This window comes from Rattus rattus, chromosome 2, assembly GCF_011064425.1.
Source record: "Rattus rattus isolate New Zealand chromosome 2, Rrattus_CSIRO_v1, whole genome shotgun sequence".
Taxonomy (NCBI): domain Eukaryota; kingdom Metazoa; phylum Chordata; class Mammalia; order Rodentia; family Muridae; genus Rattus; species Rattus rattus.
The window spans coordinates 160,233,834-160,365,384 of record NC_046155.1 but is presented as its reverse complement, the minus strand read 5'-3'; the positions used below and the strand labels follow the sequence as shown (position 1 = coordinate 160,365,384).

General features: G+C 45.1%; 6 protein-coding genes, 1 non-coding gene and 1 pseudogene across 9 annotated transcripts in view; 4 read left to right on the top strand and 4 right to left on the bottom strand.

The window, feature by feature from the left end:
• The first annotated feature begins 13,224 nt into the window (after positions 1–13,224).
• Positions 13,225–46,716, top strand: LOC116892249 (meiosis regulator and mRNA stability factor 1-like). Its single transcript, XM_032893820.1, is given in 29 exon segments — positions 13,225–13,307; positions 16,823–17,125; positions 17,128–17,241; positions 17,244–17,292; positions 17,295–17,419; positions 17,421–17,458; positions 17,460–17,502; positions 18,224–18,398; positions 19,797–20,023; positions 21,808–21,925; positions 23,161–23,333; positions 26,100–26,178; positions 26,181–26,296; positions 26,298–26,330; positions 26,332–26,529; positions 26,711–26,865; positions 26,952–27,110; positions 28,205–28,394; positions 29,823–30,001; positions 31,102–31,182; positions 35,217–35,453; positions 35,540–35,659; positions 36,180–36,355; positions 37,956–38,176; positions 39,656–39,798; positions 39,912–40,045; positions 41,342–41,544; positions 42,196–42,423; positions 46,443–46,716. Coding segments are annotated over 28 exon segments (4,251 nt in total). The 5' UTR covers positions 13,225–13,307; positions 16,823–16,831; the 3' UTR covers positions 46,686–46,716.
• Positions 46,717–50,571: 3,855 nt separating this feature from the next.
• LOC116892248 (meiosis regulator and mRNA stability factor 1-like) lies at positions 50,572–54,114 on the top strand. Its single transcript, XM_032893818.1, has 3 exons — positions 50,572–50,869; positions 51,678–51,848; positions 53,836–54,114. The coding sequence occupies exons 1-3, from the start codon at positions 50,863–50,865 to the stop codon at positions 54,075–54,077; spliced, it is 420 nt and encodes a 139-aa protein (XP_032749709.1). The 5' UTR covers positions 50,572–50,862; the 3' UTR covers positions 54,078–54,114.
• Positions 54,115–63,552: 9,438 nt separating this feature from the next.
• LOC116894432 lies at positions 63,553–64,120 on the bottom strand (annotated as a pseudogene).
• An 18,799-nt stretch (positions 64,121–82,919) lies between these two features.
• On the bottom strand, positions 82,920–89,253 carry LOC116893358 (uncharacterized protein C2orf78 homolog). Its single transcript, XM_032895163.1, has 3 exons — positions 89,247–89,253; positions 85,919–86,650; positions 82,920–84,724 (listed from the first exon to the last, which is right to left on the bottom strand). The coding sequence occupies exons 1-3, from the start codon at positions 89,251–89,253 to the stop codon at positions 82,920–82,922; spliced, it is 2,544 nt and encodes an 847-aa protein (XP_032751054.1).
• On the top strand, positions 88,009–88,115 carry LOC116894860. The gene has a single exon (XR_004387074.1). It is a non-coding gene; the product is annotated as a U6 spliceosomal RNA (small nuclear RNA).
• Positions 89,254–97,064: 7,811 nt separating the features above from the next.
• Caap1 (caspase activity and apoptosis inhibitor 1) lies at positions 97,065–102,687 on the bottom strand. Its single transcript, XM_032895162.1, is given in 5 exon segments — positions 97,065–98,284; positions 98,287–98,360; positions 98,362–98,630; positions 98,632–98,817; positions 102,655–102,687. Coding segments are annotated over 5 exon segments (957 nt in total). The 3' UTR covers positions 97,065–97,889.
• Positions 102,688–104,415: 1,728 nt separating this feature from the next.
• On the bottom strand, positions 104,416–104,817 carry LOC116894431 (protein FAM32A-like). Its single transcript, XM_032896136.1, has one exon. It carries the CDS (start codon positions 104,758–104,760, stop codon positions 104,425–104,427), a length of 336 nt encoding a protein of 111 aa, XP_032752027.1. The 5' UTR covers positions 104,761–104,817; the 3' UTR covers positions 104,416–104,424.
• An 8,134-nt stretch (positions 104,818–112,951) lies between these two features.
• LOC116892247 (zinc finger protein OZF-like) overlaps positions 112,952–131,551 on the top strand; it is a 23,709-nt gene continuing 5,109 nt past the window's right edge. Inside the window, exons 1-3 of one of the 3 annotated variants that reach the window (XR_004386934.1) lie at positions 112,952–113,103; positions 119,149–119,275; positions 121,084–121,292. Coding sequence is in view for 2 of the 3 variants with exons in the window: in XM_032893817.1 (XP_032749708.1) it covers positions 113,101–113,103; positions 119,149–119,275; positions 129,068–129,160 (223 nt within the window). In the remaining variant the exon portion in view is untranslated. Of the gene's footprint in view, positions 113,104–119,148; positions 119,276–121,083; positions 121,293–129,024; positions 129,161–131,551 lie in introns of those variants that run through there. The other 2 variants (XM_032893817.1, XM_032893816.1) reach the window with 2 other exon arrangements.

Below are 131,551 nucleotides of genomic sequence, written 5' to 3'. Positions count from 1 at the left end.
GTGCTCCCCTTGCTCCACATCCTTGCCAGTATGAGCTGTCATTTGAGTTTTTGGTTTTAGCCATTCTGATGGGTGTAAGGTGGAATGTCAGAGTTGTTTGATTTGTATTTACCTGCTGAGTAAGGATGTTGAACAACCCTGTAAGTGTTTCTTAGCCATTAAAGATCTCTCTGGTGAGAATTCTCTGTTTAGCTCCGTACTTCATGTTTTTTCTTTTCTTTTATTGGATATTTTCTTTATTTTACATTTCAAATATTATCCCCTTTCCAGGTTCCCCTCCAGAAACCCCTATCTCATCTCCCCTCCCCCTGCTTCTATGAGGGTGCTCTTCCACTCACCCACTTCCTCCTGCCTCCCCACTTTGGCATTTCCCTACACCAGGGCATCAAGCCTTCATAGGACCAAGGGCTTTTCCTCCCATTGATGCCTGACAAGGCCATCCTCTGCTACATATGTGACTGGAGCCATGGGTGGCTTCATGTGGACTATTTGGTTGGTGTTTTAGTCCCTGGGAGATCTGGGTTGTCTGATTGGTTGTTATTGTTGTTCTTCCTATGGGGTTGCAAACCCCTTCAGTTCTTTCAATCATTTCTCTAATTCCTCCATTGGGGACCCCATTCTCAGTCCAATGGTTGGCTGGAAGCATCCACCTCTATATTTGTCAGGCTCTGGCAGAGCCTCTCAGGAGACAGTTATATCAGGCTACTGTCAGCATGCACTTTTGGCATCATCAATATTGTCCAGGTTTGGTGGCTGTTCAGGTAGAACAGGCTCTGAATGGCCATTCCTTCACTCTCTGCTCCAAACTTTGCAAAATTTGTCTCCCTTCCTACTCCTATGAATATTTTTATTCCCCCTTTTAAGAAGGACTGAAGCATTGGCACTTTGGTCGTCCTTCTTTTTGAACTTCATGTGGTCTGTGGATTGTATCTTGCGTAATTTGAGCTTTGGAGCTAATACCCACTTGGTTACCTCACACAGAATATTTTCTAGTTCCATCCATTTGCCTATGAATTTCATGAGCTCATTGTTTTTGATAGCTGAGTAGTACTCCATTGTGTAGATGTACCACATTTTCTGTATCCGTTCCTCTGTTGAAGGGCATCTGTGTTCTTTCTAGCTTCTGACTATTATAAATAAGGCTGCTATGAACATAGTGGAGCATGTGTCCTTGTTATATGTTGGAGCATCATTTGGGTATATGCCCAGGAGTGGTATAGCTGGGTCCTCAGGTAGTACAATGTCCAATTTTCTGAGGAAGCTCAAAACTGACTTCCAGAGTGGTTGTAACAGTTTGCAATCCCACCAACAATGGAGGAGTGTTCCTCTTTCTCCACATCCTCACCAGCATCTGTTGTCATCTGAGTTTTTTATCTTAGCCATTCTGACTGGTGTGAGGTGGAATCTCAGGGTTGTTTTAATTTGCATTTCCCTGATGACTAAGGATGTTGAACATTTCTTTAGATACTTCTCAGCCATTTGATATTCCTCAGCTGAGAATTCTTTGTTTAGCTCTGTATCCCATTTTTAATAGGGTTATTTGGCTCTTTGGAGTCTAACTTCTTGAGTTCTTTGTACATATTGGATATTAGCCCTCTATCAGATGTAGGCTTGGTAAAGATCTTCTCCCAATCTGTTGGTTGCCATTTTGTCCTAACAAAAGTATCCTTTGTCTTACAGAAGATTTGCAGTTTTATGAGGTCCCATTTGTCGATTCTTTATCTTAGAACATAAGGCATTGGTGTTCTGTTCAGGAAAATTTCCCCAGTGCCCATGTGTTCAAGGCTCTTCCCCACTTTCTCTTCTATTAGTTTCAGTATATCTGGTTTTATGTGGAGGTCCTTGATCCACTTCCTCCTCTGGGCTTCACTGGGTGTCCCCGGTCTCCAGGGGACCTAGAGAATTCTTTATCTGGGAATATTCCAAGAAGCCAGTCAGCAAGGGTGGCAAGGATGGTCACCTGAGGGACCCCGAGGTGTGCACAGAACCCTCTCAGCTCACCACACACGCCATGGGGGTCAACATCTACAAGGAAGACCAGGACGTGGCCCTGTGGCCAGACTCTGAGTACCCTGCATGGCTGTTCCAGGTGAACTTGGGTTCCCCCAAAAAGCTAGAGGAACTAGAACCAGAGTCCTGAGAGTGCTAGCGACTGCTTCACCAACAGAATTATCTGGTGTCACAACCAGCTGAGCAAGAACAAGAAGCCAGTAGTGAGAGGGTGGGCACTTCACAGGAGACTGTGAACACTGTCAAAGCATAACAGGTCCATGGAGGAAGAACTTGCTGGAGACTCTAGTTCTTCCTATGATTTGCAAACAGACTGATGTAACAGATTCTTAGGCTGTACCAAAAATAATTTTTGATGAAAATCTCAAAATAATCTAACTCCTACTGATTCCATTTCTGGTTTAACCCCTTTTGGCCTCCAAGGGAATTTGAGAAACATGCGATTGTGTTCGCATTCTTTTTAGAAATATTCTAAAAATCTTTCTTGACTCTACCCCTAGTTTCCTTCTTAAATCTATCACAAACCCATTTACATTGTTATATTTAAAATTTGTGGACTGGAGAGATAGCTCAATGGTTAGGAGCACTGACTGCTCTTCCAGAGGTCCTGAGTTCAAATCCCAGTGACCACATGGTGGCTCACAACCATCTGTAATGGGATCCGATGCCCTCTTCTGGTATGCCTGAAGACAGCGACAGTGTACTCATATATAATAAATAAATCTTAAAATTTGTTTTATGTTGTACAAAGAACAAATATATATATATATATATATGAAGTTTTGGCGACCATAAATATAAAGGGTGTATTTGGGTTCTCTGCTTGAAAGGTCTGGAATGAGAAAATTTACACTTCTGATGTAAAGGACAAGATGAAGTTCCTTACTTGTTAGTGAGGCCAGAGCACCACTGGATGGATGTGCGATTTGGCCAGGCAACAGCAGGGAGAGCACCTGTAGTCTCAGTGAGAAACGACTCATTGCACCTCCTGCCTCCTGCCAGCGCCGCCTCAGCTTCTCCGGGCCTTCCTCCTAGGTTGGCTCATCCCGCCGCTCTCTAGAGACAGAAGTCCCAGCAGTTCAGTAGTATTGCTTTGTCTTAATTGCCTTATTTTTCTATTCACTTTTATTCATTGGGCCTCACTATGACGTTCTGGCTATCCTGGAACTTGCTATGTAGACTGGCTGGCCTCAGACTCATAGAGCTCTATCTGCCTTTGCCTCCTGAATACTGGAAGTAAAAGCATGAGCTACCGTACCCAACAATTCATAAACAGGCAAAGAATAAATCTTGACTGTCACATGATCTCAGGCACGTCAATGCTACTATGATAACAATGGGGGACACTCCAGACAAGGCTCCCCTCTCCCACTCTGATTTCTCGAGGACATTCTGTTCATTATTATACTTGACTTAAAAGACTGCTTTTTCTCTATTCCTTTGAATCCTGACGTTGGCCAGCTAACGATGAACTCCGTAGATGGGATAAACAGACTAGGAATAGCCAGGGTACTCAAGATCCCTGACCCCAAGGAGAACAGATGGGTGTACTGAGGAGGAATCAGAGTCTTGCAGTCACGGTGAGTAGCTTCACAGTTCCAGTTTCCACATCCTCATCCAAAATGGGCATCTGGAATGAAGTCTGAGGCTCAACAGTAGCTGATGACAGTGGTGACAAAATGACAATTTTAGAATTTCAGTTTCTTTAAAAAAAAAAGACACAGAAATATCACAGGTATATATTTTTGTTTTAATCCCAGGTATAACATGGGGCTGCTTCAGATGGCTCCCAGCAGCTGTGATTGACCTTGCGTTCCGGCAGGGTCGTGAGTTTGCCAGCAGCAGATAGTTTCTGTGATCGTGTGGCATTGGGAATTCCGAGGACTTTTCAGAAGGCATACTAAGTGCTAGGGTCTCGAGGTAAGGTGGGTTGTTGTTTGTTGGTCATGGTTTGTTAAGTAGTCGTGAGCAAAAGAGAAAGAAAGAAAGAAATAAATTAGATCGCCTAGTGGTAAAGCTCACACTTGCTCCAAGGAGTTGGATGACCCCAGTAAGCAGGAAGCAGTGTAATGATGATGATGTTGCCCCCTTTCTCCTCCGTCCCTTTTCCTCTCCTATCTAATGCTAAGGGTTGAAAGGCTGGAAAAACGGTGGAGAAGGATGGAAGAAAGAAGAACCCACAAAGTAGCCAAAGACAGCTACAAGTGACCTCCTATACAAACCAGTACATGAAGGATAGAGGTGCCCTGAGAATAGAGTGACTTCACCAGGGAAAGAATGTTATAGAGGGGCTGTGAATGTGGAGAAGGTGTAACGGGAGGAAGGAAACATTGGCATGAGGTCCTCATGGATGGAGTCTAGTCAACAGAAAGCTGGAACAGATGGGACATGAGCAGCTTGGAGACAGATTGGAAGGAGTGCCCTCTTTCACTGAGTTTCCTTGCCTTGAAAATAAAATTCAAGTCATGCACAGTGGCATGCACCTTCAATCCCAGCACTCTCCCAGGAGGCAGAGATAGATGGCTGTCTGAGCTCAAGGCCATTCTGGGCTGTAGAGTAAGTTCCAGGACAGCTAGGACCATAAAGAGAAACTGTCTCAAAAAGAATAGGGGGGTGGGTAGTCCCAGAACTAGCTGAAGGTTCTAGCTGCAATTGTTCCTGTATTGGAAGTTGGGCCTATTTTAAATTTCCCCCATGAAGCAGCCATCTGTTGCAACTTTCTGTTGACTAGATTCCATCCAATGCAAAGTGGTCATTCCTGAAACAATATACACACAAACAACAAAGACAGACTCAGCAAGTTTTTTTTCTTCTTCTTTTTTTTTTTTCAGAGCTGGGGACTGAACCCAGGCAAGCGCTCTACCACTGAGCTAAATCCCCAACCCCCTCAGCAAGTTTTATATAAGTGCTAGGGTCTCGAGGTAAGGTGGGTTGTTGTTTGTTGGTCATGGTTTGTTAAGTAGTCATGAGCGAAAGAGAAAGAAAGAAAGAAATGTGTGTGTGTGTGTGTGTGTGTGCGTGTGTGTGTGTGTGTATGTATATGTGTATGTATATATGATAATAAATAATCAAAGAAGAAGAGGCTGTCAGTGTGAGGATGGGATGTAGGTCCTTGTGCTCACAGATAAGCACTAGGGGAACCAGGAATGATAAGCGCACAGGGTTGTGTCTTCAAAGGGAGAGATGTATAACCTGCTTTCTGCTCAGAAGGCTGGGGGAGGATATGGTTAATGGCCCGGTGACCTTTGCACTATGTGTGTGGCTGAGACCACACCAGATCCTCCTCAGACCTTTATGATGAGCTTTTTTTTTTTCTTAGTTAATCTACAGAGCCCATCTTCATGGAAGATATCGTATGTACTTTTCAAAGAATCTTGATGTTCTTATGCCTTAAGCTTTATTGTGTATACAGGATTGAGTTGATTATCATCAGAAAATTGTCACCAAGTTGTACCATGCCTAAGTATGCCTAAAATAAATACTCGAGGTCAGACTCCAAGTTTGAACCAGCACCAGCTACTGAATCATGATGAGCTGAAGGAGTGTCTCTGAGTCCCTATCTTAGTTACTCTGCTGGCCTTAGTGGCACACAATGTGAGGTCACTATTTGACCTCAGAGGAGGTTAAATAGAAGCAGGAGGTAGGAGTTTGGTCATCTTACCCAAGGGACTGAGACTGTAAGTGAGAGAATGAGGAACATGGGTTCTCTCAGTTCTCTGAGACAAGATAATTTATACACTCGAAATATATGTTAAGATCCAAAGGAGTAAAATACCCGGAGCATTAGCTCTGTAACTTCCGTACAAGTGATTGTGAAATTCAATCCTTGGATTGCGTCAGGGCAAATGGCTGAGGTACCTATTTAGCATATCGAAGCTGATTCTGGCTGCCAGTCTTCCTCAGACTCTACCTAGTACAGTCATCCTGGTTGCTGTATCCTGACCCTACCACAAACTCTTCAACCCTAGTATTGGGCTGGGCCTCCCTTCCTCCAGCCTCTCCGATCCCTATATAAGCTAGCCATATTGGCCATCTTCATTCCCCATCTCCGGGCCTCTTGGCTTCTGGCTCTCCCCACTTCTCTCCCACATGTCCTGGTTCAGTCCGCTGGCCACGTTCACTCTGGACTCTTCAGAATGCCTCTGGCTGTGCTCTCCATCATGTTACAATAAACCTCCTCTTCCACTATCCTGGGAATGTCATGTCCTCATTCCATTCTTTTCAGTTTCCTAAGCAAGGCACCACGGTATGGTTAAGTGGAAGCACACAGGAGCTGATGTGAAAAGAGCCCATGAGAAGGGAAATAAAATCCCTGCAATTATTTTACAAGCCGGACTACAGTAATGTATTGTTTCAACCTTCTTAGGAAGACAGTTCTTGGCCAGACATGTATTGGCAAGTCTTGGCAGGGCTGGCCAAGTGGACCCTATGGTCACTCCAGTTTCCCAGCAGTCGCTGAGCCAGGCACTCTCAGGGCTCACCCTCTGGAGATGGGACCAGAACTCAGAGCTGCCTCTGTCCTGCAGCCCTTGCACTACCTGAGGGTCAATGGTTTCTGTAAGCCAGGGAATGGCACGTTGGGCTCTGCCACAGCACGATCCCCATCCTCACACCGATAGCCTCTTCTTAGATTATTATCTCATATACACGCAACTTCCCGAGTCTATTCTTGTCATGTCTGGGTATATTGTTTCAGGGCTGACCACTCCACATTCGACAACCAACAGGAGGCTTGTCCATAGGAGAGCTCAGTTCCCTTCCTCCAGCAATTATTAGTTGCCTGTAGTCTTTGTCTAGGGTGGGGGTCTTCCCAAAATTTTCCCGGTCCACATTAACATGTGTATTGATAATGTATCTATTGATATTACCGTTGTTTTGCTATTATTTATGAGCCGTTTCTAGGGCAGATTGTTTTAAATCAGGCTTCCCGGGGTTCTGGTCCTAACACTCTTTCCACCCTCTCTTCCATGATTTTTCCTGAACCACAGATTCAGACGCTGTGAGGTAGATGCACCCGTTGAGGCTGGGCTCCCAGCAGTCTCTTGACCTCTGCCTTGTATCCAGTTATGGTGGTGATGGTCTCCCTTTGCTGTAAATATATACTTCTTTGATGGGAGGGGTGGCCGTACTTCTCCAGGAGAATTGGATGGTGCACAATGAAGGTCACACAAAGTATATTACCGGTTTCTTAGCAATCAGCGTCAGCCTTTGTCGTGTGACTTTTTCCTAGGGAAATGTGACCAAATGTCTCTTTACTTCAACAAGTGTACCAAGACAAACCAAACTTACAACTGTGTCAAGTCCCGCTTGGTGAACCAATGAGTGTATTGAGGCTACTTACAGGAACATGGGTAATTCAAAGATATCCCAAGGTTTTCAGGCTATGTCTGAAATTAGGGGCCAGAGGTATACTTAAAAATATCTTTTAAGTCCAAGACAGTGTACGTATGTCAGCCTGGTGATAGCATACTCAACAGAGTATATGGGTCAGGGACTGTGAGGTGAATATCCATCCTTTTGTTGATTTCCCTTAAATCTTGTACTGGCTGGTACTCATTTATGCCTAGTTTCCATACAGAAAGTAGTGGAGTATTCCAGGGTAACCTACAAGGTCCTAGGATTCCTGTTTTCAACCTGTTTATATTAATTCTGATTCCTTGTCAGGCTTCCAGGCTCATGGAATGCATGTACACCTGTATGAGCTCCACCGAAGTTTTGAGTTGGATGAGGACTGGGGTCCGGTGTTTGAAAAGTTCAGGGGAGATTGCCTTCAACCCACAGCCTGGGAACTTTTCTCATAAATAGGCCACTAGGTTATCATGGACAGGAGGATAGCCTGATACCGGAGGCAGGAAGTGTCAGTACATATTCCTCAGCTAAGAAAGGGAGAGGAGAGAGAGAGAGAGAGAGAGAGAGAGAGAGAGAGAGAGAGAGAGAGAGAGAGAGAGAGAGAGAGAGAGAGACAGAGAGAGACAGAGACAGAGACACAGAGACACAGAGACAGAGAGACAGACAGAGAGAGACAGAGAGACAGACAGAGAACAAATCAAGCAAAGGCTTGGTGGTCAGTCAGCTATAGGCCTATGAACTGGCTAGTTTAATGTCTTGGAACCCACCATGTGCACAGAGTGAACTTGTAAGTAAAAGGATGTTATGTCACCGGTGCATGCCCTTGAAGGGGATACTGGGACCCTGCTTCCTAGTACCCTGAGGTGAGCAGTTTGACTTAATCACAGGCTCGATTCTGTGATGCTCTGCTCTTCACAGAGCCATGGAACAAAGTCTTGCAAAGCCTAAGCAAAATAAGCAACCCAGACCAGTCTCCACAGCCTCTGACATGTAGTGCCACCTGAAACACGCCTTCGACCTGCCCGTTCAGCACAGAATCCTTTTTCAAGTTAGGTTTGTTTGTTTATTTGTTTGTTTTCTTTAAATGCATAGCCCAGGCTAGCCTCAAATACATATGTAGTGGAGGATGGCCTTGGATTCTTGTGCTTTGCTGTCTTTCCTTTTACTTTCTTCAGAAAGGGGGTCAAGGAACGGAGAGGTTGACCCACAAAACATTAATTCTGCATTTCCCTATCCATGGCAAGGTTTTGAATGTTTACAAGTAGTAATAAGAGCATTGATGTCTTTTATAGTAGGTTAATGACGTCAGGTCTAGGACAAGGACACCCTGAATACATCTACTTTCTTTCATCCTGGAACAGGGCATAGACATTTGGATCAGATGTTTATTGAGGTTTTGACACTGTGATTAGATTGAGAAATCTAATCACAGATTAGAAGAGAAGGACTTCTTCCTTCTTTTTTTATAACACTTTATTTATTCTTGCTGTACGTGCATTGGTGTTTTGCCTGCATGTTTATCTATACGAAGGTGTTGGATCCGTTGGAACTGGAGTTGCAGACAGTTGTGAGCTGTCATCTGGGTGCTGGGCATTGAAACCTGGTCCTCTGGAAAAGCAGCCAGTGTTAGAAACTGCTGAGCCATCTCTCTAGTTCCGGGACTTTTTTTTTTTTTTCAAATTAGGTTTGTTTGTTTGTTTGTTTTCTTTACATGCATAGCCCAGGCTAGCCTCAAATACATATGTAGTGGAGGATGGCCTTGGATTCTGATCCTTCTACCTCTCAAGTGCTTGAATTACAGGCACATATCATCATGCCTAGTTTATACAGTGCTAAGCATGGAACACGGGGCCTTTTGTGTACTAGGTGAACATAGTGACCTACATCATATATATATATATATATATATATATATATATATATATATATATATATGAGACAAAAGGGTTCAGGCTGACTTCTCTTACTGCCCAGACCTTGGGAATATTGACTTCCCTCTGAACTGCAGGCCTCTAGTCCACTCTGAAAGGAAAATGGAGGACTCTATTAAGTGTGACTTTGGGGACTCCAATGTGAAGCCAGAGATGACAACCCCACAGGGGAAGTGTCCTCAGCAGCCCCATTGCCTGACAGCAGTAATAGAAGCAACTGAGAATTAGCATAGAGAATACGCACACGGTGCCATGGAGAAGATAAAGGGCTTCGCATTGCTTAGGAGCACCTAACTTGTCAGAATAGTAGCCGGATTGGCCATTGGTACATTGTCCTCCTCCTCCCCTCCCTCCCTCCTCTCCTCCTCCTCTTTCTCCTCCCCCTGCTCCTTCTCTTTCTCCTCCCCCCTGCTCCTCCTCTCCTCCTCCTCTTTCTCCTCCCCTCCACCCCTCCCCCTTTTCTCCTCCTCCTCTTTCTCCTCCACTTCATTAAAGAAGTGCTAATTTCAGTTTGAAAAAAAAAAAACCAAAAGAAATGATGCTGGAAGATGGCCTAACTTGGTAAAGTGCTTGCATGAGGACCTGTGTTCTATCCCCAGGACTCACATAAAAGTGCTAGGCATATATATGTCTGCGGTGGCTAGCTAGCCTTACAACCTGAGATCAGTGCCCAGGACCCACATGTGGAAGGAGAGACCCATCTCTGCAAACTGTCCTCCGACCTCCACAAATAAACTGTGCCATATGCACACACACGCACACACACACATACACACACACACACACACACGCACACACACACACACACATACACACACATACATACACACACATACACATACACACACGCACACGTATGCAGACACACATACATACACGTACACATGCACACACACATGCATGCACACACACACACATACACACACACATACACACACACACACACACACACACACACACACACACGTATGCTGAGATGTCACTTAACATCCAGGGTACTCGGAGGTGGCAATGCAGAAGACATGGTACGTCCCTGGGAACTGATTCTGTTGCAGAGACAGCTCTGAGGCAACTGACTGGGCTGACTTGGGGGCTCATCCAGGGCGCATGTGTACAGTGTACAGAAGTCGGCCAGATGAAATACTTTTGGCTCTAAGTGGAAGTGACAATTTCTCCTTCACTTCAATTTGTCAAAAGCAGTGAATTTTCTAGGCAGGAAAACTTGGAGGGAAGTGAAAGCCATTTTACATGGAAGTTTTCTCTTGCTTCCAGAAACCCCTAATTGTGTTTCCCTTGGCTTGACTCTGAGCACATGTTCAACAATTTTGTCAGTGCTGTGTGTGTGTGTGTACACGTGTGTGCACACATACTCAAACACGTGCCTGTGCGCACACACGTGCGTGTACACGCATGAGTACAGAACACTGAGACATTGACAGTTGAAGACAGAAGTATCCCAGGGATGGCGGTGAAGAGAGGGGATAGGAATACTGTTCGACCAGAGGATCTGCATCCTAAGCTCAGGAGCCCAGTGACGGGGTGAGGACTAGTTTGGTTATCTGTCCACAGATGGGTGTATATAGGATGCGGCCTCCTGTAAGTCAGCCTTTAGCAGCAAGGTTTGAAGCGTTGATGCTTACTTACTACAACCCAGGGGATCCTTGAAAAGATTCTGTGAAGAAGTGAGCCAGGCGCAAAAGGTCACATATTGGATGAATTCTGTTCGTATAAAAATACCCACCAGAAGGAAAAAGAGCAAAGTAGGATGCTAAGGACCTGGAGAAGGGCCACAGTGAGGCTTAGAACGAGTGGCAGGTGTCCTGTCCTACACCCAAAGGGTAGAAATGTCACTGGGGGAACTGGGGAGGGCTCAGTCAACAGCAGCCATTTTGGATGCAGTTTCAGTTTCAGCCGCTCCCCCAGGTAATTCTAGCTGGTGCTTTCTAGTCACACCAGCCTCTTCTGGGCTTCCCAGGGTCTTTCTGTTTTGCATACAAGGAAATGGTCAGCTAAATGGTCTTCCTTCACCTCCAGTGACCTCTCCCTTTGTCCAGGGTCGTTTTATTGGTATTTGTGAGGCCCGTGGAGGTGCTAGGTTGGGATAGCATGTATTCACACACAATCGATGCTGTCGTGGAATTTATATTTTAATGTGGGAGAAAAATAGATCATCTAATAGTCATTTTCGGTAAAAGGTAGAAAACGAGCAAATACCTAGGACTGGGAGTTTGTGGCCCACAGGAGGTCATTTGAGAAATAATTCATCCTCAGGTATGTCTTGTCGCCGAACCACAACTCTGTAAGTAAGGGGGTTGTCGTGATGGCCAGACTCACGAAAGATGACCTGCCCACAGCTGCACAGATAGGTGGCCTTCAGAGCCAACAGGCAGGCAGTACGATGTCACGCTGCATTCTCAGCCAGTGTCTAAGTTGCTCAGAGACCGAGAGTTTCAGAAGGAAAGACTCACATTAGAATCTTCTCTGACTGATTCAGTTGCTTAAATGGAATTCCTAGGAATAGTTTGGAAAATTTTAGGCTGCAGGCCACTGACATGTTCCCTTAGATTTGTTTTTACTGAGTAATCTCGCTGTATATGCCTGTCTGCCTGCCTGCCTATCGACAGTCTCACTGTGTGACCACAGCTGCCTGGAACTTGGCTGCCCTTAAACTTACAGGTATCCTCCTGCCTTTGACTCCTGTGCAGTATGGAAGGCGCCTTGGTGTGGAGAGAGGTAGGTGAGCCTTTTGACCTCAAGCTATCTATGAAGCTTTAAAAGTCTCTGGCTCTCGGTGAAGTGTTTGACATGGTGGTTCACTTTAGGATATGGCTTTGAAAAGATCTAGGATGCTGAAATTACGAACACTGTGAATATGGCGAGTTCTTAAATAAAAGTGGAGCGTGTTGGGTGATATACAACCTGGATTTTTGTGGGGTTTGTTTTTGTTTGTTTGGTTGGTTGGTTTTTGAGACGGGGTTTCTCTGTGTATCCTTGGCTGTCCTGGAACTCTACTCTGTCGATTGGTTTGGTCTCAATTTAAACATATAAACCCTGACTCTCCAGGACTGGGCTCTCCAGTGGGCACGCGCCACTATCATCTGGTACAACCTGGATTTAATGATTAAAAACAGGTATAGTAATTCAAGCAGTGATGGTAAACTTTGTCTCCAAACTTTTGGTACCAGGCAAATTCTCTGCTAATCCCTTCATTCAACAAATGGTTACTTCGCGATTGCCACAGAAGAGCTTTGGGCGGAGCACAGGATATAGTGATGAAAATGGACAGTGCATGCATTTTCTAATTCACTCTTTATATAATGCTGTGTACAGACAAGGAAACGAACTTTTCTCTTTTCCCTTTCCCTCTCTGCCTCTCTGGGGTTGAACCTAGACCCTTCCCTATGCCACTAATCTTTGTACATCCCTTAGCCTGCAAACAGAAACTCCGTTTCAGCACACTACCTAAGTAGTAAATATGTTGGGCTTTACGACTGGCTCACGGGACAAAGACTCACATCTTAACTACAGTTCAACTCAGCCGTAGATATTATTTAGATGAAGGGGTGTAGCTATGTCCTAATGAAACTATAGATATTAAAGTTTAAGTTTCATGTTTGAGAACACCTTCTCAAGACGTTAAGAAATTCAGAATACATTCTCAGTTTACAGGCCACTTAAATACCAGCGCGCCACGCCTCGAACCTGTGATCTCAGCATCTGGGGGGCTGAAGCGGGAAGAAGATTGTTCTAAGTCTGAGGCCCAACTTCAAGATGATGGAATCAGATCCTGTCCAGGAAAGGTGAGATAGATATGCACAAAGGCATGTGTACAGGCAGCAGGCTGACTTTGGCTGGCAGACCATAATTCACTGTATGTGATTGGTCCGCCCAAACTTGAAATACCTTACGAACCACTCTCCTATCACCCTGTCACGAAGATGTAAAAATCTCAGACGCGTCCTTACCAGAGAGACAGCTGAAAGAAATTATATTCTACACGCGCAGGTGAAATCTCTGGTAAATAATCACTGAAAGTGGTCAGGGCTGGTTGGCGGCAGCAAGAACTTACAAATGAGAGTTAGCTGTTCCCACCATTTCCAGCTTCCTCCCTGCGCAAAGGGTGTGCATCGGCCTTGCCTTTGGTAGACTGACTCAGGAGTGTCTAAGGTATGGGCTGTGACTTCCTTAATTGCTCCGTTTGGTTATAATATGCTCGTTCATTGTAAACAACAAAAAAAAAATCAGTCGTTTGGCTTCATTTGTAGAGTAGAATTCAAAGTCCTCAGAGGTCCTTTAATTGGGCCCTTCTGTACTCACAGTGAGCATAGAGAGAGGCTGACACTGTGGCTGCTCTTTTACTGAGATTAGATGCTATCTGCCGGTCACTTCTTTGCTTTCTAAGCAAGACTTGTAGGAAGAAATATCTGAAAGTTAAGGAAAGCCATAGGCTGAGTGTGGGGGGCCACACACCTTTAGAACCAGCACTAGGGAGGCGGAGGCAGACAGATCTCTGAGTTTTGAGGCCAGCCTGAACTACATTGTGAGTTTCAGGGCAGCCAGTGTACACAGAGAAGCCCTGTCTTAAAAACAACAACAACAACAACAACAACAACAAAATAAAAAAAGGAAAAACTACAGGCAAAGTCTGATTGGCCTGGAGGTTTATTTCAGCCAAGTGGAGAGGGGGCTCCTCACCTGGAGATGTGCTCTGTCCTTCAAGAATGCCTATGTCTATTCGGATTTGAAAAGTTCTAGTGGTTGGGGTGTTGGCTCGGTAGGTAAAGTACTTATTGCAGAAGCACATGCACCTGAATTTAATCCCTAGCACCTACAGCAAAGCTGGGTACGGAGGTAACATGTGCTTGTCATCCCAGTGCTGGGAAAATGGAGACAGGCAGACCCCAAGGGTTTATGCCAGGCAGTCTAGCCAAATCGATAAGCTCCAAGTTCATTGAGAAACCCTGTCTTAAAAAGAGGAGGAAGGGGTTGGGATTTAGCTCAGTGGTGAGCTTGCCTAGGAAGTGCAAGGCCCTGGGTTCGGGTCCCCAGCTCAAGAAAAAAAAAAAAAAAAAAAAAAAAAAAAAAAGAGGAGGAAGAAGAGAAAGGTCGTAGATTGAAGACACCCATGTCTGACCTCTGGTCTGTACACACATGAGAGCATCTCCCCATTTGCACACACACAGAAAAGAACTCTGGGATATGAGTAATGGCAGATGATAAATGGTATATGTGGTGTATGGACATGTTCATGTGGGCGTGTGCACAAGCACGTATGTACACTTGTGTAGAGACCAAAGGTGGTTGTTGGGTATCTTTATCCTCATTCTCTTAATTTTTTAAAAATTACACTTGTTTTTGTGTATGTATGTGTGTGGTGTGTGTGTGTATACACACACCATGGCATAAATATGGAGGTTAGAAGACCACTTGTGGGAGTCAGTTCTCTCCGATATGATGATCTTAGGAATGGAACTAAGGTTGTCAGGCTTGGAGGCGATCAACTTTAACCACTGAGCCTGGTCACTGGCCCCTCCCCACTTCAGTTTTTGAGTCTGTCACTGAACCTGGAGTTGATTGATTTGGCTGGGCAGGGTAGCCATTAAACGATACAGATCTGGCTGCCGCTTCTTCCTCAGTACTGGAGTTAGTTGTGTGCCTGTCTTTTATAAAGTGCTGGGGATCTAAATTCAGGTCCTCACTTTTGTGTAGCAGATACTTTTTTTCAACCATCTCCCAGCCTCAGATCATAGGTCTTTTACTTTTCTAAATCAGATTTATATAGTTACAATCGACCAAGTTTACCGAATTTTAGAAGCCTGTGGTGAGCTTTGATATCCATGCTGTCTTTGTTCTCTGAGGTCTGACCCTTTGAGAGCTGTGGCACCGAGAGCACAGCTGTGGTCTCATACTTTGACCTTACAAAATGGGTACCTGTGCAGAGAAGTAACATAGATGTTGACTCCTTTTTTAACGGGGCGGAAGATTGAGAGGAAAGAAAGATGAAAGAATGTTGAACCATATGGTCTGGCCGGGTGATGGAAGGGAACGGAACTGAGAACCCTTGGAGCAGAACACTTGGATGGTTTCAGCAAGATAACGATGCTAAGCCGTGGCTTTGGAAATTCTCTGGTTGCTTTTCTCTCCCTGAGCAGACATTGCCTTTTAGTTTAGGACATGGCACATTGAATAGACAATGAGTACAGGTGGTCTAGACAGTCTCTCCAGCCAGTTTACGCTCACTCAATAAGAACACACTTGCTCAACTCAGAATTCTACTCTGAGTGGCAGAGGTTTTAAGTGTTTAAAATTGGGGGTGGGGTGGGGATTTGACTCCTTCTTAAAGTCCCAAGTTCCAAAGCTTGTATAGTAAAATCAATGAAAAGTATAAAATAAATTGCATTTAACTATACTTTCTTTCTTTTTTTTTTTTCCGGGGCTGGGGACCGAACCCAGGGCCTTGTGCTTGCTAGGCAAGCGCTCTCCCACTGAGCTAAATCCCCAGCCCCTTAACTATACTTTCTTAAGTGGCTTTGGAGATAAGTTTTCTTCATATAGTTTGGGTTGGCTTTGAATTAATGATCCTTCTGCCTTGGCCTCCCAAAGTCCAGGATTACATACAGGTAGGTGTGACCATTGCCCCTGGGTCCCCCTCTTAGTTTTAAGTCTTTTTTTTTTTTTTTTTTTTTTTTTTTTTTTTTTTTTTCCGGAGCTGGGGACCAAACCCAGGGCCTTGCGCTCGCTAGGCAAGCGCTTTACCACTGAGCTAAATCCCCAACCCCTAGTTTTAAGTCTTATAAATTAGAAAGGATTGACAATACCTTCTTGTTCAGGATTTCTTGTGAATATTAAGGTGTGTTACGTCTTTCTTTTTCCTTTTTGGTGGTGCAGAGTTTGAACTGAGAATGGTTAGTTCTCATTGCTGTGTCTTTGCGCTGGCCACAGTATTAAAAGCTGCATTAAGGCTTCAGTGTTCCCTCAGTGCTATCAGCAGCACATTTGGGCCCTTTGGGGCAATGGCAGGTGGCATTCTTAGCGATCGGGATACCAGTCTTCTCCTTTAAGGAAACCCTACTAAAACCCGTTACTCACCACTTACAGGAATAAATGAAAGGAAGCCACTTGCTTATAAACCACCTTCCTTGAATGCTAGCTGTGAAATCATGGTTTGCTTATCTCCGTTTTTTTTTTTTTTTTTTAGACAGTGCTTTGAAGCAAGAAGTTTTATATACAGTCTCTGAGGTCTGGCTACTTGATCTGGCTTGCTAAAACTAAAACCAGACCCTTCTGCCTGACTGTCTTAGGATTCTGGCAAACATAGCGTTAATTTTAGTTGCAGGTTTCTTTAGTTGCCGGCCTGCAGACCTTTCTTACGGTTGTCCCTGGTCTTAGCTGGATGCTGTCCTATTTGTTCAGTTATGATTAAATGGTGTAAAGAGAGTTGAACATTATTTTCCATTTTTTTAAATGAAGAAGTATATGAAAGAACAAAACAGTGGCTCCAAACATTCACTTGTGTTCTGGTCTCTCCTCAGAAAGGGTACATGGAGAACAAGAAAGCGGCTGTGGAGTTAGAGGACGTACCTTCTCCCCTTCAGGCTGGCTCTAAGTTTTTCCCAGCAGTGCCGCTTCCTGACATTCATTCTCTTCAGGAACCTAAAGAACAGCTCTCAGCTGTTCCCAGAGTAAGCTGCTGTGCTCATTGCCCCAATGAACCCGCCACTTCCCCCAGGCCTTTTGGTGGTGGCAGTGGCAGTAGTGGAGGTTCTGGGAACTCGATTCACACGGGTTCACTCTCAGACTCACCAAGCACCGGGACAGTCACGTGTCAAGTAGGTGGTCAGGTTTTGCTTTCCAGTCCGTGTCTTCATTGCAGAATGCCTCCGCTAGGAACAACTTGGTGGGCCTTGCGAGTGACCTCCCCAGCATGTGTAACCCACCTTCCTGCAAGCACCCGTCGTGTGTTGTGGGCAGCTCCATTTCCAGTCGTGTCACGGTAGTGTACACAGCTGCATCAGTTCTAGACTCTCCAGGGCTGTACCTGGGCTGGCTATTTCCCCTGCTCTGACTTCCCAAGTGGGGCTCCTGGGCATTTGGAAGAGTGCCTTTCCCATCCAGAGCGTACACCTCACCTTGTGCACCAACTCTCTCCACCTACATGTGGCACCTCGGTTTGGTTAAAGGCTCACTTTACTGTGCAGACTGTCTAAACAAGGTCTGTATCTTTTATTCTTTATCTGGGGGAGATGAGGTTTGGTTCTGTTAAATGGCTTTCCCTCGCCATATCTTTATTGAGCACTGGGACAAAGATTCTTCATGATGTTGATCACACTCCATCAGTGTAGCTGCTTCTGGGGCTGAAAGATGCAAAAAGGGCAAAGTGGGAGGCCTCCCAAAAAAGCGCAATGTAGTTAACATGATTAGCCTGTGCTTTTAGAGCCTCTGGTCATAAGAAAGTCATGTCCTACAGGGCACCTTAGCTTGCAGTCCGTGATCTGTTTCGCCCTTCTCTAGGATGCGGTTAGTTGAATATAACTTAAATTTAGCTTATACACGGGGCCCGTCTCAGCAGGAAAGTAACTACACATGTCTTTTTGTAATACGAGGAACTTGAAACTCGGCTCCCATCACACTAGTGTTCAAAGAAAGGCTTTCCTGCCATTTATTGGAGGTGCATGTTGGCTCTCCTTCACATCAGAGGCATGCCCAGGTTGGAAAGGACTGAGCATTTGAACCAGGTTCCCGCTCATTTCAAGTTGCTTCTTGAGATGAAACTGGATTGGTAGCTGATTGTGCTGATCAAGACCGTCTGAAAATACACTTTATCAGAGGTCAGCAGGTAGGAAGGTGAAAGGTTTAGAACGATGGTTCAGTTGTATATGAGTTCTGTATTGGTGTGTCTAAAACGTCTTCCTATATATATTTAATTAAAACAGCCAGCAAGAAATAGCATAACTGATGCTGCTAAAATCTGGCCGAATATACCACCTCCAAGTATACAGCCTGCCCCTCGAGCTATTCCTCTGTGTAATCGCTGTGGAACAAAAGGGATGGAAAAGGAGACCCCATTGTTGTTGGCAACCAGTCTAGGCCAAGCTCCTTCAAAATTTGGTAAATAATGGTGTAGCATTAAAAGGTGCATTTGAGTCTCCCTCCCTCCCAAGATTTGTTTTTATTTCATGTGTATGGTGTTTTGCACGCATGTGTGTAAACTTACTGAATGTGCCTGCTGCTTGTGGGGGCCAGAGGGGGGCGCTGGATCCCCTGGAAGTGGAGTTAGAGAAGACCATCAGCCACCATGCCTGTGCTAGGGACTGAACAAATGTCTGCAAGGGCATCAAGTGTTCTTGAGCACTTACCCATCTTCACAGCCTCCATTCGGGCTGTTCCCAATATTTGACACAAATGTTGTATTTAATTGCCTCTAAAAACTTCCTTGTGATTCTAAGGGTGCATTTGTGTGTGTGTGTGTGTGTGTGTGTGTGTGTGTGTGTTTAAAGATTTATTTATTTTATTTATGTGAGTACAAACATATGTTGCTATCTTCTGACACACTAGAAGAGGGCATGTGGTTGCTGGGAATTGAACTAAGGACCTTTGGAAGAGCAGGCAGTGCTCATAACCTCTGAGCCATCTCTCTAGTCCCACATTTGTGTTTTAAAGTATATGTGAGACTTCCTGTATCTCATTTGGCAACAACCTTTTTGATTATAGGCCTTCGTTGGGTTGAGGCTGTTTGAGACCAGAATTTGGACAGAGAAATGGGAAGTCTATTAGATTCAGTGCTGTCAGAGACTTGAGCTCGCTTAAGTTGTATGTTTGGTTTTGATTTTGAGACAGGGTAGAGTCTCTCTGTGTAGCCCTGGCTGTGGAATCCTCTGCATACACTAGGCTGGCCTCAAACTCACAGAGGTCCGGCCTCTGCCTCCCGAGTGCTGGGATTAAAGGCGTGCACCACCACTGCCTGGCTGTAGTGCCGTTATCAATCGTATTTGAGACCTGAGTGTTCTCAGGCAAAATCATTTCCCTATAAAGCAGCTACTGTGACATTTTCTTGAAGAGAACGTCTCTGAAAGGTTAAGCCAGATGTACACAATGTACCAGAGTAGTTTCAAGTGAGAAGCAGTGCTAGTTTCTCTTTGATGGTCTTTTCAATGTCTTCCCTACCCAAGAGGAAGCCAGGCCTATACTGAGGTGGAAGCAGGCCAGGGACCTTAGCATCCACTCAGTTTCTGGTCATCATTGGAGAAGCACCATGGGCAGCTGGAGATGAGGTCATGACACCACTCTGTAGGTTTGCTGCTACTGAAAATAGGAGTGGCCTCCGCATGTCGTTGGAATGTCACCGTTGCTCCTTAGGTTAGCCAGTGAAGTTGGTATCCTTAGACCTAAAGACAGGCAGTAATTTGCTGTCTCTGCTCTTTAGAATGACCGGCAGTTATCTGTGCTAATTCAGCTTACTGTTTCCTTTGCACTTTGTGTGACTCGAAAGTACTAACGTTTCTTAAGGATCACCAGAAGTTGCAGTCGCTGGACAGGTGCTGGAGACCCTCCCCCCCATTGGTGTTTTCTGGGATATTGAAAACTGCTCAGTGCCCTCTGGCTGGTCAGCAACAACTGTTGTACAGAGAATCCGTGAGAAGTTTTTTAGAGGACACAGAGAAGCAGAGTTTATCTGTGTGTGCGACATCAGTAAAGAAAAAAAGGAAGTTATTCAAGAGCTGAATAATTGTCAGGTAAGGTTTCTTCGTTGTTGTTTCTTTGTTTGTTTGTTTTAAGCTTTGTAATCTGCTGAGGGCCAGAGCAGTTCTCTGCCCTGACTTCCAGAGGACTGGAGTTAGTTCCCAGAACCCACATGGTGGCTAACAGCTATCTGTGTGTAACTTCAGTCCCAGGCATCCGACACCCTCTTCTGACCTCTGTACATGCCAGACACATATGTGGTACACAAACATACATGCAGGCAAAACACCCACACGCATAGAAAATTTAAAATAATGAAATTTTAAAAAATGTTAATTTGCTGTGTTAGCAGAATAAGTATGTTTGATTATTTGGGGAATTGTGCTTAAAATTCCAATTCCTGTTTGGTTTTAGTGATGGTATTTTTTTTTTTTATGCTGTTTTCTGATGAGAGAAAGCCACACACTTTTCCCTAGAATGCTGAAATTTAAACATTTGATCTTTCAGTAACGCTGCTTGTATCTTGACACTAAGCACTGTAGTGGCTGCATTTGCTGTCTGCTTTGGCTTCATTCCGGCTCTGTGACCTAGGCATGCAGAATGGATGTAGTATTTGTAGATGCAATAGACGATCTAAGAAGTAAACCACTTCTTTGTGATTATATTGCCTATAAATGAGAGACTTAGAATATTTTAGAGACAAAAGTCTTAGCAGATAACCCTGTCTGACCTTAGAAGTTGGTATGTAGATGACACTAGCCTTCAGTTCACAGACATCTGCCTACTTCTGTTTCCTAAGTGCTGAGATTAAAGGCATGCACCATCATGCAAGCATTAAGAACTAAAATTTAAATCAAGATAGGCTGGGGCTGGAGAGATGGCTCAGTGGTTAAGAGTACTGGCTGCTCTTCCAGAGGTCCTGAGTTCAAATCCCAGCAACCACATGGTGGCTCATGATCATCTATAATGGGATCTGGTGCCCTCTTCTGGTCTGTAGGCATACATGCAGGTAGGATACTGTATACATAATAAATCTTTAAAAAAAATCAAGGCAGGCTGACCTCAAAGTCTGCTGAAAAGTTATAATAGAATCCAAATGTTTTGACTCTTGAATAAACAATGCCATCAACATTTCATTTTAGCATAGAATTATATCTTTATATGCAACACACAGATATATGCTTTATATCCTATGATATACATTCTTACACAAACTGTCAAATCTAAGTGAAAATTATAGGTGGTTGAGGTGCTTTGCCTTGGGTACAGCTCTGTTTAAGTCTTAAGAGTCAGTGGTTTTGGCTTCCTCAGGGATGTTATTCTCCCTTCCATCTGTCATGCAGCCCCAGATCTGGAGGCTCCAGATGGTGGGTGACAGGCTGGTGATAAAACAGAACTCACGGTGTACCTTAACCTTACCACTTGCAGACTGTGGACAAAATATATCATAGAAAGCTCGGTGACTTGGAAGGTGACTACCTGCTTTCCCTAAGGGAGATAAAAGTTTAAGCGATTAGAAATGAAAGTTAGGACAATAATTTCTCCACTTTTTTTTTTAATATGGAGAACCAGTTCTGAAGTTGAGATCCAGTTGTAAGTTTCCCATTGCCAACACTAATAATGGAAAAGCTTCTTTCTTTGTGTGTTATCTACTCGGGGTAGGTGTTAATGGCATTTCTATAAACCCAGAACTCTGGAGGCTAAGGCAGGAGGATCAAGAATGTAAGGCTAGTCTGGACTGCACAGTGAGATCTTTGCTTTTAAAAAAATGTGGACCAACTGTGTGTCAGTTTCCGCCTGGCTCTTGTTCAATGGCCCTTTTGATAAATGATCACAGGTCACTGTTGCTCACATAAACGCTACTGCCAAGAATGCTGCTGTTGACAAACTCCGCCAGAGCCTTCGAAGGTTTGCAAATACACACACTGCTCCGGCTACTGTGGTTCTTGTGTCAAGTAAGTGTTGAAGCATTTATTGGTTCTAGCCACACTGACTGCATGGGAATTACCAGAAACGACCAGCCAAAGGACCACAGAGCTGCGAACACAGGGTGTGCAGTGATGATTGCTTGCAGCTGTTTTGAGAAATGGCTGAGTCTGCAGCTTGCTGGGGCTTACCACTATAATCTCAGTATGTAGGAGGCTAAGGCAGGAGGATTGAGCATGAAGGGCCGGCCTGTGCTACATAGAGAACACTTAACTGAAAAACTTTTTTTTTTTTTTTTTTTTTTTTTTTTTTTTTGGAGCTGGGGACCAACCCAGGGCCTTGCGCTTCCTAGATAAGCGCTCTACCACTGAGCTAAATCCCCAGCCCCTTAACTGAAAAACTTAAGAGAGAAAACAAAGAATCTAAGTTTTTAGTTGTTCTCCATGAGTTATCGCAGGGCCAGTTTATTCAAGAAAATGGTTTGACTGACCCTGGGCTCCAACTGCACAGGTAGCAATGAATAGCCTAGTAGGGGTACCGGTGGAAGGGGAAGCCCTTGGTCCTGCCAAGGCTGGACCCCCAGTGAATGGGATTGTTGGAAGGAGGGCGGTAATGGGGGGAGGATGGGAAGGGGAACACCCATAGATAAGGGGAGGGAGAGGGACTGGGGGATGTTGACTTGGAAACCAGGAAAGGGAATAACATTTGAAATGTAAATAAGAAATAGCCAATTTAATAAAGATGGGGGAAAAAAAGAATACATACAAGCTAAATCACTGTGGAGATCAAAAATAAAAATAAATGATGCTCCTCATTGAAAAAAAGAAAGAAAATTGTTTTATTTTGTGTATATGGAAGTGAGTGCTTCCCCTCCCCCAGTATTATAACTTAAAAAGTGCAAGATGGGGGTTGGGGATTTGGCTCAGTGGTAGAGTGCTTGCCTAGGAAGCGCAAGGCCCTGGGTTCGGTCCCCAGCTCCGAAAAAAAGAATTAAAAAAAAAAAAAGTGCAAGATGAATAATTTTCAGATTTGCATCTCCCCAACATGTTAATACCTGCTCCCTGTTAATATTAGAAGGTAGCTGAGTCTTGGGTGTGTGATATGATTGCCCTGTCATGTTTAACCCTTCATGAGAAAATGTGCTCCTGTTCAAAAAGAGGAGAGTGACTGACCCTGAGCCAGGCCTGCCTGTCTTGGACACGACGTTAGCCGTTCAGGGCTGTCTCTGTTGAATGTTTCTAATACTGTTTGTTTCTTCTTTCAGCTGATGTCAAGTTTGCATTAGAACTCAGTGATCTCAGGCACCGGCATGGTTTCCACATCATTTTGGTCCATAAAGACCAGGCCTCTGAAGCCTTGTTGCATCATGCTAACCAGCTGATCAGATTTGAAGAGTTCACTTCTGATCTATCCCCCAGGTTACCACTGAAGATTCCTGTGAGTGGGTTTCTGTTGCTTTTGCTGTTTCCTAGTGATAGGTTTTGGAGGCTGAGAGACTGCCCTTGCTTGGTAAGGGGTCACCAAGCCCAGGGGTGTTGGTTTTTGTGAGAGGTTGATTAGAGTTTGAAATAAGCTTAACAACCACAAAGTCTTGTCTTGAACAGGTACAGATGAGTTTTCTTGTAATGCCTTTCAGACTTGCCTAGAGAGCCAACTTTACTTCAGAGATAGGCACTTGTCATTGTCCCCAAGCCTTGAGGCACTTAATGTCAAATGGATGAGACAGTGGAAGAAGCATCATTTGCTCCAGGCATTAAGAGTAAAGAACATGGCAAGAGCTCACACACTTGTGTGTCAGCCTTCAGATAACAGAGCAATTGTGCATCTCGGCAATTTTTTTCCCTAAGCTGCCAGAAAATGCCTTTTTTCCTGTGTGTTTCTTGTCATGCATGGGTGCCATTGGGTGTTAATAGGGCACACATATTAGGAGAGTGTGAACACATTCCCAGGCTCAACATTTCTGCTAGAATCGATTTGGGATAAGGATGATTGCCACAGTGCTGAACCATAGTGTATACCTTTGGGGGAATGTATAACATCGGAAAGAAATCCTAACACTGATGAAAAAGACTTCCATGTAGGTGCACCAGGAGAATGACTGCCCCAGACATTAAATGCGTTTTTAATATATAATTTAAAAAGATAACTGTGGGGGGGGGGGGTTTAGATAGGTGGGGGTTGGGGATTTAGGCCAGTGGTAAAGAGCTTGCTAGGAAGAAAGGCCCGGGGTTTGCCCACCCCCAAAAAAAAAAAAACCAAAAAAAAAAAAAAAAAAAGATAACTATGGTTGCAGATGTGTTTTATAAAAGATCATGTCCAACCCAGTACTTGGGACATGTAATTGTAATCTCATAATCTCAACAGTTACAAGTTAGAAGCAGTGTCTCACAAGTTCCAGGCTAACCTGGGCTGCATAGGGAGACCTTAATCTCAAAAACAAGAAGAAAGGATGGCATCCAGTGTCATCACAGGAGGAGGTAGAAGTTAGTGTTCCCTGCTAGTACCGGATGCCAGCAAGCCCAGGGTCTATCCTGATCAAAACCACGTGAGGGATGATTCACATTGGAGGTTGCAGACTCTAGTCTAAGGGACAGCATCGCAGCCTACTGCGGCCTTTTGAGCCTCTTTCTCATCTCATCACTTTCGTTTCGGGGACCTGTGACCAGAGCTGCATCACCTGCCTTCTAATCTGCCCTGTGCTCTCTAACTGCACATGGCCATCAACTCAGTTGTATTTTGGCAGAGAGCTTGACCACGTGGGAGGTCTTATGATTTAAAAAGACCAGCTATCCAGAATATTCAGTCACGTGGGATGCTTTCTCATTCACCAGAGTGGCGCAGTGTTTCTTTCCTGGGCTTCAGCCCAGCCTTTTAATAAGCTGTGCTAGCTTTGCCTGGGCTTTGAGTTGCAGGTGTCACAGGAAGGGTGAGGTTTTATGGATGACTGGTTGACATAACCCACGTGAAAAGGAAGTTCCCAATACAAAAGTAATGTCTGTATAAAAACAAAAACAACATTTAGAGCACAGAACCTCACAGGCCTACCTTGAGGGGACCACTGTTTATGTTAGTGCTGTTCTCCAAATGTTAAAAAATAATTTAAGTCACATGTCTTTTTTTTTTTTTGCAACTTAATGTCATAACTTGGGTGCACTTCTGTGTCCACATAAAATATTGGTATGAATCTCCCATTAGAATGCTGGCTGACAAGCTGGGTGGTGGTGGTGCATGCCTTTAATCCCAGGACTCAGCAGGCAGAGGCAGGCAGATCTGTTGAGCTTGAGGCTAGCCTGGTCTACAGAACTACTTTCAGGACAGCCAGGGCAACCACAGAGAAACCCTGTCTGTCTCGAAAACCAAAGTAAACAAAAATGAACACAGACTGATAGCGTGCGTGTCTGGCCATTGGTTTGTTTAAACAGTCTGCCTGTTACTGGACATGTTTCTACAGAGGAGCTCATCCAGGGAGTCTTTGGAGCCTCCATTCTCAGCTGTGGTAGCTCTGGGTTAGAAGTCACTGGCAAAGTCTTTCTTGCCATCCAAGAAAGTAGTATTGATTCCTAGTCTTATCATTGAGGAGTGCAAATATCTCCTTGAGATGCGTGACAGGTTAAAAAGTACTATCTGCATATGTAGTTGACCTTACTAAATCTTTTTTTTTTTTTTTAAAAAAGCAAATCTCCTTTTCTTTTGCTGCTGTTGCCCTTGAATATTTTTCTGTGGCTCCCAGTTTTAGCCTCTGCACAGTTGTCTTCATTTTCCGAGCATCCGAGCTGTTTTGTTTCTTGATGCATGCATTCCAGGTTATCTGGAAGCGTTCTAATCACAGAAGTTCCAGGCTATTGACCAACAAGGACATTCCATTGGTTTTTAACATTCACTGGTTGTACCTTCAGTTTGCAATGGTTTCCATGTGATGTCGGCCAGTCAGTGGTGACCCCTCGTCACCCCAGGCAGCTAGTCACCCAGCTCTAGGTTGACATTTTTCTGGACATTGTATAGAAACGGAATGTCTCACTATAGCTGTGCCTAGCTGATTATTGGGAACGACACTACACTGAATAGGTTTCCCCTCTCCCGTCAAAGTTGTGTTCTTTCCCCTTGTGTATTAGCTGCAGTGGGAACGGCACTTGTTCTGGTTTTGAACTTGAATGTATACTTTAGGTCAAACATGATCTAACACTTTTCTTCCAATGCTCGAAGTGCCACACTCTACTCTATGTTTACAACCTGCCAGCAAATAAAGATGGCAGGAGCATCAGCAGCAGGCTCAGGCGCCTCTCAGTAACTGTGGTGGCAAGGAGCTAAGTACCACAGGCTGCCGCGCCATTCTCCGCTTCATAAACCAAGATGGCGCCGAGCGGGCCCAGAAGCAAATGGAAAACGACGATGTCTTTGGCAAACAGGATCATTGTATCCTTCACTCCAAAAACATGGAGAATTCTTTGAAGCCAAGAGTTCAAATGTTATTGCCAATAAAGCCAAGTCTCCCCAAAAAGTTAAGAACACAAAATTGTGCCTCATCAAAGACACAAGTAATCGGTCACCCAGTGCCAAAGCCAGGCCTGGGAAAGGGTTGCAGGCAAATTTTGGATCTGCTACAAAAATTAAAAAAAAAAAAAAACTTTTAAAGGTTTACAGATAATTTTGACCTCTCTCGCTTATGAAGTTTATGGCAGGTTTGGTTTCTTTCTGTGTGCCCCAGGCCTGCTGGCTCCTGTTGTATCCTCTTACTTGTCATTTTACTCTGTGTAGAATCTCACCCATCTGAGGTACCGAGGTTTAAGGCCGCCATACTTGCGTCTTGACAGGAGCTCTGCCGAATGGAACCAAAGCCTGGCCATAGAAACTGTGACCACCAGCAAGGCCATGGGAGGCTGGCCACACTGCCTAACGGTGGCCCAACCGCTTCAGTGCCCACACCGAATAACACAGGTGTGACGGAGCCACTTCAAAGAAGCAGTCAGAAGTATGTCCAGTTTTTCTTTTGTGGGAGATGCTTCTGTGAAATTATGGAGACCCGTGACATTACTCTTAAATTCTCCTTCCTGTTAGAAAAGAGAATCTCAGTCCCCAGAGCATTGCCAGCTCTCCCGTAGAGAAGAAAAAGAGAGAGGGGACTGTCTTCCAAGTGAGCTACCCATCTGCCTTCAGCCAGCTGATCACCTCAAGGCAAGTCAGTCCTCTGCTCACCCCTCAGTCTTGGTCTCCGAGGTAAGTCCAGCTTTCTCACCCATGGGATGGCTGTGCAACAGGAAGGTTCTAGATCTCTGAGTTAGAGACCCTCACTGCCAGCCCCTCCCTTCAGACCACCATAGCTGATATTCCCAGGCCCTCCCCTTCAGGCCACCATAGCTGTATTCCGGGGCAGTGCTTTCCTCCATTGTCCTCCATTTGGAAAGCTAGGTGAGTCCATGTGAACAGGGAAGAGCATTAGGATGTCCTCGTGCTCAGCTGTGGTGTGCATGCCTGTATTTTTCAGAATTTGGGAGGCCGAGGCAGGAGGCTCACAAGCCTGATGAGTTGAAGGCCAGCCTGGGTAACTGATCAAGGCCTTGAATAAAAACTACCAACTAGGCAAATAATACCTTACACTATTTTTGTCCAGGGAAGCCAAAATGAGATGTACATTGGCGGCTCTCAATATGGTACTTCGTAGAAGGCCGCTGGAAACCCACTTTGTGAGAATTGGCAGACGGGGCTGCTATAAGACCGGTTCTCACACTGCATTTTCTGTAGAAAGCTAGTTAAGAATCACTGCAAAAGCCAAGTACAGTGTCGCACATTGTTGATCCTAGCGCTTGAGAGATAGTGATCTTAGATCTCTGGGAGATCGAGTCCAGCCTGGTCTACATAGTGAATTTCAGGACAGCAAAAGCTATATAGTGAGTCTCTGTCTCCAACAGTTTTTATTTTTTAAAAAGTACTGCAGAAAGGAAATGTATAATTTCTCGTGTAACCGTTGACACTAGAGCCTGCCTTCAGTCCGAGGAGGTTCAAATTAAACATTAGAGCCTAAACTTGTAAGACTAAAATGCTTGGAGTAGAGTTTCAATTCAGCAAGGCTTCCTAAGGAATATTTATTCCTTTTTGCTTTAAATATTTCTGTGACATAACATTTGATATCGAATAATTTTTTTTATTGAGGTTCACTTGCACTTTAGATGTTAAGCCTCGATCAGCATAGGGTTTAAGGGAAAACACGTTGCAACATCAAATAGGAAAGTCTCTTCATCAGTAGCTTCAGACAGTCAGAGTAGCAGAACCCCAGACCACAGGATGATTTGTATCTTATCTGTTCTCTCCAGGAGTATGTCTCCAAACCCTTTGAACACCGCCTCGCCACTCGCTTTCAACATTGCCAATCCCAGCAGCACTGCTGACTGCTCAGACCCATTTGCAAACGGCGTTGACATCCAGGTCAGCAATGTGGACTACAGGCTGTCCCGGAAGGAGCTGCAGCAGCTTCTCCAGGAAGCCTTCTCCAAGCATGGCCAGGTAACTTAAGTCTTGTTACTTGGGTAATTGGCTTGGAATTTTGGGAATGGGTCGGATTTTCAAGACAGAATCTCAACTCTGAGCTCAGACTGGCTTCAAACCTGTGACAGTCTTTCTGCCTCAACTTCCCAGTTGATATGATGAAAGGCATAATCCACAATACTCAGCTTCACTCTTTGGCTTTTTGAAAAAGATTAATTTTTAAATTAGTTCTGTGGATGCATTTGTGTGGGGTATGTGCACACATATATGGGTGCCCTTGGAGGCTAGAGGTTTCAGATCTCTTGGAGCCAAAGTTTCAGGAGGTTTTAAGCTGCCCTATATTGATGCTTTGACTGAACCTGGTCCTCTGGAAGACCAGGGAAAGAGTGGTGTAAGCTCTTAACTGTTGAGCTGTTTCTCCAGCTGTACAACCCCTCCTGGCCCTGTTCCTGTCCTTGCTGGTTTTATTGAACTGGTGGAGCTCAATGCCAGAGGACCTAATTGGACACAAAGCCATAACTGGGACATGGGTATGGCTGGGCAGGTTTGAGCTTCTTTGCCCTTCTCTGTGTTAGAAGAAATATAGAGGGGGCTGGAGAGATGGCTCAGTGGTTAAGAGCACTGATTGCTCTTCCAGAGGTCCTGAGTTCAATTCCCAGCAACCACATGGTGGCTCACAACCATCTGTAATGGAATCTAATGCCCTCTTCTGGTGTGTCTGAAGACAGCGACAGTGTACTCCTATCTTTAAACAAAAAAGAAATATATAGAATACATAGTCTTTATGACATCACCCCACAGAAAGTAAAACTAGCCATGAGAAGGGCCTGTCATAGATAGAGGGGCTTACTTTGAGCTACGTGCAGAAATACAGAAAGCCTAAAGCAGTGGTTCTCAGTCTTCTTAAGGCTGGCCCTTTAATGCAGTTCCTCATGTTGTGGTGACTTCCAAACCTAAAATCATTTCACTGCTACTTCGTAACTAATTTTGCTACTCTTATGAATCATAATGTAAATATCTGATCTGTAGGACATCTGATATGATACTCCTTTGAAAGGGTTATTTAACTACCAAAGGGGTCTAGACCTGCAGGTGGAGATCCACCGGTCTAAAATACTGTTGGCTACATCTCAATGTATCCAGCTTACTTAAACAAACAAACAAACAAACAAACCTCTTTTATAGACCCAATGTTTTGCAGCGTTGGAGAAACTCCCTGAGTCTGCCTCTGAGAACGGTATGTACCAGAGCAAAAGGCAGACTGGCTAGGAGAGCTTCTTTGAAGATCGCTTTCACTTTGTCACTTGTAATATCTCATTCAGACAAGTTAACCTTGTGCAAGCCTTGACGTCTGCTAACACATTTCCTAACAGTTCACTTTAACTTTCGAAGTCGACAGGCTCGAGGTAGATACTGGCAGTGCTGTTCTATTTTGTCCTGCTGCAGGTGAAGAGTGTTGAGCTCAGTCCCCACACTGATTACCAGCTCAAGGCCTTCGTGCAGATGAGAAGCCTGCATGATGCGATCTGCGCCATGAACAGCCTTCACAGGCACAAAATCGGCAGCAAGAAGATCCTGGTCTCTCTCTCCACAGGAGCTGCCAACAAGTCACTCGCTTTACTCCGGTAAAAACCAACACCCTAGTCACGCACTTCAGGACATAACTACTTGACCTTCAGATGGTTTGAAAATAATAAAAATAGATTTTTTTTATCACATTCCCATTCCTCCTAGATTGCAATATGCAATGTATGGTTATTGTGAATTGATAGGGTTTGAAATCTGCCCTCTGCCTCCTGTTCCAGTCGTTAAAGCAAAAGCCAAACACAGCTCGCACTTGGCAGGCCCTCGGGAGTGAAGTAGCAGGCTGCATACCCAGAACAGGTTCTAAGACTCGCAGACCTCTACAGTAAAGCACAGAGTCCTGAAAGGTATACAACAGTCCGGCCTCGGAATCCCAGTGCAGAGTCTTTCTGCTGGCCGAGTCAGGAAAGCTCTTGCAACTCTGAATAGCAGGTCCTCATGCTGCTTTGAGGAGCGAGTGAAAGAAGATTCACTCTGAGCTTTGGAAGATCAGGGGTCTTCGCTGTGATTCGGACTTGGCTAGTATTTAAAGTTGTGGGTATTTTTTGTTTGTTGTTATTGTTTCTTAGAATAAAAGTAATCAGGTTTTTGCAGTGTTTGGGGAAAGAAGAGAAATGGAGCAAAACCACTAATTCTGTGGCTCCTGGCTAATCACCTTTATGGGTTGGGCTTTTTGTTTGTCTTTGAGTCTTTTTAGTACCTTTTTTGTAAAGGGTCATGGAGATGACACTATGTCCAGTTGCACGTCTACTCACATGCAGAAATTCCGGTCCCGTCCATCTAACACATAAGCCACGCACGGCAAGAGATAATTCAAGCTACTCTGCCTTCGCTTTGAGTTAAAAACCCAGTGCGTATGTCCCCTGTCCTTAGACAGTCCATGGTTTTCTGCTACACAGATGTGGGACATGGTGTTCCTGAGTCCCAGGGAATCCCAGGGAAGGAATTGATCATTTTTCATGGCTTGTCCCAAAAATCCTCTTGATTTTCCTTTTAACTTTTCTGAAAAGTAAACTGTAACATCCAGGAACTAGTAAGTTTACTTTGCTTGACATTGTGTTAATTTTATGAATCTTTAAAAAATATACTTTGTAATATCTGGGGGTGGCCTGTTCTCTAACTCATGGATTTTGTCCCACAGTACAGAAACAATATCTATTCTTCAGGACGCTCCTGCCTGTTGTTTGAATCTCTTTAAATTCATAGACATCTATGAAAAGAAGTAAGTTCCACTTACTGTTCTGCTGATGCACTAGTGACTGGTAACTTCCATGCAATAAAGCTGCCATGCTCGCCCTTAAGGTGGGCGCTTCTCACTAGGGAACGAAAAGCAGATTGTGCTGTTTAGACTGGAAATTTGAATCTAACATTTTTTTAACAACTTTTTTTTTTTTAAGAAAATTTAGACTTAAGTTCCTGTCGTGGTTAGGGTTTTCTTGCTGAGAGGAGACACCGGGACAATGGCCGATCTTCTAAAGGAAAACATTGACTTGGGGCTGGCTTACAGTTTTAGAAGTTTAGTCTGTTGTCATCATGGTTGCATGCAGGCAGACATGGTGCTAGAGAGAGATAGCTGAGAGTTCTACATCTGAATCCCCGGGCAGCAGGAAGATAGACATTGGACCTGGCTTGAGATTCTGAAACCTTGAAGTCTACCCTTAGTTGACACACCTCTTTCTGACAAGGCCACACCTATTCCAACAAGGACATATATAAGAGCCATTTTCATTTAAACCACTACATTCTACTCCCTGCCCACCCCATAGACTTGTAGCCATATTGCAATGCAAAATGCATTTACTCCAACCTCAAAAGTCCCTGGTCTTTCACAATCTCAATACTCCTCTGTTCAAAGTCTCTGATACTCATGGCAATCTCTTTTAACTGTAATCTGGAAAATCAAGTTAAAAGGCAGGTCACATGCTTCTAACATACAGTGGCACAGACTATACCTTGCTATTCCAAAAGGGAGGAATAGGATATAATGAGGAAATACTGCACCAAAGCAAGACTGAAAACCAGCCGGGCAAACTCCAAACTCCCTGACCCACGTCTGATGTCAAAACGTTCTTCAGATCTCCAGCTTCTTTCTGCTTTGTTGACTGCAGAAAACTTCTTTCTCTTGGGCTGGTTCCACCCACTCTTAGCAGGTTTCCTCAGAAAGTATCTCATGGCTTTGGCATCTCCAATATTTTGGGGTCTCCACGCAATCCAGGAGTCAGCTTCACACAATGGCATTTTTATGCCTTCATGCAGAGACACTCCTGACATATGCTTGGCTTTCGTTGTGTTCCTTAGTCTTGGCAATAACTTTCTTCTATCCTGAGTCTAACTCAGAACCATGTGGCCAAAGCTGCCGAATTCTGCTGCTTCTTGGGCCTGGAATATGGTTCCCCTATTCAATTACATTTTCACCAGCTTTCGGTTTTCAATGATTTCTTTCTTCCTAAGCCTAGCTTCCGGGAACTCACTCTGTAGACCAAGCTAACCTCGAACTCAAAGATCAACCAGCCTCTGCCTTCTGAGTGCTGGGATTAAATGCCAGTCTGTAAGTTTTTCTTTAGTTCCTTTTACCTTTTAGTTTCTTTTCACAAAGTGGAAGTTTAACTGGGTGAGGGTCTTGCCCTGAGGTCACCAATCCCTTTATTCTGCTTAGCAACTTCTGTCTTAGGTAGGGTTTCTATTGCTGTGAAGAGACACCATGACTATGGTGGCTCTTAAAAAAGAAAACATTTAATTGGAGCTGGTTTAATTCATTATTGTCATTGAGAGTTTTACATCCAGATTACAAAAAGACACACACACACACACACACACACACACACACACACACACACACAGAGAGAGAGAGAGAGAGAGAGAGAGAGACAGAGAGAGACAGAGAGAGAGAGAGAGAGAGAGAGAGAGAGCGGCGTGCCTGATTTGAGCATCTGAAACCTCAAAGCCTAGCCCCACTGATGTACTTACTCTCACAAGGCTACACCTCCTTCAGCAGGGCCGCACTTCTGAATAGTACCACTTGGTAAGAGCTTATGGGGACCGTTTTCTCTCAGATCACCATAGCTTCCAAAGCTAAGTCTTCCTTATTTTGTTTTGCATAGTAGTTTCTTACTCTTCCAATGGCATTTGTGAGCTTGCTCTACACTTCAGACAGGAATGAGAATCTTCAGTTTCCAGTGTAAATTAGATACAGAGCAGGTGTTAGTGGAAGGAAAAGCTGAGGCACCACAGAAAAAATGCAGATTTGCATTTGTTCTGTATCCAAAGAGTTCCTTAGAATTCTGTGAATCAAAGAGAAATGGCAATGAAAAGGAGGCATAGGGATGAGAGAGCGCTTCAGAAGTCTGGGTAGCATGGGGAGTATGGCAGTGACTCTTGAGTCAACCGTCCTGTGGATTAGAGGAAGGAGGGGAATAGAGAGGTATGGTTGTAAGAACTATTCTCAAGGAGAGGAAGAAAAGAAGCCAAGTTCTACACCAGTCCCAACTTTGTGCTGATGTAATCGGACTACAAGGAACTATGTGCCACAGAAAACTTAAGCCTCTTTGAGGCCCGGTGGCCAGCATTTGGGAGTGGAGGCCAGAGGAATTCGAGAGACATAATCAGCTGTGCAAGGCCAGACATGAGATGGCTGTCTCCAAAATTTCTTCTCAACCTGTATGTAGTGACCTCTTTGGGGGTTGAATGACCCTTTCACAGGGGTAACATAGCAGATATCCTGCATATCAGATATTTACATTGCAATTCATAACAGTAGCGAGATTACAGTTATGAAGCAATAACAAAAAATAATCTTACGGGTTGGGGTCACTACAACATGAGGAACTGTATGTATTAAAGGGTCACAGCATTAAGGTCGAGAACCACTAAACTAGAGAGATGGCTCAGCAGTTAGGAGGAGCACTGGCTGCTCTTGCAGTAGACCCAGATTCAATTCCCAGCACCCACATGGTGGCTCACAGCACCTTATAACTCTCTCCAGTGGATCTGATGCCCTTTTCTGACCTCCTAGGGTCATCAAGGTAGACATGTGGTGCACAGACATACAAGTAAGCAAAACATGTATACACATCAAAAATAATTTTTAAAGACAGTCCTTCTTTAAAGTACTGGTGCTGGGTAGGAAGCAAGATGGCAGGGTAAAATGTGGGACAGTTAAACAGGAAGCAGTTTGTTGAGTAAAAGGTTGTGTTCAGTGTTGGTTTTGGACATTAAAGTTCCAGGGCGTCCTTGGAGTCTTGATATAGAGAGTTGGAGTGCTATTTTGTAGGCTCTGTGTGAAAGATGTTGACTCAGAAAGTAAGAGCTGCTATTTGATGAAGAGGCATTGTTTATGATGGGCAGGGAATCAGGTAGAACCAGAAGAGGTGGAAGGGAGGGAGAACTGGCCAAAGAATCCGCAAGGTCCCAGAGGGTAAGGGCAAGTAAGGAAAGTATGTGGAAAGAGAACATGCCAGACATTGGGGAGTGGTGGGGTGAGGTTTGAGGACTTAGAGCCTGGAAGGAGGAAGGGGCTAGAGCCTGAATAGATGTCAATCCTCAGAGGTTAGTTATTTTCACTCTAAAGGAGTTTAGGACTAAGAATAAGAGAGCACAGAGAGAACGCATATCTCCCTATGTGGGGAGACTCTGGGGACTGGTGTTGGTAGAGAAAAAGCTTGATGGATGTAGGACACTGGGAATAGAACCTGGAGAGGTAGGAAGGAATTACTAATGCCCAGGCCTAATCATACTCAGCCTTCACTTAGCAGATGGGATGCAAGTTATCACAATATTCAAAGTCGGCAAAGTTGAGACTCAAGCTGGTTGTGTATCTTAACTAAGTTTATACAAGGCTGAAGTAGAGGCAGCATGTGAATTCAAATCTCTCTGCATCCAGAGCCTGGGCCATTACACTCCAGCTATAGCAGGTCCAGGTCAGGCTTGAGTCCAGGTACAGAGGACAGTGGTCCAAAGTTGAGGTCAGTGTGGTGCGAACAGGTCTCAAAAGGGGTACATTTCAGGGGGCAGTGGTTGGAGGTGACACATGTTGAGAGCATCTTGGACACTGGCATGGGGAGGAGCTATGAAATGGTAGTACTATTGTAGTCAGCAGGGAGTCATGTGGCTTCAAGAGTGAGTGAGCGAACTCAGTCAATAGTTTCATTTTACTCTTGGAGAGATGGGAAAGCCATTCTGTGTTTTCTGAAGCTGGTCAGGTATTTCTACATAATCAAAGGAAAGCATTCTAAACCAACATCTCTTTCCTGTTCTTAGGTATGGACACAAGTTAAATGTGTCTGATTTATACAAATTAACAGACACGATTGCAATCCGTCAACAGGGAAACGGGCGGCTCGTGTGTCTCTTACCCAGTAGCCAGGCCCACCAGAACCCACTGGGCTCTTCCCAGTCTCATGATGGCTCCTCTACAAACTGCAGCCTAGTTGTCTTTGAACAGTTGGAGTATCACGAACCTGTCTGCAAGCAGCACTGCTCCAACAAGGACTTCAGGTACATCAAGGCCCTCCAAAAAGTCTGAGCAGGGAATGCTTTCCACGCCTGAGAAGTCCGCTCACTGTTTGCTGTCTTTCCTGCAGTGAACTTGTATTTGATCCAGACTCTTACAAGGTTCCTTTTGTGGTTCTGTCTTTGAAAGTGTTCGCACCTCAAGTTCATAGTCTTCTGCAGACCCACGAGGGCACTGTGCCTTTGCTGAGGTGAGCCACGTTAGCCATTGGGAGTAGAGTGCTCGTAGGGTCATTCCTGAAGTCTGCCTACTGATGGAAGCAAGGAGTAGAAGGAGGGCTCTGTCCTAGGGTTGAGGCTTTGAGAAATGGATCGTGTGCTTAGTATCTCAACAAGAACCTGGGTTTATGTTGGATTTCACAAACATCAAAGTGAGAACGGTTTCTTCGTTGCAGGAGAGAGATGCTTCCAATTTGAAGGCTGCACAAGTGCCCCGAGAGTGCACCATTCCACCTGCGTTCAGGTGCCAAGGGAGGAAAGCAGTTCTATCGTTAGAGTATATTGAACCACTCTGGGCCACAGACAAAGGCCAACTTGAGATTTGGTGGCCTTGACAACCCACAGTGCTTTATCTAATTCCCTACTGAACGCTGCCCAGGGATGTCTACAGCTCTTAGAATGTGTCCAGCAGCTACTTCTCACCAGATACACTGGTTAAAGCCTGCTGCAGCTGCCTGCACTGCCCTTTTCCTTATTCTCTCATCCCTTTAGCTTTCCAGATTGCTATGCCGCGGAGTTTGGTGACCTAGAATTTACACAAGACAGCCACAAGGGTGTCCCCTTAGAGCACTTCATCACCTGCATTCCAGGAGTGAACATTGCCACTGCTCCGAATGGCGTCAAAGTAGTGAAGTGGATTCACAACAAGCCCCCGTCTCCCAACACTGGTAGGTGGGCCAGTGGCAGAGGTTGAGCCCCAAGCTCCCACCTGTCTACAGGGAGGACAGGAGGAAGCTCTCTCTGGCTTTGATTTCAAGCAGTAGCAGCATTTTCACCGAAGTGTCCCCTTTAATCTTAAAACTTCCCAGACGTGTTAAGGACTTGGTAGAACCTGACTTCTGAAGATGCCAAAGTCGGGCCAGCAAGATGGCTCAGAGAGTAAAGGCACCCACCATGAAGCCTGAAAACCTGAGTTTGAATACCAGGATCAACAGCTCCCACATACATGAGTGTACACTCACTCTCACTCACTCTCTCTCTCTCTCTCTCTCTCTCTCTCTCTCTCTCTCTCTCTCTCTCTCTCTCTCTCTTCCTTTTCTTTGGCCCTAATGTGTCTTCCTTCTTAGGCTTGCACCTCTGTTTAAAGGTAGAAGGGTGACTGGAAGCCTGGCCTGTGTCAGCAGCTCTGGGGGAGCCCTGGACAGAAGCTCCTTCCTAAACCTGACTTCTCCTCTCTGTCTTAGGCTGCACAGGGCCACGGGAGGCTCCCAACCTCCCTCTTGTGCTGACTTCACAAACTTCTTCCTTCTACTTCTCCATAAAGATTTTCATCTGATTTTTTTTAGTTTTATTTATTATTATCATCTTCATTATCATTATTACCAGAGATGGTGTCTTACTTATGTAATCAAGGCTTGTCTTAAACTCATAATCCTCTCGCTTCAGCCTCCCCTGCCCCAGTGCAGACAGTAAGGACATTTGTCACCATGCCAGCGCTACTTAGGCTTTTTTAAAAAAAATAATTTATTTGTATTTTATGTTCATTGGTGTTTTGCCTCCATGAATGTCTGTGTGAGGGCGTCAGAAGCTCTGAAACTGGAGTTACAGACAGTTGTGAGCTGCCATGTGGGTACTGAGAATTGAACCTGGGTCCTCTGGAAGAGCATCCTGTGCTCTTAACCACTGAGCCATCTCTGCAACACCTTTCTTTTTTTAGATAGAGCTTTTTTTTTTTTTTTTTTTTCAGGTGTGAGCGCCTAAGGTTTTAAAAACTTGATGGTGCAGACCTGGTATTTATAGCATTTAAGAGACAGGCAGGAATATTGCTGTGAATGTGTCTTCATAGAATGGTCCAGTCCTGTTAGGGCTGTAATGAGGTAGGTGGATCGATCTGGTTCCACCTCCGTTTCCCATCCTGTTACCAGATTACTGTTTCCCATAGCTTTCTGGGTAAAATTTCAGCTCCACTATTGGATAATTCATGGGCCGCCTTCCTGGTTCCTATCTATACGGTGTCTGTGGGAGAAATATGGTGAGTAAATTACAAATGGATTCTTGAAATATTGCCAGTGTGGTCTGGGGAGCCCTTGTTCACCTTCACATAACCCCAGAGTGCTCTGTGGTCTTCTATTTTTTGACACCTTTTGAGAATTAAGGCAAACGGTTTGCCTGCCCGTAGTAAGAGGGTCTGGTCATGTGGTTCCGTGGTGCCCACCTGTAGAAGCTGAAACTTGAAACAGCTGCACAGGGATCCTGAGCTAAGTGTATGAAACAGTCCTTGAGCGAGGGAAATCATGCCTAAGGCCTCAGGGTGCTTTTCTTTCCTAGACCCTTGGCTTCTTCGTTCTAAAAGCCCTGTGACAAACCCTCAGCTGATTCAGTTCAGCAGAGAAGTCATTGATTTACTAAAGAACCAACCATCCTGCATGCTACCGATCAGTAACTTCATCCCTTCGTACCACCACCATTTTGGAAAGCAGTGCCGGGTTTCAGACTATGGCTATTCCAAGCTGATTGAACTACTAGAAGCTGTGCCTCATGTGTTGCAGGTAAAGGATACAAGGGGTTACCTATTTAAAGAAAGGAGGGTTCTTCCGTGACTTCAGCTCTACAACTAAAGACTCGAACAAAATAGTTCTCATCTCTCAGAAAGTCTGAGGCTAAACAGCCTGTAAGAGCTTGCTTCAAAATGCAAGAGCCTACTCATGTTTTCAAGAGACTACAAATTTCCATCCTAAAAGAATTCCTTAGAGGCCCGTGGGCATTTTCCCTCTAGTCTTTTTTTTTTTAATTTTATTTATTTTATGTATATGAATACACTGCTGCTATCTTCAGACACACCAGAACTTCTTTTTTTTTTTTTTTTTTTTTTTCGAGCTGGGGACCGAACCCAGGGCCTTGCGCTTCCTTGGCAAGTGCTCTACCCCTTAGCTAAATCCCCAACTCTAAAATGTGTAGCCCAGGCTGGCCTCGAACTCGTGATCCTCCTGCCTCTGCCTCCTTCAGCAAATCCTACCGGTGTGCGCCACCACAACCGGCAGAACTTCTTCATCAAATCTCATTACAGATGGTTGTGAGCCACCATGTGGTTGCTGGGAATTGAACTCAGGACCTCTGGAAGAACAGTCAGTGCTCTTAACCACTGAGCCATCTCTCCAGCCCTTCCCTCTAGTCTTTAGGGGCTGACACCTGCTTTCCAGCAGCGTTCTCCCCCCCCTTTTCTCCATCTTTATTAAATTGGTTATTTCTTATTTACATCTCAGTTGTTATTACCTTTCCTGGTTTCCACTCAAACATCCCCCTTACCCCTCCCCCTCCCCTTCTATATGGGTGTTCCCCTCCCCATCCTTCCCCCCATTACCGCCCTCCCCCAACAATCCCGTTCACTGGGGGGTTCAGTCTTAGCAGGACCCAGGGCTTCCCCTTCCACTGGTGCTCTTACTAGGCTATTCATTGCTACCTATGCAGTTGGAGCCCAGGGGTCAGTCCATGTATAGTCTTTGGGTAGTGGCTTAGTCCCTGGAAGCTTCCAGCAGTGTTCTTTATGATGCTCATTATTGTACAGGGCTGCTATGAGCATAACACACTTACAAAGTTGGTACCTACCAGGGTGTTAAGTGCTCTACCTTTCAGGAGTTGGACATTAGTCACTGTCTATTGGATCCTATCTAGACTGCCTATGACTTCCCTGAATACAGTGTTTTAATAATTTCCTACTTGTTTAAAAAAGCTTGAAACTTCATCTGTCTTTTAGAGATGAAATTAGTTATCCAGACCGAACATGTGCTCTTCCTCTTTGCACTCATGACCTTTTGAGGCACTTTGAAAACAAGCAAACAAATGATTTTGGTACCAGACAGGGTCATGGTTCTTTCTAACTGTACTTACTGAAATTGTGTCCATTTCACATTGCAGGCGTTATATTTGAGGGAGATAGTCTGAGGTGACAAGAGCAAGAAAGACAGAGACAAGGTTGACGTATCTTTTGAGTTCTTTATAGTATAAGTAATTAGAAATTTTGTTTTCAGATCCTTGGAATGGGCTCCAAGCGTCTGCTGACCCTCACTCATAGGGCCCAGGTGAAACGCTTCACTCAGGATTTACTAAAACTCCTGAAGTCCCAGGCCAGCAAGCAGGTCACTGTGAGAGATTTCTCACAGGCTTATCACTGGTGAGTTGATGGGAAGCTTTAAAAAAAGAAAAAAAAGCTGTTTTTTTGGTAAAGCTTGTTACTGTGGCAATGATTGTACTCATTCTTTGCCCATTTCCCATGTTAAAACATAGGTGTTTCTCAAAGGATTGGGATGTCACGGAATACGGTGTTTGTGACTTGACTGATATAATATCAGAGATCCCAGACACAACTATTTGCTTGTCCCAACAAGATGATAACATGGTCATTTGTATCCGAAAAAGAGGTATATAGAGGAGTGCTGTCTATCTTAGTGGTGCTATTGTTTGTACTTTTAAGACCTGACTTCACAGTGTAGCCCAGGCTTGTAGTAGCACTCTGACCTCAGTCTCCTAAGTGCTGGGATTGTGGGCATGAGCTTAGTCATCGTTTACTTTTAAATGGAATATTTGGTTTAATTGTGTGTGTGTGTGTGTGTGTGTGTGTGTGTTGTTGTTGGTGGTGGTGGTGGTGGTAGGGTGCACTCTTCTCTCTCTTTCCGTGGCTCTTAATGGTTCCTTTGAAAGTACAGCTTGTAACATTACCTGGTGCACAAAACCTGTGTTCTTTGGAAGAGGGGAAGTCATGTGCCCTGTAAGAAAGCACACTGGTTATGGGGTGTCTTTAATCCCAGCACTTGGGAGGCAGAGGCAGGCTGATCTCTGTGAGTTCAAGGCCAGTCTAGTCTACAGAGTGAGTTCCAGGACAGCCAGGGCTACACAGAGAAACCCTGTCCCGAAGAAAAAAAGGCAGGCAGGCAGACAGGCAAAGAATCTACTCAAAGGAGAGAAGCCATAACCAGCATTTTGTTAAATGCTTCTCAACTATGAGCATATTTCTAGAGTCTGAGAGCTGATGGAGAATCCATTTTAGCTCTGAGAATTATTTTACTGTGCATATTTTGGAAGAAAACAAACACAGAGGAACGTGGCATTTGTCTTCCTACTTGTTGTAGTTCAGCTAAGTCTGGGAGACACCTTATTCTGCCCATTCCCAGGGAGAGGGTCTCTGTGTCCCTGAGGTCACAAGCTTCCAGAGTGTCCTTTTTCAATCAATTTAAAAATTAACAGAGAGGAAGATCAATATTTAAGTACTTTTTTGTTTTGTTACAATTTTGATGCCTAATAACTCCTTTCTGCTGACAACCTTTGACTGGAGATCAAATGAATAAACAAAAAAACCACGTGAGTGTTCAGAAATAACACTTTTGATTTCACAGAAATAACACTTATTGGTTGGGGCACCCAGGCTTCTGTGTCTGTCTTCTTCACATAGGTGTAGTGGACAGGATTTACAGGAATTGTCTCTCTTGAAGGTGATGACAAGGGTGTCTTGCACCTTCCACAGTAGCACCTTTGTTTCCCAGGGTTGTGCCTTAGCCTGGATGAGGAGCACTGGCTCCAAGCGAGTTCCAAGTTTATTGTGGGCTGTGTGTCTGGGGAAGGCGAAGCTGATCTCTTGTGACTCGGACAGAGCCCCTGCAGGGTTGGTGCTAAACAGACCGGGTGGGGGCCTGATTTATAAGGTGCTTTGTTTTTTAAAGAACGAACTCAGGATGAAATAGAAAGGACAAAGCAGTTCTCCAAAGACGTTGTGGACTTGCTGCGTCACCAGCCCCATTTCCGGATGCCCTTTAACAAGTTCATTCCCTCTTACCACCACCACTTTGGCCGGCAGTGCAAACTCTCATATTATGGATTTACCAAGTTGCTTGAACTTTTGGAAGCCATACCTGAGATTTTACAAGTAAGTGAAGAGATTCCAATCTTTTAACTGTTTTTCTGAGCAGTCTATAGGGAGATGTTAACTGTTTTTAGTTATGAATCAGAAATAGCCTCATCAGAAAAACTGTATTGTTGACCTAATTCATAAATTTAGGTAAATGTGCAATTTGTTCTATAATCTCAGAATTCATGAGGTGGAGCCTGGGGAATTCTGTGATTGAAGCCAGCCTAGGTTAAATGGTAAGAATCAAAAATAATCTTCAGCTTGTGTGAGAGTAATTACCGAAAATAGGATGAGACGGTTTAAATACTAAACTGGATATTTCCGAGCAGCACTGTGCTTCCCAAACTGCCTTAGAGTGGAGTGGGAATGTTCATACTGAGCTCTTCCAAGCAGGGCTGGATTTCTATTAGTGTTATTAACATTATCTTTGACTCCAAAAATGTTAAAACCTTTTTGCTGTTATACAACATACATAACAGAGTTTACTGCCAGGAAAAAGAATGTCTTACATGTGTGTTTGAGTTCTGAGGGAAGAGCTCTTTGATTTTGCCAAAGTATGCCTTTATAACACATTCCGTCTTAAGCGAGCAATGTGCAGTGTTCCACGTCACCTAACTCTACCTGCAATTGTGTGTTTAAACCTCTCCTTCTGCCCTCTGTGTTTCTAAGGTGTTGGAATGTGGAGAAGAGAAAATCCTGACTTTGACTGAAGGGGAGCGATTCAAAGCTCTAGCCGCCCAGTTTGTTAAGCTTCTGCGGTCCCAAAAGGGTAACTGCCTCATGATGACAGATCTGTTCACAGAATATGCTAAAACTTTTGGTTATACGTTTCGTCTCCAAGACTATGATGTCAGTTCAGTCTCAGCTTTGACACAGAAGCTCTGCCACGTCGTAAAGGTAAGCCACTGTCCTTTTACGGACACGGCTGTGGCATGGTGTGTGTGAGGTGTTGTGTGTACTCTACAGCATTTCAGATGTGTGTACCCTGTGGGTCCTGCTGATGCTTCATAGCCGGGCGTCATTGAAACCTTAAGGAAGTGGCTTAGTTTTTGCACTTTGGATCTATAGTCTTCCTTTGTATCTTTCTGACCTGGCAGGATCACTTTTTATCCTAGGAACATAGACTCAGGTAGAATAACCTCTGCCATGCTGGCCTGAAGTGGAAGCCTTCCAGAGAGTTCTTCGTCTACAAGGTTCCGGGGAGGCTTTATCATGTATCTTCCATGCTTCCTGACTCATTTAAGAGTCATCTTGAGAACAAGCACAAGCTCAAAATTGGCTTTGTGGTTGGCAAAGCCCCTTTAAAGATTTATTTATTTATTATATATAAGTACACTGTAGCTGTCGTCAGACACACCAGAAGAAGGCATCAGATGTCATTACAGATGGTTGTGAGCCACCATGTGGTTGCTGGGAATTGAACTCAGGACCTCTGGAAGAGTAGTCAGTGCTGTTAACCGCTGAGCCATCTCTCCAGCCTGGCAAAGCCCTTTAGAGGGCACCTTCCTCATCTCTGCCCTTCCATGCCAATCTGACCCTCCCACGTATAGGTAGGACAGCTGCATGGTTCCCAGAACATCTGCAGGTCTACAGCACAGGACTGGGGAAAAACTGCCAGGAGGAAAGACTGGAAAGGGAGAAGCAGGAAGTGCTGCATCATCAGTCAGAGGCACGGAGAGAATCTGACAGGTTAGAGGGGGAGCCATTACAGGAGATAGGAAGGGAGTGACGGGGCGTTCCATGAGACTTAGGTAGCTGGAGGGGACTGTCTTGCTGCTGAGAACAGCACTTAGAGGAGATTGAACAAGGGAGAGTCAAGGCAAAGCGGCAGCAGGGTTTGTCGCAGCTTTTGGCTCGCTTGCGAGGGGAAGTGGGAGAGCCCAGCTATTCCGGGGGGATGGTGTCCAGGTACTGCAATTGGGTAGGTTTACAGGTTCCAAAGAACAATGACTTGAGCCGTGAGCAGACACAGGCAAGAAGCACTTGTCTGAGGAGGAGGTGGGAGGCGAGCCATGAGGAGGCACTGCCTTAATCTTCCGCAGGAACTGGGACTGTTGGATGGGATCTGATAAGAAATCTGGCTCCAGGAACTAAATGGCCACCAGGAAAAGGATGCTACGTTACCATCAAGTGGAAGGTTAATGTAGTAGAAAATAGTAGTAAATCCTGGTACTGGATTTCTTATCCCCCTTATACCATTTATGTTCCTGGATGAAACACCCAGCCTTTGGACTTTTCAATAGCCGTAGGCAGCCCAACAGCTGTGCAGCTGCCTCCCCTCCATGTTGTTAGACTCTCCCTTCCTGTCAATAACCCCAGGTTATCACTCACTGTTCTGTGTTCCACCTGGGCTGCTCTTAACTCCAGTCGGGCAGCCCTCAGGGCCACCTTCTCTTGGCCCTCAGCCCACGGCAGCTCACCTTCTCCCTCCTGCATGTTTTCCTTTTCCATGAGAGCTCTCCCTCTCCCTCCTCCTGGTCCTCTCTCTCCAAGCCCGTGAAACCCAAACCCACCTGTGCCTCTTCCGCCCAGCTACTGGCATCTTTATTCACCATTAACCGGGACCAGGTCACAGGGGCTACTGCAGGCTCATCACAACAGTCAGTAAAGACAAGACCTCAGCGAGGTGAGGTGACTGTTAAAGAGGAGAGGGATCAGAACCTAGGCTAGGCGAGCTCAGGGAAGGTGTGACACTGTGGAGTCAGGGATGTGGACGACACTGTGTGCTTGGGAAGCTGGTGCTCACCACACGTGAATGGTAGGGAGGAGTGTGTCACCTGGCTGTAGGTCCAGGAGCTGATGACTGGGTTCATGGTGGGAGCTGGCCAGATGACTACAGCGGAAGGGACGTAAGGGGCAGAAGAACTTAAATTATTGACAGGAATGCCAGTGAATTGGTGTCGACACCCTTAGTGCTAAGATGGGCAGAAAAGTGAGTAACAGAGGGCTGGCCTATAATCCCAGGGCCTAAGGAGGCCGAAGCAGGAAAACTTGTAATTTAAGACCAGCTTGAGCAACTTAACAAGACCCTATCTCCAACTTTAAAAAAATAAAAATAGAAAGAGTAGAGTTAAGCTCAGTAGAGAGTTCGCCCAGCTTGCAAAGTCCGGCTTTCAGGCCTCAGTACTGGGCATGGGGAGAAGCAGAAGTACGTGAGGAAAGGAGTCGTGTGACACCTGAAAGAAGATGGGGAGATTGAAGACAGTAGCACTGTCTAGGGGGTGCAGGAACAGATCCATCCTCTCCTCTCTTTATGTAATTAAAAGGCAGCAAGGAGTGTCACCAGGTATCCTAAGGAGTCCTGGCTAAGCCCTCATTGCTATGCGAGAAATGGGAAGTCTGAGTTGCCTCTTGGGGTTCTCAGTCTCATGGACAAAAATAAGAATAAATTCAAAATAGAAGCTGGAGGTCACTTAGGGTTTTAAAGAAAAAGTCCCCAGACTGGCAGACTGTACATCTTCCAGTGCCTTGAAGAGCATTGACTGGAGAAAGGGGATGAGGGAGGAGTTGGGGGCCGGCCATGCCATTTGGGAAGCTGGCACAGAGATAAGCCACTTGGTGAGGAGGGAAGTTTTACAGAAAATGTAAGGAAGCACAAAGTACTAGGGAGCACATGCTTAGGCTCGGGCCAATCTGGAAGAAAAGACAGAAGAAAAAGGAATAGTTAGGATTTTCCAAATCAGGACTCCGAAGGATGGGCAGACGCAACTGAGCCTCATTGTTGGCTTATGGGTTGGGGTTGGACATTCTGGAAAGGAAAAGTACATTGTTTTATGATTAACCCACCTATCATTCAGCTAGGTCTTCGTCCTGCCCAGTAGAATTAACTGTTTTCAAAGAATAGTTATTTATTTATTTATTTATTTATTACTTTTTTTTATGTATATGGGAGTTTTGCTTGCATGTATTTCTGTGCACCACATATATGCAGTACCCATGGAAGCCAGAAGAGAGGGCATTGGGTCCTCTGGAACTGGAGTTACAAATGATTGTGATCTGCCATGCCATGCAGGGAATTGAACCCTGATCCTCTAGAAGAGTAGCCAGTGCTCTTAACCAATGAACCATCTCTCCAGGCCTTTTCTTAACAATAGGGGAGAGATTAAGGGCAGTGGATTACATTCCTTAACAAAGAGTGAGAAGGGATGATCAGTGAATCGCTTCTGTCTTCCATTCCATGTCTACCCCAGACACCCTATGATGTGTGAGAATGTGCAATTTTAGAAGTGGGTAAAGACAGAGCCTGGAATGTGTCTCTCTGGAGAAGTGTCTGTAATGGAATCAATTAGAAGTTGAAGGATTGAAAGGCCATGGTATATATAACAGGTTCAGGTCTCCCCAGTGTCCATTGGCCATGACGTTAGTGGTGGGGGTGGGGGAATTTCAGGTAGACAGGAAGGTTGTAAGCCAGGACTAGGGAGGGATGTGGATCAGTTGGTTGAATGCTTGCTCAGCATACACTAAGCCTTCGGCTCAATTCCCTGTGCTGCACAAATCAGATGTGGTGGTGCACATCTGTGGTTCTGGCACATGGGAGGTAGAAACAAGGAGGATCTTGAGTTCAGGGTTATTCTTGGCTACCTAGACAAAATGCAACTTTCCCTGTGTTCACTAGCTTAGCCACAACATGCCAGCTGGCCTGCTGTCCCTCTGCCTTAGGGGAAAGCAGCAAGGAAGGGAGAACACAGAAATAGAGAGAACCATGGCAGTGTCTTCCAAATTTCTTTAAGATGAGTAGGTGGAGTCTGGGCTTATGGACTGTAGGGAGGGTGAAAACAATTTCTGCTCTTGTCTCTTTCCACGTGTCTGTCTCCTATCAACAAGAAACGCACTGCTGTGTGTGTGTGAGTTCCTCTATTGGTCTCCTTAGCCGGAATGAGACAATCTGAATTGGATTCGCATTCTCCTTTCTGTAGGTCGCTGATACGGAGTCTGGCAAGCAAATCCAACTGGTCAACCGGAAGTCTTTGCGGCCTCTCACTGTTCAGTTGCTGTTGTTGTTGATGTCTTGGGAAGGAGATGCTTATCTTCCCGTTGATGAGCTCAAGAGACATTATGAAGCCACTCACAGTACTCCTCTCAACCCCTGTGACTATGGATTCATGGCTTTGACTGAGCTCCTGAAGAGTCTGCCTTCTTTAGTAGAGGTATGTGTGTGAGTTCATATCAGAAGCTTCTCAGCCCGGAGTTCAGTTAAGTCTACCTTAGTGTGTGCAGAGCTGGAGGGGCACCAGAGCTCTTACAAATGGCTGGCTATTTTTCTTCCTCTTTGTAATGCTTTTATCTTTTTTAATTAAAATACGATCTCTCTCCCATTTCCTCTCCTTAACCCCTCCCATGTGCTCTCTCTCAAATTCATGTTCTCTCTCTTTTTTTAAATGTATTATTTACTGTTAGATTATTTTATGTGTATAAGTGTCTTGTTTGCATTCATATGCATGCATCGAATGTGTGCCTAGTGCCCACAGAACTGAGGAGGAAAGGAGGCTTTAGAGCTCAGGGGACTGGAGCTACGTTACAAATGGTGGTTCACCACTTAGGTGCAGGGGATTGAACCCAGGTTCTTTTCAAGAGCAGCAGTGTTAACTGCTGAGCTATCTCTCCATTCCCCCTTTCCTTTAACTGCTGGTGTGTGTTTGTGTGCGTGTGCCTGCGAACGCGCACACAGTAGCAAGTGCGTGGAAGTCGGTTTCCGGGAGTGGCTGTCTTTGTACACTTGCTGAGGCATTTGAAGCTGTATATACATAACACACATGCACACACAATGTTAAAAAATAAAAAAAAAATTTAAGTGTCAGTTAACCCTGAAAAAGGAGATAACTGCAGATCTTTAAAGATTATTGCTTTTTCCCCCATCTCTATTAACTTGGGTATTTCTTATTTACATTTCAAATGTTATTCCCTTTCCTGGTTTCCATGCCAACATCCCCCTAACCCCTCCCCCTCCAATTCTATATGGGTGTTCCCCTCCCCATCCCCCCCTTACCGCCCTCCCCGCAACAATCACGTTCACTGTGGGTTCAGTCTTAGCAGGACCCAGGGCTTCCCCTTCCACTGGTGCTCTTACTAGGATATTCATTGCTACCTATGAGGTCCGAGTCCAGGGTCAGTCCATGTATAGTCTTTAGGTAGTGGCTTAGTCCCTGAAAGCTCTGGTTGCTTGGCATTGTTGTACATATGGGGTCTCGAGCCCCTTCAAGCTCTTCCAGTTCTTCCTCTGATTCCTTCAACGGGGGTCCCGTTCTCAGTTCAGTGGTTTGCTGCTGGCATTCGCCTATGTATTTGCTGTACTCTGGCTGTGTCTCTCAGGAGAGATCTACATCCGGCTCCTGTCGGTCTGCACTTCTTTGCTTCATCCATCTTGTCTAATTGGGTGGCTGTATATGCATGGGCCACACGTGGGGCAGGCTCTGAATGGGTGATCCTTCAGTTTAAATTTTATGTGTATAAGTGTTTTGTTCATTTGCACACTGTACGTATAACATGGTTCCAACCATGGAGGTTGGAAGAAGGTTTTGTGTACTCTGGAACTGGAGATTCAGGTGGTTGTGAACTGCCATGTGGGTGCTGGGAACCAAACCCAGGGCCTCTGCGAGCGGAATATTACTCCTGCCTGTTGAACCTGCAGCCCCAACTTCAGCTTTAGAAAACCAAACAAAACGTTTTAGGGCGTAAAAAGAAATGTGGTAGAATTTACTTTTTTTTTTTTTTTTTTTAAATCGCTCTTGTTTATTGTGCTGGGAATCAAACCCGCATGACTATGTGGTAGGTCAAGAATTAAAGGAAACCAAGTCCTTCTTGCTTTCTAAATGATGTTCTAAGTAGGCATTATGCTGAGCTTTACCCCAGCCCCAAGTCTGACACTTTAAAAACTGTGAATCACGTTCTACCAAATGCGAGTTTTGAGCATCAAGATAAAGAGCTTGTCATGGCTTGGTGGCACGAGTGATGCCCCTCCTTCTGGTAATGTCAGCATATCCGCTGCCTAAACAGTGCTGGTTAAGTTTTGGCAGTTCAACCCTTGGTATGGAACTATGTAAGACAGCTATACAAAGCAAATATTTGTTTGATCATAAATGGTAAGAAAACTTGTTTTTAAATGACTGGTATGCGTGCCTTACCATTTACAAAATGGTATTTTGTTTTGTATATCGAGATGGATGTGCTTGTTTTCGTGTAAAGGAATCTTGGCTGGACATCGAAACTCTAGGATGTAAAGCATCTTCAATGTTTTTCAGAGTTGAATAATACAGAAAGCTGATATGAGCAGAAGAGCACAGCTATTAACAGCATACCTCAGATGCAATCCTAGCTAGGGCCTCTGGGCAGCCCTTGGCACTGAGTGTGCGATGCAGGTGCAGGGCTGCTGCAAACACCTCAGATTCATGACCAGTCCGGCTCTCGAAGTATTGTTTTGATTGTTGGGATTCAGAAACATTATTTTACAGATTTATTTATTTATGCGTGTGAGTGTTCTTTCTGCATGTGCACCTGCATGACAGAAGGCATCAGATCCCTTATAGATAGTTATAAGCTACCATGTGGTTGCTAGGATTTGAACTCAGGACCTCTGGAAGAACAGCCATCTCTCCAGCCCCTGGGGGACTCTTCTGGGAGCCCCTTTTAAAGTTCTTTTAGAAGCCTGGGAGCCCCTTTTAAAGTTCTTTTAGAAGCCAAGGTGATTTGGGGCCTTCTGAGCATTCTTGGCAGGAGGCCTCACTCCAGAGCAGGTAGGGCCAGTCTCTCAGGAAGTGTCTAACCTTCCTCTTTCTTCTGGGCAGGTTTTTACTAATGATGAGGCAGAAGAGTGCGTGAAGCTCACAGGCCTATTCTCGTTTGCAAAGAATGTGAGGTCCTTGCTTCACACCTATCACTACCAGCAGATTCTACTCCATGAATTTGCCATGGCTTATACCAAATATGTCGGAGAAACACTGCAGCCCAAAACTTATGGCTACGGCAGTGTGGAGGAGCTCCTGGGAGCCATCCCACAGGTAGGTGTGTTCCTCAGCTTCTGGGAAAGTGTCTTCCTGGAGAGCCATTGCTGATTCCTGATCAGAGATGTAAGGTGTTACCTGAGTGCTGCCACATAAGATGGGTGAGTTCAGTGTTTCTCAGTAACTTTTATCAACCTTTATTCCTGTGTGCCAAGTGAGTGACTTTCAGGCCTTCCTTCTAGAAATGTGCTCAGTGGTCACCTAACCAGACAGGACCCCTAAGCCCATGTCCTGAGTGGGATGTGGCTAGAGCGCAGAGCTGTGACCCCTGAGCCCAGTTGATATAGAGAATGGCCCAGGCAAGGCCCACGTCCTGAGCGTATGGCAGCCCTGGAGGGGCAGCATCACAGATGTCTGTGAGTCACTGTAGAGCAGGGAGGCGTAGGTTTTCACGGTAGATAATGTGGCACGCGCAATGAAGAACAGCTAGCAGTGGTGAGAGGCAAGGAAGTCGCTCTGGGAGATTGCTGTGAAAGAATAGAAGTGAAAAGTGCAAGTGAGCAAGAGCCCAGAGTGGGAGTCTTTCCGAGGTCGTGCTCCTCCAGCATGGGCTTCCCTGTACTGTGGAGAAGGCAGAGGAGCCCAGCTTTACCTTTGGAAAGCATCACTGCTGTCCACAGAAGAACCGAGGGAAAGCGGAGTGGGGGAAGAAGCTAAGGCAGGATCCTGACTGCTGCCCAGGCTCCATGACGTATTGGTAAAGGAGTTGAGCTGGGTTAAAACAAATTCTAAAACCCAAAATACTTTAAAACCTTCTAAGGCAACATGACCCCACATTGGGCAGACAGCCCACACCTGACCTCCTGCGATGGATTGCAGTGAAAACACCTTTTCACTATTAATAAAAGGAAAAACTCATTTAAAGCGCCTTCAAGCTATGTGCATATGTTTTTGAGTATAGTTGAATTTCTAGTCTAAGTGCTCCCAGATCCGGAAGGGACCTCACTAGATATAGTCAGATATTCCCAGATCCAAAGTCCTCGAGTCCAAGCATTCGAGACAGAAGGTGCTCAGCCTCCGATGAAGGAGTGGAAGAATTCCTGGAAGCTGAGGTCAGGCGTCAGGTGGAGAGCCCTAGGAGACAAGGCCGACTTCCACCCTGACTTGGCTGAATAGGAGGAGCGTTGCTTTAGAAGCTAAGGAGAAAGCATAGGAAACCTGAGGACATTTATTGAGTTCTCACTCTGGTATGTGAGAGGCAGGCGCAAGAAGCCCCACTTTCCTGAATGTTAGGGTACTTTCCTCTCCGTTTCCACTGCTTAACCAGAGTACGTCTTGTGTGCAGGTGGTGTGGATAAAAGGACACGGTCATAAGAGAATTGTAGTGTTAAAAAATGACATGAAAAGTAAGTAAGCTCCCCTCCCCTCCCCTGACTCCCTTGTGGTTCTCTCACTGACCTTTCTCTCTGATGGGCACTCTTGCCTTCTAGATCAGCTAAGTTCATTTGACCTTTTCCCTGTCAATCATGAACACCAGCCTGCAGTTAGCAGGCAGATCCTGGAGGTGCCCGAATCCCATCTAGCCTCAGAACTCCATCTTGGAACAGGTACTAGGTGCTAGAGGAAAAGCAAGGACATAGACAGAGCCTTAAAGGTCAGGAGGTGCTTGGGGTGGGACATGTGGGAAAACAGAACAGTGGGCAATTTCATCACAGTTAAATATTAAATATTTTAGATGTATTTTATTTTTATGTGTATGAGTATTTTGCCTGCATGTATGTGTGCACTTGGTGCTTAGGAAATGGGAAGAGGTCATTAGGTCCCCTGGAATGGGAGTTAATGGATGGCTGTGAGCTACTATGTGGGTGCTGGGAACCAAGTTCAAGCCTTCTACAAGAGCAACGAATGTTCTTAACTGTATGAGCCATCTCTCTAGACCTAAATATTCATTTCCCCCCAGTGCAGTTTGGTGTATTGTTTGCCAGGGGTCTTGTGATAATGGTGTTATTGTTTGGTTGGTTTTTGTTGTGTGTGTGTGTGTGTGCACTCACGCATGCATGAGAGAGAGAGAGAGAGAGAGAGAGAGAGAGAGAGAGAGAGAGAGAGAGAGAGAGAGAGCTTGATTACTTGATGCTGACTTCTGAGGCCGAGGAAAGCCCTCAGGAGCAGACCTTTGTGCCTGTTTGAACATAGCTGCCTGCCTTCTCTCTGCAGGACTCAGCCAGATGGAGCAGGAGCTTCTGCACTTGGCCAACAGCTCCCCTGTTGACCTCCTCTGTACTCCTGTTCCTTCATGCCTGCCATCCCCTCAGCTAAGACCAGATCCTGTCATCCTGCAGCCCACTGATCTCATTCAGTTTGAGGAACACCCTCAGGAGCCTTTGGGTAGGTTGCACCCCATATGCTTGGGCACTTGTCTGTGGGTTTGCAGATGACCCATGATGCCAGTGTAGGAGGTGTCTGACGAGCATAGGGAATGCAATACTGTTTCAGGCATAAAAGTACCTGTGCCGATTATTCAGCCCTTCCCTTCCTTGCTGGGTTTGCTGCTAATAGGATTTATAAATCTGGTATAATCTAAGTTGAGGACTAATTGCGCTGGGCTGTGGAAGAATCCTTGAGTAATTAAGTCCTATCCCATGTCCTCTGGAACTTTTGGCCTTCCTACCATGTCTGAGATTCAGCTGCTCCTTAGGTAATACTTGTTACTTGCTACATAACATTTACTTAGGTCCCAGTGGATTCTGGGGCTTTAGGAAGCTGGTTTGAGCAAGGTACTTTTGGTTTGAGGTCCTGGAGTCCTGTGACCTAAAAACCAAGAAAGTGACCTCTTTGGTTGTTTTTGTTTTAGGACAGGGTCTTACTATATAGCTTTGGCTGGACTGAAACTTGCCTTGTAGATCAGGCTAGCCTCTAACTCATGGAGATCCATATGTTTCTGCCTCCTGAATGCTAGAATGAAATGCTGATTTCTTAACATACAAACTTAATGTTAGCCTGAGGTGAAGTCCATTCAATTTCTTACCCTGTGCTGGGGCTGATGGACCTTACTAATAGTGGGGCCACCACCTCTGCTCCACAGGTTAGGTGACTAAGGCCTTTTGATGGTTAGTCTGTCGTTCTGCCTTTGAGGAGTCCCAGGTGCTCTGAGGGAAGCCTCCACTTTCCTCTTCTGTCGCTTGACTCTGACTCTTTTCTTTTCTGCCTGTACTTTGGTCTCTGCTGTTGGCTTCCACTGTCTACAGTCTTTGTAAGGCAGTGTTTGACACAACTGGCCCCAGACAGAGCCAGGAGAGTTTGACGTTGCTTATGACATGGAAAGAGCCCGTAAGACCACAGACTCACCGTGTACTCCGTAGAGCTGGAGAGCTGCCTCTTCATGGGGTGCTCACCTTTATGCACCTGTACACAAGAGTTCTTCCAAATGCTTGTGACAGAGGACAAGAGCCTGAGGAACACAGGTCCCCGCCCATCTGAGGAGAAGCTGGGGCTGTGTCCTCCCTCTGTCACTATCACTTTAGCATCAGGGGTTTCTTGTATACACAGAAGGCATCTAAGACACAGTGTCTGTCTTTCTCGAACACACGTGAGTTACATGTGGTCTAAACTCTGACGAAAACCAGCTGACCTTCTAACGTGGTTCCAAGTGACTCTTCCCTTGTCTCTGACGTCAACGCCATGTGGCCTCTGTAAAAAGAGTGGGCAGGTATTCACTAGCAAGCACTAAGGTGCTTCTCCCTGTTGCCTCAGAACATTCGCAGATTTCTGAGTCTTAGTCACAAGACGGAGGAATGAAGGAGCAGAATCCGAGGAAGAAAAACTGGCCTTTATAGGTAGCCTACAAGACATGTCTAAAAATTTGCAATTTAAAGAAAAGTGGTGGATCATTTATAAATCTTTTATTTTTGTGACATATAATATTCACCATGTAGCCAATACCTAAACTGTGACATAAGTGTGACATTTGGTGCTTTTGTTGTTTGGTTTGGGGGTTTCGTTTCTCAGTATAACAGCCCCAGCGGCTGTCCTGGAACTGGCTCTGTTGACCAGGCTGGCCGTAAACTCACAGAGATCTGACTGCCTCTGCCTCTGCCTCCGCCTCCGCCCCCTAGGTGCTGTTTGTTGGGGTTTTGTTTGTTTGTTTGCTTGCTTGCTTGTTTATGAGACATTGACTTGTAGCCAAGGCTGGCCTGTCGCTATGGTAATCTTGCCTCAGCTTCCTGGGAGCTGGATTTACAAGCCACCTACCACACCTGGCCCTGGTGGGGTTTTATAAGCTTGTTTTTGTTTTTTAAATGCAGATGAAGTGAAAACCAGTACTTCTTATGAGGCCTAGAACTAAATAAACCTATTTATTTTTCTGTCTTTCTAGGAGCTTTATTTTTAAACCAAGAAGAAAAAACAGAAATTCCAATACCAGTAAGGAAGGGGAACCTGTCCTGTGACTCCTCACCCAGTAGCCCAGCATCTGCTTCTGCTCCTCCCAAACCCTCCTCAGAAGCCCCTAGGCCACTGATCAGCAAGGATGCAGTGGAGAGCCCAGCAAAAAAGCAGCCCAAAATTAGAGTCAAATTGGCAGCCAGTTTTTCATTTGCACCTATGACCAAGCTCTAACTCCTATTTTGAAGACAGAATTAAATTAGGATGGGGTGGGGGAACTGTCTACACGCAAAAAATAGACGTAAAAACCCCATTTTATGTCTTGACCCCAGACGCCACTTTTATTAATGATCCATAGGGAAATGTTTGTTCCCAACTTTCAGATGAACGTTTTCTTCCTTTTCTTCCGGTTATTTGAAAGAACTCCATTAAGGAATCTGTAATATATTTACCAGATTTTTCTAGACTATTGTGAATGGTGGTGGTTGGGAAGAAATAGAGACCACCCAGCAGGAAGTGGCTTGAGTCCCATCGAGCAGCCTCAATCATTCGTTTAAGCAAATGGACTTGAGGTTGTTCAAGAAGCCAAACATGTCCGTAAGCCTGTGGGTCACACTGGGGCATGAGTGAGTGGCAAGAGAGCCATTTTCAGGTTGGCAGGAAAGTTCCTGGCTTCTAGCGGACTTGTTGATGTGCCTTGTTTTTTATGTAACTGTCTGTGGTTAACCAATGTGGCCTCATCCCATTTTTTTAAAAACATTTCCATTTGGGGATCTCATTTAATAAAGAGCTTTCTAGAAAGTTATTTCATGCTTCCCTTCTCTGTCTGTCCCAGTTTGATAAGGATAAGGTTTAAGGAAAGGAGATGGCCTTGATGTCATCCATTTAAAGTCAGCATTTGAATGACATATTGTATATTGAGAGGTAATGCTTACAGTCTGATTTTTTTTTAAGCTATGCATTAAATGCATAAATGTAAGTCAGCTGAGTGGTGAAGTGCTTCAGAGTCGTGGTATCAATACTGTTTCCACTAAGAAGAGGCCAGAGTTTTATCTGTAATTCGAAGGCCAAGGTTGATCAGCCTATCCTTGTTCTTGTGATTTAAAAATTGGCTGTAAATCTGGGAAGCTCTCTGTGTGAAGATGCGTGTGCCCATGTTAGTTCATCCTGACGTCAATACAGAGTCTAGCTTTACTGTTACTGCTCACTGTTGGAAGCACGTTTGGGTTTTTGTTTTCTTATTGTGTCTGATGTTGGCATTGGAGAAAAGCTAGCCTTTGTGGGCACTGCCTTGTGGAATGGCCTTCTCTTCTCAGTGGCCTCTCACCCCTGTTGGAGAGACCTGACATTTCTAACGGATTGTATCTGTTGGGCAAAAAAGGCAAATACAGTCAGAGCAGAAAGAACCTGTTGGCACACAATCTTCCACTAGTCAGATGACTTCTTTGGTGGGGAATGTTTATTTATTTATTTTTTTTTCTGGAAGGCCAGAAAATGGATTCTGATTTCATAGCCAGCATTTTGATAAAATGTCACAAAATTAAAGGCTGAGAGATTTTTTTTTTTTACCAGTTGAATTTTTTTTTAATCAAAACCTTTTAAATGAAGCCAGTGATTCCCAGTTCTCAGCACTATGACCTGCCCCGGAAGGAGCTGCACTAGAAATGTTCCGGGCCTGACACTCTTTTAGTGAAATGCCTGAAGGTACTTCCTGGCTTCGCTCCTTTTCTGAGGCCGGATAGCACTTCCTCTTTAAGGCCTGATGGCACTTCCTCTGCAATCTTAGTGCACATATGCAATTCTTTAAGGCTTTTAAGCAGTGTGATAAAGTTGGTGTCAAGAGTGTTGAGTTTGTCCTGTTTGCAGACGTCCTAAGGCTAAGCTTGCCTGCTCCGACTTCAGGTTTGCAAGCATAGCCGGGATTATGGACTTTGAAAACACTAGATGTCACTAAAGTTACTCGGGGTCCTCTCCAAAGGTCAGGTTCTGTGGGCAACAAAGAATACAGCAGATGGGTGTGTGTTCTGGGGAGTGACTCACCATTGCTGTTACAAGATGTCACAACTCAATTGGAAGCTCTCAGCGTGTGGTGTGCACAAGAGGCCAGTCCAATCACTATTTCTTTATCCAGAGGCTTAGGTAATGATGCTATCATGTATGTACATGGAGATAATGAGACACTTTTTCTGAGTGGAAGGATGTACCTGATTAGATTTATCTGTTGAAAAGGCAAAAGTTATCACCAGAATCCCCTTTCCCGTCTTCCCATCCTGCACTGTTTGCTTTTGATGAGGCTTGGGGAGCAGGAAGTTTTTCTTAACTGTCTACTTTGAACACTTTTTTTGGGGGGAAGGGTTCAAGTGCTGTTTGTGTGTTGGTACAAAACAGTTGTCAATAAACTTATTGAGCAAGCATCTGTAATGAGTGCTTTTGTTTGTGGGGTGGGATTATTAACCAGTTTCATCGGCTCATTTCGTGTGGCCTGGCCTTTTCGTCTCTCCTGAAATGTTATGCATTTAAGCTGGAGATGTGGGTAGTTGAGTGGGTGGAGTGTTTGCTTAGCATTCACACAGCCCTGGTTCAATTCCTGGCACCATATACGTCATCTGGAGGTGGGGGCAAGAGGACTCGAAAGTCATGTCAGCAACAGAAAATTGTAGGCCCGTCTGGAGTGCATCAGGTAAGTTGGATGGCATTTAAGGGACGCCGAGGGCTGAAGAAGGAGACTAGGCTATTGGTACCATGTGAATACAACTTGGATTTTCCAGCCTTGTACCCTGTTCCACAAGTGGAAAAGAACATCCCAGTTAGAGCCAGGGTGAATCTTAGGTTCTCCCTTTGATATGTGTGTACTGTCTGTATGTCTGGTCTCCGCCCCTTGATAAGCTTGCTTTCCCATTAAGTCTGGAAAGGAAAGGCTTCTGACATAGACTTAGCTATGAAGTCCCTATCCCAACCCAATCTCTACGGCCTTGGAAAGGACACGACAAGCTGCTTCTTGGTTTAAGATTTGGGAAAGATCTGTGTTTACACGCTCCCAGTGACCACTGGACAGTGCCTTCAAAACAACTTTTACCACAGCAAAGTTTTGCACAAAATGTTGGAGTTGGAGAGATGGCTCAGTGGATCAGGTGCTGACTGCACAAGCATGAGAACCCAGTTTCACTCTCCAGCACACATCCTAAAATGCTAGGGATGGTAGCCAGGCCTATAATGCTAGTCCTGGGAGCAGACAGGCACATTACTAGAGCTAACTAGCCGGCCAAGCGGCCAGCTAGCCTCGCCGTAAGTAAGCGCCAGGTTTATTGAGAGACTCTGGCTCAAAAACCAAGGTGAGAAGTAGTAAGACAGCCAGTGTTGATCTCTGGCCTGGGTGCATGTGTGAATGTGTGATTCCTTCCTCAGAAAATCTGAACTCCAGAATGTGAGCCCTCCTTCCACCTTCCCACAGCCTCTGCACCTTTTAATTCTACAGCAGGACTAGGGAAAACAATTGTTCAGGGTACCCCAGACATTACGTAGATATATGGTCCATGAGGAGGAAGGTGGGGAGAAATCTACACCCCTTCCTAAAGAGCCTGCTGGGTGGGAGCAGGTGGGACCTGAGGCTGACTGGTTGGTTGTCCTTGGAACTTCTCAATATGAGAGGGAGATTTGAGTTTGTTGAGGTGCGAAGGGACCTAAAGCGGCAGTTCTCAACCTGTGTGTCACAACCTGTGTGTCACAAGCCCTTTAGGCGTCACATGCCAAATATACTACCTACCAGGTGATTCATAATGAACACAATTAAAATTGTGGCTTGAGTATGCTTGGCCCAGGGAGTGGCACTGTTAGGAGGTGTGGCCTTGTTGGGGGAACTGTGTCATTGTGAGCGTGGGTTTTGAGACCTCCTAGCCACAGGATACAGTCTGCTCTTGGCCTCCTTTCAGTGAAGATACGGAACTCTTGGCTCCTCCAGCACCATGTCTGTCTTCACACTGCCATGCTTTCTGCCTGGAAGTATAAGCCAGCCAAGGAAATGTCCTTTATAAGAGTTGCCTTGGTCATAGTGTCTCTTCACAGCAATGGAAACCCAGACTAAGACAGCTATGAAGTAGCAACAAAATAATTTCGTGTTTGGGGGGGTCGCCATAATATGAGCAACTGTAATTAAAGGGTTTGTGACATTAGGATGGTTGAGAACCACTGACCTGGTTTAGTGTTTTAGTTAAGCAGGAAGGAAATTGGTGGAGTGGTGGGGATACAGAGGGTGGTGGGACTGTTGGAAAAAGGACATCTAATTCATGGGTCAGTCTCCTCCCATGGTAGAAACTCACTTCCTCCTTCATATACATGCTGGAAGATTTGCTTTGTGTCCTGAGGCCCTATGCAACTTTGGATCCTGGGGTGTCGGGAGAAAAGGGGTCCGAACTGTGTGTCTTATCATACAAAGGATGGGATGTAGAGCTGTGGCACATCCTATATTAGCAGATGCTAAGGCTCAGAGATCATTCATCATGGGTCCAGGCCTGGGGAGGTATAGGAATCTTGGGTACATGGCATTGGGCCTTGGTTTACAAAGGTGTTTTATCCGTGGTCCCCTACAGCACCCCTCCTGCTTACCTTTTGAGAGCAGCACCTCCTCTGTCAGCAGAATAGCACAGCTCAGTAGCCTTCCTATTTGTAGTTTCCTGTCTGCTGGTTGGCTGATGGCAGGTTCATTTATCACATGCCTGACTCTAAGCTCCCCCTAGCTGTCTTGTGCTTTTCTGTGTCTTACAGGGTGGATACTGGAGGTGTAGAGCATGCATACAGGGAGACCTGAGTTCCCTCAAGGGGAGCATCACTGGAGTTTTAATCTGAGCATTACAGCTCTGCCATGAAGCCCCTTTCTTTGGCTAACCCTACTATGCAAGGAGATTCAGTCATTCCAAGGTCCACACTGACCTCTGTCTCCCTCACTAGGATACAAGGTTCACCTAATCTATTTCCCAGCACCCGGCAAGGACTGCATTGACCAGTGGAATTACCTCACAAATCCACAAGTTGAAAAGTGCCTGATGTTTGTTGAAGCCTGCAGGCCTCAGCACTCTGGCCCAGCCATGATGCTCACCTCCTGCCTTGTGCAGGACGGCTCAAGACTTCTGGGGCCTAAACCCAACCCACATGTTATATGGCTTTGAGTTCATCACCTCTCCATTCTGAGTCTCAGTTGTACCAACTGGGGATGATGAGTCTACTGCCCTTGCAGTATCACAGTGAGGAAGCTTTTGCCTGTCTAATGCACCGGCTTCCAGGCTAGAGCTTTACTGGGCGTGGTACAGCGTCCCCTCTAAGGCTTCACTCTGCACATTCTTCCTTCTCTGGTAGTTCCTGCTCAGTTTATATCTATTCCCTTAAGTCAGAATGAACCAAGACATGAACCTAGGACTGGGAAGAGGGTGTGGAAAAGGATTAGATTGTGAGAAAGCTAGCCTGGGTCCCTGGACTTTCCCACTGTGCTTGTGGGAAGGCATAGGAGGGTGTCAAACAGCAGACCTGGTTACATCGGTGCTTTTCAAAGATCATTTTCGCTGTAGAGCAAAGCATGAATTGTCTAGAGGCAGAGATGTGGGAAGAAGGGCTGGCTGGTGAGGAACTCGAGATGTCCTTGACGGGGGAAATGCTGTGTGAAGAGCTGGGAGTCATGACAACAGAGAGGTGGCAAGAGGAGCCAAGGAACTGAAGGGAACCTGTGGTCTCAGTATCCGGAGGTAAGGAAGGCTCTGGTACAGGAAGAGGGGAAAGCTGCAGAAGGGAGTACTGGTGTTTCTTTCTACCATGAAAATAGCTTAGGAAGAATCTGAAGGCTGATGTGGAATGAGGAGTAATGAAGGGTTAATAAGTGGTTGTAGTTGATAAAAGTTGATAAAGCAATGACAGTGGCTACCATAGGAGAGGTCACACTCTACAGGGAACTCATGAGGTAGGTGTTAGAGACATAGCAGTTGAATAGAAATGAGTAATAGGTCAAGGACAAGAGGACTTGTCCTTGGGCAGATGGGAACAGAGAATACCCTTCCCCAACATGGAAACACTTTGAAGAAACCTAGTACCAAGTTACACCAAGTTAAAAACTTGGTTAATTTTTCCAAAGATTTATTAGTGTGTAGGGGAACAGTTGGGAATATTCTCACGACGCAGTGTGAGTGTGACGATCAAAGGAGCATTTTCAGAAATCAGTTCTCTCCTTCTATGGAGGACCCACTCAGGTCATCAGGATTGTGTGGCAAGCACTTGGCCTGCTGAGCCATCCTGTCAGCCTGAAGCTGATTAATTTCACCTTAAGACCAAGAGAGTAATTATTTCAGGACTTGGGGACCATGTGCTCTTTAGCAATCAGCTCTACCATTTAGCAAAGAAGCACCCAAAGGTGATCTGTGACTGAGTGAGACTGACTTTTTTCCAATAAACTTTATGAGGGCAAGGCTTTGCAATAGTCAGGAGGAACACTGGCTGCTCTTCCAGAGGACCTGGGATCAATTCAAATGGCGGTAACAGGTGTCGTAACTCCAGTCCCAGGGAAGAAATCTAATACCCTCTTTTGGTCCCTGTCAGCACTGCATGCAGGCAATGCACAAATATACATGCAGGACAAACATTCATACACATAAAATCCAAATAAAGGTTTAAAAAAAACTTTACAAAGATAGAAGGCAGACAGGCCTTAGATGGCAACTTGCCAATCCTTGTCTTAGGATATGTTATTTTAATGTGCACGTTGTATTCCAGTGTTGATTCAGGGCAAATCTGAGTTTTGGAGGGATATCCAGGTTGAAAAACAAGTCTAGGAGTGTAGTTGGCCATCTAAGATGTTTGAAAAGTGGAAGAGAGAAAAGACCAGACTGGGGAGGAGGATCCCCAAGCATCAGGAAGGTTTAGCAGAGACTAGAAAGTCTATAACCCTGGCATTAAAGGGGAGAGAACAGGACAGTTACAAGTCTGAAACAACCTGTGGTCAAGCTTGTCTAGGAACTCAGTTCAACTGACCAGAGATACATGACAAGAGGCCATGTAATAAGAAGCCAGAAACGTGCCTTCCAGAAGGATCAAGTCATAGAGAGTCCCATGGTCTTCAAGATCCCCCAGCTTTGTGGTAGCCCTGGTGATTGGAGAGCATCATCTCTTAATTTCATCTGATCCTGTCCCACTGATAGCCCAAGTAGATGTTGTAGTTTTTTATATGAGATACACTGTGTGTGTGGATGCACATATACAAAGGTGCCCACTGGAGGTCAAAGGACAACTCTCAAGAGGCAGTTCTCTCTCTCTTGTCTGGGTCTCTTTTGTCTGCTGTGCTGTGTATTTCAGGCCGGCTGACCAGCGAGCTTCTGAGTGAGTATCTGGTTCCTTCTTCTCCTCTCCTGTAGGACGGCTGGGATTGCAAATGCCTTCTATTTCATCTGACTTTTTTAAGGTGGGTGTGGTGGTTTGAATGAGATGTCCCCCATAAGTCTTGTGCCTTTGAATACTTGGCTCCTATTTGGTGGCCATTTGGGGGAAAAGGGTTGAGAGGTATGGCTTTCCTGGAGGAAGATCACTGGACGTGGGCTTTGAGGTTCCAAAAGACCCCTACCATTCCTAGTGTGGTTCAAGATAGGAGCTCTCATCTGTTCCTGTCACAATGCCTCACTGCACCACCATGGACTCTAGAACCATAAGCCCAATTAAATGATTTAAAAAAAAAGTTTCCTTGATCAAGGTGTTTTATCACAACACTATGAAAGTCACTAATACAGTAGGCTATGGGCATGAAACTTTTAGACTATTAGGCTTATGTGACAAGTACTTTTACCCATGGAACCATCCTGCTGGTCCTAGATACCCATTTCCAAAACCAATAAAGAAAGCAACTGCAGGAATATAATAAAGGTCTGTTAGGAACTCAGTGGGAGAACTGGATGCTGGGAAATTAGTGGGGTAAGTATTGGAGGCAGGGTATCAGTGAGGGACTGTTCTTGGTCTCTTGGCTTATGTTTTCCATGGGGAAGAGACAACAGAGCCCACCGTGTGGTCTTAGTGTTTTAAATTAGAGTGTGAAGGAGTTTAAGAAGTTGGATAAGAAATCTGCTCCAATTTCATGTCTACCTGTGATGGTTTATCATATCAGCTTGATTGGATGAAGAGGCACCTGGGGGACCAATAAGACATACCTCTAAGTGTGTCTATCAAGGTACTCTCAGAGAGAGGAGACCTACCCTGAATGTGGCAGAACCCCCAACTTACAGTTGTGGGATCCCAAATGAACTAGAAGTGGGAAGTGAGGTGAGACAGACATTGCTACCTACTGTGAAATGTGGTGTTCTTCCAACATGTGACACTGCCATCCTGTCCTGCTCAAGTGTACGGAGCTAAACGACGAACAAATCCCTCTGAAACCATGAACCCAAAGTCTTCCTCCTCTAAGCTGTTTGTATCAGGTATCCTGTCACAGCAATAAAGTCTAACTGAAGCAGTCTAGACTTTAGAATGTGGTCTTAACTGACGTAGGATCTTTACATAAGATCCTAAGGTCAGACTTAGTTAGGGGGCCCTAAACTCCATCACTGGTGTCTCCCATGATGAGAGGGGATGTACAGAGGAGAATCCCTGGAGATAGAGGTAGGGATGGGCACATTGAAGTCAACCAAGGTCCAAGATTTCTAGGAACTAGAGGAAGGAAAAGGGGCTTCTGCACATACATAGCCTTAGCAGTGAAAGCCATAGAGACCCCTTTGGGCTGGATTTCTGTGGTGCTAAGCACATGTGTGCACACATGTGAGTGGGGGACCAAGTGTCTGTGGAGGGCAGAGGACAGCTGTGGAGTTCTCTCCCTTCACACTTATATGGATTCTGGAGATCAAACTCAGGATGTCTGGGGCCCAGCAAGTGTCTTTATTTTCTGAGCCATGTCGCTGGCCCCTGACAGTTCATATCAGGTTCTTAGAAAGTCATTTCTTTGTTGTATTCATTGACTCCAACCATGGTGATTCACGTTTTCGTGGGTTTCAAAATTTTACTGTGAGATAATCTTCTTGGAGGTTGATATCTATTGAAGGCTGCAGTATGCATGAGATGTGATCACCCTTTTGAGAATTTCTGCAAACCCAGTTTTTTAATGACCTGTGCAAACAAGGATGTTAAGTGTGGAGAATACAGAAGGGCTTCCTTCTCCTTACTTGTCACTAAAACCACAAGGCACACAGCCCGCCTAAAGTCAGTTTCTTCACAGGCCTGCCTCTTCTATAAAATGTCAAATAGAAAGATTCTGCCTAGCAGCATGGTGAGAAGGCAGAAACATGTTCCTTCTACGTAGCATCATGGATAAAGTAACTATTTTAACAAAAAATCAAAACACCAAATGTACTCCTCTTGCAAGGGACCTGATATGTGGCCTGATTTCCACCACTGATTTGATGATAATGGAGTCCCAAGATTAAAAAAAATCTAAAGGATCAGTCTACACCTGAAATGTATGTATTTAGGCACAAGGTGTGATGGCTATTCTTGGATGTCAACTTGACTACATCTGGAATTAACTAAAACCCAAACTGTGAGGCGGCTTCTTCTTCTTCTTCTTCTTCTTCTTCTTCTTCTTCTTCTTCTTCTTCTTCTTCTTCTTCTTCTTCTTCTTCTTCTTCTTCTTCTTCTTCTTCTAATTTTCTTTTCTTTTTCTTTCTTTTTTCCTGAGGCTCAAAGATCTTTATTGGCTTCAAACCATGAGTCCATTGGTCTTGAGGACCTCTGTGAAGTTGCAGATTTTCTTCTCTACATTCTTTTCTGCCTGTTTCTGTAGCCTCAAGAGCTGCTTCTTCTTCCAGTAGTGGATCTTGGCCTTTTCCTTCTGTTTCTCCTCTGGAGTGGCTGTCACTGTCTGGTACCCCCTCCCCCCACCCCCAACCTCAAGAGTCAGCTGCCCCAGGTAAGCAAACTTTCTGGTAGGCTTCAGTCGCACAACCTTGAGGGCAGCAGGGACCACCATCCGTTTTTCTTGTCATAATAGGGTGGAAGGGTCCCGTCCAACACCTTGAGGTGTTCCAGGGCAGCCTGGGCTCTCTTGGTCTTGTGGGGGCAGCATGCCTTGCACAGTGCACCAAAAAATGCAGCTCGGGGCTTGGAAGTGGTAGTGGTTTCTGTAGAAATTTCCAGAAATGTTGATGCCCTCACAGCATACAACCACCACCTTCTGGCCCAGAGTACCTGCTTGGCCACAAAGGCCACCAGGCGGCTCAGAAGATGGCCTCACCTTCCAATACCTCCAATACCTGCCCCTCTGACATCTTCGGCAGTCGCCTGGGAAAGTGAGGGTTTTTTTCTTTCATGTATGTATGTATGTATGTATGTATGTATGTATGTATGTATGTATGTATTCTTTTTATGTTGTAAGTACACTGTTTCTATCTTTAGACACACCAGAAGTCATAAGATCCCATTACAGATGGTTGTGAGCCACCATGTGGTTGCTGGGAATTGAACTCAGGACCTTTGGAAGAGTGGTTAAGAGTGCTCTTAACCACTGAGCCACTTCTTGTGGGAAGATCTACTTTTTTGCCTTTGCTAAAATAAAGTTTTATTTTGGAAGGCAGTAAGGACGGAGGAAGTAAAAGTGTGCAGGTGTAGATTCCAAACCAGCAATGGTCTTTATCAGGCCAAAAAGTTGAATTCTTCAGTAACCCTGATCTGATGTTAGTTCCCTGGAGAGATTTTTTCCCATAAGCCATCTTTATTTTTTTCTGTATTTCCAGGAAACAGTATATTCTCTGGAGATGGGAATTTTTAAAAGAACATCAGGGTAGATCTAATATGTTCAACAAAGTGTGGGGGAAAAGGGGGACTCAGCCAGAGGAGATGTAGGAAATTTCTCTAGGATTTGCTTGTTATCTTGCTGCAACCAGAAATCCACATGTGGGAACAGCGTCCGGGAACACGGGCCTATTATTCGAAGTCGTTCTGTCTTTGCAGCATAAATGCACTGGGCCTCCCCCTAAGGCTCTCGCAGCGGTGCAGTTGCTCCTCTGGGCCACGGGGAAGATCTACTTTTATTCTGGATCTTTGAGGTGGGAAGATACACTGTTAATCCAGATCTTTTGAGGTAGGACTATCTACTTTTAATCTGGTCCACACCGTCTGTGTCAGCCTATACGAAGGACATGGGAGAAGGAAACTTGCCCTTTCTCTTTACCTGCTTGCTTGCTCTCAGTAGCCAAGTCTGTTCTCTCACTAGCATTAGAGTCTACTTCTGGATTCCAGCATGTGTAACGACCAGATGAGACATGCAGCCTCGTGGACTGAATACGTACTGGATTCTTGAACCTTTCATTTGTAGACAGCCATTGGTGGACTAGCTGGGTCCACCAATATATGTGGTGTGTGTGTGTGTGTGTGTGTGTGTGTGTGTGTGTGTGTGTGTGTGTGTGTGTGTAAACCTTTCCTCCTTCAAGTTGTTTTGCAGATCCAGTACACAGGGGAAATGGAGGTAGTGTACAAGTACATGAACTGTGGGAAGAAAGAAAGGCAGGTCTAACAGTGCTGTGCCCCGGAGGCCTGAGATTTTGTTCTTTCTCAACTCCTCCCCATTTTCTGTTTAGTCTAAATTTAACTAGGTGCATACTTTTTCTTTTTGAGACTGGTTCTCACTAAGTAACCCTGGTTAGCCTGGAGCTTTCTATATAGACCAGGCTGGCCTTGAACTCACAAGGACCCACTTATCTGTGCCTCCCAAGTACTGGGATTAAAGATGTGCACCACCAATATTCAAAGATATCCACTTCTCACAATAGAAAGAAACCTCACTAATGTAGCAATTAGAAATATCTGCCAATCATTGCATCAAGAAAGAGAAGACAGTGGCACGGGATCCCTGATCACTATAGCATGTGGGTGGACTTCAGGTACCCCCAAACTTGTGTCAGACAAAACCCTTTCTGCTCTGGGTGTCTCATAATTAATAATTATTTTCATAATTGTGTTTCCGGCTCTTCCAGATTCCAGTCTTAATAGCATCTGGAGCTCCTGGAGACCACAGTAACCATCTAGTTCCTTTTATGAAAAATACCAAACTGGGACTATGCAAGGACAGCTTCTGGTGGCATTAGCTACTTATATCTGGGAAAATGACAACACAGAGCTCTGGAACCAAAATTACTAAGAGTTCTGAAGCTGTTGTAGCAAAACATGAAACGGAGCATGGAGCATGTCAGGGTCTGGCCTGAGAAACTGCACGAGCTAGGCCTGTGCACCTCCCCTGTGCTGCTGGGCCATGCGCAGGCTGGATCTATAAAGCCTGCCCTATGCCCCCTTGTCCTTCACTTCTTTGAAATAGTCAGTCTTTTGTAGGGGAAGAGGGAAAGTCATGCAGGCACTTATTGGCTGAAGACTTGGTTACATTGTCGAGAGGTTTTAACTCGATCCTCAGGAAATCAGCCATTTCCTTGTCTTCTTCCTGTTCCCTGGGAAGGAAGAAAAGAGGGAAATAAAGTCAGTGAGGAAAACACCAAGGAGGCTCAGTAAGAGGCTAAGGTGAGGAGATATGTGTTGAGCTTTTTGAGTGGTGTGAATGTTATTATGTCACACACACACACACACACACTCACACACACACTCACATACACACACATAGACACTCACACACACAAAAACACACACAAACGCACACACACACACACACACACACACTCACACACACACATACACACACACACACACACACACATATATATATATATATATATATATGTATGGTAAAACATACCTGTGTTAGGTGAACCCTATGTCTGAATGAAGTCACACATCACTGTATAAATAAATGTTGGCCCAGAGATAGAGACACCTCAAGGCAGAAATAGGGATATTCTAGGACCGAGGCTCCCTACTGGGGTTCAGTGACCTGGGAGGCATTCCTGTGCCTTCAAGCTGGCCAAGACACTCTGATTCCCACAAGATTCAGGGTTCATCTCAAAAAAGTCATCTCTGCCTTCAAGGTTGCCAGGAATAAATGGGTTTTGTGCAGCCCAGCTAACTCTGGCGAGGTCCTCGGAGAAAACATGATGAAGAGGAAGTTGCCCCCTGCATGGAGAGAGACTCCAAAGACTTTGTCCTGGGATGAAAATATCCAAGACACAGCTGCACCCAGGCCTGGCATCCTGGGGCCCTCTAGTCGTGGTGAAGCTCCAGGACCAGGGGCTCCCAGCCCAAGATTGGCAGGCACAGTAGACAGGAAACTATAAGAGGGGAAGGAAAGGGGAGGAAAGCCCAAACCTGGGCACGTGGTGGAGGTTGCCATGGGGACAGGTTTCTATACATATTGACAAGTTTTGAGAGTTGCTTTGATGCATCCAGATGATGTATAACTTTGTTCTCTATCACATGATATAATTCCTTCCTGTCCACCTGCCTGAATGGCAATCAGCTAAGACATACAGGACTTGGCAAGATTTTGGAGGATGAAACTGTTGTTCTCTTGACTATGAAATGGGTTCTCAGGTCAGAAGGGTTCGGTGTATGCAGAGCAATGGTAGAGGCAAAGCCGTAAATCCCAGGAACAGACAGTGGTTTTGTGGGGTGGAACAGGGAGTAGAGGCTTGGGATCTGATGGCCTAGAGCCCACCTTTACCGTTCCATCTCAGCATCATCCATCAGGAAGTCTCTCTTCTGTACCAGTCTGTGGAGCTCCTGGATTAACTCATCCTCTCTCTGCTTCTGCAGCTCGGTTTTTTCTTTTTCTGGGAGGGAGAAAGCAGTGAGGCAGCTATGCTGGTGCATGCTTGCAATCCCAGAACTCAGGATGTTGAGGCAGGAGAGTGTGAGTTTGGAGCTAGACTGGAACAACACATGAGACCCTATCTCAAGACAGAACAAAACAGGCAGGGAGCAGGAGTAGTGGAAACAGGGAGTTGAGGGGACAAGATTGGACACTACTTCATCCTCTGGGTATACTTGAAGAGGCACATGACCTCTTGTGTGTTTATGCGTGTAAATGAGAATACATATTTGTCTGGGTGCTCATTCATGTCTGTGGATGCAGGTGGAGGCTAGTGGCCAACGCTGGGTGTTGTGTTAGGTAGTTCCATGTTAAATTGATAAGAACGAAAGTCACCCGAGAGGAGGAAGCCTCTGTTTAGAATATGCCTCCAGAAGATCTGGCTGTAGGTAAGCCTGGAGGGCATCCTCTTAATTAATTATTGACGGGGGAAGGCCTAGGGAAGACCTTCTAGCCCACTGTGGGTGGTGGCATCCCTAGGCTGGTGGTCCTCAGTTCTATAAGAAAGTAAGTTGAGCAAGCCACGAGGAGCAGGGGGCTGTAAGCAGCACTCCTCTGTGGCCTCTGCATCACCTCCTGCTTCCAGGTTCCTGCCCTGTTTGAGTTCATGTCCTGCCTTCCTTCGACGATGAACGATGATTTGGAAGTGTAAGCCATTTTCCTCCTCAAGCTTCTTTGCTCATGGTGTTTCATTATAGCAATAGTAACGCTTGCTAGGGCAGGAGTTGTTCCTCAGGTTCTATCTACTAGCTTTTGTTTGTTTGCTCTTGTTGTTGTTGTTGTTTGGGGTAGGTGTTATTGTTGTTGATTTTAGAGACAGGGTTTCTCTACAAGGCCCTGGCTGTCCTGGAGCTTATTATATAGACTAAGATGGCCTTGAACTCACAAATATCCACCTGCCTCTGCCTCCTAAGTGCTGGTATTAAAGGCCACCATTGTTAGCATTTCCTCTAGGCTCTGCCCATAAGTTACCTAGCAACAGCCAGGTATAATCCCTATAAAAATGAAATTGTGTGTGTGTGTGTGTGTGTGCGTGTCCCTTTCTCCACACCCCCCATCTTCAACAAGCTGTCATTAGCAGATAAGTCCATAAACCCTCAACATAGAACAGCTCCCTATTATCTCTTACAACCTGAGACCCTGGCCTCCTACCTTAGGACCCCGTTCTGAGTCATCACTGTTTTCTGAGTATCTCCAAGGCTAAGCTCCAAGGTTTGCAACAGAGACATCTGATTGGGTGAGCAGTAGGTATTCAGTAAGTGCAATGTCCCTCCAACTTCCTGTGCCAACAAAAGCTGGGGTCATGCTTTGGGAGCCTTGAGACTAAGCTGCAGTCTAGATTGGCCTGTGGACATGGATTCAGTTCTGTTGGTGTCTTGTTTGCTAATGTGACTGCACTGTGCTCCTTCTTGTATGTATTTTACAGGTGTAGGAACAGAGGTTTGGAATAGTCATGATATAGGATCTAAGGGATGGCTCAGTTGGTTAGCTGCTTGCCTTTAGAGTCTGAGGGCTTGAGTTCAATCCCCAGGACTCACAGAAGAAAAAAAAAACAGGCATAGTTGTACCTACTTAAAATCTTTGTGCTGGTAAAGTGGAGACAAGCATATCCTTGAATTTCAATGGCCATCCAGTCTGGTCTAATTAACGGGCAACTGAGAGACCCTGTGTCAAGGAAGGTGGACAGTGTTCCTGGAGATCTGACACATTAGATGGGCACACGCTCACGCCATATTTACATATGTCTTCCATAGGGTTTCTATTGCTGTGACAAAACACCATGAACAAAAAAGCAAGTTGGGTAGGAAAGGGTTTATTCAGCTCACACTTCCACATTGCTGTTCATCACCAAAGGAAGTCAGGACAGGAACTCAAACAGGGAAGGATCCTGGAGGCAGGAGCTGATGCAGACGCCATAGAAAGGTGCTACTTACTGGCTTCCCCATGGCTTGCTCAGCCTGCTTTCTTACAGAACCCAGGACAAACTGCCCAGGGATGGCCCCACCCACAATGGGCTGGGCCCTCCCTTATTGATCACTGATTGAGGAAATGCCTTACAGCTGGATCTCATGGAGGCATTTCCTCAACTGAAGCTCCTTCCTCTGGGTTGACTCTAGCTTGTGTAAGGTTGACACCAGCCAGTACAACATGTGGCCCTGCATATCCTCTTGTATACATTAAATCACTTTAAGGTTGCCTGTAACATGAAACACGACACACATACTAAGTAAACAGTTATCATCGGTATCTTCCAGGGATCTTGACAAGAAAAGGCCAGTATAAATTTCAGTGGGGATATTATTTTTCCAGGGGGCTGAATCTATGGATGTATAACCCACAAGACACATGGAACTTCCTGGAAGGGAAGGCAGGGTAAAGCTTTCCCACTGACAGAAATGCCACCACTGGGTGCGTCAAGCATGGATGGTCTGCAGCACTTGGGCACTGACTGTCACCCATTGGGTGAGGGTACATGGCTTCTGTGGGTGGAGCCCAGGCGTGACTCCCTAGACTTCAGACTGCACTACAGAGTCCTCTCTGCCTTATTCTCCAGGGGAGCACTGGCCCCCACGGACTCTCACAAGGAGTCTGGCAGTTCCTTTCCCACCCCCAGGACTCTGATGTTCTCAAGAGGCCTTTGCAGCCCTTAGCTAGAGCCACCAGATGATTCTAGGTGTGCTAGGTTTCTGACGGATAGCTGTCTGGGGTTGATCACCTACCTATTCCAGTTCTCCTTTAGCTGAGCGCTCCCCGGGCTCTACTGGAGTCTCAGCCACAGCACTTCCGGCCAAGGGAGGAGCTACCTCTTCAAACTTACTCTGTGGAACCTTACTAACCGGTACCTCCTCAAGTCTCCAAGCTGAGGCCAATGTTCCTCACCCATCAAGCACACCCTTCATACTAGCGTTTCCCACCAACCTCCTAGCACCATGTGCCTATTCCCTGCTGCAACCCTCAGCTTGGCAACGTTGCCTCACCTACTCAGGGTCAGGTCCCAAAGAAACTCAGGACGAAGGGCTGACTGAGATCAAAGCAGATGCTGGCTGCCAGGTCCTTCCAGCAGCACAAGGACCTATTACAGAGTCCTGGCTCCTCTTAGCCCCTGCCACCCCAACCCCTACCCTAAATGTCTTGAGCCCAGGTTGTGGACTCTGCTTCCCTTCTCCTAGATTCTCTTTTTCCTATATAACTCAGCCATCTTGCCCATGCATGCTCTCTTGATTCTCTAGGTTTTAAGGAGCGCTCTCTCTCTCTCTCTCTCTCTCTCTCTCTCTCTCTCTCTCTCTCTCTCTCTCTCTCTAATCTTTATTAACTTGAGTATTTCTTATTTACATTTTGACTGTTATTCCCCTTCCTGGTTTCCGGGCCAACATCCCCCAACCCCTCCCCCTCCCCTTCTACATGAGCTTCCCTCCCGATCCTCCCCCCATTACCACCTCCCCAAAAAATCACATTCACTGGGGTTCAGTCTTGGCAGGACCAAGGGCTTCCCCTTCCACTGGTGCTCTTACTAGGCTGTTCATTGCTACCTATGAGGTTGGAGCCCAGGGTCAGTCCATGTATAGTCTTTAGGTAGTGGCTTAGTCCCTGGAAGCTCTGGTTGGTTGGCATTGTTGTTCATATGGGGTCTCGAGCCCCTTCAAGCTCTTCCAGTCCTTTCTCTGATTCCTTCAATGGGGGTCCCGTTCTCAGTTCAGTGTTTTGCTGCTGGCATTCGCCTATGTATTTGCCATATTCTGGCTGTGTCTCTCGGGAGAGATCTACATCCGGTTCCTGTCGGCCTGCACTTCTTTGCTTCATCCATCTTATCTAGTTTGGTGGCTGTATATGTATGGGCCACATGTGGGGCAGGCTCTGAATGGGTGTTCCTTCAGCCTCTGTTCTAAACTTTGCTTCCCTATTCCCTGCCAAGGGTATTCTTGTTCCCCTTTTAAAGAAGGAGTGAAGCATTCACATTTTGATCATCCTTCTTGAGTTTCATGTGTTCTGTGCATCTAGGGTAATTCGAGCATTTGGGCTAATAGCCACTTATCCATGTGAGGGCTTTTCTTACTCAGGCTAGCTGAAGTGGGAAGACTGATGTCAAATGTGACTGTCACCTTCTGGTTGCAGCACACGTAAAAGATGTAAGAGTAAAGCTTTGGTTTTGGCCTATTATTATCAACCATTGTGAATTTAGCTACCTTGTTGCTACTTCTGTGGCTGTTACATCCCTGTACAGCTATTAGAGCAGCATTCTTTGGTCTTCCAGTATGAACAGGAATCTGCCAGGCCCTCGGGACCAGGCTGAGACTACTGAGGTATCTAGCCTCATAGACTGAGCAGTTACTGGGTCCTCAGCCTCTCCAGTATGCAGAGGCCACTGTTGGACTCCTGAGAGTAAGTCAGTTTAATAAATCCCCTTTAAATTCTATGGATTCTGTTCCTCTGAAAGCCCTGACTTACACAACAGGCACGTGACTGGTTAGCCCTTTGATAAGCACAAGGCCCATAGGACAGGTAACTCAGAGTGTTTGGAGAGGAAAGTCATTTAAGGGGAAAGGAGTCAGATAATCAGTACCATTGATAACCGATAGATGTAGGTTTGACTCCAATATTACAGCCCGTGACTGGTCTACTCCCCCTGTTCCCACACATGATAAAAATGGCAATAATGGCCTCTGAGCCAAAGCGATGCTTGACCCAAAGTGTACGTTTACCGCAGAGCTAATCATACTTGGGCAGCTCTGTCATACCTTTGCGGTGCTGCGGTTCAGATGCAGGTCTCTGCACGTACTAGGAAAGTGTTCTGCCGCTCAACCGTTCCCCTCAGGCCATCCTGAGATTGATGTTAGGTCTATTACTCTTCCATTCTCAAAGAAAGAGAAACTCAGTCTTGTGATATAAAGAGGCTCACCTGGCAAACTCTCGTTGCCGGGTTATAGAATTTTTTTCCTTTAAACTTCTATTTACATGGTACCTTTTATGAAAACTTGAAGCCTTTAATATATTTCCTATTAATAATCGATCCATCTCCTCATTTATTAGTGCCAATGGTCCTAGAAAACCAAGGATATGGTTCATATCTATTAGATGATCGCTGCTTCAAATTATATGTTGTAGTTAGTTGTATAAATATCAAAAAGTGATGCCATCTTAAGGATACCCTTACAGATTAATACTGATAATATTCCATCATATGTCTCCAGTACAGTGCAACAATTTTTTAAAAACATTGAACGTAAAGTGTGTTACAGATATACCTTAAAATCCTACAGGCCAAGCAATTGCAGAAAGAGCTAACTTCACTTTAAAGTAAACATTCCTAAAATAAAAGGGGGCTAGGAAGTCTCCCAAAGATAGATTACATAATTCTTTATTAACTTACCTTTTTAAAATGTCAATGAGACAGGTAGCACAGCTGATGAAAGACATGGGTTTTAGAAAGGACTGCTGAATTAAATCAGTCTGCCTACTTTGAGGATGTGTTAATCTCAGAATGGAAGTCAGGAAATGTGTTGTGTTGGGGAAGAGGATATGGTTTTACCTCTTACAGGAAATGAAAGGCTGTGAATTCCTTACAATAAAGAGACTTGATCTTGGAGGACCTCCTGAAAATCTTGGCTGCTGACAGGGAAAGCGAGGAAGAAGAGGACAACAAAACAGGTGGTGCAGTGCTGGCCTCCTACGTGGGAACAGCTCAGAGACTGCTGAGACATGAATCTCTGCTTGGAAGCCAGTGAATCCTTTTGGCCACACGGCACTCATGACTTATTCCGTGTCATCCTTTCAGATGGCAGATGGGATTTGTAGCACCCCGTTGCAGTCTGGTTTCCGGTCCAAAGAGACTTATAAGATGGAAAGATACCTTTCACCTGCTAAAACACAGAACAGAGAATCATCTTCCGATGACTTGCGATGACATATGTTAAAGCAGAAATGTCCCTGTAATGTTACCTTTAAAAGCTTTCGTGTTTTTAGAACAAAGACGCCAGACATCAAAGAAGACAAAGCAACGAAGACAAAAACAATCCAGTCTGACAGACTGTCTCAGCTGCTGTTTCCTTAAAAGTTGCATCCGGGCCAGCTTCAGAGCAGTTAGCCTCAGGTGGTCCAGTCTCACAAGTAACCTTAGCCAATATCTCAGCTAAGCCCTACACTTTCTTACCCCACAGAGCCAGTTTTCTTATGGTCCCCAAAAGATGACATCACTTCCGACAGAAGGAAGCAATTTAAATTATATGATGCCCTCACTCCTTAGAAGAGGGATGGGTGGGTTTTGGTCATTTGGTGGGTTATGGATGTTTGTTGTTTTTTATTGGATTTGGTTCCAAGTTATTACCAGTCATGGTCAGGGAATACAAAACTGGAAAGGGGGTTAGATTCAGGGACCTTGCTTTTCTTTCTCCTCTCTAGTCTTCCTTTTCTACTATTTATTGTTAGCAGTGAGGGGGAAGAGGATGAAAAGACAAAGAAGGGTGGAGTTTTGTATCTTCTTTTAGGCTAAGAAAGCAACAGTGTTTCTCAAATATTTCAGATTGTTTGGTATGGACTTTTGTATGATGGTAGAAACTTAAGGGTGTATGCGACTCATTTACAATGTAACAAACAGTTCTAATCCCATGGAAGCTATTACTGTCTGCTTTTTAGGATAATTAAGAACTGCAAGTTAGAAGTCAGTAACCTATAAATAATTATATTTGTAGTCATGTTAGATACTAGTTTAGTTAATTATAAAAATAAGCTTTATTTAGCTTCCTCTATATATTTTCATGATCAAACAAAAAAGTTAATAGCTAAAAACGAGCCATGTTTGTCTATTTAGATATACTTAGGTGGTCCTCAAACGCTTCAGAGATCTACAGATTGTGGCATTTATGATGTTTTAGTAATAAAAGGCATTTCATGACAGAGAGACACATCAGCTCCTTGTAGAACACCCACTTGCCTTTGGAGAAGATGATGGGCACCAAGAACCTCCACCTGGAGTTTGCTTCAAATGTGGCAAGTCTGGACACTGGACAAAAGAAAAGCCTACTGTTTACCTCAACAGTTGACAGCATGCTGCTCAAATGTAGACAAGCAGGACACTGGGAAATCAATTTTCCCACCTGGCTGAGACACGGTGAAATAGTCCTTCAAAATTCCTGCTTCACAGAAAAGTCTGTCAGATCTTCTGGGCCTGGTGGCCAAAGGTGGATATCCGACCAACACAGAGGAACCTTGGGTGACTGTCCAGGTGACAAGCAGTCTCCGTCATTTCATTAGATTTGGAAGTCGCTTGCCTTGCACTTCCTATTTACTCAGGTAAAATTTATCCTTCTCAGGTCTCTGATGGGATTTGAAGACTTGATAGTTTTCCTTATTATCAGATTTAAAAAACAAATCTAACAAAAGAGGGGTAAAGTTTTTGAAGATTAAAGACTTAGAAGCTTAAGTTATTTAGGATCTATGAAAGTGGTTTAGGGTATAAGAAAATAATTTAGATACAGAACTTTGAACTCACCAAGATAGGATAGACAGTGGAGTACTTTCTCCAAGGTTACCAAATACAAATGAACTGGCCATTGTCAATGTAATTCTTTTTTTTTTCTCTCAGAAAAGGCTATTTCATACTATTTAGTAACTAATATTCACTCAGCAGCACATAAACGGATGTATTTTATCACCTGATGTTCTACCTCCTGAAGTAAAGATTCCAACAGCTCTGTTTCGTGAGTAAGAGACGTCTTCTGACCCATGAAGGTTATGAGCTTGTTTTTCAGCTGTGTGTCCAACCATGCAGTCATCATCTCCATCGCGTTCCTAATTTCTCGAACATACTCGTCCTTTTGCATTTCTCACCGCTTCTGCATTTCTGTCCACTTCTTGAACTAAGCTGATCAGTTCCGTGAGACCGTTGACGAAGTTTGGCTACCTCTTCGTTCACTTTAGTGACATGCTGTTAATAAATTTCTGCCAAACGGTTTAAACCACGCATTCCTCCCCAAAGTGCACACTGATGGCAGATACACTTCTTACAAGTCCAGCAAAATACAGTAAGTTTTTTCATGGTGATATTCACATTTGTCTTTCTCATTTTCTTCCGCCCAACAACAATTTAGGAGTTCCAATAGCTAGAGTGGAGCACAACAATGAGGAAGGACACTGAGCTATCTGCTCTGTCAGCCAGCAACTAATACAGCTGAAACAACAAAGCTTGGAGCAGTGAGGACACAGTCGGGCATCTTGCAGTTTCTCCATACAAATGAAGCATCGGAAAACCTCAGCAATGCTCCCCACACTCTGCTCATCCATTGCCTCTGGCTCTGGGCAGGGGCCCTAAGCAACCCTCGGAGTCAGTGTCCGTTGTCAGGCTCTGGCCAGAGGTCGCCAGGTCAACTGTACTCAGCAGGCTCCCACGACAGTGCTGTGCCCCATCCGGTCAGGTTCCCCACTAGCTACCCTCTATTTCGCCATTTTTATCTGGGAGCCAGCATTGGGGCAGAGAGGGAAGGACTAGCGCAGTAGCCACAGCGCTTTCCTCCGGACTCAGTAACAGGTCAGCATCCACCAGCAATATAATTCTTCTCTGATAGTTCTCATAATTGTTCTTATTATATAAAGCTTACTGATGTTGGCGATAAAGCCATATCTTGAACTATAAGGGGGAGATATTGGGGTCTTTACATTGTTTGAAAGTATGTCTCTGTGTTTTTAATTGTTAATTCTGTACTGGCAGATAGCTAAGTGTTGGCAGGATTTTGGTATTGTCATTCTATGGTTCACCACTGGTTTTCTATGTGTAAATATTTGACCTTTCTCACCTGTGCAAACAATGAAGGTCAGACAACCCTCATTGCCTAAAGGCAACCCTAAGAGATAGTCTTGCTGCTGATTGGTTCAGACTGAAATATGTTTTGTTTTGTTTTGTTTTTTGTAATAAAGATCTGACAGCAGGACCTGGGACAGGTGGTACAGGGGCAGGACTTCCATGCAGAAGAGAGAGGAGATGTGGGGGACTCAAAGGAAAGACACAGACAGAAGGAGGGAAAGGGGGAGGGGGAGGAAGAGGGAGAGACGGGGTGGGAGAGAGAGAGAGGGAGGGGAGGGAGAGGGAGGGAGAGGAGAGAGAGAGGAGAGAGAGAGAGAGAGAGAGAGAGAGAGATTTTTCTTTTTTGCTTTGCTGGTGTAGAGTTATTTCCTATGTTTTTAAGCGTTTAGTTAACCTCCTTGGATTCCAGTTTTCCTTTTAGTATCTTCATTAGGGCTTGCTTTGTGAGTAGATATTAAGTTTGGTTTTGTCATAGAATATCTTGTTTTCTCCACCTATGGTAAGTTTTGCTTGATATAATAGTGTGGGCTAGCTGACCTCTGTGTACTCTCAGAGTCAGCAAGCAATCTCCCTTCTGGCTTTTAGACTGTTAAGAATTTGGATGTAGTTCTGCTAGGTCTGCCTTTGTTACTTGGCCTTTCCCCTTTCAGCTTTTTTTGTCTTTTTAAAGAACTATTTATTCTATGTATGTCATAGAATATACTATAGCTGTCTTCAGACACACCAGAAGAGGGCATTAGATGCCTTTACAGACGGTTGTGAGTCACCATGTGGTTGCCCAGGAGTTCCAGAAGAGCAGTCTCTATGTTTGTCCATTGAGCTCTCTCTCCAGCCCCGTCCCCATACAGCTTTTAATAGTCTTTCTTTGTCCTGTACATTTACTTATTCGATTATTACTGGGAGGAGTCTCTTTTCTGGTTTAATCTAGTTGGTGTTCTGTAAACATCTTGTGTATTTATAGGCATCTCTTTCTTTATGTTGGGAAAATATTCTTCTGATTTTGTTGAAAATATTTTCTGGGCCTTGGAGATGACAGTCTTCCCCGTCTATGTCTAGTATTCTTTTGTTTGGTCTTTTCATTGAGTCCTAGATGACTTGGATGTTTTTATGTCAGGAACTTTTTAGGTTTAACATTTTCTTTGATCCATATATCGGTTTCTTCAACCATATCTTCTGTTGGTGATGCTTGCTTCTGTTGGTCCTGTTCTTGTCCCTAGGTTTTCAACCTCCAGGATTTTCTTGTTTGTGTTTCCTTTATTGCTGCTATTTTTATTTTCATATTGAATAGTTATATACATTTCTGTCACCTTTTTGGTTGGATTTCCTGTTTTTCTTTAAGGGTTTTGTTCATTTCCTCTTTAAAGGCCTCTATCATCTTTATAAGATTGGACTTGAGGTCATTTTCTTATGATTCTTCTATGTTGGAATATCCAGGGCTTGCTGTAGGAAGATAGCTGGGCTCCGGTGTTGCCATGCTGTATTAGCTCCATTTGATTGTGTTTTTACATTAGCCGTATGGTTGTTCCTGGGGTTGGCTGCATGGTGCTGGTGCTGGCAGGACTCCTTGGGGATGCAGGTAGAGCCATGGGCTTGACAATGTAGCTCAGGGAGTGGCACATTGCTCTCTTCTGTTCTTCCCCCTAGGTGGACCCGAATGATTCTGGGACCCTGCAGGCCTGCTCCATTGGTCAGAGCCACGGACCTGATAACGGAACTCAAGTGAAGAGACTGAAGTTCACTTTGCTGGCTGTGACCCAGGGGTACCTGGAAGGCAGGGGATTGCCAGTGAGTGGTCTAACCAGGATATCCTGGGGCCTGACACACCTCCTCAGGAAGACAGGCAGATTCATGGGCTGGATGATGGAGCTGAGGCTACGGCATGCCATCTTTTATCTTATACTTTATATCTCATTGTCTAGGGAAGGTAAGAACTGAAGCAGCGACCACAGAGGAATATTATTTAGGGTGTACTTACCATGCCTTGCTCAACTAACATTCTTATGTAGTCCAGGCCCACCGGCCTATGACTAGTACTGTTCAGAGTAGACTGGGCCCTTCTCTATCAATTATTAGTAAGGGTTGTTTCCTACACAGAGGCAAAGGCTAATCCCAGGGAGGCAATGATTGCATTGAGGTTCCCTCTTTGCTCAGGACTAGTTTTTTGCTGTGTTGATAAAAGCACGGTGTGCATGGGTTTTTTCCCTGCAGCTGTCAGTGGTCCCTTTGTTGTATCTCAGCAGGATTCAAAGTAACATGGTCTTGTTTGTTTTCCATACTTCATGTTTGGAGTTCTCATTAGTTCCATGGACTGGAAAAATAACAGAGGCTAGAGATATTGATGGAGGAGTGCATTGTAGGTGGTCTATGATGTCCTGTATTCACAATACTCTTACAAAAGAAGTTAATTCAACAGGGACCCTGGGAATGGTGTAGGGCTTTCGTGTCTGTGCTGATTCTATCGATCTGGTATGGTCATGTATTTAAATTTAAATTAATATTCCACTTCTCCTCAGAAAGGGTGTGGTCCCCCAGGCTTCCCCCAACCTTGGTGCATCAAGTCTCTGCAATTAGGTGCATTCCCTCCCACTGAAGGCAGACAAGACAGTCCTGTTGGGGAATGGATACCACAGACTTAGATGTCATAGAACGAACTGCATGGAATGAAAGGAATGGACCTTTCCATTTCCCACCTAAACGTGTGTGTTTGTGCCCATGTTAGTGCAGTTGTTAGTGCTGCTGTAACTGCTACAGTCTGCCTATTTGCTGGACATCTCCTCCCACATGCTATTCTTTGCTGACGGAGAGAGTTGCAATTGCTCGGGCTGCTAAGACTCAGTGGCTGTTGTGGTGATGAGAAGGCAGCCCATTACCCAGAAACAGATCATGCACAGATCAGTTCTTGCAAGACTCAGGGATTGTCAGGCAAGCTAATGAGCCAAAGAGTGTGAGAGTTGGAGCGAAGGGGTACAGTAGTGTAGCCTTGCTTTCCTACTCCATAATACAATGGCCATCCCACTGACGTATTTTAGTATCAGTTACCTTGGTGGATGGAGACGGTAAGAAGTAACTGAACAGATCTGTGCAGTGAGAGCTAGGTCTATGGCAGTGGGTAGACCAGTTTGGAGTCAAAGGAGTCATGGAAAGTCCTGATACTTTGACTTTGCACCCAGCCTTTACTCACTATGGAACTCTAGACCCTCATAGTACATGATCTTTCTAGATGTTAGGGAATATAAGAAGTGGAGCTTTAACTGAAAGTAAGGGACTCTCAAGTATCACTTTTATACAGTGGTGAAGTACTTGGCCCTCTCTGTACTTCAGCATGGGATTTCTTTAAATAAGAAAACCACGTCTATCACATATCCCATCTATACTTTTCTAATTGAATGAATTAGTGATTTGCACACCAGTGTAGACTGTAACATTGTCAGCAATATCCTTGTTAGGGCCAGACGTTGGTGTCCAACAAGAGAAGAATGGATAAGGAGGATGTGATGTCTGCAAACATGGGAGCTATTTTCAGCTAAAAGGGTGAAGGAAGTCACACTGTTTGCGGGATGCTGTGTGTAACTGGAGACAATCATAGTGTGACAAATGTATCCAGGCCCAGAAAAAAGGCCTCATGTTTTTTCTCATATGTTGAGCCTCGATAACACATATAGAGCTATTCATGAATGGTAGGCAACTGTGTAGAAGAAAAAGGATGACTCAGGGTTGTGGTGAGAGGTGAGGAATGGGCAGGCCTTGGCAGCAGAGTTAGTGTGTCAGTATCCAATATACCCTTCGAGGAAGAAAGAACAAGTTCAGTGAATGGTTCCATGAGAATTAAAATGAGAATAATTTCAATACAAGCATGACATTTTGTTAATTGCTTTAATACTGAAAATTCTTTTCCTAAGCTTTATTTTATATTACTGCCTAGTTCTTAATTCGGAAACATGAAGATTAAATTAAGAATATCAAAACGAGGGCTGGAGAGATGGCTCAGCGGTTAAGAGCACTGACTGCTCTTCCAGAGGTCCTAAGTTCAAATCCCAGCAACCACATGGTGGCTCACAACCATCTGTAATGGGATCTGATGCCCTCTTCTGGTATGTCTGAAGACAGCGACAGTGTATTTATATATAATAAATAAATAAATTAAAAAAAAGAATATCAAAACGAAAAGTTATGCATCCATCCCTTTCATTTCACTCCCGGGATGAAGTGACGCAGTGCTCCCATTCCCATGCTTCTATCAGGAGTTAATGCAGCGCATGGTAAGCGATGGACCAGAGAGCTCCGTCAGCTGCTGCTTCACAGCGTTTCCTCACGCCCGGTCTCATCCTCGTGTGGTTCATTTGATGCAGGCAGTGGGATATCTCATGCTGGTCTTGTTAACTTTGCTTACATGGGTGACCCTGGGCAGCAAATAGCCCATGTTAGACTGGAGATTATTGACTCTTGACAGACGTCCTGCATGTTGGATTCAATCACCCAATAAAACCCCGTTTTTATTCCTTTTAGAAGTAGAGAGGCATCTTTTTTAAAATTCTATTTTCCTTGGCTATCTTATGTATTTGCATTTCAAATGTTATCCCCTTCCCCCTGCTTCTATGAGGATGCTCCCACTCCCGCCCACCCACTCCCACCTCAACGCCCTGACATTCCCTTACATTGAGCCTTCACAGGACCAAGGGCTTTTCCTCCTATTGATGCCAGACAATGCCATCCTCTGCTACATACGTGGCTGGAACCATGGGTCCATGGTTTGGTGGGAGCTTTGGTGAGGTCTGGTTGGTTGACATTGTTGTTCTTCCTATGGTATTGCAAACCCCTTCTGCTCCTTCAGTCTTTTCTCTAACTCCTCCATTGGGGTCCCTTTGTAAAGTTCAATGGTTAGCTGCAACCATCCTCATGTGTATCAGTAAGGCTCTGGCAGAGCCTCTCAGAGACACCCATATCAGGCTCCTGTCCTCAAGCACTTCTTGGCATCAGCAATAGTGACTGGGTTTGGTGGCTGCATATGGGATGGATCCCCAGGTGTGGCAGTCTGTGGGAAGACCTCTTCCCATTACAAAAGAGGCACAGATACTTTGGATAGCTTGAACACACCTCATATGAGGTCAGTGATTCACAGCCATATAACCTAGTATAGCCTAGTATAGCCTACTTCCATCACTAAACAGACTTTTAGATAATTGAATCTGAATTGCGTTCCAGTTAAAAATAAATGCAGTTAAATCCCTCTGGGTTTTAGAAAGATAAAATGCATCCTCACTAAAACACGGCCTCTTCATCAAATGATACTGGGAAACCTGGATAGCTAGCTCTCTGTAAGAAAGACACCTGATTCCCCCTGGGGTAATGGAATATGCTTGTACTCCCCTAACTCAGGCAGAGGCTGGGGTGGAGACGGTGGCGGTGGTGGTGGTGGTGGTGGTGGTGGTGGTGGTGGTGGTGGTGGTGGTGGTGGTGGTGATGGTGGTTGTTGGGGATAGAGGCACAAGCATAGTCAGAGGCAGCACTCAGAGAGGCAGAGGAACAGAGGGACAGAGGGGCAGAGGAGCATAGGGACAGAGGGACTGAGGGGCAGGGAGGCAGAAACAGAGAGGGAGAGAGGCACAGAGGCAGAGGTGAGGGCAGAGGGAGGCAGATTCCTGTGAGTTCAAGGATATTGCAGTCTACAGTGTTAGATCCAGGATAGCCAGGGTTATGTCATGAAACCCTGTGTCAAAACACTAAGGGATACACACACCCACACACACACACACACACACACACACACACAATCAAGCAAACAATATATATTTTAGTTTACCTATGCCATATGTCCACAAACCTGACACTGTCAGAGAACAGGGGAGCCAGAGTTCAAGGTACAGGGGTAGACAAAGATGTAGAAGGACCTACAGCCACGCAAGGCATCCTGGCAGAAGTTGACAAATGGTTTCTCAGGTAAGCAAAGGGATCCTTCCCAGCAAAGGAAGCAGTTACCTGAGGGTGTGGTAGAGAACAAGAGCCAGTCTTTGCTTTTATTATGACAGAAGGAAGATTAATATGTAGATTATTTGCAATTAAACAGAATATCTAAGTCGCGTGTAACAAGGCAACCCCGTTTGTAAAGGGCAAAGAAAACACAGTCCTCAAAAGTTTTAATACAAACAGCATGAAGGATGAATTATTTTAATAGTAAATATATATTATCAGAGTTTTATATCATATGATGTAGTTATGTAACATATACTACACATTGTCAGTCAAAATTAACAATATCAAAGTTACAAGAACAACAACAAAGGCCTCTGCATGTACTATGGATTAAAGAATTGACTTCAATTACTCCAGTTAGTTTTCCTGGCTTCGAATATTTACACGTATTAAAAAAATATGTTCATTTATATCAAACACCTACATATTCATCTACTTAGCTACATATTTACGTATGCATCTACACATTCATATGATCCTTAAAGTCCTATGTTTGTATCTGTGTTTGTACCTCTTACTGTGCACATCAAAAGCACTGTGTTACAATGGTCAGCTCTTACACTGCGTACCCATAATATTGAGAAATTTCCATATCCTTTTCCCTGTGAAGGAAAAGCTGCAGTTTCCCAGAACAGCTGTACTTGGCAGCATTCTCGCGCTCGTTCTGGGCCCACCTCTTCATGGCCTCTCTCTCTGGCCTCTGCTCTTTCGTGATGGGCTGTGAGATGACTGGCCCCAGAATATCAACTTCCCTCCATGGAATCGATTGGCAGCTGAAGTCTTGCAGTTGATATTGGGTCTGAGGTTTGGGTGGTGATAGTGCCTTGTTCCTGGCAGCAGAAATAAGCTCTCTCTGGAAGGAAGCGTGAGATGGTACTCTGTAAGGCACAGGCCTCATGTAGGCCAACGGAGGCACAGACCTAGACTGGACGGTTTTGGCTACATTAGGTCGTGTGGCACTGGAGGAAATTGGCAGAGCTGGCTTGGCAGGGGACATCAGAGATGGGTTAACAGGAGCTGGTTGGCATGGATGAGCTGAGTGGGAGTGAGGCTGCACAGAGTAAGCTGCAGTGGGCCTGTGCGAAGCCAGAGGGAGGGGCTTTCTAGAAACAGGTCTGGCTTGAGGCTGGTCCAGGGTTGGGAATGGCAGAGGTACTAATCTGACCTTCCCAGCTGTGGGCATCTTGTTCTTGGATGGAGATGGACACTCCTTGTGAGCACTGGTCTCTGATCTCGGAGATTTGCCTGGGCTTCTGTCAAAGCCCTGGCCCCCAGGTGGCATATCCAGCAGTGTTGGAGTGGCTGGGCCTGGCTTGGAATCTTTGTTGCTAGTGAAGGTTTGCAGACCCCGGAAGGAAGAAATGCCAGTTTTCTTCTCACTCTTCTTCCCCAGTGGGTGAAAGACCTGCACGGACTCCAGCATGTGCATGCCAAGGTGGGTTCGAGGCTTCTTAAAGCTGGTTTGACTGAGTTCAGGTGGATTCCTCTTCCGCTTGGTCTTGGGGACGGTGGGCTTCTCTTCTGCTTTGACTCTTTTCCTGGACTGCTTCAGCTCGTCTGCTTTCTTAGAGTTGTTCTCTGGTCCTCTTGGTCTTTCTTGCCCCAGTTTTCTACCTTTGCTGTGCCTGCTAGGGGCCACTTTGGGGGCTTTGCCCTCCAGATGCTTTGTGATTTTGTCAATAGTCCCGTCCTTGTCCCCTGCACTGCCCACAGCCCTCTCTCCCTCCACCAGGTCCTGGTGCTGGATTTTGGCCTGAGGAGCTCCATCAAGCTGGTCTGAGGCTTTTAGGTCATTCTTCCTCACCTTTTCAGAGGGGCTGCTCATGACTCCCCAGTTCTGAAGGAGAGGGTCCTGGTCTATGTCGTTGAGGGTTTTGAAAAGTTGGGGAAAGTCATTATCTTCCTCCAGTGTAGCGATGTCTTCAAAGTTGATGCTGGATCCACTGTCATTTTCCAGCTCCCCTCTCTCTTCCAGACCCATGCTGATGCCTCCCAAGCTGGCACTGTCAGAAGCAGACCTCTGTCTCAGTCTTCTTGTATCAGTGTAGTCAGGGGGCACTAAAGGAAGGTGTGATGGGTCTTGGTTTTCTTTAGTGCCCACATAGGCATCCGGAGGCTTTGACAGTTCAGCTTTCACCTCATGCATGTTTCCGTTCTCTCTTTGTTCCGGTCCTGGAGCGGGAGGCAAGGCCAGGATTTCTGAAGGACAGCAGATGGGGCCTGCCAATGACCCATGCCCATGGACAGGTGGTGTCTTCATCTGGAAAACTTCGGTGGAAATAGTGCAGAGTTCTGGACTCTGCAACAGGCAGAGTGTCTGGCCTGAAGGTGGCAATCCTGGGAACGTCTCCGTGTCCACCACTGGAAAAGAGTGAGGGAAGAAGTCAGTGCCCGGTGAGTGAGATGCTCCCTACCCGCCAGCCCCATTTCATAGCACCATAGCACTCAGCCCCTGCAGGAGGTAGGGTAGTCCTGTGAGCTGGGCTTGAGCGTCACAGACAGGACCTGTGTGGGGAGGCAGGTGGTGACTGCTCTGTTTCTGCCCGCCACGCCATGTCATGCTTTCTCAGATACTTTTGTGTCTCTTTGGGTTTGTGTGGTACTTTGAGGCTTAGAGTCTTTGGCTAGGCTACAAAATTTCCTTGATATATGCTCCTCACTTGCCTTCCCTTCCCCCCATGATACAAGTGATTCTCATCCTTGGGACTTTGCTATTAGGTAGGTTGTCTGGGCCATTATTTTCAGAAATTACCTGACTCCGTCAACTTCTTTCAGTTTAAAGCGTTACTCGAGCCCCCAGAGCCTGGCTTTTTATGAGGGTTTAGGTATCCAAACCCGGCTTGTCCCTCAGGACAAGCGTTTGAACATCTGAAGCTTTCCCACACAGCCCCATGCTTTACAGACTTCCTATAACCTATATGCAAAATGACCTAAGAAAATGAAATATGTGGGCTGTGCTATGACTCTGTATTAGAGAAATCATATACACGATCTTATATTGTTGGCAATGGGTGACCTCTGAAGTACAGCATCAAAAGAAAACGGAAAAGGAAAAGCAGCTTTGACTGCCTTAGCAACGGCACATGGTCTGCACTCTACTCCCTCTGTAAGGTTAGGTGTAAGCAAATGCCAGGACAGGTGCTGGGCTCTGGGCGGACTTCGTCCTCCAGGACAGATTCTCAGCTCCATTGCTCTGGGGAGGGATTTCACCTGACAGAAAAATCCCATGTTACCCAGACAAAAAGTCCTCCTTGTCTTCTATACCCCAGAGCAGTAGTTCAGGAAGGAGTCAGTTGCTGTGTATTGGTGCCTGGTATTGATTAACGTTTGCTCTATGTTTGAGTGTAATGTGCGCCAGGACACCACCGAAGGCAGGATGGATACCACTCGCCATGGCTTTGCATTCTCTCGTCATTCAGTCCGAAGATGGGGATGGGAAACCAGAGCTCTATTTAACCTGGAAAGACTGATAATCTCTGGCTGTGTGGAGTGTCCACTACTGAGAGTCAGAGCTGAGTATCCTTGCCCTGGTGATCATGCAACCTCTGTACTCACCCAGAAGACTGGTGTCTGGCGTATTTTGCACAGATGTGGAACGGGAGAAGTCAGAGGTGGAGAGTGGTATTTGGAGATTCCGTGGCTGAATCTCCTTTTCCACCACCCCCACCTCTGGTTGAGGGGCACACTCCTCACTCGCAGGGTAGGACACAGAGCCGTAGGGCTGCAGACATTGTCCTAGTTCTCCGGGCATCAGAGGGCCCAGGCTATTGTGGTTGTAGTAGGACATCTGGCTGCCCTCCTGGTAGGGAAGTGCCAGGCTGTATTCCCAATTTGCCACCTGAGGTGGTGTGACCTGGACAAAGTTGGTGAAAAGTGTTGGAGAGAGAGGGAGTGTGGTATTGGGAACTAAACTTTCATCCCATTGGGCTGTCACAGACAGGGAGGAGAGTGTAGTGTCCCGGTCAGTGATAGTCGTATTGCCTTTACTTTCTGTGAGATCCCACTTGAGAGCACCTGGATAGAAGAGTGCAGAGGTTGAGTTCTGTCTCTGGTCAGTCAGCTCCACCAGCATGGTCGTGCTGGCCTCTGGGTTGAGGTAGGCTCTGCCCGCAATCAGCTGGAGAGAAGTGCTGGTGGTTGGTGGCAGGACCCAGGCTAAACTCACAGCAGGGGTGGAAACCCTAGAAATGTTGCACACCCTTCCTGAGGGTGTGAAGTTGTTCAGCATAGGCAGAGAGGGCTGAGGAGCACTTTCTGTTCCAAAGAAAGGAAAACTTTGGACATTTTCTGTAGGGAGGAAGAGGACAGTGGGAAAATGGTGAGGTTGATGCTTTCTAGGTTTCTGTGAGGGGCAGTGCTACTCCAGTTTGTACTGGCTGGGATTGTCTAGGACTGATGTTCTCTCTCACATCCCCATTGTATGTGTTCACATTGATTCTTGGCACTAGTCAGGATGACACAGTTGCCTGTTCGTCTTCTGGGGGCATGGCATTCTTAATTGATCTCATTCAACTTTTGCTCCAATCTGGGCACAGCCCTTCTTTGCCCTGGTTTGTCTTGCTCTCATATCTGCTATGATACTACCACACTACCACGTCCTACAGCAGAAACTTTTAGAGGTCGGAGGGCCAAAGACAGCCTAAGTCTCTTGCTTTGCCCCGCCCTGTGCAGATCTCACTCTATGGGAAGTATCAGGCTGGCCTTGGAATCACAGAAACGGGCCTGCCCCTGCCTCTGGAGTGCTACTGTCCTAAGTGAGTCCCAGACCTACCAGGATTGTCTATATTCTATGGTTTTTTTTCTTTTAAATTATGATGCACACAGGATTTTGTATATGAATACTATATTTACCTAATTACTTCTTTCCCCTTCTAACTCTTCCTGGGCCCCTCCCACTCCTTTTATAATTAATGGCTTCTTATGATTTTTTTTTTTTAAAGAGCAAGAGAGGAAGAGAGAGAAAGGGGTGAGCAGTTTTTTTTTTTTTTAAAGATTTATTCATTTATTATATACAAGTACACTGTAGCTGTCTTCAGATACACCAGAAGAGGGCATCAGATCTCTTTACAGATGGTTGTGAGCCACCATGTGGTTGCTGGGAATTGAACTCAGGACCTCTGGAAGAGTAATCGGGTGCTCTTAACCGCTGAGCCATCTCTCCAGCCCATGAGCAGTTTTTTTTAAATATTTTATTTAATTATATCTGAGTACACTGTAGCTGTCTTCAGACACACCAGAAGAGGGCATCAGATCTCATTACAGATGGTTGTGAGCCACCATGTGGTTGCTGGGATTTGAACTCAGGACCTCAGGAAGAGCATTCGGTGCTCTTAACCACTGAGCCATCTCTCCAGCCCCGCTTCTTATGATTTAAGGATAAGTCGTAATTGCTATGTGAATATCACTTTATAAATACTACCTGGTGATACATTTTCATGGAGCTTGTACATATTTATGCCGACGTGTTGGGAATTGCAAAGCTATTAGAAGGTTTTTCCATGAGTAAGATTGTTTCTTCCCTTCTTCCCATTAATTGTAATTCTTACAGAGTGGAAGCCTTGAGAATAGCCAGCACAACCAGTGTATACAAGAATCAAGGGACTCTGCACAAGAGGGATATGACGGATTTTAAGAGCCAGGGTTTGGTGCTCGCTTAGGCAGCACATATACTAAAACTGGACCGATACAGAGAAGATTAGCTTGGCCCCTGCTCAAGGATAACACAAAAATTCGTGAAGCGTTCCATATTTTTAGATAAGATGGATGAAGCAAAGAAGCACAGGCTGACAGGAACCGGATGTAGATCTCTCCTGAGAGACACAGCCAGAATACAGCAAATAGAGAGGCGAATGCCAGCAGCAAACCACTGAACTGAGAATGGGACCCCAATTGAAGGAATTAGAGAAAGGACTGGAAGAGCTTGAAGGGGCTTGAGACCCCATATGAACAACAATGCCAACCAACCAGAGCTTCCAGGGACTAAGCCACTACCCAAAGAGTATACATGGAGTGACCCTGGGCTCCAACCTCATAGGTAGCAATGAACAGCCTAGTAAGAGCACCAGTGGAAGGGGAAGCCCTTGGTCCTGCCAAGACTGAACCCCCAGTGAATGGGACTGTTGAGGGGGAGAGTGGTAATGGGGAGAGGGGAACACCCATATAGAAGGGGAGAAGGAGGGGATAGGGGGATGTTGGCCCGGAAACTGGGAAAGGGAATAACAATTGAGATGTAAATAAGAAATACCCAGTTAATAAAGATGGAGAAAAAAAAAAGAGTCAGGGTTCCGAGTGGGGTAGTGCCCTATATTTATGACTGGGAACATGGACCCAGACAAATCTCAACAGTGTAGTTGCCTAAATAAGGCTCAGGGAATGGCAAGTCCTTGAGCCCTTTGATTTGAAGTCTGTGGCTCCCTGCAGCATTCGGTCCTAAACTCCCCATGTGTTCCCTTAGGGCCCTCTGTACACTTTTGACTCTTTTATTTCTTTGTTTTCTAGCCCCTCGTCTTTATACTTTGGGTTTCTCCCTCTTTTTAGTTTCCATCTTTCATGTAACAGCCTCAACATTTCTATAGTAACTGCCTCCTCAGAGTCAAGTCCCCTCTTAGTCTCTCCCACATTCCCTCCTTAATTGCCTCTTAAGACTCAACAGTTCAAAGCCCATAGCATAGTTACACTCTAATCCCCCTGACATGGATGAAGAAACACTGAGAGAGTAAAGTGTCTGCCCAGGGTCACATTCTTAGTAAGAACCAAAGCTAAATGTGACATTTAATTTGAGCTATCTGTACCTATGGTATCCCTAGTCACGTATGGATTTTAAATGTATATTACAAATCAGGAACGATGTTATCAAAACCAATGTCAAAGTTTTGTTACTTACCTGACATGATTGTGTGGTACGGGGAGAAGTAACAGTAATCCACACCAGAATAGAGCAGGATAAATGGTTGTTTTTGTCTGATCGTTGACCAAACTCACGAGTGTGTCCAGCATTAAACAGAGTCAACTGGTCACTGGTCACAGGTAAACCGTGATGATCCAAATTTGTTTACAGGCAGCTCCATGGAAACCTCGATTCTACCAGGTGCTGATAGGCTGGGTGGGAGAATGATGTCATAAATCAATAAGTAGCCAATTGGAAGGTCAGATTCTGAGCTACAAGACAGGATTGAGTGGAGAAGAATTGAGAAGACCAGCTTCATCCATGAAGCCTGAGGCCTGTGCTGGTCAAAGAGTTCATCTTGGCTTGGCAGGATTTGCCATGACTTTTAGCTTCTGAGATCATGGCAGTCTTTTTCATAAGGTCCACTGATGGAAGTGTTTATAATGTGCATATGATGTGTAACATTCCAAAAGATTATATCCCTTTAGTGTCCATTGTATACCCAGATAACTCTTTAGAAGGAAGGAGAGCGGCATATGGGTTGGGGCAGTGTAGTTGGGAAACCATCTCCGTTGATCTGCGTTGTGAGCTGTCAGCATCTGTCTATGACCAAAGGAAGAGATCAGGGGCTCCATTTTGATTGTATAACGGGCAGGGTTGTGGAGATTATGAATGCTAAGACTCCTCTTTCAGTTCCTTCTCCAAGAGTCCTTTTTTCAGTTGTTCTGACCCCAGTTGACCTTACATCTCTCTTCTCTCCTCTCTATGTAGGCTTTGATCCTTGGGCCAGCTTGACCCTGCGTTTTTATATCAGTTGGTGATGTCACTGAACTTCCAGAAGCAGTGGTCTTCATTTAATCAGGCAGATGCTTGTAAAGGGTTCTTCCCTTATTTGGGGGGAGTTCTTCCCTTATAAACAAAGAACAGAGGCGTCAAAGACAAGACTGGCAGCAAGCATTCCCCGATTCAGACTTTCTTGCTCTTCTGCCTGTATTTTGCTTTCATTCTTTTTTAATTTACCTGAGATAGGCTTTTCTCTGTGGCTTACGTTCTGGATCTCACCGTGCATCACCATACGGCCTCAGACTCGGGGACATTCTTCTTGTCTTTGACTCCCTGTTTTTAGTTTCATGGTTGTAAGCTGGCTGCCTTCTCTCTTTGCCCCCAACTGAAAGGAGTTTGACAGTTACTCTAGCTTCTTCCTTCTTGCAACAGCCTCTATAGAATTCTGGGCTTCTCCCATTCTCTGCCACCCACCTAAATAGAGAGGGAGTGGATAAGGAAAGAAAGAGATGGAGAAAGAAGTCCTTAGTCGGTACAGGGTGTTGGGTTACATGAAAAAAAGCAACGTAAGTACTTCTGTTTATTTGTGAATAAAGGACCAGCCTTTCCCCCTTCTCAGTGTATCTTCACAACCCTGAATGTTTTGGGCATTTTGTAGACATATACCCAAATCTTGTGTCTTTCCTTATTTTGTTGTATCTCCAATTCCTGTGACTCCCTGGTAGGTTCATAGACTATGTATGGATCATGGCCTGGGTCTAGTACCCATGTACCCATTCATGTGCCAACTGTACTCCAAGTATGTCTTAAAGCACTAGCTCATGTGACTGTATCTAGAAGTCGTTCTTAAAAATGACACTAGAGCCATGTAAGCTGTTTTCCGGCCATCGTATGAGTCATTACAACAATCACCATGGGGCTTTCCCACTGAGCCAGTGCTGTAGCTTGTAACTGCATGGCCAGCTCCATAGAAATGTCCCTCCATGCAGACAGTGCGATGTTGTGTAGTTCTGGGCAAATCTCTGCTGGAAGGATGTCCTTTTCCACACGACGCCCAAAATGAGATTCCTTCCTGACACACCGCTTGTCAGACAATGGAACGCATTTGCCAAGGCTATGTCTGAAAGTAAGCTCCTTGTGTTTCAGGAACCAATATTGTCTTACCGCAATACCGTAGACCCAAGATGAGTAGAGCATCACCGGGACGGTAAGGTAGATCAGTCTGTGATGAGTGGGATAGGGAGAAGGAGAAGGAGGGGAAGAAGGGGGGAGTAGACTTATTTATATTTTATTTCATAATCCTGTAATTTCTGTGTATTTTAATATTTTCACAGTCATTTATTTACATTTCCTTTTATTGAAAATAGATTATGTTCTCATAGAATATGTCCTGATTTTAGTTTCCCCTCTCTCTACTCTGTCTCGTGCATCCCCTGCCTCCCTGTCATCAGTATCCACGCCCTTTCTGTCTTTTAGTAGAAAAGAACATGCTTCTAAGAGACAACAACCAAACAATCACAAAGAAAATATACTGAGATGAGGCAAATCTCTCCTCTCCAAGTTGAACATGGTTAACTGATGGGAGGAAAAGATTCCTAAGTCAAAGGCTTTTTTAAGGCATCTACTGAGATGATCAAATATGTTTTTATATCAGTTTGTTTATATGGTGGATTATATGGATAGGTTTTTGTATATTGAGCCACCCCTGCATCCCTGAGATGAAGTCTACTTGACCATGGTGGAATTATGTTTTTGCTTTGCTACTGGATTTGGTTTGCAATAATTTGTTGAGTATTTTTGCATCAATGTTCATAAGGGAAATTGGTCTGAAATTCTCTTTCTTTGTTGAGTCCTTTCTGGCTACCAGGCTCTCTAGTTTCTTTATGAATCACTCATGCTATTATCTTTCATTTTGGCAGTACGTTCATTGTTTCCACTACATTTGGGTAGGTTGCGCCTTCATTCTCATTGAATACTAGAAAGTCTTTAGTTGGGCTGGAGAGATGGCTCAGCGGTTAAGAGCACCAACTGCTCTTCCAGAGGTCCTGAGTTCAATTCTCAGCAACCACATGGTGGCTCACAACCATCTGTAATGGGATCTGATGCCCTCCTCTGGTGTGTCTGAAGACAGCTACAGTGTGCTTATATACATTAAGTAAATAAATAAATCTTTAAAAAAATTGTTTAAAGAAAGTCTTTAGTTTTTTTTTTTCTTTATTCCTTCTTGGCTCAGTGGTCATCGAGTAGCCAATTGTTGGCTTTCCAAGAGTTTGTGGGCTTTCCGTCCCCTCTGCTGTTGAAGCTCAGTTTTAATCAACGGTGATCTGATAAGACCCAAGAGTTGTTTCAAACACCTTGTATCTGGTGAGGTTTGCTTTACGACCAAGTATATGGTCAGTTTTGGACCCAGGACTCCACACCAGTCCCACACTCCTTACCTCTCCTACCCAGTTCTCCACCTCCTGTTGCCTCCTATGACTATTTTATTCCTCTAAGTGTGTTTTGAGCATCCTCACTTGGGCCTTCCTTCTTGTTTATCTTCTTTGGGTCTATGGAATGTAATGTGGGTATCTTGTATTCTATGGGTAATATCCATTTGTAAGTGAGAATCTTTCATGGATGTCTTTTTGGGCCTGGGTTACCTCATTCAGGAAGATATTTTCTAGTTTCATTTGTCAGCAAAATTCTTGATGTCCTTGTTTTTCATAGCTTAGTGGTATTCTATTGTGTATACGAACCATTCTTCAGTTGAAGGGTATGTCAGTTGTTTTTGGTCTCTGGCTATTATGAATAAAACTGCTATGAACATGGTGGAGCACATGCCCCTGGATTATGGTGGAGAATCTTTTAGGTATATACACAGGAGTGATATAGCTGGGTTTTTGGGTAGATTGTTTTTCAGAGTGGCTGTTCAAGTTCACATTCCCACCAGCAATGTAGAAGTGTTTCCTGTAACTTTAATTTTTTCAAACACCTGTTCTTTTGTTTTATGTATTTACATTCTAGTCATTGCCCCACCTCTCAGTCCCCCTCACCCACCATTTCTCACCCCACTCCTCCTCTCCTTTGCCTCTGAAAGGGTGCTTCACTCCCCCTTCCTGTCTCAAGTCTCTTGAGGGTTAGGTGCATCTTCTCCCACTGAGGCCAGGCCAAGCAGACCTCTGATATATATGTGCAGGGGTCGGGGTGCTGGTGGTCAGCCCAGCCCGTGCATGCTGCCTAGTTGGTGGCTCAGTCTCTGGAAGCTCCCTGGGGTCTGGGTTAGTTGAGACTGATGGTCTTCCTGTGGTGTCACCCTCCCATTCAGCCTCTTCAATCCTTCCCCTAATTCAACCATACGGGCCCCTGATGGCTGTCTCAGTCAGCTGCTGGTTGAGCCTCTCAAAGGACAGCCATGATAGACTCTTGCCTTCGGTCTCCATTTTTGTCTCTACAGTTCTTTCAGACAAGAACAGACAGAAGTTTTGTCTGTGGGGTAGTAAACCTGTCCCTCCACTTGAGGGCCTGTCTACCTGCTGGAGGTGGATTCTTTCAGTTCTCTCTCCCCATTTCATTGTTGGGCATTTCAGCAAAGATCACCCACATTGAGGCCTGAGAGTCTCTCAGCTCCCAGGTCTCTGGTACTTTCTAGAGCACCCCCCATCAGGCTGCATATTTCCATGCATTCTTCTGGCCCTCTGGGCTACTCTCCTGTCCACACCCCCATACCTGATCCTGTTACCACTTTCCATTCCCCCATCTCCCATCCAGGCCCCTCCCTCCCTCTGCCTCCTGAGATTATTTCCTTCCCCCTTCTAAGTTCAACTGAAGTATCCTCACTTGAGTATCTCTGCTTGCTATATTTCTTATGGTCTGTGGGTTGTATCCTGGGTATTCTGTACTTTTCGGCTAATAACTACTTATCAGTGAGTACATACCATGCATACCATGCAGGCTCCTTTGGAGCCTGGTTTAACTCACTCAGGATGGTATCTTTTCTACTTTCATCCATTTGCCTGCAAAACTCATAATTTCCTCATTCTTAATAGCTGAGTAGTATTCCATTGTGTAAATGAACCACATTGTCTGTATCCATTCTCCATCGTGGGACCTCTGGGTTGTTTCTAGCTTCTGGCTATCACAAACAAGGCTGCTATGAACATAGTGGAACATGTGTCCTTGTGGTATATGGGGCATTTTTGAATATATTCCTAAGAGTGGTATAGCTGGGTCTTTAGAACTATACCCAATTTTCTGGGTTGGGGATTTAGCTCAGTAGCGTGCCTGCCTAGCAAGCGCAAGGCCCGGGGTTCGGTCCTCAGCTCCAAAAAAAAAAAAAAAAAAAAGAAAAGAAAAAAGAAGAAGAACTATATCCAATTTTCTGACAAACTACCAGATTGATTTCCAGAGTGGTTGTACCAGTTTGCTATCCCACCAACAATGGAGGAATGTCCCTCTTTTTCCAGCCAGTATGTGCTGTTACTTGAGTTTTTGATCTTAGCCATTCTGACTGGTGGGAAGTGGAATCTCAGGGTCATTTTGATTTGCATTTCCCTGAAAACTAAGGACTTTGAACATTTCTTTAAGTGCTTCTCGGCTATTAGAGATACTTCCATTGTGAATTCTCTGTTTAGCTCCGTACCCCATTTTTAAACTGGGTTATTTGTTTTTTGGAGGTTAACTTCTTGAGTTTTTAAAATATATTTTGGATATTAGTCCTCTATCAGATGTAAGGCTAGTGAATATTTTTTTTCCCAATCTGTATGTAGGTTTCCGATTTGTCCAATTGACAGTGTCTTTGGCCTTACAGAAGCTTTTAAGTTTCATGAGGTCCCATGTGTTAATTATTGATTTCAGAGCCTGAGCCATTGCTGTTCTGTTCAGGAAATTTCCCCATGTGCCAATGAGTTCGAGGATATTTCTCACATTCTCTTCTATTAGATGCAGTGTATTGTTTTATGTTGAGGTCCTTGATCTACTTGGACTTGAGCTTTGTGCTAAGCGATAATATGGATCTATTTTCATTCTTCTATAAGCAGACAGCCACTTAGACCAGCTTATTGAAGATGCTTTCTCTTTTTCATTGTGTAGTTTTGACTTCTTTGTAAAAGATGAAGTGTCCATAGTTGTGGATTTTTTTTTTTTTTTTTTTTTTGGTTTTTTTTTGGAGCTGGGGACCTAACTCAGGGCCTTGCGCTTCCTAGGCAAGCGCTCTACCACTGAGCTAAATCCCCAACCCCCATAGTTGTGGATTTATCTCTGGGTCATGGATCCTATTCCTCTGATTGACTGTCTCTGCACCAATACCACGTTGAGTTTATCACTATCGCTTTGTAGTACAGCTTGAAGTCAGGGATGTTGATTCCCCCAGAAGATCCTTTTTTTGGTTGAGAAATGTTTTGGCTCTCCTGGGTTTTTTGTTTTTCCCTATGAAGTTGAGAATTACTCTTTCCATGCCTGTGAAGAACTATTTTGGAATCTTGATGGGATTGCGTTGAATCTGTTGATTGCTTTTGGCAAGGTGGCCATTTTTCACTATGTTAATCCTACCAATCTATGAGCATGGGAGATCTTTCCATCTTCTGAGGTCTACTTTGATTTCTTTCTTCAGGGATTTGAAGTACTTGTCATACAGCTCTTTTTCTTGCTTGCCAAATGTTACACCAAGATATTTTATATTACTTGTAGCTATTGTGAGGGGTGTTGTTTCCCTAATTTTTCTTTCTCAACCTGCTTATCATTTGTATAAAGGAAGGCTACTGATTTGTTTGAGTTAACTTGATATCTCACCACTTTGCTGGAGTTGTTTATCAGGTTTAGTAGTTCTCTGGTAGAATTTTGGGGTCACTTAAGTACACTATCATATCATCTACAAACAGTGAATCTTTGACTTCTTCCTTTCCAATTTGTACCCCCTTGATCTCCTTTTGTTGTCTAATTGTCCTGGCTAGAACTTTAAGTACTATATTGAATAGATAGGGAGAGAGTGGGAAAACTTGTTTTGCCCCTGATTTTAGTGGAATTGCTTCTAGTTTCTCTTCATTTAATTTGATGTTGGCTGTTGGTTTGCTGTATATTGCTTTTTTTTTTTTTTGTGGCAAGGTGCTAATTTGTTTATTAAAATGTATACAAAATTAGCTTAATTACAATATCAACTTATCAAAGGTTCTTTTTTTTTTTTTTTCATCTTTATTAACTTGGGTATTTCTTATTTACATTTTGATTGTTATTCCCTTTCCTGGTTTCCGGGCCAACATCCCCCTAACCCCTCTCTCTCCCCTTCTCTATGGGTGTTCCCCGCCCCATACTCCCACATTACTGCCCTCCCTCAAACAATCACCTTCACTGGGGTTTCAGTCTTGCCAGGACCAAGGGCTTCCCCTTCCACTGGTGCTCTTACTAGGCTATTCATTGCTATCTATGAGCTTGGAGCCCAGGGTCAGTCCATGTATAGTCTTTGGGTAGTGGCTTAGTCCCTGGAAGCTCTGGTTGCTTGGCATTGTTGTTCATATGGGGTCTCAAGCCCCTTCAAGCTCTTTCAGTCCTTTCTCTGATTCCTTCAACGGGGGTCCCGTTCTCAGTTCAGTGGTTTGCTGCTGGCATTCGCCTATGTATTTGCTGTATTCTGGGTGTGTCTCTCAGGAGAGATCTAGATCCGGTTCCTGTCAGCCTGCACTTCATTGCTTCATCCATCTTATCTAATTGGGTGACTGTATATGTATGGGTCACATGTGGGGCAGGCTCTGAATGGGTGTTCCTTCTGCCTCTGTTCTAAATTTTGCCTCCTTATTCCCTCCCAAGGGTATTCTTGTTCCCCTTTTAAAGAAGGAGTAAAGCATTCGAATTTTGATCATCCTTCTTGAGTTTCATGTGTTCTGTGCATCTAGGGTAATTCGAGCATTTGGGCTAATATCCACTTATCAATGAGAGCATACCATGTGTGTTTTTCTGTGATTGGGTTACCTCACTCAGGATGATATTTTCAAGTTCCATCCATTTTATCAAAGGTTCTTAAAGTCAATTTTGCTTTTGGAAAAGTATCAAGTCTTCATATCCAGAATAACAGCCTTTTATTATCTTGATTTATGGAACAATATATCAGATCATCTAACAATGACATGAAACGAAACCCTGTATCATATTATCCCTTTCCTGATAGGTTGGAGTGTAAATGAAAATTTGGGGGTTTTTTTTGTTTGTTTTATTGAAGGAAAAAAATGTGAACAATAGACCAAACATTTGTCAGAATGGCTTGTTGTTGGAATTTAACATGAACAAATTAACTGTACATTGTTAAAGAAATAGCCTTAAGTTGATTTTTTTCTTGATTAAAAAAGCTTTTAAAGTAAGTTCGATCTCTGAGCCTGACAACAAAACAGTCCGTTAGTTTTAACTAGGAAACTCACATCCACAAAGAGGCATCCTCCATCAGTTCATATGTTAAAAGTATATATACACAAAACTAAATAAAGTTCTTAAACTGCTAACAAATCTAGGAGCAATAATTTAATATTCTATTGAAAAATACAGGTAGCCTTAAGAGAAACATGCTTCATCAATCTTTCTTAAAGCTTTTGAGTTTGTTGCCCAAACTTTTAAAAACAAAGGAAAAATGTTGTCTCCTTCCTGTTGGCTTCTAAGATACCAATTTACAGACATTAACTAAAAGAAATATCCAGGGTATCCAACTATATTTGTCATGAATTTAAATATTCATCTATAATCTATAATATAAAAGTAAAAAATATATTTCAGCCTAAGATGAGTTTACCTAATAAGTTTTACATGAGAAATATCACATGATACCCAGATAAACATCAGATACAAAATTAGTTGACATGGCTTCATTCAAACACACGTAATATTCAAGTCAGAAAACTAGCCTGGCTTTTTTATATCGCCAGCTTTCATGAGAGCCTTAATCGCTCTTGCCCTCATTTCAAGTTCTAGAAGTTCCAGTTGCTGTGCAGATGGCTGAACATCTTCTGGTGGAGGAACCGTCAGGATGGCCACTTTGGGTTCCTTTGGGCTAGACTCTACCAGTCCCAAAATCTCATTCACACTGTTTTCAATATCTCACTCCAGGTCACCTATCTGAGCAGCTTCACTCTGGACTGTACTTCCTGGGACCTCAGAAGCAGAAGCAGCAGTAGCAACAGCAGTAGCAGCAGGGGCGGCGGTGGCCGAGGCGGCAGCTTCTTCATTGCTTGGGCCTTCTATATCGCTGTCATAAGCATCTGCGTTTATACTGAGTACATCACTATCTTCCCCTTTCCTTGTTTTGATTCCAAACCTTCTGGTGGTTTGTTCTCTCTCAGGGTTGAAGTAGAATCCACACCGGTACCTTGCCTTCAGCACATCAGGGAGCATCTTCTGTAACTTCTGCTCTCCTATTATATAGAAGCACTGCTGCAGCATTTCCTTTTTGTCTGATATATAGAAACTAACAGGTTTTAACGAGACAGTCAGATCCAGTCCACCTTCTTCAAGATCACGGGGCTCTGCCAAGAATAATTCTTTTCCCAGACTTGGTAAAAGATACTTGGTTTCCTGCTGCAGGGAGCCCGAGACGCTGGAGGAAAATCGGTGCTCTTCCGCTGCCACATTCGTCCCGCCCGCTGCCAGCGACCCCGCAGCAGCCAAAGCTCTCGCATCCACCCATGCTCCTGCTCAGCACCCGTACCAGGTCCAGGGCGCTAGTGCGGGCGGCTGCCTCCTGGCCGCTCCGCTTGGGCTGTTTCTCCGCCCCCGCCCCGCCCCGCCCCGCCCCGCCCCCGCCCCAGAAGACTTCTTTCCCATTATGGTCCTATGGTCCTCCCGCTGCAACCATCTGTATATTGCTTTTGTTATGTTTAGGTATAAGCCATGAATTCCTGATCTCTCCAGGACTTTTAACATGAAGGGGTGTTGTATTTTGTCGAAGGCTTTTTCAGCATCTGATGTGATGATCGTGTGCTTTTTTTTTCCTTGAATTTGTTTATATAGTGGATTACATTGATGGATTTCCGTATATTGAACCATCCCTACATCCCTGGGATGAAGCCTACTTGATCATGGTGAATGATGGTTTTGATGTGTTCTTGGATTTGATTTGTGAGAATTTTATTGCGTATTTTTGCATTGATATTCATGAGTGAAATTGGTCTCTCTCTTTGTTGGGTCTTTTATGTGATGTAGGTATTACAGTAACTGTGGCTTCATAGAATGAATTATGTAGTGTTTTATCTCCTTTTATTTTGTGGAATAGTTTAATGAGTATTGGTATTAGCTATTCTTTGAAGGTCTGGTAGAATTCTGAACTAAAACCATCTGGCTCTGGGCTTTATTTTTTTGGTTAGGAGGTTTTTATGATTATTTCTATTTGGTTAGGGGTTATGGGACTGTATAGACAATTTACCTGTCCTTGATTTAACTTTGGTACATGGTATCTGTCTAGAAAATCATGCTTCCTCTAGATTTCCCAGTTTGGTTGAGTATAGGCTTTTGTAGTAGGTTCTGATGACTTTTTGAATTTCTTCAGTTTCTGTTGTTATGTTTCTCTTTTCATTTCCGATTTGTTCATTTGGATACTAACTCCGTGCCCTTTAGTTAGTCTGGCTAAGGGTTTATCTCTCTTGTTGATTTCCTCAAAGAACCAGCTCTTGCTTTTGTTGATTCTTTGTATGGTTATCTTTGGTTTTAACCGGTTGATTTCAGCCCTGAGTTTGATTATTTCCTGCCGTCTACTCCTCTTGGGTTTATTTGCTTCTTTCTGTTCTAGAGCTTTCAGGTGTGCTGTTAAGCTGTTTGTATGGGATCCCCCCAATTTCTTGCCACTGAGGTGTGTTTCTTGCATGCAGCAAAATGCTGGATCCTGCTTGTGTATCCCATCTGTTAGCTTATGTCCTTTCATTAGGGGATTGAGTTCATCGATGTTGAGAAATATTAAAGACAGATGATTGTTAGTACCTGTTTGTTGTTGGAGGTGGTATTATGTGTGTGTGGTTCTCTCCTTTTGGGTTTGCTGTGAGATGATTAATTTCTTGTGTTTTCTATGGTGTAGTTATCTTCCTTGTGTTGGATTTTCCTTCTAGAATCCTCTGTAGGACTGGAGATATATATATATATATATATATATATATATACATATATATATATAAATGTTAGGTTTTATCGTGAATATTTTAGTTTCTTCATCTAGGATGATTGAGTTTTTTCCTGGGCTAGCATCTGTATTCTCTTAGGGTCTGCATGACATCTGTCCAGGATCTTCTGGCTTTTAGGGTCTCTGTTGAGAAGTCTGTTGTAATTGTGATAGGTCTGCCTTTCTATGTTACGTGGCATTGTTTTCCTTACAGCTTTTAGTATTCTTTCTTTGTTCTGTGCATTTAGTGTATTGACTGACAAAAGCATTAGGGAAGATTGAGTGTAGAAACTATGGCCTTCTTACGAATAGAATACAAAAGCACCCACGCACACACAAAAAAAAACAAGCGGCACACAGACTTTATATCGTTCACAAAACTAACTCAGAGCGGATCCTAAACCTAAATATGAACTGCAAAGTTCATATTTGCAGAAGTTGTGCAAGAGGACCAGGAGAAAGTGGGGGCTGGATAGCAGGCATGGTCCACAACTCCAAGGCAAGCGAGCCTGCTAGGAAACCACTCTACTAAGCTACAAAGCCATTCTAGCTGTCCTTTCCAAAGGCAAGATATATGTGCACAGACGGTACCTACAGGGAAGCTTACCCAGGGTGGGGAGAGCTGCTTGTGGGGCAGAGCTTCAGTGGTCTCTGGCTGGGGCTCAGTTTGCAGCCACCAAGTGGATAGAGAGACCACACCAAATGCCAAGTTGGCCGCTGACTCAGTCCTGCCCCTGGGGAGGATCTATCTACCTCAGCTGGGTCCAGCAGCTCAGCTGCCTGTTCCTTTCTGTCTGGGTTAGAGGTCCCTTGCTCACTACCACAGGCTTCTGATATCTCCTGTGCTCTCCTTACAGGTCAGGGCAGCTGTGTTCAAAGCACAGTTTGCTCTCTCCCTGCCTCACTCTTAGAGCCAAACGGACACCTTGGCAGACAGGATGAGCCCGCCTTCCACTGTTTCCTGGCGTTTGTGATTGGACTACACGGCTGCATATCCCGAATGGCTTATAGAAATCAGGGTGACTGGAGCAGCATTCTCAGGGAGGACGTGGAGGGTAAATTTTTGAGTCAGTGTGTTTGGCAGGGCGGGCTCAAACCTGGCCTGGCTATAGGTAGATTTGCAGATTTGCTGGTTTGCGGAAAGTTGTCCCGCTACCCAGTGCTCAGGGCAATTTTCCATTCAGTAGGCACTTTTGTTGATTCCACTTTGCACAGCGTTGCTAACAAGTAATGACATTACGCTTCCAAAGTCGAAAGGTGTGATAACCCTTGCCTCACCAGGGAAAGGAGCCCAGCCCGTGCCAGCTTTCATTTGAACCCCACAGGATTTCTAGGAGTCAGAAAGTCACACCGTGAACTCCTTACACCTTATCTCTCAGGATACAGCTTCAGCTAAAACAAACAAAAATAAAATAAAATAGAAGAAGAAGAAGAAGAAGAAGAAGAAGAAGAAGAAGAAGAAGAAGAAGAAGAAGAAGAAGAAGAAGCACCACCATCATCATCAAGCCAGAGTCTCAAGCTTGCAATTACAGCACTCAGGAGGAATGGACAGAAAGCTCACGAGTTAAGCCCATCCTGGGCTACAGAAGAATGTGGTTTTCGTTTTCATTTTTCTAAGTGAAAAACACATGCCTGACACAAAACAAACAATAAATCAACAACCAGCCAACCAACAAAATCTTACACACACACACAAACACACACACACACACACACACACACACACACCCCTTAACTCATGCCAAAACAACAAAATTATTAATTTACAAAAAAAAGTGAAGGTTAAAAGATTAGGGGAGATATCCATCAAATAGGTGGTGGCTTTGGAGAACAGAGAACATACCAGACTTTTGAAAATATTTTAAAGATAAGTATCATCAACATAGCCCTGCTATATCGAATTCTTTTAGAAGGACACACATATTGTTAATTTCAGAATCAAACATAGAATTGGATGTGGTGATTGTCAGGGTCTAAAGAAACCTGGAGCAAACCTCATTCTTTACCTGGGGCTCCTCCCAGCACTTCCCACCCGGCCCAGTACCCTAAACTTCTCCAGGCCAGGGGCTGGTTCCCCCACCCCAGCTTCTGTTTCCTATATAATTCACTCCCTTGGCCTCTTGGTTCTTGGCTGCTCTCTTAGGCCACTTGCTCTCTCCTCTTCATTCGCCCCTGCCCCATGTTACAGCTCAGGTTGGATTCGTCCATGCCTCTGGCTACACTCTCCCTCATATCTAAAATGAAATCTCCTCCTTACCATGCCTTCGGTGGAACCTAAGCACCGCAGGGGAAAGCACTCTGAGCAGCTCATGCTGTGTTAGTGCAGACCGCCGTGTGTAGTGCCTCGTCACAAATTATCACTGTGATGTAGTACAGAAGAATTCACAGTTCAAGCCAGTAGCGGTACTCGTCTATTCCTCTCAGCCCAACTTTTGAGGCAGGAGGATTGCCAAGAGTTGGATATCAATCTGGCAATATTCTAAATTCCAGAGTGAGGAGCTATTCCAACAAACAACATACCTTTAGCAGAACCCACTCACTGTCAGGAGCCATCATGGGGCAAGCTAGTGACTAGCAGGACATCTTCCTGAGATTAAAATCTACTACAGAACTCTAATAGGCAAGGCCCAGAAGAAAATCATTTTAGGAAAGATTCCTGCTATTAATATGCTTCTCCTGTTATTATTAAACATATGTGACAATCACTAGGCATTAGCCCACCCTTTTGAGCAGATCTCTGTAGATCCATGAAGATGTACTGTCTGGTAGTGACACTATATAGACAAATAGATGACTTCTTAATTCTTAATGATGATCCTATAAGAATTCCTAAAATTCTATCAGTATTTACTAAGCTCTTTTATAGTGGACTGCCATCAGGCCCTTTTCTGACAGTCAGAACTGCAGTGAGAACTCTGCCACTCTCCCACGTGTCACCAGTTAATTGCTCCTAAATAGTAATCAGACTTTCTCCTACTCAGAGCACATTCCAAGAGATTGTGAAACCATTAACCGAAGGTCATAAAAAGGGAACACTTTATTATAGGTGCTAGGACAAAAGACAAAATATTGACTGGGTTTATACAAAACTTCACTAATAACTTAGTTGTGATTTTAAACCTTCAGTGAACCTGTGGGGCTGTGACAGGTGATGGATGTTTAGCCAGATAATTACCCTAATGGGTATGCAGGTAAACATTCTCTGTCGTAAACTTCTGTTCCAGTTAATGATTTGAACTTTGTGTGTGAATGTGTGATGAACTTTTACCACGTGATCATATGTTCTGAAAGGGGTAAAAGTACTGAGGACAAAGAGAAGAGTTCGAAGAATTTTCTCTTAGCCCCCCTTTTCATTCATTCTGATTTTTCACCTCCCATGGAAACTTTACAACTTAGTAAATCACTATAATTGCTTTTCTTTTTTTCACACACAAAATTCTTCAAAAATTGTGTATTTTGTATACTATGTTCAAAGACAGAAAAAATTAATATAAAATGACTTTAGGCTATATGCCCAGGGCAAGTCAAACAGCAATCAAATGTGTGCAAACTCGTGACCGTCACTGAAACGTCTCATTACACATTACAAAAATCATTGTGTTCCCCAAATCTGGAAAAAATCCCCAAATCGAAAATGGTCCTAAACACTTGAGACAAGGTATGCATACACCGTCTCCCTCAGGTGTGAACACAAGTGGAATAAATGTGTCCTCTGGACTGTGACATAGCACAGTGGGTAAAGTCACTGGCAGCCAAGTTTCACAGCCTGACTTGGATCCGATTCCCAAGATCCACATGGTGGACGGGGTCAGTCCTTCAAGTTGTCCTCTACACGTGTGCACCTGTACGCGTGCACTCCCACAACGCACGTTATGTAACACACATATGTATGCACACACATATACACCTTTAAAATACAAAAAGCATCTAATTTCTCCCACACTGAACTGGTTTATCACTGTGCATTCTTCATCGTTCAGGGACACGGGCAGAATGGAAAGGTATCCCTGTGACAGACAGCCGGTACAGAAAAGGTTCACACTCCATGACTCATATTCCCTTTATTCCATACATGTCAGCTCCCCCTCCCCCCATTTGTCATTCGTTCAGTATCCATGGCAACAGAAGCTGCATCTCTCGAAAGCGTGTGGTCCACTTAGAACCTCAGGTGACACAGCGCTGTAGCATCTGCACCACTGCACCACGTCTGCTGGCGCTTTGGTGTCCTTAAACCAGGGAAGCCACACGGTCAGCCTGGCCCTCTGCCTTTTGCGCCTGGGGCAGGGCAGGTTACTTGGTCCAGCTGACCTTGGGAATGTCATAGTGCTCGGTGAGTGTGTCCAGGTGTCGGTTGAAGTCCTCCACTCTCTGCTTGTGGGTTTTCGACGCCTTCTTCAGGATCCTTTCCATTTGCCGCTTCTCCTGCATCTTTTCAAAGGCAGCCTGCGCCGGCGTGCGCTTGTCCAGGCAGTGCTGCTTCTCCTCCTCGCTCTTCTTTCTCATCCCCATGGTCTCCAGCATCTTGGTCTTGTCTTTGTCCTTCTTCTTCCTCCGCTTCGTCACGCCAAGCTCTGCCACACCTTTCAGCTTCAGGGGGCCCTTCTGTACCTGCTCGTATGCCTCCATAGTGCTCGCCGCAATAATCACTTTTTAAAGCGTCGCTTTTTTCCCCCAGTGACTTCTTCTAGCAGGCTGAAAGTGAGAGGCACACAATTCCTGCTGAGATAGAACGAAGACCACATTACTTAACCCCACGCTGTTAGGCTACAGGCGTCGATCGCCAAAGCCAGCGGCTTTTTACCCTCAGAAAGAGCAAGGAAGTTTTTAGGATGTTTTAGAACTTATCATCAGCATTTCATTATAGTTAGAGAGAGCTAGAATGTCGGGGGACCATCAGTCTTTAAAGCCACACCATAGTCCTACTTCTGTGTCCAGTTTCAACCCACTCCAGACCTGGAGACTCCCGGCAGCTCACTAGAGTTCTGCTGTGACCCATGATTTGTGAGTGAACCAACAACTCTAGGTCCTCTTAAGTCTGCACGGAGGCTTCAGTGTAAGAGTATTTATTATACCAGAAAGGAGATAGCATTCTCTGGTTCTTACATGTAGAAATAGCCGTCGTCCCCCTCCCGCTGCCCTCCCGATTTCCATTGAACTTATAGCTTTCTCTGCCTTCTCTCATTTTATGTAACTTGTGTACGCTTGTGAGTATAAGGTATGAAATGGCTAATCTTGGCTATTGGCTTTACACATTTGGGAAGGGGAACAATTACACAATGGCTCTCAGGCAATTAGCCTTCGAGCTTGTTTGTGGGGCATTTTTTTTTTTTTTTGGTTCTTTTTTTCGGAGCTGGGGACCGAACCCAGGGCCTTGCGCTTCCTAGGCAAGCGCCCTACCACTGAGCTAAATCCCCAACCCCTACTGAGCTAAATCCCCAACCCCGAATTTTTTTTAAAATGATTGATTTAGAAGTACCCAGCCCAACACGGGTACTACTGTCCCGAGGCAGGTGGGCCTGCACTGTATAAGAAAGGTAGCTGACTGGGATCGGGTCAGCAATCCAGTAGGCATCATTACTCCATGGTTTCTTCTTCAAGCTCCTGCCCCATTGGAGTTCCCATCTGTATTAGTCAGGCTTCTCTAGAGTCACAATGAAAGACCACCGGGGTGGGGAAGACTCCCACTCAAATCTTGAGACAACGCAACCCCCAAGAACTCACGAGAAACCAGTCTTGAGGGGGCTGGAGAGATGGCTCAGAGGTTAAGAGCACTGTCTGCTCTTCCAGAGGTCCTGAGTTCAATTCCCAGCAACCACATGGTGGCTCACAACCATCTATAATCAGGTCTGGTGCCCTCTTCTGGCCTGCAGGCATACATGCAGGCAGAAAGCTGTATGATGTATACATAATAAATAAATGTTTAAAAAAAAGAGAGAGAGAGAAACCAGTCTTGATGTAATAAACAAGAGGTGTATTTGAGGAACCAGAGCTCTGGGGACGATATCTCACACAGGAAACAGAGGAGTCGACCCCGAGCCCAATTAGGGGAAGGGATTTATAGGGAAAATTACATAGGTAGTTGGCAACAGTCACGCAATTTCATTGGTTTGTAACTTGGGCTCAGTTTAACTCTAGGCCACCCTCCTTCTGAGGCAAGCTGACCCTAATTCTCATTTTTCTCAGGACTGGTCCCCAAAATATGTTATGTTATTCTTTGCTGTGAGGTGCACTTGTCCTCACAGCAGGGTCAGTGGGGGATAGTTTAAAATCTTTATTCTTTCAACAGAACTTATGGAATGTCTCTATATATTATGGGAGTTTGCTGTGATGACTTACAGTCTGTAGACCGACTCCCCAACAATGAGCTGTTGTGGATGGGAAGTCCAAGAATCCAGTAGTTACTCAGTCCCACGAGGCTGGTTGTTTCAGATGGTCTTCTGTAGCAGTGGGTTCCAACAGAGGTGCTGGCAAGTGGATGCAAGCAGGCAAGAAGAGTGAATCTTCCTTCTTCCAACGTCCTTATGTAGGTCCCCAGCAGAAGGCGTGGCCCGGATTAAAGGTGTGTGCCACTACCCCTGGATCTGGGACTTGTTTTGTCCCAGGTTGACTTTGAACTCAGAGATCTCTTTGACTCAGTCTCCTGGGATTAAAGGTGTGTGGGCCTAAGCTTTTCATGGCCACTATGCCTCAAGATCTCCAGGCCAAGATCCAGGTCAGAAACGTGTGTCTTCTAGCCTCAAGGTCTGGATCACAGGTGAGCCCTCCAATTCTGGATTGTAGTTCATTCCAGACACAGTCAGGTTGACAACCAGGAATAGCCACTACACCACCCTTGAGGGAAGCATCCCTGCAGTATCCAAGCAGGAAAGGAACCCATGGAGAGAGGAGAATGAAAGTGGTTCACATTTAATCACCAACCTGGATCAGACTCAGGGAGTCCAATGTCAGGGAGTTCACTGTCAGCATATTTTGAACACAGTACAGTTTGGGGGGAAAGCTTCCAGGGAACAATTAATTCAATTATTTTTTTAAAAAATATTTATTTACTTATTATATATAAGTATGCTGTAGCTGTCTTCAGACACACCAGAAGAGGGCATCGGATCCCATTGCAGATGGTTGTGAGCCACCATGTGGTTGCTGGGAATTGAACTCAGGACCTCTGGAAGAGCAGTCAGTGCTCTTAACCACTGAGCAACCTCTCCAGCCCAATCAATCCAATTCTAAGTGAATAATAAACCTTAAGGTTTTATTATATAGAAACTCCTTTACAAAGTACATGTGACCATGAGATGAGGGTGAGCTCTACAGCTGAACATCCTAGAATCTAGTGTGGTCTCTGACCAATAGCATAGAGGTTAGCGGGATATAAAATACATGTGGCATCTCCACTTGAAAGACCCCCGGAGTGGGGAGACCCTCACTCAAGTCTCGGGATGACGCAACCCCCCAAGAACTCACACAAGACTGTCCTTGTTGTAATTACATGAGGTTTATCGTAGCAACCAGTGCACTGGGGTGAGACTCCTATCACGCAGGGGGCAGTGGAGTTCGACCCGAGAGGCTGGAGAAGAGGTATTTAGAGGGAGAAACCACAACCTGAGGGGGCAGGGATGGCGTCATAGAATAACAGTGAAAAATCACAAGGAAGAACTCTCTGTCTCCCAAGATTGTTTCCTAGGAGAAGCTGTCTCTTACTTCTCAGATTATTTAACTTCATGGTCCGCTAGTTCTTAGGAGATGTTGTTTCCTGCTTCTCAAAATTGTTCTCTAAGAGTTATGGTCAGCTAGTTTCTGGGAGAAAGCTGTTGAGCTGGCCAATGTAATTATCCATTCTATAGCCCTAGGAGAGGCTTCTTGGAACATACAATTCTGGGGCCTAACCTGTTTTCTTTTTTTTTTTTTTTTTTTTCTGCTCTAAACTTTGTGTCTAGGGGGGCAACTTTAAAACTTTTATCTTTCACACTAAGGATGGATTTTATTAATTAGAAGCAGTGTAGGGAGAGATGTTATGGAATAAACATCTTGCAGGATTTGGGTAAGCTCTGCCTCTATAGCAAAAGGTGAGTTTGGTCTGCCTTCACGGACAGCACAAATGTCAACAGGTCATTAACAATATCTACTTCTAGTCTTCTGGGTGGGAAAACAGGCATTTTATCTCCTCCACTGAGGAGAGAACCCTGTGTGTTTAACGACCCTGGCTCCCTAATGCTCTTTGGGCACAAGAACCTTTGTGTTCCCAACATGCCCTGACTTCCCTCAAAGACAGACTTTAAGTTATAAGCCAGATAAAACCTTTCCTCTCTGAATTGCTTTTGGTCAGCGTTTTAAACGCAGCACCAGGAAAAGCAAATGGTATGGCTGTCACAGAGCACACGTGGAGGTCAGAGGTCAACTTCTGAGAGTTGATTCTTTCCTTACAGTATCTGGGTTCCAGGAATGGAACTCAGGTTATCCAACTTGGTGGCAAACTCCTTTACCCAACGAGGCGTCTTTATGGCTTTACTTTTTAAATAATAAAACTGTTTATTATCCATGAACAACCTGGCCAAATCACACCGCTCGTATTTTCAGATAATGAAGTTACCTAGTCTGTGTGATGTAATTTTATTGCTGTCCTCGAGTGTTGATTGAAACAGAATCAACACCAGGCAGAGTAACACATAACTGTAAATTAACTCTAATCACAGAAGTGTTCAGGCATTACAGAGACTACTACAAGTTCAAGGTCATATCGGGCTTTGTAATGAGTTCCCAGCAAGTCAGGATTGGATTACATACAGAGCCAAAAAGGAGCTGGAGGGATGGTTTAAAGTGTAATGGTGAACTTTTGGGCGTGAGACCCCTGAGTCTGAATCTCTAACTCCTACATAAGAAGGTTGAGGGCGATGGGGATGACAGGGGGTCACCGGGGTGGGCGGGCTGCCAGCTTTCCTCCAGATTAAGCAAGAAACTTTGTCCCGGGGGAATAAAGCCCACGTGTCATAGAATAAGATATTCAACCTCCTTCTCTGGCCGCACACATATGCACATTAAATAAAACTTTTTTTAAAAAAAGATTTATTTATTTATTTTATGTATGTGAGCACACTGTTGCTGTCTTCAGACACACCAGAAGAGGGCATCAGATCCCATTACAGATGGTTGTGAGCCACCATGTGGTTGCTGGGAATTGAACTCAGGACCTCTGGAAGGACAGTGTTCTCAACCACTGAGCCATCTCTCCAGCCCTAAATAAAACTTTTTAAAGGAAACAAATGTGGCCAATGAGATGGCTCAGTGAGTAAAGGCTCCTACACAAACCGATGAGGTGATCTGTGGGACTCTCTCAAGTTGTTCTCAACACGACAGGTGTCCCAAGGCAGGTGAAGTCCCACAAAACCCAGTAAGTAAGTAGACTGTAAAAACAACAAAGAGAATAAGACAAGAAAAAAAAATCCACTCATTAAAAGGAAAGGGCAAAACGAAAGCAAAAATCACAGTTGCTATCTGTTAGCCAGTGGCAAAGAAACTCCTTTCCACATGAGTGCAAAGAAGTGACTTTCCCTTCAGCCTCTGTAGAACAGGCCAAGGCGGATGTGGATATTCCATAGTTTTCTCAAGCAGGGCCCCTCGTAAAGCAATTTTTTTCTTTTTTTATGATTATTTATTATGTATACAGTGTTCTGCCTGCATGTATGAATACAAGCCAGAAGAGGGCACCAGGTCTCATTACAGATGGTTGTGAGCTACCATGTGGTTGCTGGGATTTGAACTCAGGACCTCTGGAAGAACCGTCAGTGCTCTTAACCATTGAGCCATCTCTCCAGCCCCCCGTAAAGCATTTTCTTAAACAACACATTCTTCACCTCTGTCCCATGCAGTGACTTCTTTCCGTTAAAGTCAGTCTTAACTGGACATTACCAGGTCATCTTCAGCACTGTTAATGCCCCAAGTCCGAAGACAAAACTGAGGGTCCTTTCATGAAGAGCAATTGAGGCAGTGGCAAAGGATCCGTTATGAAGTATTCTGTATTCTAAGTGCCAAGAAAGCCAGGTTACCTCATGAGGCTCATACTTAGTGATTACCAACAAAACGCCTGGGAGACTTAGCACTTCAGAAAGCTTGCTGCTCTTGCAGAGGATTGGGGATTGGACCCCAGCACCCATATCACTATGTGTCTGTAGTTTTAAGGAAACTGATGCCCTCTTCTGGCCTCCACAGATTTCTGTATGCATAAGTGTGCCCACGCATGCAAATTCTCAGGCAGAAACACATACAGAAAAGAAATAAAAAAACAAAAGACAAAACAGCTCTGAGTATGGTTGCCAGTTGATTCATTTGTACTTCACACAAGTGATTCGTGTTGTTGTTGTTGTTATCTGTCTGTTGTTTGAGACAGGGTCTCTCATCACATAGTAATCTTAGCTGTCCTGGAATACACCATGTAGACCAGGCTGGCCTCAAACACACGGAGAGATCCGCCTTCCTCGTCCTCCAGAGCGCTGGGATTAAAAGTGTGTACCATAATGCGCAGCCGTTTGCCAGCTGTTTGTTTATTGAGAGAGGGTCTCTTTGTGTGCCCAAGGCTGGTCTCTGACTTCTGGGTACAAGCGACTCCCCTGCTTTACTCTCAAGTAGTTAGCTGAAATTCATTATAGTCACGTATCAGCACGCATCTTCACGTGTTCTAGTGTCCCCTCCCCCTTGGGAGTGATTTAGATAAAGTCTTAGTATGTAATCCTTGGTGATGACTACAGAGTCCATAGTTCAGGCTGGCTTCCAATCTTCTCTACATTAGAACTGCAGGCCTGAGTCACTATCCCTGGCATACAGAGTTTTTGTTTTTATATTTTTATATAAAGTGTGAATACTGGAGTATCTATGTGTGGAACTGATGAAGAAGTGTGCTCCCTTTCCCAGCCCAGTGAGAATCCACTTCCGACACGCAGGAAAAATAAGAGCAAGAGCTCCTTAGTGATAATGAGGCTCTGGCTAATGCAGGAGGGGCTGGGCGGGGATAGAAGATCTTGTTAACTTATATACACATGAATTCTACAGATGCTTAAATCTCTTTCAAATCCTGTCCCCAGGTAACACTGACCAATTTAAACAGAGAAGCAAATCTGGCCACAGTGCATATGGGAGGTTCACACAGCAAACAAATTCCCAGAATGATTTCTAAGCACGCCAGCGTCGTTCTTTCAGAGTAGTTGTTACCCAGGTTCACCTTGACCCCCCTGGCACAATAACGATTTTCCTGATAAGCGTAGGGGACTTAATGAGATCTGTGAACCCAAGCTGTCTCCTTCAGCTGCCCCTCTTAGAGGTATGGCCTTTATAGAAGATGAGCCCAACAGCTGGTTGTAAGTCAGGGTTTCTTCCTTTTGTAACTGGCGGGCAGTCTCAAGAACAGATATTTCTCTGGAGACCTAAACTTCAATTGAGGTGCAAAGTTTTCTTCCCCATAGTTTCTAACAAGCCTGGCTAGTACACTTCTTATCTTCCAGTCTTAGGATGGACAGTGCTCCCTTATCTGAACGGAAGTTTGTGTAACTTGGCACTTCCGAAGCAAGTTTACTAGTGCACCCTTTATGATATTGATTTTATTCAAGCTTCTCCTTTAAAAGTGCAATCATGGGATTTCAGTGTCCCTAGAAGCTGGAAGAATGTATTAAATCCCTCAGAGCTCAAGCTGACAGGGTAGTTGTGAGCAGTCAGACAGTAGCCAGGAACCCAACGCCAACCTCTGCAATGCACAGTATTAACTGTTGAACATGTTGTGGGTCTGTCGTCTTTCATTGAGTCACCAACGTGAGCACGAGTATATTTTAATAACAAAGAGGCTTTTCTGCAGATACTGGTGCTAAGGCATCACCTGGGACCCGGGATTCCCATACGTAGCCCAGAGCCATATTAGGTCAGGAGTTTATAAAGGAAAAAAAAAAACAAAAAACAAAAAACAAAAAAAACACCAAAACCAAAAACGGAACAGAACAAAACAAAAACATATTTACATTCAACAACACCCTCTTCTTCTGACTTCTGGTGACATTGCTAGTACATGCTTGGACAGATGATATCTTGCAGGTAGGTGCCCTGGTTGTCTCCAGCATAAGCTTTGGCTTACAGAAGCAGAAACAGCTGTTAACCTCGGATCGTCAGTGTCGCTAGTGTACAATTGTCAAGACAACCCTTAACACTTTGAAAGTCCAAAGTTTTGTACTTTGTAGTTAAACTTTTAAACACAAACCTAGCTATGGACATATCTAACATTTGTGATCAAAAGCCACCCCCCCCAACGGAAGTAAAGCATTTTACATTTGACAGCAGCGGTTACGAGAAAATATAAAGAATCCTGCTTTGAATAAGGCAGTGCAAATGTCCAGGAGAAAAGAAAAACAAAACCTGGCGGTTTTTACATATGAACCTCAAAATTTCAAAATCTCAGCCTCTGTGTCTTGTTTTTGAGAAGGCCGATACTATTTCCACTTATGAACAATAAACATTTGTATAACAATCATGAGCTATATACCCTTATATAGAAGGTTACCCTCGAGTATTCAATTAATTGCGTCTAAGCATAGGTCTTAAAATACCCTTCAGCAAGAACTGGTCAGCCTTCCCAAGGGCTGGAGTGCTGCTGGCTCAGAGAGCCTGCCTAGCACTTGTTGGCTACTGGAAAGACACCTCAGCCCCTTCCTCCCGTCACAGAAAGGCAAGGCCTGAACCCCTGTCCAATCAAAAGCACTGTTATAGGAGGACCCAATCGGATTCCCTGAGAAAGTATAGGAGGGCGGGCTTTGAACTAAGCTTCTTTTTTCCCCGCCCACTTACCACTACCTACCCACCCACCACCATCCGGTTTGCGATCTGTCAGGCTTTTCTCCGGCTCTGGGATTCTCTGCCTTGTCCTGTCGCCAGTGTCTGGCTGCTCCCTGCTGAGGGAAGCTCCATAATTAGGACACTGGTGTTCAGGAACCGGAAATGGTAAGCGCACAGCGTCCTGACCTGGGCTCAGTTTTGGCGCACAGCACCTTCCTGCCTGGCCCCTCCGGACGGTCCTGTCCAGCCCGGCACTGGTATCCTGCCAGGGCTGATAGCTTTTCGGGCACATGGGTCAGGGCAGCCGAGAAAGGCGGGCTGCGGAAAGTGCAGTGGTCCTAGCATCTAGGCCAGTGCGTTCCCGGACTCGCGCTGTGTTTTCTGCCCTGGGTTCTGAGTGCGCGTCTGGGGTTGTGTGTCTGTCTCCGTGTCTTTCTCCGTGTCTTTATGGTTTTTGAACCCGACTCTCTAAATCCAGGTGCACGATCGCCGGCCAGTACTGTGGCTTTGCTGTCGCGGACTTACTTGCCTTTAGTTTCTTACCACCCGTTCCTCAGGAAGCATTTCCTAAAGTCTTTTGGGGTCTGTAGGACAAGGGCTGTGTGAGTCTTCTGTCATTATTGAGAAGGCAGAGGCTGATTGCCTCTCTGCCTCTCCGCTACTCATCTATAGGCACCCGGGTGGGGAGGTGGGGGAGTCCAGGGCTAGCTTGTTTACCCTATCACAGCACTTTGTATGCCTCTGCCTTTATGTGTCTGGGTGTTGATCTGAATCTGTGAGACGTGATCTCTCTGAATGTGTGACTGGCTTTGACTGTCAGACCTAGGCTTGTGAACGGACACTTTACCTCTGCTGTCACTTCATTGTTCAGTATTAGGATGTCTTACCATCTGTTCAGCAGGAACGAATTTTCTGGGACTCTGGAGTTCTGGGACATGGGTTCAAGTACTGACTCCTGCTTCATTCCTGGGTAACTTTTATTAGACTCTTTTTTGAGCTCTCTCTCTCTCTCTCTCTCTCTCTCTCTCTCTCTCTGTGTGTGTGTGTGTGTGTGTGTGTATTATTGAGAATTGAATACCTGAGGATTTATGCATAGTAGGCAAATTCTATGCCATGATAGAGACAGGGTCACAGTGTAGACCAGTGTGGCCTTGGACTTATTTATCCTTCTGGATTGGCTTCTGAAGTATCGGGGTTATAGACCTGCACCATCAGGGTTCAGAGTGGGTCCTTTTTGTGCAGAAGTAAAGAGGAACCTAGGGGAGGGACAGTCATTTGGCAGGCATTTGGACATTAGCTGCTTTTCTGCCTCCCCTGCCTCTGCTCATGCTGAGTGTAGGGGACAGTGCGTGTGATGGTTTGTCTATGCTCATACAGAAGTAAAACCCTAACTAAGACAGAAGTTGGTACCAAGGGCTGGAGTATTGCTGTGATAGGCCTGAACATGCTTTTGTTTGGAAGAATGGATTTGGGGACTTTGGATTTGGAAAGCAGTGGGCTGCTTTAAGTGGGGCTTAATGAACTATCCTAGTAGGAATATGGAACACTTTATTGCTGAGAGTGATTTGAACTGTGGAAATCTGGCCCAAGAGGTTTCAGTGGAGAAGAACTTTGGCATAGAGACTGTTTTTGTGGTATTTTGGTGAAGACTTGGCTGCTTTTTTGCCCTTGTCTGAAGAGTCTGCCTGAGGCTAAGGTGAAGAGACTCAGATTAATTGCATTGACAAAGGAAGTCTCAGAAACGCCCACCATAGACTGTGTTCTCTGGTTAAGTCTCATGAAGAGCATTTTAAACAAGTATAGCAAGCTGAGAAAGGAAAAATATGAAATACATGGTTTGAGTATTAAAGGGGCACCAGGAAGTGAAACGGAGCTGAAATCCGTGTTCAAAGATATTAAATTAAGGGAGTGGTGACCTTGGGGCAAGATCCCAATCCAGCTAAATTTAGGTCCAGGCACGATCGTACAAGCCCTTAATCACAGAAGGCAAAGAAAAGCAGATCTCTTGAGTTCAGGGCCAGCCTGGGACAGAGCAAGTTTCTAGGCGAAGAAAAGCTTAAATCCAGACATGGAGGTACACACTTTTAATCCCAGGAGGAAGAGCCAGGCAGATCTCTGAGTTCAAGGCTAATCTACAGAGCAAGTTCTAGGACAGCCAAGCTAGGCAGTGAAGGACTTGGAAAACAGAATGCTGGTGATAATGTACTAGAACACGGGAGCCATATTCCAGCCCCAGCAAACAGCAGAAATTTGGCAGCTTCAGCCACGTGATTCTGGCTTTATTCTCAAGAGGAGGAAACAACTGGGACACTTCATGTTGGTTAGCTAGAGCTAAGAAATTAGTGGTGATTAAGAAGAGACCAGCATCCCTGAGGTGGAATCTTCTGGAAAGTATTTTCTGAGAGCACAAAGAAGCCATTTTCCAGAGATAGCCAAGGTTACAGTTTGTGCTGTGGCTAGACTTGGTGATGTGTAAGAGTCGCCCAGGTGGTACTGGTTTTGAAGGCATGAAGGGATCATGAAAAGTAGCTGAGGCTGGGCACTGTGAGAGGCCATGGAAGGCCATTGGTGAAGGTGCAGCCTCAATTGCAGTTGATGGCCCAGGACTGAAGGGGTCATGCAAAGACGTTGAGGGTTGGCACCATGAAGAGAGCCTATGAGAGGCTATTGGTGAAGCCTAGTTGCAGCGGGAGACCCCAGCATATCGGAGATGGCAGTACCATGGGATGATCACCAAGAGCAGTAGCAGTATCAGTGGAGTGGATCAACCAGAGCCTAGAGGACAGGGCTGGAGATGTGACCCAACCCCTTTGGAGGAGCCCAGAAGATCATGTGCTGATCCCAGACATTGGAACAAGAGGCTGTGAAGTTGAAGTTGCCTTGAAGACTCCAAGATGTTTGAGATGCCAGAGCCATGTGATATCTGCTAGGAAAGCTGCTAACAGGGAATGGAACAAGCCCAGGAGTTTGTTGCAGTCAACAAAAATGGAAATCTGAAGAGCGCTTTGACATCAGACATGGAGGTGCAGAGTTTGGAGTTTGCTGGTTTCTTTGTTTTGGGGATTACAGTTAAGTGATTGAAAGAATCTCAGAAGAGACTTGAACTTTGGACTTTTAACATTGTTGAGACAGCTATAGACTATGGGAGCTTTGGAAGTTGGACTAAATGTATTTTGCATTATGTCTTGTTTAGGTATGGCCCCCATAGACTCTTATGTTTGAACAGGTCTATGGGGGCCAGGGAATGGAATGTGATGGTTTGTCTGTGCTCAGCCCAGGGAGTGGCACCTTTAGAAGGTGTGGCCCTGCTGGAATAGGTGTGGCCCTGCTGGAGTAGGTGTGGCCTTGTTGGAATAGGTGTGTCACTGAGTGTGAGCTTTAAGACCCTCATCCTAGCTGTCTGGAAGCCAGTGTTCTGCTAGCAGCCTTCAGATGAAGATGTCGAACTCTCGGCTCCATCTGCAGCATGTCTGCCTGGATGCCGCCATGTTCCCACCTTGATGATAATGGGCTGAACCTCTGAACCTGTAAGTCAGCCCCAATTAAATGTCCTTTATAAGACTTGCCATGGTCATGGTGTCTGTTCCCAGCAATAAAACCCTAACTAAGACAGTGTGTATGAAAAAAAAAAGGCTATGAATGGGTCTGTCCTGTTGGGGTCCTGTTGCTCTCTGGACAGAAGGTGGTACTTGAGGAACCTGGAAGACCCAGTGAAGAGATAGAGGTACAGAAATGGTGAGAGACACAGATCCCAGGGCCCTCCACTGGCTACAGTTAGAACCAGAAGCCGGTCACTGGGCTGTATTGGGGGTTGACTCCTGTTTCCCCACTTGTCCAGCACCTGGGAAGGCTTAGCTAGTGACGTCATGAATTTTGAAGGAGAACCTACAACTTCCACCGTACCAGCTTCATCTCTACCTACATTTTAAATATTTGACCTTCTACCCACAGATAAGTATAATCCTCACCGTAGAGGGATGAGGTTTTGAGGGAATCTGAGAGTGGAGGTCAGTTAGGAAAACAGCATTTGAGGGTGGAACCATGGCAAGATGAAGGAAGGGCTGGGGAGATGAGGTTAATGTCTAGTATTTGCCATGAGAGTGTGAAGACCTGATTCCGAACTCCCAGACGCGACACCAAAGCTGGGCAGGTAGTGTGAATGTTTCTAATTCCCCTGCCCCTATGGTGAGACAAAAGGCACAACGGGGAGGAATGTCAAGAAGCCGAAAGGCCAACTAACCTAACATATCCCGTAGAAAAGCAACAGAGACCGTATGTATATATGTACATATATATGAGAGAGAGAGAGAGAGAGAGAGAGAGAGAGAGAGATATTTGTGCTAGTGAAATAGCTTAGTCCGTTAACCACTTGCTGTGCAAACATGAGGGTCTGAGTTTAATTTCTAGAACCTACTTTAAAACTGCTGGCTGAGGGGTTGGAAAGATGGCTCAGTAGCTGTGAGTGTTTGCTGCTCTTGCAGAGGACCTGAAGTTGCTACCCAGCTCTATATGTGGGCTCTTGACAACCCCTGTAGCTCCAGCTTTAGGGGATCCAGCCCTGCTAGTCCCTGTGGGCACCCGCACTCACATACAAACACACATGATTAAAAACAGTAGATCCTTAAAAGAAGGCTGGAGGCCCTGGAACCATACAGCTCTGAGGGAGGACAGTGCCCCATGGAGAGAGTATCCTGAGACACAGGAGCCCAGGAATGACACAGCTCTGAGAGGAAGCCTCCTCAGTAGAGGCATTGAAGTCCCCAGGGAGGGGATCCCCAGCTGAGCTGAGGAGCCCAGGAGCCTCAGCCCCTCTCCTTCACTTCCCTTCTTCTTGGCTTCTTCCAATGAGAGTGTCACACCAAACAGGAAATCTCCTGAGTTTTATTGGAGGATCCAGGGTGTGGAGGGATGAATGGACGGTGGTTACCCTCTGCCCCTAGTAGTGGACAGCAGGGAGCTGGACAGAGAGACAGTGCTTGCGTAGGATTTCTGAGGGAGTGGAGCTTCTCAGGACAGATTTCCAGAGTGAGGATTGGTGGGTTTACTTGTTCAGGGATTGGTGTGTTTTCCTGCTCAGGAATTGGTGGAATTTTGTGTGAAGCTCAGGGATTGGTGGCCTTCCCCCGCGGACCCCTGGGAAGTTCTTCCAGGCTTTTGCTGAGGCGCCATCTCTGTGGGGCGGGGATGGGTGGTGGGGGCTGGAGAGGAGGTGCTGCCACTGTGGACAGCTCCGACAGTTCCTGCAGTGCTGTTTCCCAAAAGCTGTAGACCGAGGCATGTTGGCAGTAATCTGACGCTGGAAGGGTGTCTCCATTGTGGACCACTCCTGAGGGGCAGCCCCCCTGAGGCAGAAAAGGAGGTGCGCCACCTTGGACAGCTCCCTTGACAGCCGGAGGTTGCGGTGTGGTGGTGTAACTCGGATTCGGGGGTGGAGTGGGGAGGTGTGTGGGGTTGGGGGTTGGGAGTTGGGGGTGCGTTTCGGACAGCTGCATTGGGACAGTTTACTGGGGTGGCCACAGGCTGGGGCGGGAAGGAGAAGCCTGCCAATGCTTGAAGGCTTTTGTGGCCCAGCAACTTGTGGTGCCAGCCCAGGAACTGCAGCACGCTCATCAGGCGGCTCTCCCGTAACCTCAGCGTCATGGGGAACCAATTCTTCTGGTTTCTGTGGGCACCTGCGTGTGTGCTCCACAATTACAAATACGAACAATCAAAGTAATTTTTCAAAATGCTGTTCTTACCTGAGTGGCAGTTCTGAAACCAACTCCTCAGGTGGCTGCTTCAAGGAGCACAGGAAAAGCCGCATCTCTGTTCCGTTTCCCACCGCGGCTGAGACTGAATGTCGATGGGCCTTGGCTTGTGAAGTAGGCACTGCAGGGGTGACTTCCTGGGTGCAGTAGCTGGGTCATTCCTGACGGTGTTTCCCAGGACTCCTCCCCAGAGGCCAACTCTTACACTCTCCATGGCCGCTCAGTGCTGGTCCCTGAACCTTGGAGAGGGTGAGAATAGACGCTCAGGTACGGCTGAACAGTCAGCGGTCACTTATTCTTGTCATTCGGCCCAGTTACAATTTGTCGTTGAGGTTCCCTTCTGTGATTCCACATCCTGTCAAGCCTTCAGGGAAAACCACACAGAGGATAGTGAAGCCACATCGAGAGAATTTAGGTTCCCAACGCCGAGTACCTGTGGTTTAAAAGAAATGTGTCATTGCAGGGTTCCGTGTCATTTGAAGACGTTGCTGTGGACTTCACCTGGGATGAATGGCAGCATCTGGATGTGGCACAGAGGAGACTCTACAGGGACGTGATGCTGGAGAACTACAGCAGCCTCCTGTTCTTGGGTAAGGCTGGCCGTAACCCTCAGTACCAACTGCATTTTTAGATGGTAATTTTAGGAATTATCGCCAACGTACATTTATTTATTTATTTACTTCTCTCTTTCTTTCTTTCTTTCTTTCTTTCTTTCTTTCTTTCCAAGAAAAAACTAAAAATTGCCTATTCTAGAGAGCAAGCTTCTGAACAGCTAAGGCCACACTGGCCATCTTGGGACAGGGGTTAACCATTATTTCCATATGGATCTCAGTAAATACTCCCAGTGCTTTACCTTTTTCCTCTCCCCTGTATATTTTCCCCTGGTTTTTTTTTTTTTTTTGGTCTCGGGAATAGGATGTTTTATGACATATAGATTATGACATTTAGATTATGTTTTTCATTTTCCTGGGCAGACATAAGGAAACTTCTGTTCACAACGATGAAGTGAGTATAGATAAGCCAAAAGAAAGGTTCCATCAATTCCAGCTTGGACGATTAGTGAATTTATTGGGATCCTTGGAGAACAAGGGCATTCAGACAATCGTAGCACCAAGGGTCACCACCCTACTCAGGTTATACCTACTTGTGTCGCATAGTTGCCTAAAAGCCAGTCCTGAATGGATTGTTGGTCATGTTTGTGACAGCCCTGTGTGGAAATTTCCAGAGACCCATGATACATCATCATCGCTGAGCTAGGCATCCACTCTATGGTCCAGTGTTGCCATGACTATGGATAGGAGTCAGGTCCCCACAGCTACTGGACTTTAAGAGGAAATAACAGCACTATAGCTTCCCATCACCCCCTCCAGTGTGTGCATGTCACCGTGAGACTTCATTCACGTCAGTGAGTAGTGCTAGTCTCTGTGTCACATGGTCTTCACTGTCCCCTGTTGATGGACACTTCCTTTAGCTTTCGTGCACAACACCGTAATACCCAGGGAGCTGCCGATTTCTCTATGTAGTCCTCTTCTTGACTTCAGTCAGCAGAACAGTAGCAACATCATGCAGTGGTTCTGCTCAGTTTTTTGAGAATGTTTCATGCTGTGTTACATGTTGGCTGTACCGGTTTGTATTAGCACCGTCATCTTTCGGGACTTTTCAACGTTTGTCATTGCGAGTCTTAAGTGACCATACCAAGATGGCAGAATTGTCACCTCCTGTTGTTGTGATTGGTGTCTTCATGATGACTGGGAGCAGTGAGCTTTCGTTTTATATTTCCGTGGGCTGTCTGTGTTTAAGAAACGTCTCTGCAGGCCTTTCACCCAGATTTAAGAGAAGGCGGGCTGTGTTCCTTCTCTTTAGGGCTTCACGGTCATTACTCGTTCTGTGAGTGACTGTGCTGGATGCATCCTTTGCCCACATCTTTTTCCCACATAGGATGGTTTCTTCCATCCTTTGCTTACCTCTCTATAGAGCTGGTTTCGAGGTTCATGGTCAGTTTGACTTCTGCTTCTGTTTGCTCTTTTACACGTCTATTAAAACATTGTATGATTATTCTAAAGTGTTTTCTGTATAGGCTAACAACTTTATAGGTTGTCTGATACTTAAATTTTGATCTAGTTTCAACCGATTTCTGGTCAGGGAGAAAGAAGGTCTATTACCCTTCCTCAGCTGGTAAATATTCATGTTTCTCAACATGGTTGCAAGTAAACTTAGCAGGAGGAAAGCTTTATATTAGCTTGTGGCTTCGAAAAGTTTCGATCAGCAATTAAATACTTGGTGTTTTATCTACCTCCCTACTGCTGTGATAAAAACACCATGACCAAGGGAACATATAGAAGGGTTTGCTTGGGGTTTGTGGTCCCAGAGGGCTAAGAATCTATTACTATCCTGGTAGGGCTGCATGGCAGAAGGAACAGCTGAGAGCTCGTATCTCCAACCGCAAACAGGAAGCAGAAAGAAGAATGGGATTGAAAATTCTTTGAATTCCCAAAGACCCTCCCCAGCGACATACTTCTAGTAAAGACTCATATTCTACGTTTTCCCTGCATAGTGCCACCCACCAGGAGCAAAGTGTTCAAATGCCTAAGACTATGGGGGACATCTCATTCACTATGTTACTATGTTACTTGGATCCTGTGGTGAGAGAAACATCTTACTAGGTAACACAAACTGTTACAAAGCTGTTTGCCTCACTGCAGTCAGGGAAGAAAGAAAGGGTGCTGACATCCCACACAGGATCCTGTTTTCTCTCACTGGGTTCTATCTATTATCTACTAAATCACCACAGGCTGGTACCGGAGACTTGAGCATCTCGCCATTGGAGGACATTTTAGATCCAGAGGATAGCACTGAACATGCAGGCTTTTATACTTTGGTTCTAATTGTTATATTGTGTATGCGCGTGTGTCTTTATGCCAGTGCCTTGGTGTTTTTGTTTCTGTCTATGATTGTGTTGCTATTACAGGGACTTCAGGGTTGTTCCTTGGGGTTGCTCTGACACTGGCAATATTGTTTCTTGAATGTGTTAGTTGTAATCTTGGATTGTTTTTCTATTTTTGAAGAATATCATTGGTATTAAAATTAGGATTATATTGAAATGGAAAGTCCCTATTTAAAGTGTTTCTATTTAAAGTATTTTTCTATAACCCCTAATGGAATATGATTTATGGTTGTCCCACCACCACCCGGGGAAGCGGGGTCCTGAAACACAGTTTTACTATTGGGCGCAATCAGCAATCACTATTATATGAAAGTATAATCCTGTGTCTAGTTTATCTTAGCCTGCCCACTATATACCATATAGCCAATATATTTTTGAATATTTATTTTATGTGTGTGCTCCTGCGAGGGGGTTGGGGGAGTGGGTGGTGGTGGTGGTCAGAAAAGGGCATCAGATCTGGAACTGGAGTTACACATGGTTGTGAGCTGTCCTATGGGTAGGGCAAACTGAACTCCGGTTCTCTGCAGGAGGTTAGTGCTGTCTACCACTGAGCCATCTACTCCGCCCCTCCCATTTAAGTTTGTTTGTTGAGACAAGGATTCTCTGTGTAGCCCTGGGTATCCTGGGACTCTAGAGAGCAGACTGGGTAGACTTCAGATCCACCAACCTCTGCCTCCTGTTGGGTCATGTAGTGTTATTTATATGTGTGCCTTCAGGGCTGACTGTTTGGGACTAGTCAATGAATGTACGCATCTTGACCCCTTTGTTTGTATAAAACAGAGTTGTGGGGCCGGTGAGCTGGCTCAGTATGTACAGGTGCTTGCTGCCAAGCCTGACCACCCAGGTTCAATCCCCAGGACCACTGTGTGGAATGAGAGAAGTACCTGCTAGTAGTTGTTCTCCATCTTCCACATGTATGACATGGCATGTTCATGCTCAGACATACACACACACACACACACACACACACACACACACAAATACATACATGTAGCAAACATTTTAAAAGTGGACTTGTTGAGCCTAAATCGTTGTTGTTCTCACTAAGGATTCAGTTGATTCCCAGCACACCGTGGCGGTTTACAGTAACTCCAGTTCCATTGTCTCTGACTCCTTCTGACCTCTGTAGGCACCAGGCATGCATTTGGTGTAAATGTACATACATGCAGGGAAAATCCTCACACACAGAAAATGAACCAAATATAAAAGAAAAGTTGATTTGTCATTATGGCTAATTGGTAAGGGACTTATGTAGTATGATAGAGTCTACATGTAATTTTCAGTACTGCCTAAAAGAAAAACAAATAAGCAAACAATAAAAGTATTGAACGTTTATTAAATTTTTTCTAACATAATATACTTGGGAATTTTGCATATCACACACACCCCTCAGTCTTCCTAGGTCTGTCCCCACACACTCTTATGCCGGCCCTGTAAAAAAGAAAAAAAGAAGAGAAAAAAATGCACCATGTCTAAACCATGCTGCCCATATTCTCAATGGAGCATGGTCAAACTCCCCGTGGTCAGCCCCTTAAAGGTAGCTGCTGACTTTCCCCACCCAACCCCAGCAGAAGTCATCAACTGTGAAGAACTATACTTCAGACTCCATATTAAAAACGTGAAAGGCTCTTGTCAGTAGCTTCCTGCCAAGTCTTTTTTTTTTTTTTTTTTTAACCTGGGAGTTTGCTGTAGGGTTGTTGGGGAGGATTGTCACAGAAGCCTTAATGACTGTCCTTCTCAACTGTGAGTCTGCATTTTTCCTTGATACTACTGCAAAAGGAAGCATCCTCGCCCGTAATAGCCAGTGGCAGCCCGGATCATGTGCTTCAACATGGTTTCTGGGGATAGCACAGACCACAGACATCAACATAGCCCTGAGCCACAGTACAGACTGCAGATATCATATGACTTCAGGAGGTAACGTGGATCATGGATACCGTCTCCAGCGGGGGAACTGACCATGGACATCAACATGACTCCCTGCAGGAGCATGGATCACGGACACTAAAATGGCCCTTGGCAGCAGCATGAACCACAGACATCTGAGAGTCCTCTGGCTGCAGGCTGGACCATGAACCAGTGGGAACATGGACCACAAACATCAACATGGCGCCAGGCAGCAGCGTAGACCACAGGCACCAGCACAGCTCCAGGATATAGCACTGACAAGTTTGGCCACCAGCTTCGCCTGCGGAGGCACCGCTGATCACAGAGGACATCCTGTTGTTGCTCTAAGTCAGAGCTGTCACTTAGCTGGGCAGCATGCTAGGGGGCAGGGCCTGAAGAACCCCAGATGTGCCACACGACCCTGTCAGCTTGACTTAGCAATGACATGCTCCCCCTCCACCGCAGCCATGCTCGCACACACATTACCACCACTGAGTCCATTTCTGCCTTCCCCCGCCAAGGGCACTCTGCCTACTCCACCATCTTTCTCACCTCTTCATCACACACTTTTTTCCCCCTCCATCTTTATTAAATTGAGTATTTCTTATTTACATTTCAATTGTTATTCCCCTTCCCGGTTTCCAGGCAAACATCCCCCTAACCCCTTCCCCTCCCCTTCTCTATTGCCTTCCCCTCCCCATCCTCTCCCCATTACCACCCTCCCCCCAACAATCCCGTTCACTGGGGGTTCAGTCTTAGCAGGACCCAGGGCTTCCCCTTCCACTGGTGATCTTACTAGGATATTCATTGCTACCTATGAGGTTAGAGTCCAGGGTCAGTCCATGTATAGTCTTTGGGTAGTGGCTTAGTCCCTGGAAGCTCTGGTTGCTTGGCATTGTTGTTCATATGGGGTCTCAAGCCCCTTCAAGCTCTTTCAGTCCTTTCTCTAATTCCTTCAACGGGGGTCCTATTCTCAATTCAGTGGTTTGCTGCTGGCATTCGCCTCTGTATTTGCTGTATTCTGGCTGTGTTTCTCAGGAGAGATCTACATCCAGTTCCTGTCGGCCTGCACTTCTTGGCTTCATCCATCTTATCTAGTTTGGTGGCTGTATATGTATGGGCCACATGTGGGGCAGGCTCTGAATGGGTGTTCCTTCAGCCTCTGTTCTAAACTTTGCCTCCTATTCCCTGCCAAGGGTATTCTTGTTCCCCCTTTTAAAGAAGGAGGAAGCATTAGCATTTTTGGTCATCCTTCTTGAGTTTCATGTGTTCTGTGCATCTAGGGTAATTCAAGCATTTGGGCTAATATCCACTTATCAATGAGTGCATACCATGTGTGTTTTTCTGTGATTGGGTTACCTCACTCAGGATGATATTTTCCAGTTCCATCCATTTGCCTATGAATTTCATAAAGTCATTGTTTTGATAGCTGAGTAATATTCCATTGTGTAGATGTACCACATTTTCTGTATCCATTCCTCTGTTGAAGGGCATCTGGGTTCTTTCCAGCTTCTGGCTATTATAAATAAGGCTGCTATGAACATAGTGGAGCGTGCATCACACACTTTTTTATATCATTAGTACTGCAAAATTCAGTGTGCCACACAGTATTTTCTTTTCCCTCAACACTTTTACATGCAAATACTCACAGTAACAAATCACCATAAATACTGAGTGATTGCCGACACGCATCTTGTATAGTCTACTGTTGTGTGCCCAGAGTCAGGCCAGGGAGATCTTGCGGCTGGGCAGGGCATCTTCACGCAGGGTCTGTGCGAGCACGTCGTTCTGCCCTCAAGGGTCAACAGGTATGGCCTACTTTTGCTCTTGCAGCCTGTGGGCAGCACCGTAGCCTCTCTCTCCCCTCCTCCCAGGAGGGCAAGCAGCCCCGGCTGTTACAGTAGTGACTCCACGCTGCAGGCTGTCCCTCGCTCGTTCTGGTGGGCTGAGGACCAGCCCTACTCAGCGAGAACATGTTCTTCCTCTGCTGGAGCCATACTCCCATCCCGCTCCCATACTTGTCGCTGTGGAGCCTCTAGCTTCACCTTTCTCCACTTTGTGCATGCCTCTGCCCTGCCATCTTTCCTTCTAACCTCACGAGGCAAATCTTCCTAAGCGTCTCTGCATGAGACCTGCCTTTTTGGGGTTGTTCTGGAGATACTGTGGTCTCTGCAGAGTCCTCCTCCACCTCCTATCTCCCTTCAGAGCCTTCAGAGGTCTCTCTGCTCCTCAGCGCCGCTCCACAAGTCTATAAAAAAGTCTATAAAAAGTAGGTATTTAATGCGTATGGGTTTTGTGTGCATGCATATCTATATATCACATATATACGTGATACGTCCTGGTTTCCCGGGAGGCCAGAAGTGGGTCCGGTATTCTCCAAACCTGAAGTTAACAATGGTTGTGAGTCACTGCGCTGGGAATTGAGCCCGGATCCTCTGAAAGAGCAATAAATGCTGTTAACCACTGAAACGTCTCTTCAGCACCAGTACTGACAATTTTTTTTTTTTTTTTTTGACTGGGTTTCTTTGTTTTCTGGTTATTTATTTAATTGGCATTGTTGTAATCGGCAGTACTGGAACTGGTTACACGTACTAGGCTGGTCTCAAATTCACAGAGATCTGGCTGCCCCTGGCTCCTAGGTGCTGGAATGAAATGCATGCACCACCACTCTTGGCCATGAGTAGCCTTTTTTTTTTTTTTTTAAAGAGGGCTGTGTTCTGACTTTTTAGCAATTTCTCATGAAAGGTATTAAGTTTGACTTGTGACTTCTGCTTTTGTCATGCTGTATCAATTCTCCCTTATTTGGAGTCTAAGGTTTTCTCTTTGCAGTGTGGTTTATAGGTAAGCTCAACTTTACGTTCCTCTTTCTGCTTTGAGTGTTCTTTTTTCCATAATCAATATCAGGTATATATGTCTGTAGACCTTATTACTAAAATGCAAGATTGGTGAAAGTCCACATCCTGCTGTGTTCCTAGAGGACATCATCTCAGGCTTGCTGTACTCCCCAGGCTGTGGGCTATGGCCTTGGTGTGTGTAGACAGCCATGTTATAGTTTACTGAGATTTGTCTCTGAACAAAACAGTGCCTTTAATGCATCCATTGTATGCACATGGCTATTTCTGTTGTGTTTGTTGTGGGTTTTTGAGACAAGGTCTCCCTATGCAAACCTAACTAGCTTGGAACTCAGAGATGGACTTGTCCCAACTCCTCTGCGATTAAAGGCAGGTGCCACTGATGTAGAAATGTGGCTGTTCATTATTTAGTGCATGGATGTTTCCCGTTTCCATATGGTGAGTGCTGTAGTTCTAGTATGAATCGCATATGACCATAGCTTCTAGCTGCTTTATGAGCTGGTCGATTTTCTATTTTGTTGAGAATTTTTGTGCCTGTGTTCACTGGGGTTTTTGTACGTGCAGTTTGGTTGCTGTGTCCATGTGAAGCTTTGAAGTCATTGTAATGCTGGGGAGTGTGGTGACGGCTAAGCACACAGCTAAGGGGTGTTCTTCTATGTGCAGCATTAGGCCTTCTTCTCTTTCACTTCTCCCTCTCCCCTTCCTTCTTCCCTCCTTCTTCACCACCACCTCTTACTTTTCATCATTGTCATTGTTCCTCCCTCTTCTTCCTCCTCTTCCTCTTCTTCCTCCTCCTCCTCTTCCTCCTTTTTCTAGACAGGGTTTCTCTGTGTAGCCTTGGCCATTCTGAAACTCATTCTGTAAACCAGACCGGCCTTGAACTCAGAGATCTGTCTGATTCTGCCTCTGCCTTCCAAGTGCTGGGATTAAAGGCATGTGCTACCATGGGGCAGCTTAGGCTTTATTTGTTTTTAATTAATTATTTTATTTATTTATATCTCAAATGTTGCCCTCCTGCACCCCCCCCCCTCCGCTTGTCCTCCCTTTCAGGCAGGCATGGCATTGGAGGAGCTGAGAGTTCAACATCTTGTTCTGAAGGCAAACAGGAGAAACTGGCCTCTAAGCAGCTAGGCGGGTCTTAAAGCCCATGCCCACAGTGACACACCTGCTCCAGCAAGGCCACACCTCCTCCAGCAAGCCCTCACCTCCTCCAGCAAGGCCACACCTCCCCCAGCAAGGCCACACCTCCAAATGGTGCTATTCCCTGTGCCAAGCATATTCAAACCACCACAGATTCCATTGCTTATGTTCTTGTGCGTGCCTTTCACCATCTGGTTATATCTGCTGTCAACTGTCCCGGGTATCTTGGATTGGAGCAGGTCGACTAGGTGTTAGGTAGAGCTGTGTGACCTGGGTTAGAGCAGGCCTCCTGGGAGGCAGGCAGTGCTATCTCTAGTTAGAGCAAGCTTCCTGTGTCTCTGGTTAGAGCAGTTGTCCTGTGTCCCTGCTTAGGGGAGATCCCTGGGAGACAGGCAGGCTGTGGCATCAGGGCACAGACATGCCAATCTGCCACGAGTGCAGGTGGAGGTCCAGAATGTAAGGTGATGGGGCTCCGGTGAGTGGGATAGATCCCATGTCTGTTGGGCTCTGTGGTGGTCCCAGTTGGCATGGGTATTGTGGCAGGGGTCTCACCTGCGTCCCTGGGTAGGGCAGACCTCCTGGGAGACAGGCAGGCTGTGGGTCTGGTGACAGCTATGCTGATCTGCCAAAGGGTACAGGTGCAGACTGAAGGGCCAGGCTTTAGAGTGTTTGGAATTCTCTTAGTTTTGCTACTGTGCCTGTTTGACTATAATGTGACAGTCACTTGCTGGTGTGTGACCACTGTGTCTGGCTATAATGTGTCAGTCATTTGCTGGTGAATGACTCATCTCTCCAGTTTTGTTTTGTTTTGTTTCTTGTCTTCTAGAAAACACAGGGAAGACATGTTCTTTTCAGTGATCGTGTGTATATATTGAATGATCCTTATGTTCTATTGATTTTTAAACTCTGCCTGGGTTATTTAACTTATTTTTGAAAAACAGGTCTTACTATATGGCTCTGGCTGGCCTGGAAGTTATTAAATAGACCAGGCTGACCTTTAACTCAAGCTGATATGTCTGTATCTTCCTTCCAAGTACTGGGATTAAATACATGCTCCGCCATTCCTAGTAATTTAGCTTATTTAAAACATTTTTTAAAATTTATTTTTATTTATAGCGTGTATGCAATGCAGAGAGACCAAAAAGTGTCAGATTTGCTGGAACTAAACTTCCAGATGGTGTATGCAACCTGATAGGGTTGCTGGGAATTGAACCCAGGTTATCTGTATGAGTAACAAGTGTTCTTAACCACTGAGGCATCTGGGTGGATCCTTGGTTGATTGTTTTATGATTACCCTTTCCGGTAGAATTTGTTTTAAATAGTCTTTTATTGTGTTTTCTCTTCTATTCACTTCTGTTTTCTTAAATTGTCTGGAAATCATTATGCTGTTTGAAGATGATACTCCAGCCAGTGAAGAATATAAGTGTAAACCCTCTGAGGAAAGTTTCTGATTCACTGATCTAAGTAAAGGTCCCGAATTAGATCTGTTGTCTTTCATTAGTGTTAGTGGACTGCACCTAACACCTTTGCAAAACTTGTTTGTTCTTCACCACTTACAGGACAGTGCATGACCAAACCTGAGGTGATCTTCAAGTTGGAGCATGGATTTGGGCCACGGCCTGTGGTAGACTCCTCTGTCCGCAGCCTTCCAGGTCAGTGAGTGAATCCTGAGCAAAGGAGGGCAGCGAGAAGAGGACAGTTACCAGGGCGGTCATGTTGAAGGCTTCTTACCACCTTCCTGACCAGACACTTCATCTTTGTAGTTTCTGGAAAGAATTACCCATATTAATCTATCTAGTAGTTTTTGGTTCTTTCTGATGTATTTTTTTTTTTTTTTGTGAAAGCATCCAAGTTTTTAATTGAATGCTGCCCTGTTCATAACAGGTGACAATAATGAGGCCAGCTGTCAGGCAATACATGGCACTATGTGGTAAGGTGTGAACAGAGGACTGAGATTAGACCCTAATCACACACCAGTAACTGCCACTGTCTTACTTAAGGTTCCCATTACTACGAAGAGACACTGTCTTAGGGTTTGCATTGCTGTAGAGAAACACTATGACGAAGGCAACTCTTATAAGGACAACATTTAATCAGGTCTGGCTTATAGGTTCAGAGGTTCAGTCCATTATCATCAAGGTTGGCGCATGGCAGCATCCAGGCAGGCATGGGGCAGGAGGAGCTGAGAGTTCTACATCTTCATCTGAAGGCCACCACGAGATGATTGGCTCCCATGTGGTTAGGAGGAAGGTCTCATTGCCCTCCCCCATAATAACACACTTCCTCCAACAAGGCTACACATCCTATTAGTGCCACTCCCTGGGCCAAGCATATTCAAACCAGTACAGATAGTAAAGGGTTACCATTAGGTCTGAGATCATGTTAGGGTTTGTTAATACAGTTATTGTTTTGTTTAGAGATAGGACTAGGCTGAGGCTAGTTATTGCAATGGCTAAGGCTAAAGTTTGTGTTATGGTACATCGTATGACAATGTGGCCTTGTAATATCACAAAGTTCCCATGACTCCCACATGTTTAGGAGGAGGGTCTCATTGCCCACCCCCATAGTGACACACTTTCTCCAACAAGGCCACACCTCCTAATAGTTCCATTCCCTGGGCCAAGCATATTTAAACCACCGCATTCCACTCCCTGCCTCCCACAGGCTTGTTCAACCCTGTGAGTCTGTGGAGGCCATACATAGCCATAACACAATGTAAAATACATTTAGTCCAACTTCAAAAGTCCCGTAGTCTATAGCAGCATCAACAATGTTAAAAGTTCAAGGTTCAAAGTCTCTCCTGAGATTCGCCCAATCACTTTAACTATAACCCCCAAAGAAAAACAGGAAGCCAGCTGGGCAAAGTCCAAACTGCATCTCCAGGTCTGATGTCAAAACCATCTTCAGATCTCCATCCCTCCCCAGCCCCTTTTCATCTCTGTTGACTGCAGCAACCTTGTTTCTCCTGGGCTGGTTCCAGTCCCTGTCAGCGGCTTTCCTTGGCCGGCATCCAGTGGCTCTGGCACCTTTAACATCTTAAGGTCTCCAAGGTACCTTCAACTTCACAGCATCCTCTTCCAATGTCTGGGGTCCACACATTATTTTCTAGGCTCCCCCCAAGGGTTCACTGGGGGATCACTTCCCCAGCTCTGCCCTCCGTAGCACTCTTGGCTCTGGTCAAACCCACTCCACTAATGATGCCGTTCTTGGTGATCATTCCACGGTACTGGCATTTCTAACATGCTTGGGTCTTGTGCTGCAACTAGGCATCACCAAGAGCCACTCATAGGTTCCCTTGACGGTGCCGAGCCTCAACTGCTTTGCATGACCCCTTCAGTCCTGGGACATTATCTACCACTGAGGCTGCACCTTCACCAGTGATCTTCCCTGGCCTCACACGGTGTCAGACCTCAGCTGCTATCCATGACCCCTTTATGCCTTCAAAACCAGTACCAACTGGTTGCTTCTTACTCGGGGTCCCCACAGACTAGCAAATACCATCAGAGATTCAACTCGCATGCAAAAGCAAAGAGTCTTTATTCAAGCTCGAGCTTGGACTTTCAACCTCTCCAGCCCAGTGGATGGATATGGAAGGTGCTGAGCTGGTGTGTCAGCATTCCTTCTTATACAGGGTAAGCTGGGTAAGAGCTTTCCAATTGGGCAGTCACATGACTGGTTGACATTTTAGAAAGCGTAGCTTGCATAACATTTTAGCTAACAACACGAGCTTTGCTATAACTTGAGTCATTTGCCCCAAACATGACAATCAGCATTTCCCCTTAAACTAGATAAGATGGATGAAGCAAAGAAGTGCAGGCCAACAGGAATCGGATGTAGATCTCTCCTGAGAGACACAGCTAGAATATAACAAGTACATAGGTGAATGCCAGCAGCTAACCACTGAACTGAGAACAGGACCCCCGTTGAAGGAATCAGAGAAAGGACTGGAAGAGGTTGAAGGGGCTCGAGACCCCATATGGACAACAATGCCAACCAACCAGAGCTTCCAGGGACTAAGCCACTACCCAAAGACTATACATGGA

Excerpts from the sequence above, each read along its gene's own strand:
- LOC116893358 (XM_032895163.1), bottom strand. Across the intron at positions 84,725-85,918 it reads GCCAGACACCAGTCTTCTGG|TGGTGGACACGGAGACGTTC; the intron begins GTGAGTACAGAG and ends ACTCTTTTCCAG.
- LOC116892248 (XM_032893818.1), top strand. Across the intron at positions 51,849-53,835 it reads ACACCCTCAGGAGCCTTTGG|GAGCTTTATTTTTAAACCAA; the intron begins GTAGGTTGCACC and ends CTGTCTTTCTAG.
- LOC116894431 (XM_032896136.1), bottom strand. The coding sequence starts at position 104,760 with ATGGAGGCATACGAGCAGGTACAGAAGGGCCCCCTGAAGCTGAAAGGT.